The sequence below is a fragment of the Equus caballus genome, chromosome 10 (assembly GCF_041296265.1).
Source record: "Equus caballus isolate H_3958 breed thoroughbred chromosome 10, TB-T2T, whole genome shotgun sequence".
Taxonomy (NCBI): Eukaryota; Metazoa; Chordata; class Mammalia; order Perissodactyla; family Equidae; genus Equus; species Equus caballus.
This window is the reverse complement of record NC_091693.1, coordinates 74986073-75130251: the sequence shown is the minus strand read 5'-3', so window position 1 is coordinate 75130251 and position 144179 is coordinate 74986073.

The window sequence follows — 144179 nt, the reverse complement described above, 5'->3', positions numbered from 1 at the left end:
CTTAGGATAGATACCCAGTAATGGGATGGCTGGGTCATAGGGTATTTCTATTTTTAACTTTTTGAGAAATCTCCATACTGTTTTCCATAGTGGCTGTACCAGTTTGCATTCCCACCAACAGTGTATGAGGGTTCCTTTTTCTCCACATCCTCTCCAACATTTGTCACTCTTGGTTTTGGATGTTTTTGCCAATCTAACGGGGGTAAGGTGATATCTTAGTGTAGTTTTGATTTGCATTTCCCTGATGATTAGCGATGATGAACATCTTTTCATGTGTCTATTGGCCATATTCATATCTTCTTTTGAGAAATGTCTGTTCATGTCCTCTGCCCATTTTTTGATCGGGTTGTTTGTTTTTTTGTTGCTAATCAGTGTGAGTTCTTTGTATATTATGGAGATTAACCCTTTGTCAGATAAGTGGCTTGTAAATATTTTTTCCCAATTAGTGAGCTGTTTTTTTGTTTCAATCCTGTTTTCCCTTGCCTTGAAGAAGCTCTTTAGTCTGATGAAGTCCCATTTGTTTATTCTTTCTATTGTTTCCCTCAAGTGAGGAGTTACAGTGTCCGAAAAGATTCTTTTGAAACTGATGTCAAAGAGTGTACTGCCTATATTCTCTTCCAAAAGACTTATTGTCTCAGGCCTAATCTTTAGGTCTTTGATCCATTTTGAGTTTATTTTGGTGTGTGGTGAAAAAGAATGGTCAATTTTCAATCTTTTGCATGTGGCTGTCCAGTTTTCCCAGCACCATTTGTTGAAGAGACTTTCTTTTCTCCATTGTAGGCCCTCTGCTCCTTTGTCGAAGATTAGCTGTCCATAGATGTGTGGTTTTATCTCTGGGCTTTCAATTCTGTTCCATTGATCTGTGGACCTGTTTTTGTACCAGTACCATGCTGTTTTGATCACTGTAGCTTTGTAGTATGTTTTGAAATCGGGGATTGTGATTCCGCCGGCTTTGTTTTTGCTCAGGATTGCTTTAGCAATTCGCGGTCTTTTGTTGCCCCATATGAATTTTAGGATTGTTTGTTCAATTTCTGTGAAGAATGTTCTTGGGATTCTGATTGGGATAGCATTGAATCTGTATATTGCTTTAGGTAGTATGGACATTTTAACTATGTTTATTCTTCCAATCCATGTGCAAGGAATGTCTTTCTATCTCTTTATGTCATCGTCAATTTCTTTCAAGAAAGTCTTGTAGTTTTCATTGTATAGATCCTTCACTTCCTTGGTTAAGTTTATCCCAAGGTATTTTATTCTTTTCGTTGCGATTGTGAATGGGATTGAGTTCTTGAGTTCTTTTTCTGTTAGTTCATTGTTAGTGTATAGAAATGCTACTGATTTATGCACATTAATTTTATACCCTGCTACTTTGCTGTAGTTGTTGATTATTTCTAATAGTTTTTCTATGGATTCTTTGGGGTTTTCTATATATAAGATCATGTCGTCTGCAAACAGCGAGAGTTTTACTTCTTCATTACCTATTTGGATTCCTTTTATTTCTTTTTCCTGCCGAATTGCTCTGGCCAGCACCTCCAGTACTATGTTGAATAGGAGTGGTGAAAGTGGGAACCCTTGTCTTGTTCCTGTCCTCAGAGGGATGGCTTTCAGTTTTTGTCCATTGAGTATGATGTTGGCTGTGGGTCTATCATATATGGCCTTTATTATGTTGAGGTACTTTCCTTCTACACCCATTTTACTGAGGGTTTTTATCATAAATGGGTGTTGGATCTTGTCGAATGCTTTCTCTGCATCTATTGAGATGATCATGTGGTTTTGTTTTTCATTTTGTTGATGTAGTGTATCACGTTGATTGACTTGTGGATGTTGAACCATCCCTGTGTCCCTGGTATAAATCCCACTTGATCATGGTGTATAACCTTTTTGATGTATTGCTGTATTCGGTTTGCCAAAATTTTGTTGAGGATTTTTGCATCTATGTTCATCAGTGATATCGGCCTGTAGTTCTCCTTCTTTGTGTTGTCCTTGTCAGGTTTGGGGATCAGAGTGATGTTGGCTTCATAGAATGTGTTAGGGAGTTCTCCATCTTTCTCAATTTTCTGGAACAGTTTGAGGAGAATAGGTATTAAGTCTTCTTTGAATGTTTGGTAGAATTCTCCAGAGAAGCCGTCTGGTCCTGGACTCTTATTTTTGGGGAGGTTTTTGATTACCGTTTCTATTTCCTTACTTGTGATTGGCCTATTCAGATTCTCCATTTCTTCCTGATTCAGTTTGGGGAGATTGTAGGAGTCTAGGAATTTGTCCATTTCTTCCAGGTTGTTCAATTTGTTGGCATATAGTTTTTCATAGTATTCTCTTATGATCTCTTGTATTTCATTGGTATCTGTTGTGATTTCTCCTCTGTCATTCCTAATTTTATTAATTTGCGATTTCTCTCTTCTTTTCTTGGTGAGTCTGGCTAGGGGTTTGTCAATTGTGTTAATTCTTTCGAAGAACCAACTCTTTGTTTCATTGATCCTTTCTATTGTCTTTTTTGTTTCAATATCGTTTATTTCTGCTCTTATTTTTATTATTTCCCTCCTAATGACTCTGGGCTTTGTTTGTTCTTCTTTTTCTAGTTCTGTTAGGTGTCATTTGAGGTTGCTTATGTGAGCTTTTTCTTGTTTAGTGAGGTGAGCCTGTATTGCGATGAATTTCCCTCTTAGGACTGCTTTTGCTGCATCCCAAATGATTTGGTATGTCGTGTTCTCATTTTCATTAGTCTCCAGATAAAATTTGATTTCTTCTTTAATTTCTTCAATGATCCATTGTTTGTTGAGAAGCGTGTTGTTTAGTCTCCACATTTTGGCACCTTTCTCTGCTTTTTTCTTGTAGTTGATTTCTAGTTTAATAGCATTATGATCAGAAAAGATGCTTGATATTATTTCAACTCTCTTGTATTTATTGATGTTTGCTTTGGTTCCCAAAATATGGTCAATCCTTGAGAATGTTCCATGTGCACTTGAGAAGAATGTGTAACCTGCTGTTTTTGGATGAAGTGTTCTATATATATCTATTAAGTCCATCTGGTCTAATTTTTCATTTAATTCTATTATTTCCTTGTTGATTTTCTGTCTGGATGTTCTGTCCATTGGTGTTAATGGTGTGTTGAGCTCCCCTACTATTATTGTATTGTTGTTGATGTCTTCTTTTAGTTCTATTAAGAGTTGCTTTACAAATTTTGGTGCTCCTGTGTTGGGTGCGTATATATTTATAAGTGTTATATCTTCTTGGTGGAGAGTCCCTTTTATCATTATATACTGTCCCTCTTTATCTTTCTTTATCTGTTTTGCTTTGAAATCTACCTTGTCTGATATTAGTATAGCGACACCTGCTTTCTTTTGTTCATTATTAGCTTGGAGTATTGTTCTCCATCCCTTCACTCTGAGTCTGTGTTTGTCTTTGGGGCTGAGGTGTGTTTCCTGGAGGCAGCATATTGTTGGATCTTGTTCTTTGATCCATCCTGCCACTCTGTGTCTTTTGATTGGGGAGTTCAATCCATTTACATTTAGAGTGATTATTGAGATGTGGGGGCCTCCCACTACCATTTTGTGTCTTGTTTTCCGGTTTTCTTCAATTTCCTTTGTTTCTCGTCCCATGGTTTAATCTGTTCTGATGTAGAGCTGCTACTCTCTGTTGTTGTCCTTCTACTTATCTCCTCTGCTCTTGGTTTTGTAGCCCCTTTCCTTTTTTTTGATTTTTCAGGAATGAGGGTTTTCCTGAGGATTTCCTGGAGAGGAGGTTTTGTGGCAATGAACTCCCTTAATTTTTGTTTATCTGGGAAAGTTTTTATTTCTCCATCGTATTTGAAGGATATTTTCTCTGGGTAGAGAATTCTCGGCTGTAGATTTTTGTCCTTCAGATTTTTGAATATATCATTCCACTCTCTTCTAGCCTGTAAAGTTTCTGCTGAGAAATCTGCTGATAGCCTAATGGGGGTTCCTTTGTAGGTTAGTTTCTTTTGCCTGGCTGTCCTTAGTATTTTCTGCTTGTCGTTGACTTTTGCTAGCTTCACTCTATATGGCATGGAGTTGGTCTTCTTGCATTGATAAAGTTTGGAGATCTATTGGCTTCTGTCACCTGAAGATCCATCTCCCTCACCAGATTTGGGAAGTTCTCAGCCATTATTTCTTTGAATAGGCTTTCTGCCCCTTTCTCCTTCTCTTCTCCCTCTGGTATACCTATAATCCTTACGTTGCATCTCCTAATTGTGTCTGATAATTCTCGGAGAGTTTCTTCATTTCTTTTTAGTCTTGCTTCTCTCTCCTCCTCTGCCTGCAGCAATTCTATATTGCCATCTTCCAAATTGCTAATTCTTTCCTCCATATTATCGGCCCTACTGTTCAGAGCATCTAGATTTTTCTTAATCTCCTCTATTGTGTTCTTCATTTCCAATATTTCTGTTTGGTTCTTCTTTATCGTATCAAACTCTTTTGTGACATAGCTCCTGAACTCGTTGAGTTGTCGGTCAGAATTCTCTCTTAACTCATTGAGTATTTTAATGATGGCTGTTTTGAAGTCATCATCATTTAGGTTATATATCTCATTTTCTTTGGGGTTGTTTTCTGTGTATTTGTTACTTTCTTTCTGTTCTGGAGATTTAATGTATTTTTTCATATTGCTTGATGTTGTTGATTTGTGCCTCCACATAGAGATAGAGTTTAGTTGCTCCTTTCACTTGTTTCAGCTGCTGCGGTGGGGGAGCAGCTGTTTATACTGCACCAACCAGGAACCCTGTCCACAGTTGCTAACTGGGCCTGGGCCCCTCCTCGTAGCCACAGTGGTCCTTTTGGATTCCCTCCTCTGCCGTGGGGGCCGTCACAGGGGGGCTTCAGGCTGCTGGTGCCTACTGTTGCAGCCCACCTAGATGTGCTCCCTCCTTGGGGTCTGCAACAGTGTTATGGGCTTTTCCAGCGGCCAGGGGTGGGATCACTTATATTTGTCGCTCCGTTGCTGTCGGCACCCACAAAATCTCACTTGTCCACTATGGGCCACAGGAGAGCTATTGGCATCTTCTACAGTCTGTGGTTAGTTCACCTAGCTATGCTGCTTTTGCCCTGGGGTCTTCCAGCCTTGTGGCTGCCGGCTGGGTGCCTTCTACTGGTGCTGTGCAGAGGCTTTCCCTAAGGCTGCTGTGAGCCTGTAGGGTTTCCCCCTAGGCTATGGAGCTGGGTCTCTGGAACTCCCCCCAGCCCCAGTCCTCTCCGAGATCTCCGGCTATCCCTAGTCCCACGGGGCGGGCAACGGCAGCTGGGGGTCGCCCCGCCCTCTGGGATTCTCTCCGGGACTCTCCCAGAGCCGTGAATGCTGGGTGTGGCCCCTCTGCTAATGGCAGACAGAGAGTTTTGTCTGCTGCCCGGGCGGAACTCCGGAGCTTCCCCTCCGGCTTCCCCCAGCCCCAGTCCTCTCCGAGATCTCCGGCAATCCCTACTCCCACGGGGCAGGCAACGGCAGCTGGGAGACCTCTGTACCCTCAGCGACTCTCTCTGGGACCCTCCGGGCGCCGCGAACACCAGGGGGTGTCTCCCCGCCAATGGCAGGGAGAGACTTTCCCTGCGGGCTCAGGTGTGCAACTCCAAAGTTTCCCTCTGTGTTTAGGAGTAATTGCAGGGGGTTTAGGTAGGGTTCTGGTCACCTGTTTCCACCGTCGCTCCTCTGTTGTGTGCTCGCTCCTGCCCTAGATGTGTGTATATCCTCTGGGGGCGTCCGTTGGAAGAAAGCCGCTTGCGGGTACTAGGCTGCTCGGTCGGGGTCGGAAAGTTTTCACCTATTTCCACATCCTCCCGGAGGAAAGTCCATCCGCCTTCTGATGTATAGTCACGTGGGTATCTCAGATGTCCTGAGATGCTGTCTGGATATCCTTTGTCAAGCGATAAGTGTCCAAATAATTGTAGACTCGAAGGGGGAGAGACAAAGAGGACTACTCACGGCACCATCTTGGATCTTCTCCTTAAATAAGTTTTTTTAAGCATTTTTGAATAAGTCACAGAATTTAAAAATTGGAAGGAAAATTAAAGGTTACCTATTAAACTGGTCTTCACACTTATTTACCTACATTACCCCAAATAATTCAGAATAATTTTATATTCTCTCAAACACTAAATCCACTTCTAAACTTTTCTAAATTTAAATGGTTACCAGAGATATAGAACTTAAGACAGACATGTTTAGCTCTCTACTCTAGAAAGTAAAGAAATTGTCACTGCTCCTCCACTCTCTTGTCATTATATACTGTTGCTTTTCATTATCAAAGTTTGTAACATTTATATTATTTTCTATAATTCTCATGTTTTTATAACCAAAATTAAGTTTCAACTGTAAAGATTGAAAAACATTAATATTATCATTATGTAAATGTCATTCACTACAGAGCCAAGTATAGTGATTGGACAAATACAAAAAGACACGTAATTTTATTATGAAAGTCGTACTACTTGAAGGAGAATATTGAAGGCCCATGGTCAAATGAATTATTTATTTTAAACTCTCAGTTACTCTACCTGCTTCATTTATCTAGGGTGAATTTCTTGTTAGCTTGTTCACTTGTTTTCCCTTGAAAGTCTAGTATTCCCTGCTCCTGGCCCAAGAACTTGCTTTCTTGTTTACAAAAGAAATGCCTGCCTTCTTGGCCAATAACTAAGTCATCCAGCTTCTTAATCAATAAAATATGTTGACTGGAATATTTTTTTCTTGAAAGCAATCTTCCTAGAGACCCGCTGCTATCTTTTCTAAACCTGATGCATGTTTTTCATTCTGACATTTCTTTGTATAGTACTTCGAGTATAATCCCATATTTTTTTGATTTGCACACTGTCCTCTTGCTTAATTTCCATTTATGTTTTGTTGGAGTGTATTCTTAACTTTTTTCTTAAGTTGATGGTAAGTAAAATTCTTTCGTGCTTGAATATGTTCTCCTTTCATCTTCACCCTTAATTGATAGTCTAGCTGGAGTAAGATTTCTAGGTTCAAAGTAATCGTGCTCAGAATTTCAAAACTTTGCTTCTTGGCTTCTAATATACATTGCTAAAGAAAAGTCTGACAATGCAATTCTCATCCTTTTGTTTGTAAATTGTCTCCTTTTCCCTGGAAGCTTTGAAGCTCTTCTCTTTGTTTTAATTCTGAACCTTCGCTAAGATAGATCTAGAACGGATACGGCTTCATTCATTCCATTTGATCTTTAATGACTCTTAAATTTTCTTCATCTCTGAAGTCTTCCTGTAGTCTTTTTTGCTTGCTTCCTCCATTTCCTCCATTCTTCCTACGGCTCCTTTGTTGTCTTCCTTATGTAGATTCTATCAGAGAAATATTGGATCTCCTAGATTTCCCTCTGTTTCTCTCCCTTTTTTCTTTTGGTCTTTACTCTTCTACATTGTCAACTATTTCCAAACTGTATCTTCCAGCCCTTCTATTTTATTTTTTATTTTAGTGATCCTACCTTTAATTTACAATAATTACTGTTTGCCCTCTGGTTGATTCTTTTACATAGCAGCAAGTTCTAATTCTATAAATTATTTTCTGAAATATTCCAAATGTACAAATTAGAACTTTTTAAAGTTCTCTTTTTTCACTTGAAAAAGATTAAGCTTGAGTTTTTCTCTTTATTTGTCTTTGTCCTTTTCTTTCATGCTTTTGATTTTACTCAAATATATGTGCATCCTTGATTTCCCACTTGTATTTATGAATCAAATGTTAAGCATATAATACAGGCATCAAACTTTGGTTCCCCCAACATTTTCATAGTTCTACTATTCCAAGAGTCTTTTCCATGAAACTAAAGCCAGCTGCTTATAAATTCTTAGACATGAAAGCCCTGAATGATTATGCTATGGACACTAATCATGGTAGCCCTAAAATTCAAAGAATAGTAACATTGGAATTAGATTAGATGCCCTTGCACAATGACCTGAAAGTGAGACTGTAAACAAGCCAACCTCAGGAGGTATGTATAGGCGAAAGTGGAGATGGCCAAAGATGAGATGGAACCAATAAGGTAATTAAAGTTACCTTCCTCATTCATCATGAATATTTACTCGGGGGCTGGCCCCGTGCCCGAGTGGTTAAGTTCGCTTGCTCCACTGCAGGCGGCCCAGTGTTTCATCAGTTCAAATCCTCGGTATGGACATGGCACTGCTCATCAAACCACACTGAGGCAGCATCCCACATGCCACAACTAGAAGGACCCACAACTAAGAATATACAACTATGTACAGGGGGGCTTTGGGGAGAAAAAGGAAATAAATAAAATCTTTTAAAAAAAACAAAAAGAATATTTACTTGCCAGAATTCTACCATTTTTCTTCTTTTCACTCAAAGTCTGCTTAATTCAGGAATGAAGATAATGGGTACTAAAGAAACAAAATTAGATTGGAAATCTCAATACCTGTGCTCTAGACTAGTTTCTGCCACTAAGTAGCTATAAACCTGTAAAAGAGCCATAGCCTCCTTGGATTATAGCATCATGATGCTTAAGGCCTTGTCCATGCTAAATTTCTATATCAGTAATTTAAGGGTCCTTAAATGTTTTTTCTGGTCTTGGATGTGTATAACCAAATCAAACACTAAGCCTATAGGAATCACATATCAATGTATATAACACATTTATATGCACATATTAATAAAACAGGCACTGTATTTAGTGCTGAAACAAATGTCCCTCCTCTCTAGAATACTGTGATTGGTCTCCATATCACATAAATTTTTATCCCACACCATCTACTGATGAGTTTTTAAGCATATAAAAGTCAGAAGAATACTTGAATTACAATGCTGTACTACATTTAATCAACAATATGAAACTAAAGTAGGGTTTTTTTCAAATGAAACATACATTTCAATATACAGATTTTGTTTTTTTCTTCCTAAATAAATCTCACATCATTCAACTCAGCAAACTCACCTTGAACATTTTATTGGTTCACTCAAAGCTATGATCTCAGAAATCTCTGCCAGTAGTCATTCTTTTCACTACTATATAACCCTATTGTCACATATGTCATCTTTCTTACCTTAGATTTCATAAAGTTGCGGAGTGTTTTTCACATTCTTATCAATCAAGAAAAGAGACAATCTTTATAATGAAAAATATGTGTGTTACATACACAAATGGGGAGAATTTATCATTTTTCCAATTTTCCATACAATCTACTTTTATATCCTATAAATAACCAAGATTATTGAGTCTATATTTCTCGGTTATTTAATAAGAACAGTTTTAATTTAACAACTGTGACATATGGTTTGCAAACCTCATTCAAATACGTTACCTCATTTGAGTCTGTGAATTGGTCTGGTATATAAAAAGATAAATCAAACCATCATTTATAGATGGAGAAGATGAGGCAAGAAGGTGCAGAAGGATGAGATACAGGTATATTCCAGGATGCCAGAAGCCAATTTCGTTAATATTTGCTGCATCTGGTGCTGGCCCGGTGGCGCAGCAGTTAAGTTCACACATTCCACTTTGGTGGCCTGGGGTTCGCCAGTTCGGATCCCAGGTGCAGACATGGCACCGCTTGGCAAGCCATGCTGTGGTAGGCGTCCCACATATAAAGTAGAGGAAGATGGGCATGGATGTTAGCTCAGGGAGGGTCTTCCTCAGAAAAAAAGAGGAGGATTGGCAGCGGTTAGCTCAGGGCTAATCTTCCTCCAAAGAAAAAAAAATTTGCTGCATCTTCCCACTACCAAATTTTGCATTATATTTTTCATCTTTTTCTAATGTTGACTCAACTTCAGTACTTATTTTCTACAAATCTTTTATGCCAAACTTCTTTCGCTCATTAAGTAAACAATAATCAGCTCCTACCATGTCTCAGACTCTGTGCTAGATACTACAGCCACAATGATATACAAAAGCAGACATGGTCCCTATGCAGCTTGGACCAGTGAAAACATTAGTCAAATAATTACAAAACACAAATGGCTATTACAACTGTTGCAAATGCTGCAAAGTAGAAGCACCCAGTGTCATCAGACCCTGTACCTGGGAGATTTGACCTACTCAGAGGGGTAGAAAAAGTCCATTGTGAAAGAGTAACATGTGAGCTTTGATTGAACAATGAGGCAGAGTGTATTAGATGAGAAGAGGAAAAAGGGAAAACAGCACATACAAAGACATTTAACAGTGGGCAGCTTGGCAAGTGGAAAGTAAGGAAAGAAGCCTAGTGTGAAAGGAATCAAGAGCATAAGGGAGAACACAATTTTAGATGAGACATAAACAGAAATGGAGGCCAGCCTCTGCAGGGTTTAAAAGTGAAGGTTAATGAGTTTGTCTTTATCCATAAAGCAATAGGATTGTATAATTTAATTTATATGAAATATACACAATAAGGCAAATCTATAGAGTCGGAAAGTAGATTAGTGGTTGTCAGGGACTTGGGGAAGGGGAGAATGAAATGTGACTGCTAATGGATTCAAGGTTTCTTTTTGGAAAGATAAAAATATTCTAAAATTAGACAGTTATGATAATCACATAACTCTGAATATACTAAAAACTACTGAATTGAACACTTTAAAAGGGTAAATTTTATGGTGTGTAAATTATATCTTGATAAGGTTATTATTAACAGCTAACAATGGAAAAGTATGAAAGATTTTAAGAAGGGAATTCTCTTGATAGGACTAGAATTTTAAAAGGATCACTCTGGCATCAGGGTGAAAAAATAGATTTGGGAGGCGAGAAAGGAGGCTATTGTAATAATGCAAGAGAGAGAAATTTATAAAGGAAAACCAACAGGATTTAATGAGTGGCTGAGTAATAGAGAAAAATAAAAAGGAGATGACAGGTGTGACATCAGCATCATGGCAGAGTAAGCTCTCCTCAGAAACTCTCCCCTCTAAGATACAATGAAAAAGACATTCATATTACAACAGAGGACATCCACATAACACAAAAGGTGTCTGAGAGACCCCTGCAGCCATACGTAAGAAGGTGGAGGTGCTGGAGGCATCCCAAGGAAGTGGAATGAGGTAAGCAAAATCTCTCCCTCCTGAAGAGCAGTGACCCAGGGACTGTGTGTGGCTCTGAGAGGAAAGGGGGAAGGGGGCAGCCCTCCAAGGGAACACTATCACTATCCGAGGTCCCTCAAACCCCAGGGGAAAGCCCCACACAGAGGTGATCAGCTATTGTAGGTGTATTTTCATCAAGCCAACACCCCAGGAGAGTAGATAGAAAGGGCAGAGTGAGAATCCCCTAAGATCATGCAGGAGACAGAAAGCAGCCCTCCCCTGCACCTGCTACCCCAGTTCAACAGCTTGGAGCTGTGCTGAAGATTGCAACTGGTTCAGAATATGCAGCTCTTGCCCCCACCCAATGGTGGCAGGTGGAAGCAGTGATCAAATACTACCACAATGCAGAAACACAAATCCATGCCATCTAGGAGTATGAAAAAAATGTATTAAACCTCCAGACCAGAAGGAAAATGACAAGTACTCAGAAATCAATCCTGAAGGCACAAAAATCTATAATCTAAATGACAGAGGAATCAAAATAGCTATCATAAAAAGAACCTGATGAGTTACAAGAAAATGCAGGTAAACAGTTCAATGAATTCAGGAGCTTCTTCACAAAAGAGATTGAAACTATAAAGAACCAATTAGAAATACTGGAGATGAAAAACACAAGTGATGAGGTAAAGAAGAATATGGATTCCGTGAACAATAGAGCTGATATTATGGAGGAATGAATCAGCAATATTGAGGATAGAAATATAGAAATGCTTCAGATGGAAGAGGAGAGACAACTAAGACTAAAAAGAAATGAAGAAATTCTCCGAGAAATATCCAACTCAATTAGGAAATGCAACATAAGGATTACAGGTATTCCAGAGGGAGAAGAGGAGAATGGAGCAGAAAGCTTGTTCAAAGAAATAATAGCAGAAAACTTCCCAAACCTGGCGAAGGAGCTAGAAATGGAAGTGAAAGAAGCCAATATATCTCCTAATTATATCAATGTAAAAAGATCTACTGTAAATCATATAGTAGTGAAGCCGGCAAAAGTCAATGACAGAGAAAAAATAATAAGGGCAACAAGACAGAAGAAAATAACTTACAAAAGAACTCCTATTAGGCTTTCAGTGGATTTCTCAGCAGAAACCTTACAGGCTAGGAGAGAGTGGAATGATATATTCAAATCTTTGCAAGAAAAAAACTTTCAGCCAAGAATACTCTACCCAGTGAAAATATCCTTCAGATATGATGGAGAAGTAAAAACTTTCCCAGACGAACAAAAGCTAAGGGAGTTCATCACCACAAGACCCCCCTACAAGAAATCCTCAAGAAGAGGGAAAGAAACACCAAAAATAAATATAATCTTGTCATTTTAATCACACACTCACAGCACAAGATGGAATAAGATGCAACAAAAACAATTTAGGAGGGAAGAGGAAAAGGAGGGAATCGGCTTAGTCTAAGGAAATAAGAGGTTATCAGAAAATGGACTATCTCATCTATGAGATTTTTCATACTAAGCTGATGGTAACCACTAAACATGTAGACCAGAGACACAAATAATAAATAAGGAGAAACTTGAAAAACCAGCATAGAAAGCTACCTAACCAAATTGGTAGTCTGAAATACATGGGACGAGAAACAAAGGAAGTGCAGGAGGACCAGAAAATGAGAGATAAAATGGCAGCATTAAGCCCTCATATATCAATAATCACCCTAAGTGTAAATGGATTGAATTGTCCAATCAAAAGGCACAGAGTGGTGGAATGGATTAAAAAAACAAGACCCAACAACATGCTGCCTCCAGAAAACACATCTCAGCTTCAACGACAAATACAGGCTCAGAGTGAAGGGATAGAAGAAAATACTCCATGCTAATGGCAAGCAAAATAAAGAGGTGTTGCCATTTTATATCAGACAAAGTAGGCTTCAAGATAAAACAGGTAAAGAGAGACAAAGAGCGGCAGTATATGATGACAAAAGGGACACTCCACCAAGAAGATATAACACTTATAAATATCTATGCACTCAATACAGGACCACCAATGTACATAAACTATTAACAAACACAAAAGGAGATATTAACAACAACACAATAATAGTAGTGGATTTCAACGCTCCACTCATATCAATGGATAGATCATCCAGACAGAAAGTCAACAAAAAAATGGTGGAATTAAATGAAAAACTAGACCAGATGGACTTAACAGATATATATAGAACACTCCACCCAAAAACAGCAGAATACACATTCTTCTCAAGTGTGCATGGAACATTCTCAAGGATAGACCATATGTTTGGAAACAAGGCAAGTCTCTATAAATTTAAGAAGAATGAAAGCATACCAAGAGTCTTTTGTGACCATAAGGCTGTGAAACTAGAAATTAACCAGAAGACAAAAGCAAGAAAGGGACAAAGATGTTGAGACTACACAACATGCTACTGAACAATGAATGGATCATTGAAGAAATTAAATGAGAAATCAAAAAACATCTGGAGACAAATGAAAAGGAAAACATACCATACCAACTCATATGCAATGCAACAAAAGTGGTCCTAAGAGGGAAATTCATTGCAATACAGGCTCACCTTAACAAACAAGAAAAGTCCCAAATAAGCAATCTCAAACTACACTAACACAATTAGAAAAAGAAGAACAAACAAAGCTCAAAGTCAGCAGAAGGAAGGAAATAATAAAAATCAGAGCAGAAATAAATGAAATTGAAACAAAAAAGACAGTAGATAGGATCAATGAAACAAAGAGCTGGTTCTTTGAGAAGATAAAAAAAATGACAAGCCCTTAGCCAGACTTACAAAGAAAAAAGAGAGAAAGCTCAAATAAATAAAATTAGAAAAGAAAGAGGAGAAATTACTATGGATATCACAGAAATACAAAAGATTATAAGAGAATACTATGAAAAACTGTATGCCAATAAATTGGACAATCGAAAAGAAATGGATAAATTTTTAGAGTCTTACAACCTCCCAAAGCTGCCTCAAGAAGAAATAGATAATGTGAATAAACAAATCACAAGTAAAGAGACTGAAACAGTATATTAAAACATCCCTAAAATAAAAGTCCAGGACCCTGGAGAATTCTACCAAACATTCAAAGAAGATTTATACCTATCCTTCTCAAACTTTTCCAAAAAATTAGCGACGATGGAACACTTCCTAACACATTCTATGAGGCCAACAACACACTAATACCAAAGTCTGATAAGCACAACACAAAAAAGGAAAACTAAATGTCAACGTCACTGATGAGCATAGATGCAAAAATTCTCAACAAAATGTTGCCAAACCAAATTCAGCATTACATCAAAAAGATCACACACCATGATCAAGTGGGATTTATACCAGGGACACAGGGATGGTTCAACATCCACAAATCAATCAATGTGATACACAGATTAACAAAATGAGGGATAAAAATTACATGATCATTTCAGTAGATACAGAGAAAGCATTTGCCAAGATCCAACCTCAATTCACAATAAAAACTCTACAAATTGGGGTTAGAAGGAAAGTACTTCAACATAATAAAGGCCATATATGACAAACCCACAGCCAACATCATACTCAATGGGGAAAAACTGAATGCCATCTCTCTGAGAATAGGAACAAGACAAGGGTGCCCACTCTCATCACTCTTATTCAACGTTGTACTGCACATTTTGGCCAGAGAAATTAGGCAAGAAAAAAGAATAAAAAGAACCCAAATAGGAAATGAAGAAATGAAACTCTAACTGTTTGCAGATGACATGATTTTATATACAAAAAACCCTAACAAATCCATCAGAAAACTATTAGAAATAATCAACAACAATAGTAAAGTTGCAGGGTACAAAATCAATTCATAAAAATCAGTTGCATTTCTATACTGTAAAAACGAACTAACAGAAAGAGAACCCAAGAACACAATCCTATTTGCAACTGCAACAAAAAGAATAAACTATCTAGGAATAAATTTAATCAAGGAGGTGAAAGACCTATACAATGAAAACTATAAGGCGTTACTAAAATAAATCACTGATGACATAAAGAAATGGAAAGATATTCCATGCACATGGATTGAAAGAATAAATACAGTCAAAATGTCCATAGTACCTAAAGCAATCTACAGATTCAATGCAATCCCAATCAGAATCCCAATGATATTCTTCACATAAATAGAACAAAAAAATTCTAAAATTCTTATGGGACAACAAAAGACCCCAACCAAATAGCTAAAATAATCCTAAGAAAAAAGAACAAAGCTGGAGGCATCATGATTCCTGACTTCAAAATACACTACAAAGCTATAGTAACGAAAACAGCATGGTACTGGTACAAAAACAAACAGAAATGAAAGCCCAGAAATAAAACCACACATCTACAGACAGCTAATCTTTGACAAAGGTCCTAAGAACATACAATGGAGAAAAGAAAGACTCTTCAGTAAATGGTGTTGGTAAAACTGGACAAGCACATGCAGAAGAGTGAAAGAAGGCCAATATCTTTCACCATACACAAACTGAACTCAAAATGGATAAAAGACTTGAATGTAAGACCTGAAACCATAAAACTTCTAGAAGAAACTATAGGTCGTAAACTCTCTGACATGGGTCTTAAAATGATCTTTTCGAACACAATGGCTTCTCAGACAAGGGAAACAAAAGAAAAAATAAACAAATGGAACCTCCTCAGACTAAAGAGTCTTAGCAAGGCAAAGGAAACCAGGATCAAAACAAAAGGACAACCCACCCATTGGGAGTAAATATTTGCAAATCAGATATCTGACAAAGGGTTAATCTCCATATAAAGAACTCACACAACTGAACAAGAAATAAAACAAACAATCCAATCAAAAAAAGGGCAGAGGATAAGAACAGATATTTCTCCAAAGAAGGTATACAGATGGTCAAAAGGCACATGAACAGATGTTCTGCATCACTAATCATTATGGAAATGCAAACCAAAACTAAACTAAGAAACCACCTTATACCTGTTAAAATGGCTATAATCACTAAGACAAAAAATAACAAATGTTAAGAGGATGTGGAAAAAAGGAAACCCTCATAAACTGCTGGTGGAAATGCAAACTGGCGCAGTCACTACGGAAAACAGTATGGACATTTCCCAAAAGACTAAAAATAGAAATACCATATGACCCAGCTATCCCACTACTGGGTATCTATCCAAAGAACTTGAAATCAACAATTCAAAGAGATTTATGCACCTCTATGTTCATTGCAGCATTATTCACAACACCCAAGACATGGAAGCAACCCAAGAGCCCATCAACTAATTGGATAAAGAAGATGTGTGTGTGTGTGTGTGTGTATACACACACACACACACACACACACACAATGGAATACTACTCAGCCATAAAAAAGACAAAATCATGCCATTTGCAACAACATGGATGGACCTTGAGGGTATTATGTTAAGTGAAATAAGCCAGACTGAGAAAAACAAACACGTTATGATTTCACTCGTGTGGAAGATAAACAAACACAAGGACAAAGAGGATAGTTCATTGGTTACTGGGGGAATGGGGCCGAGGAGTAGGCACAAAGGATGAAGGGGAGCACTTCTATGGTGACTGACAAATAATAATGTACAACTGAAATTTCACACCGTTGTAAACTATTATGACCTCAGTAAAAAATAAAATAAAAAGGAGATGTCAAAGGACGGCCTCTAGTCTTCTAGCTTAAAGAAAGGGATGGATGTTGGTACCATTCACTGACAGTGTGTTATTGGAGGATGATCAGATTTTGAGAAGGAGAGGAGAAAATAACAAGTTCAGCCTTTTATTATGTGGAGGTTGAGGTTCTCTGGAGAGATGTCAAAAGAAAATTAGGATATATGGGTCTGAAACTCAGAGTCGAGTTCTTAGTAAAGAGAAGACTCATGAGTCTTTTGCATGTAAATTAAAATTATAGACGTGGATACAGAGAAACAACCTGGGAAGGGAATATAGGGTGAGAAGAGTGGAAGGCTAGGACCAACCCTCGAGGAACACCACATTGTTGGCCAAAGAGAGAGTATAAGTCTGCAATGGATAGCCAGAAAGATAGAGGGAAAACCAGGACAATCTTCTGTGAAAGACGCCAGGGAGAACATTTTAAAAACCTCTATGACAGCCTTCACGCCATCGCATCGCATAGTTTCTTACCAAGCTCCTCCACTAGATTATGAGTTTTCTGAATGTAGGCATATTTTCTTCTTGCATTTTACTTAGTACTTGGCCCACATTAAGTGGTTAATAAATACGTGTGGTTTGTAATTGAATGTTTAAATTTGTCGTTTGGTGAAAAAATTGTTATATCGGTAACCCAATTTTTAAAAAATTCCTTTGGGACAAAAAGAAAAAGCTTCTAATTGCATGCTAGAAAAACTTTGACTCTATAGACAAAAGGAAAAATTGTCATTTTCCCTAACTAAACAACGAGGCATCTCTGACTTCACAGTGTAATGCAAGTACATAGCATAAACAGAGCTAAATGAAAATGACTAGCAGTAGCAATAGGCCAACAGCAATAGTGGTAAAGATAGCAATGAATGCACAATAAAATTGAGGCTTAAATTAAATGAAGAAGGAGTCGGAAAGGCTACAGAACCAAGATATTTTCAGAGCTAGGTCTTTTATGAAAAAAGACAAGCCAGTTAGCAGAAACAAAATTTGAGGAGGCAGAGGAAGAGATGAATTTGTGAACCATGGCTGCAATTTGGCTCCCACGCACCCAAGATTTGGAAAGATTTAACCAACCCCTAGTGAATAAGATTGTTAATAAACACACTTATCTGTATAAAAGGATGTAAAACTCAGCAATACATCCATAATTACACATATATGCCATACCAAAGTTAATGACTTAGTTACTTACTTTACAAACTATTTACATTGTTCTTGTAATTTGATTCCTTTGTTTCCAAGTTCCAGGAGCTTGTGGAAAGCCTACCTACCACAGCAGTGATGCCCAAGCAAGAACCTCCTTAGAGTGGCTGCACTCAACTGCAAGACATCTTTATAGCTGCTGTGAGGAACTCGGGTACGGCAGAGTAACTGAGTCTTACCCGAAGCCAGCTAATACTCCTCCGGGAATCATGCTGAATATTGAGGATGTCTGCAGGGGACTGTAGGGGCAGTGCTATTGCATGGTACAAAGAATATTTTCCCCGGATAGAAACTACCCCACAAAAATGTACACTGATATATGCTCCTACTGATATATATGAGAACATTTGAAACTTACCTATAGCTGGACTGAAAATTTGATCTTAACCAAACCCACTTGAGCACCCCTGTCAGTTAGGCCTTTGTAAGATAAAAAAAAAAATCCATGACCTGCATTTAGAAAATTCCTCATTCTAACCCTGTCTCCAAAGTTTCACAAATTACACATCACAAGGAGTTTGAAATCTCCCGTAAGTCTAATCTTGTTATCTTTCCTTGCTCTTTTATCATTTCATATATTTCTTTGCCTTATCTCTTTTGTCCTCGAGGTCTGTAACATATACCTACTCTTACTAGCTTTATTTTTAAACCTTTTAGAAAAGCACGAACTTGCTCTCTTATTCTTCTTATATGAAAATTAGTCAAGTTTCCCATTTATATTCCTTCATCACCTTTTCCATTTGCAAATGCAATGTATAATAACATGTTCTAGACTTTTCTGTTATCCTCCAGCAGTAAGATTTTTCTTAATAAAAAATCTTTATATCTCATAATTTTTTTCTATCACCCATGCTGTGGATGTTTTGTTTCAAATACTCCTAGCCTACAGGCACAGACACTCGATAATTTTCATTTCCTTCTCTTGTCTGACTTCGTACAAATTTATTTAGATTATCATTTCTTCTCCTATTTTTCCCAATACAGAAATATAAAATTGAAGGTACTGTCCTTCAGTTTATTTTCCATTTACGTGGAAAGCCTGGAAGCTTAACCCCCAAAAGCAAGCATTCTTAAGTTGTTCAAATCCGTTTTCTTGCCTATCATGTCCACCACTGTAACTTGAAAACTAGTTTTGTTGTGGCTGCTCATCAGTCTTTCCTTCACTTTCCAGGGGCCCGAGTGCTAGGCAGACGTGGGAACCATTAATTTTGGCCACTGTGGGTCAGACAGAGTGACTACCGGGCTGCTCGCCTCCGCTGCCTCCGACGGAAGAATCAGCAGGAGGGGCCACAAATCACTCCTTCCACAACATGCTCTACAAAAATAGGTCAATCGTCAAGCAGCCTGGGGAAGTTCTGCATGTTATTTACTCTATAGAAATCCAAATAAGTAAATCTAGGACTCTCAGAAGTATCATAATAAAGAATGTTATTTCACTTCGTTTAACCTTGAATTTCCTACTCTTCTTGATTTCAGAACAGTTTCATGTGTTGTGCACACATATAAAACCTATTAGCATTTGGGGAATCAAGCTTTAAGAAGCAATCCTCTACAAACCTTTAGATTAAAAACCAAAGCCAGTTCTTATGCATCTGAGATTAATAGCCTTTAGACCACTGGACAAATCCTTCTAGGACAAGATTTCCTCATGTTGCTTTTCTCCTCAGATTTCTATAAGTTTTATTTCTTACATACATCTACATTGTTCAAGGTGCTCCCTTCATAAACTGCCTCCTCTCTATCCAAAATTTAAGATTCTAAAGTCAACAGATCAGTCTTCAAATCCCAGCTCTGTTTTGGGGCTTTTTTTTTGTTGTTTTTTTTTTAATTTTTTATTGAGATTATGATAGTTTATACCCTTGTGAAATTTCAGTTGTACGTTATTGTCAGTCATGTTGTAGGTGCACCACTTCACCCTTTGTGCCCATCCCCCACTCTCCTTTCCCCTGGTAGCCACTAATCTGTTCTCTTTATCTACATGTTTAACTTCCACCTATGAGTGGAGTCATACAGAGGTTGTCTTTCTCTATCTGGTTTATTTCACTCAACATAATACCCTCAAGGTCCATCCATGTTGTTGTGAATGGGACAATTTTATCCTTTTTTTATGGCTGAGTAATTTTCCATTGTATATATATATATATAACATATCTTCTTTATCCTATCATCAGTTGATGGGCACTTAGGTTGCTTCCATGTCTTGGCTGTTGTAAATAATGCTGCGATGCCAGCTCTGTTTTTTACCAGCCATTGGGCAATTAATTCAATGCCTTTTAACTTTAGTTTGCTCATGTGTAGTACTGAGAGCAAGCCTGCCCTTATATTAGCTGAGCCCAGGGCAAAATGTCAAATGAGGGCCAACATACCGTGTGTCTAAATCCCTGAAAGTTATCCAGTGAGATATGCCTCCTACCTGGCCTATTTCCCAGTCAGCCTCCTCTCCCCAACCCCTCAAGCCAACTCCTCTGGAAAGTGCTCACCACCACCTTGCTCTCCCTCAGCCTCCTCTGCCCACTGCAAACCTGGGTAGAAGTACGCATCTGCTGGGACCAGGCAGGGCAGAAGCTTCCCAGGCTTCCCGGATGGTAACTGGAATGCCAGAGGGCTATCTTTCTGACTCAGGATTTACAGACAACTCTAAGCACCTACCAAAATTAGATCATCCAAGCAGAGGGAGGGAGGGAGGGAGGAAGAGGAGGCAGTTATTTGGGGATCTTGGGCTGCCTAGACACCCACTTTGGTGATTCGGGACAGCCAGAGATAAGCAAATGCACCAATTCTTTCCCTAGTTTCCCAAGGCAGAAGATACCACACACAGGCACAGATGCACGCGCACACACACACACACACACACACACATACACGCAGACTCTCAGCCCAGCATCCTCTGGCCTGGGACAGACATTTTGACTACTGCATTTATTTCCCCTAATTCTTATATAGTTAAATTAATTTCAAACATTAAAAAAGAGAGAAAAGAAAATCTTAGCTTGAAAAGGAAAAAAATTATTTGTATTTCAATATCCATGATTTGCAGTGTCCTCTAACACTCAGAGCACTGACTATGGGCCCCTCTGACTCATGTCTAAAAGCAGAAATGATTGAGATAATTGTGCCCATCTCATAGAACTGCATGGGAATTAAATATGGTAATGTATGTGAACTATGCATTATGCCCTTATCAAAATCAGGAATAACAATTCTCTAAGCTTGGCCTCTAATTCTTGTTGCAGGGGGATGGGGGTGAGGCAGGCAATGAAGCTGTATTTTTAGAAGATGAACAAACCTCGAGACCAGTCAAAATGTTATTCCACTGTCCAATCACTTCAACACGTTCAGACATTAGAGCGTTGTGTTGGACTCTATGCTTGAAAGATGATCAGTTTTCCCATATCTTCCAGAGTAACTAGGTACCCCAACTCTTTGGAAATAAGCACTAAGGGTTCTTCCTCCAACTGACCATCTGCTTTAAGGAGTAGGGGAAACAGATGTCTCATAACCTCTCTTGGAAGTGATAGGCATAGACAGTGTTCAATCAAACTTTCTTACTTCATATAGAATATTTTTAAACATCGGGTCCCTCCCTCATCTTTCATATTAATTAAACAATAGGTTGGTGCAATTTTTGGACAAAGAGCTTACATGTAACTTTATAAATGTCACATGTTCCAGTGATAAGAATGATACAAAGTTTTATCTTTCTGAGAAACCAGCACACAGATCTTGATGGGACTATCTTTAGGTACAACGAGTTAATCTCACATAAGCCAAGAAAAACAAATTAACTCTGTTGTGAGTATTGTAGGGCTTCGGGCCTCTGAAATGGAATTTGACCAAGGATATCCTGAGCAAACGGATAACACCTTATATGATATATGTGCTATATATTTCATATGCATAAATATATATATGTCTTACCAATTAGTATTCTCACACATGGTATTCGATCAGGCCATCTGCCCACTCAATAGCCCATGTTCATTGCCACCACTAAGCCCGCTCAACTTTTAACCATCCATGCTGGGCGATGTCCTCCCATGCAAACAGCCTTCAGGGAAACTTGCCCTGATAGTCTCCTCTGGACTCTTATCTTTATCACTCCTTTGATCTCCAATTTTTTTTTTAATGTCACATGTGCATATTTAGCCGTCCTATTGAGATCATAAATTACTTGAGAGTAGAGAACACAAATCAAATGAATTTCTGTCTTCCCAGAGTGCCTGGCATAGTGCTAACAGCTTCACTCAACCACAGATGAGCTAGTGATTACATGGCCGACTTCAAAGGTCCATGTAATTAATTAATTAACCAGCCTATCTGCATTTTATTTCCAGAAGTAAGGTTAGACAATGTTGGAGGCTAGTGGAGCTCTGCTTTGTCCAACATGCTGTCAGACACCTGACAAATACAGAGATAGGAACTAGGTGGTGTGAACCCTCAACTAATTAAGGGGTTTAGTGTGTGTGTGTTCCTATAATGAATAATTAACAGAAGCGATTTGAGAGACTTACCCATGCTGCTGTGGTAGGAGCCGTGGTGCGATCTGATTTCCCTTCTGTGTTTCCTTTGAAAGCATTCACACAGTGGCCACCATCCTTTTTACTATGTTTATAGGTATGTCATGTCTGGAGCCTCTGAGGTAGAAATTATGACAGTTGTTCTGGAAGCAGTGATAGAAAGATAATTAAAAAATAATTAACAGGAATAATTAGCATGGGGCCAAGGGAGGAGAGCCTTTATTTTATCAGCTAGTTTGATGTGATTAAGTGTGTACAGAACACAGCTGGAAAAGTATCTTTATGTGGCAATATGGAAGAAGTGACAATTTTTCATTTTTATTTTACTTTCCTGTTTTCCTGCCCCCTGAAAGCCTTCTAGAAGTAGTCCCTGTGATCCTCAGTGCTTTTTGAAAAATGCCATCCAGCATCTCTCCCAGCGTATCTCCATTTGACTGAAGAGATACCTGGGCAGCTCAAAAGAAAACACAGAAACGGAACATCAGGACCTGTCAGCACAACGCTTCTGGGAGTTGTGTATTAGGTGATTACTTTGGCACCAGCTAAGGAGAAAAGGAAGAAAAAGGCAAAGGCAGCAAGCAGCAATGGAATTTTTACTTGTTTTTGCTTATCATGTTTTACTTTTCTGAGAGCAAGACTAAACCATGCTGGTAAAACAACAGAGACATTTACACTCACTTTTAGCCAGGAAGGTGTTCCCAGCACTGATTGTCTTATAATTGGACAAGACAGCATTCAATTTTCTCCAGTAATTTCCCTGTTACAGGGAAGCTGTACACGCTCAAGAAGGGTCCCCTACTGAGAGGAAAGTCCTTAGTTTAACAAGTCAGTCAGCCAGGAAAAGCACGCTTTGCAGTCAGACACACTAGGTTGAAACACTGGCTGAAATACTACACACACTGGTACTAGTTGAGTGGCCTTGGGCAAAACACTTTTTCTGAACTGAAACTGTTACTTTAAAATGGTGGTAATAATACCTACCTGACTTGGTATTTGCATTATCATGTATTTGAATGCTAGTCTTTTTGTCACAAGACTTGTTCTTATCAGGTTACTTAACCTCTCTGAACCTGCTCCCCTACCTGAAAAATGGAGGTGATTTTTATCTCATAGGTTTAGTACGTGAATTAAGTGAGGTCCTCAAGAAGTTACCTTGTCAGGCTGCTTCATTTTTCAAAACCCAACGAGTGAAAAACTATGGAAGATTAGAAGGTCACTAAATTCTTGACTTACATTTATTGTGTGAAAGGAAAAAAACCCCTCAAGATGGGATATAGTTATAGAACTAGGCATCAGGGCAGTGGTTTTTGTGTATTCTAAAGATATGAATACAGTAGTCCTTGGTCATTTTCGTTTGTTTACTTGATTTTTGGTGGTTTTTTTTTTTTTTTTTTTGCTTGTTTACAACGTATGCTGGAAACCAGGCTGTCTCCTAAGCACTAGATATTTGTTAAGGGATAAAAATACAATTAACACATCATCATGCCATTTTGTTTCTCCTAGAACTTGATAGCACTGTGGAACAAGAAAACAGGGTAAATGAAGTGGATGAAGCATTTAACAGTGATTGTAGTGGTAGGCGGGAAATAATTTGTGATGCTATGGATTCTTCACATTAGTTTTTCAGATGCAGTTTGCCCAGAGGACATTTGAGACAGAGCGTGGAGAATGGGTGGCCCATCACATCAGAGGGTGTAAAAATGGCTGACCTGTCTGAAGTTAACATCACAGAGAGTTTATGGTGATTTGTGTCAATCATATCAGGAACCTCACTCCCCAGCAGCCATAGTTGCCCTGGATTTCCCAGTCTTAGCTTGCAGAGCCTAGAAAACTTTACTTTTCATGACATCTATGAGCATGATTCATCCATTCATTTAACAAGTGTTTTTGAGCACGTACCCTATGCCAGTCATTGCCCTCCTAAACTTGTAATGTGACGGGAAAAGAGGCAGGAAGACGCTGTCTCAAGTCTAGCTCAAATAAATAAACATTAAGAAAGTTTCAAATAGATTAAAACCTCCATCACCATAGCCACCAATATCTCATAATAAACAGTAGGGATATTATCAGAGAGGGAGAGACTGAAAGTGCAAATCAGTCTTTCTGTCTAAGTAGGAGATGTTTGCCCTTGGTGGTTTCATACAGTTATCTTTCTTTTCCTTGTGAGTTTTTGGCACCTTGTTTACAGCATGACCCATTAGCTCTGGAAAAGCCCCAGATATATCTGATGGCTCCCAACATGTTAGAACTAAGAATAATTCTCAAATTCTTCCATGTCCAAAAATACTAAGACTAAACATTCCAGCTCAGGTGATGTCAAATGAACTTTAGTTACAGGGCCTGGAATGTATTACTGAAATATTTATTGACCAAGTGAATAACAAAAGGTTCTGAGATAGAAGAGAATGAAGGAAGTTGATAGACGATAAGGGAACGTTTTCAGAGGAACAAAGGGGGAATACAGAGTTAGGCAGGCTGGCTGCCTTCATAAATGGGATGCTCCTCACAGTTCATTCCAATTCTCCCCGAGACTCTCTCTTTCAAAACATCCACGACTGTTAGATAAAAGAGAGCTAACAGTTGGAGGACATTAAAGCTGATTACCAATAGATTGCATTAACATGCAAAGCAATTAGGAACCACTGAAGAGTGCCAACATGATAGGTTGATGCTTTGTGTACCTATCAAATTCTGAATCTGTGAAAGTTAACTCCATCTGCAGCCAGCCTTAGACACTGTGATGCATGGCTTCAAAAATGCTATTTGTCAATACCCTTCACTCTGTGCCATCTTCACATGACAAAACTCCAGGCCTGCACCTGTCCAACCAAACGGCTGCCTCCCACTTGCCTAGTCTGCTATGATTGGCCAAGTGCTATAAGCAGAACAGTTTTCTATTGAAGTCACTATAAATTGATGACTTCCCATCTCATAGGATGTTTAACACTGCCAAATAATCCTCCTGTCTGTTTATATTTATCTCTAGCTCCCATTTTCCTCAGCTGTTAGTCCAAAATCTCATTAAGCACCGTCTGCCATTATTTCCCTCATCATTCTTAGGTGACCAGATGGCTTCCTAGTTCACAAGTAAGGTCCATGAGAATTCCCTCACTTTCATTTGCCCATCCTGATATCATAGACATCCCCTCCTTTCGTCTTTCTTCATATTGAGGTGCTCCTTGTTCTATCCATGCTAATCCTGCCCCTGGTATCCTCTCCCCTGGTAAATCACTTCATCAATTACCTCATCTCTCTCCTATATTTTAGCCTTTTCATGTTTAGTGGTTGTATATAAGGATGTTCAAATCTCTCCCACTTAAAAAAAAAAAAAAAGCCCTATAGTCCTTTCATTATCTTAATGCATATTATAAAAATTGCTTTCCAGAAATATCATGCCATTTTAGGAATGTATTATCTTCACTATAAAAGTGACAATGCTAATTGGCTTAAAATTAGTCAATGCATCCTTATTGAATAAAACATAAATTCTCTAATATAGCATACTAGGTTCCTCATTGTCCATCCCCTTCTCAGCTTTCCTCCTCATCTCCCACCCATCTCCCTTAGGCACCCTGTGAATCACTGAGCTATCTCACCCAACATTCATTATCACCACTCTGCGTTTACAATATGTTCTGCTCTTCCTAGAATATAACCCAGGTTATGAAATAGTGGTCTTGGGCAATTCTCCTCAGAAGGAAACACTGGTTAAAGCAGCAATCTGACTGTAGAAGAGTTTTAAAGTGATCCTATAAACAAAGGTAATTACTAAAACTTTGTAAACAGGTGAGTGATATTGGGTTTCAATGTAAATCAGTCTATGCGACAATAGATGTAAATAGGGCAATGATGCAGAAGAGTAACACCAGTGACGAGTTTGCTAAGGTTGCCCAAGTGAGAGCTGATGCGGGCCTGAAGTAGAGTCATAGCAGTCGAAACGTGGCCTCAAAAAGGCCCAAGGAATAATACTACAGAGGTCAGGGTTAAAAGAGGAGAATGCATTGTCACAGACCAAGAGTGTAGAGAGTCTGGCATGAGGATCCATGATCCCAGCATCAAATACCATTGAGGACCAAAAATGGGGCAAGTGAATTTGTTAACTAAGGAACCATTTTTAACCTAAACAGCAACAGCTATAACAGAATAGGAGCAGAAACAAGAATACAGAATTGAAGAGTGAACGGGTGACAGGGAGTGATTTGGTGAGTTACGAGTCCTGTCCAAGAAGTTTCAATAGAAGGGAAGTGAAAGAGACTAAACAAGTCTGGAAGCTCTATAGTGTCAAAGTGTTGGTGAGGGTGAGAAACAGATGTGTATATTTACAGGCTGAAGGGAGTTGAAAGCTTTGTCTTAAAAGATCAGATAGTAAATATTTTAGGCTTAGAGACCACAAGGTCTCTGTTGCAACTATTCCACTCTGCTGCTGTAGCACAAAGCAGCCAGAAACAAAATGTGAACTAAGGGGTGGAGCTGTGTTACCATAAAACTTTATTTACAAAAAAGGGTGGAAGCAGGCCCTCTGGTCGTAGTTTGCTGTCCCCTAAGTGACCCCAGGAAGACAGAGGGGTTGGGATCAAGGACAAAGCTTGGCCCTAAAACAAGAGGAAAAGGGAATAATCATGTACACCTGTCGATAGAGGCTGGCTTAGCATTAAAAATTTGAACACTGGGGCCAGCCCGGTGGCACAGTGGTTAAGTTCGCATGTTCCGCTTCTTGGCGGCCCGGGGTTCGCTGGTTCGGATCCCAGGTGCAGCCGTGGCACCACTTGGCAAAAGCTATGCTGTGGTAGGCATCCCATGTATAAAGTAGAGGAAGATGGGCATGGAAATTAGCTCAGGACCAGAGTTCATCAGAAAAAGAGGAGGATTGGCAGTAGTTAGCTCAGGGCTAATCTTCCTAAAAAAAAAAAAAAAAAAAAAAAAACTTGAACACTTAGTTAAAATATCAGTTCAATCTTTTAAAATTATACAGAGATATATCCTAAAAGTGAACCGAGTTATTTCTACAATGGTTCTTTATGAGATTCGAAAGAAAGCAACATTTACTTGTATTGAAACAATATGGATATTTTGGATTCTCAACCATGATCCATCTAGTATCAACTCTTGGAAACTGAAACCGCCTTGATGATGGCAGCACTGCCTCCCCCATGCCTGCTGCCCGAACTTCGTAGAACACAAACTCATCACTGCCTGCTCGCAAGCGAAGGTCTGATTTAAAAGGATCGTAGTATTCTCTTTCAACCCTAGATCTACAGATATCTTCCCTGAAAAGCCGATTGTGGAATCCTGGCTTATTTCCATGACTAAAGCCATGTGATTAAGTTCCTATAGGCTTTAGATAATCACCCAAGCTTTTTGATTCTTATAATCAGGTCAGAGCTTCAATCAATGAAGCTCTCCTAACACTATTGACTGCTTTAAGAATCGAGACAGGATAGCACCTAAAAACAAGACCTGTAGTCATGCTGAGCAAAAGCCCTTAAGACAGTTTTCTTGGCACAGCTTAAACAATATCACAACGAGGGGCTGGCACGATGTGTATGTTCACATAGTAATGCATGATGGGCAGGGGCATATCTGTAGGGCAAGGTGGGGCGAGTCTATATGTTATTGATTTTCTAATAATTGCAATAGTCTCACTAAGACAGATACACTAATCGCCATCGTCATAATTAAGCTGTCTGGGCTGCAACAGCTTTTCTGACCCAGTCAAAATTTGCTAGGTGAGTTATTTTGCCGACTTAAATGACATGAATGGTATTGTTAATTCCTCCTACAAACATGTCTTTCAAGGCACTTTCTTTCTCCTCGGTAAAAACAAAGAAAATGTGAAAACTGGTTGGATAATAGTGTCCTTTGCCCCCCCACCCACCCACTCACCCACCCACCCCCCGTCAATAAAGCTGTCTTATTTGGGGCGGAGAAGCAGGGCGGTGGATATTTGGTGGCAAAGATCAGTGATGCTAGAGTTAAAAAAGTGTTCTAGTGCCTGTCAGGGGAGACATTGAAGACTTTAACTCGTCTCTAAGACTGTTCTGCTGAATGGCTCTGGGGAAAAGCTGTAGGCAGCCCTTCTCTGCTGTGGATGGGAGAAAAATAAAAATGGAAGAAAAATGTGTTAGGAAGCAAAGAGGTGAGGGGGTGGGAGGAACAGGCAAACAACATATAAATCTCTAGGTGGTGTTGTGGATTGATAGATAGCACTTCAACCTGAAGCATTTCTCAAAACCCCACACATGCAGTTTCACCAAAGAAATGTAAACCCTTCAGGAATAGAAGAAAAGCAGAAAAAACAGCAAGGAGCCTAATGGTGAAAAAGCAAAGAGAGTTCTTTGGACCAATTTCAGCTGGTCAAAATGACATTACAGAAAAGCCCAGGAGCTCTTGAATTCCCACAAGGTCCAGGTAAAGTCTCATCCTTCTGGCACTTTGTTTGGTTTGTTGAAAAGTTGAGTCACAGCCCTGCTGGGAATAGAATCTGTCCCAGAAAACAACACAATAACAAATGTTATCGCCAGTCCACTAAATCACATGCCAGGAAAACCTTGACTTACTCTGAAGTTGTATTTCCTCAGTGCTCGGAATCTGAACCTGGCTCCAAGCATCCATGTGATGGAGAGTGATCTCCCTAAAATCCTCTGCAGAGGCAGGAAGCCATGAAGCCCTTGAAGCATTTTAAAAGTTCACGTTCCACTGGGATGAGATACCAAAATCACAGCTCAAAATGAAAACCTCCACTGGAACCAAAATAACTTGTTCATTCCCACCTACAAAACTTCATATGGCATCTCTGGATGCCACTCCATGATTTTTCTATAACTAATAGCTTGCATTCCTAAGCCACTTATATTTTACCCAAGTGATTTTACATAGCATCACATTTATACACTTTTTCTCTTTCAAGAGTTGCTATGCTTATGTGTGATCTATATTTTGCAGGCTATTCAAGCACATAACCACAAAACAAAATGTTTTTAATTCTCTCCTACTATTCTTTGAGAAATCAAGCATCCTGCAAATGCATGAGAAAATGTTCTAGGAATCAGTATAGAATGTTTTCACGTGTAAAACAAGAATTCATTCATCCTCTTGGCCACCACCATTTTCCTGTCCTCCAGCTTTAGGTCTCTATTGTTTATGTCTTGTGTAGCCAACATCAAAGTGGTAGCCATGCTGCCTCAGTTCTCCAAAAGTATGACCACCATCACTGCTGACCGTGACCTCCATCACTGCTGATCATGACCTCCATCACCGCCTACTTCAGCCATAGGCACTGTTCTTTCAGTTGCTCTTGCCAGCATCAGAAATGATGCAGAAGTCCATGCCATAATTATGCCTAATATTAGAGTCCCTCCACTAACTCCACCACCACTGTCCCCCATGCTACAGATGCTGGTGTAACCGCTGTCAAGGCAGCAACCATTGCAGGCAATACTGCTGCCAATGCTGGGATTATGACTACTGTCCTTCTGAGGTCCAACGTTGATCTTGTCATGGCTCTGGTGATAGCACCAATGAAAAGTTTCTTTTGAACCTCGAACTGTCTCCTATTGTCTCTCTGTTATGGTAGACCCAAGGCAAGTTTCCTTAGTGGTGGACTGATAGTTGGCTCCAACACCAACCTAGTTGCTCCAGCAAAAACTCTAGGACACATCCTTGAGAACACTTCCCCTCACCCCACATCCAAAACATCATTAAGGTTACTAACTACTTCCAAGTCATATCCAGAATCCAACTACTTCCCTCCATTTCTGTCCCTACAACTCTGATTCAAGTCATGATCACTTGTAGTCTAAACTTTGAAATAACCTCTGAACTGATCTCCCTGCTTCCATTCTTGCCTTCCTCCAATATGTTCTTCACATGTCAGCTAGAGAGCAAATTTCATAAATATAACTCAGACCATATCACCCCCTTGCTTAGAGCCCATCAATGTTCCCCTGCCTTACTCTAGCTTCTGAAGCTCTGTGTTACGTGCCCCAGCTAACCTCTCCACCTTCACACCATTCTTGACTTCACCAATGTGTCTTCAGCCACTTTGGCCTTCTCTCTGTTCCCCAAATACACCAAGCTCTTTCATCCTGAGAGTCTTTGCACTAGCTATTTCTTTTTGCTTGAAATTCTTCCCCAGTATTTGTGTGGCTCACTTTACCTCAGAGAACTGTTCCCTGATCAGCCAATCCAAAGAAGCTTCCCCATCATTGTCTTTTTATTGGATTTTAATTCACCGAAAAGCACTTATCACTCTATTTTTCTTGCTTATCCAATTGTTTATTTGGTTGATGTTTGTGTAAATTGATGTCACATAAATATGTTATGAAACAAAATCATCAACCACAAAGTCTATAGGAGCATCTAAAGAGTCTACTTCGGAGAAAAACTACCCTGATTCCCCAAAAGGTCACAAACCAGTAGCTAAAATGTCCAGTCCCAGAGAATATGAAAATTTAGCAGTTCAATCATTGGAGAGGATGTAGAGAAAAGGGAAGCCCTACACTTCTGGTGGGAAAGCAAACTGGTGCAGCCACTATGGAACATAGTAGAGAGATTTCTCAAAAAATTAAAAATAGACATACCATATGATCCAGCTATTCTACTACTGGGCATTTATCCAAAGAACATGAAAACGTGAATGCATAAAGATCTATGCATCCCTATGTTCATCACAGCATTATTTACAATAGCCAAGACGTGGAAGCAACCCAAGTGCCCATCAGCAGATAAATGGATAAAGAAGATGTGGCATATAGATATAATGTGTGCATATAGATACAATGGAATACTACTCAGCCATACAAAAAGACAAAATCATCCCATTTGCGACAATATGGATGGACCTTGAGGATATCGTGCTAAGTGAAATAAGTCAGACAGAGAAAGACAAATACCATATGATTTCACTCATATGTGGAAGATAAACAAACACATAGGAAAGCAGAACAGATTGGTAGTTACCAGAGGGGAAGAAAGTAGGGGGAGGGCAAAAGAGGTACATATACATGGTGACAGATAAAAACTAGACTCTTGGAGGTGAACACAATGCAGTCTATAGAGAAACTGAAATATAATAATGTACATCTGATACTTACACAATACACATATTATAAGCCAATATGATCTCAATAAGAAAATTTTAAAAATGTCTCTGACCAACTTAAACCAGCTGCAGGCAGGAATTCCACAGCAGGAAAGGGAGGCCTGGGCAGGCTCTGTCTTTGCTCATTAGTTCCTCATCCCCCATTACCGTTCCTTCCTCTCTCTCCTTCGAGCTACAACTTCCAGCCCTTTCCTTGGTTGAGTAAGAGAGGAGAGAAATAAAATGGGGAAAATTTTCCAAGACTGGCACCAGTGTCATCTGGCATTGGCTTCCTCTGGCCCTGGCAGATATTTTAAGCTCTCTCTTTCTCTCCTGGGCACATCCAGGAAGTTTTCAAAACCACAACCACCCCCATCTATGGAAAGCTCTCCCCTGAAGTTCCCTGACGTAAATATTCACCCTCTCTCTGAATACCACTGAGGCCCCTTTGGCCCCGAGTCTTAAGCACTAGACCTTCAATCAGATTCTTTCGATTGGGGTGTCATGATTCCCCCGGAGGTCCTTAACACTCCCCGAGATGGGTCAGTCTCTAGGGGGCCATTTGGGACTCAAGCAGTCCTATACCACTTGCTCTCTCTCTCCTTTTTACACTGGATGACGGTAGTTATGGTTCTTACCACCTTCTTTAAAATCCTATGTAGGGGGTCTAGCACCTCCCTTTGAAATGTGAGAGTACTTGAAACATCTGATCATGGGCTCAGCCAAAGACAGTTTACATATTTTTTCACTCTTATCAAAATATGCAGATTCTATTAGTCAGTCTTTCTATGAAACATTTTCCAATAGGATTAGTATGTCACTCTTCTTAGTATTGGTTTAGGCTTTGAAAAGAATAGGGAATATGTAAATAGTCTAGAATATGCAGTCCAGCCTTTTGAACAGTCACGCACATGGCAAGTCTAAATTAATGAGGTTGCAGAAAAAAATGTTGATTTGCTTCATTTGGCAATGAACGTAGTCCATGAGTCCATGAAAAAGAATATATTTTTTATAAATATTTCAACATTCTTATTTTTAAAGTTTATAATATACCCCAATGGAGCGGAGAGTTGATATCAGCATCCAGATAAAAGTGAAGAATGGACTGTTAAAGATACTCAATCCCCCATTTTCATAGACCCTGGTTTGCTTGTTGATGGCATTTGTGATAACATGCAGACCTCAGAAGTCTCATTTGGAGAGGGACTCTGCAAATTCCCAAATACTCACCTCCAGAGGAATTCGGGTTCCCCAGTAAAAATCCCTTATTAACCCCCACCACTTCTGAGAGTTGGCCAGGGAAACATTAAACTTTTAGTGCCAGAATTAATGCTAGATTACGGTCACACGGGGATTTCCCTCCTGATTTATGATGCCATGTAGCACAGTAAATGAAAATCTTCCCTCCTCTTGAGTCAGTTGAAAACTTCCAATTCTCTTTTACTCATGACACATCTTTCTGGGATGGGGAAGGCAGTGAAAGCAAAGCAAAAAAAAACAAAAGGCATCTGACAACGCCTTTGATGTAAATCCCAGGTATTCTCTTTCTTCTCCAAATCAGCCTAGATTATCATTATGAAGAAAAGTCAGAATTGCACATAAAACAAAAACCCTAGCAGAGAGAAACTAGCTCACATCCTCTGACAAATTAGAACAAAGCCATGAAGGTCTTCTACCTCCCACACAAGGAAGAGAAAATCCGAAAGAAATTGTATCTAGTATTTTTAAAACACCCCGGTAGAACTTAAATTAATGAAAGTTTAAAAACAATCCTTCATTGTAGATGGAATGGCTTCTTTACTTATTAGCTATGTGGTCTTGAACCTATTTCCCCAGATGTGAAGTAGAACAGTATCATTTACTACTTACAAACGATTTAAAGTTTGAATGATTCAAGATATAATGATTTGAGATTAGGTTTTAGAGGACACATGACTTTAACAGGCCAGAAAAATTATTTTTTTGGCAGGAGATTTTTTTTAACCCGCCTTCAAACTGGGTTTTACTCGTCCTTCTAGTTCAGAGACTCTTCATGAACATGTCTTACTTAGAATAGTAACCCAAAGGAGATTCTATAGCCTCATTTCACAATTCCTATCGTTGTTCTTTATCTGCAGCATCACTTCTTTATAAACACCTATATAGACATCTATATATTAGACCTTAGAAGCTATAAGATCCTATTTACTTGGTTGACTCCATCTCCCATCTCAAGAAAATGACCCAAGAACATAACATGCATAGCACCGCTTGCTTATGGCAACCTTATTTATGTGATCATTTTTATATAAAACACTAATGTTGTCTCTCACGGGTAAAATGAAAGACATTTGTTTTTTGTGTCTAATACCCTTTTTAGAATAAAATAAGAGGAAAAAGAAAATCAATGCTTCAGACTAATTTGCTAAATAACTTTTAGCTGTCTAGGAGAAACAGCCCGGAGGCCAACCCCTTCACCTGGCGCATTCAGAATCTCATTGCAAATGACTGTGCCTGCGAATCAGAATCTGGCTGCTGAGCACGATCCAGTCTGCAGGCTGTGGAGCTCTGAAGAGACCGGCTACAAAGGCATTGATTAGGAAGAAGTTTCTGGAGGACAGTTAAGCCTTTGCCATGTTGTTAATAAGCCTTTTCCTATGGAGTGACTACAGAGCATGCAAGAATGCCTGCAAGCCCCAATAAGTTGTCAAACATTAAGGCCACATGGGTGAATTCACCCTGTTTACCTTGCTTGATATAAAGCCCGAGGAGGGCCAGGCAACAGCCATAAATTCAAATAAGCTTTTAAAGCCGTCTCCATTGATCACTACATAAAAAGACACAGAGCAATTGTATAATCACCCCACACAGGTAACTAAATATATTGCCCTTTCCAAATTCACTGATGTAAAACACGGAGCTTTTTCTCCCCAGCTAATGTTTGAGAGCAGCTTTATATTGCTTTCTTGTGAACTTAATACCCAGCAAATAAATGATAGTTCTGGAAGCAGCTCCTTGGGTCAGATAGTAACATGTATACAATGAAATCTGCTTGTGGAAAAATAACTATTACAAGTGAAGTGGAATTAAAGCCTTGGTTGCACTTCAGTCTCAAACGTAATTAAATTTTTCTATGAAGGTCAAAGAAAACAAGATTTTCTCCTAAATTGCTTGTCCTCATGTCATATTAAAATATATAAACTTGACTCATAAGGTGACACAAACTGGGGCAATGAATGACACATAGAATATTTGTGAATTCACAAACTGTTAATTAACTCCTGAACCTACACACAAACAAGGGCCAATGTGGTAATGAGAAACAGAAATTACCATCATATCTAACTGGGAAAGTAAGTAGATGCTAGGTACCAATAGTACTTTCCTAGCATGAATATTGTATGTGACAACATGGGGCCAACATAAAGTTGAAGCCAGAATTTAAACTCTGGATTTTATCCTTTGCTCTACAGTCATGTGCACAACTTCTATAACCACAAGAACAATACTATTATTCCATTCTTTCACTGAGATAATGTAAAAGGGGAAAAAAATAATTCCAAACTCAATGACATTTCCAAATGATTACATTTTGTCATATGACTGGCAACAGAGAAATAGGCATCCCCAGAAATCTGATCAGTTTTAACAGCTTTCTTTTGTTTCAGTTTCTCCATCTTTTCAGTGAGTAGGGGCTTCACAATGGTTGCCGTTCAGTCTTGACTACTGTAGCCGCCCCTGACGCAGGAAGGGTTAATAATCACTGGAAAAGGCTTGCCAACAAACTGTGACCGGGAGGTGAGAAGGCCGGTCAGCCAATGATGGGTAAGACCTCCAGGGAGAGGCAACCTAAGCCAGGCATCGGTCGCCCGGGGGCACAGATGGAGACACGATATCGATATCGGGAGCAGGAGGAGACGTTGCCTAGGAGGCCTTGCCTGCTCTGAGATAAAAATATACGAGCACAGCAAAAACATGATAATACCAAAACAGAGGCCGAGGGAGGGCTCCTTGAGAAATCACTAAGAATTCTTGGCATTTGCTGATTACTTCATCCAGAACACCTGTGTATGTTTAACAGATGTAAGCTATGTACATATTGAAACGCTGGTTATAATAAACTCAGAGTGGCCATCAGCCCTCTCCACATCTATCCTGATGTGTACATTGGATTGCGACACCGACAACTATATTATTCATGTCTAATATAAGGTATAAGTATAGGAGTTTAGTCCTTCTATCTTAGCATATTTTAAATGAATAACATTTTATTTCTAAGATATATAGCCAGTTGCTAAAGAATTCTGAATATACTTGCATAAAAGTCATAAATGAACTTTTAATAATCTGATACTTTCATAGTAGACTAAGACGTCAAAGACTGTTCTTCCTCTGCTACCTTGAAAGACATACATGGTGGATTCAGTTTGATTTTTATAGACATTAGATACACATTCAATAGTCTTTCCCACAAGCAGAAGCATAGTGTGTGACTAGCCAGAAGGGGTAGAATTACGGGCTGAGATTGGCTTGCAGGGGCTGGTGAGAACCAAAACACTGGGTGACGTGAGCCTTGCTACTCACAGTGTGATCCCAGAACCAGTCGCATCAGCTGCTCCTGGGAACTTGTTTGAAATGCGGAATCTCAGGCTCTGCCGCAGATCTGCTGAATCAGAATCTGCATTTTAACAACATCGCAAGGTGATTTGTGTGCCTAAGGTTTGAGAAGCCCTGGACTAGAGCTGGGAGAACTCGGTGCTGTGAATTCAGTTCAGGAGCCAGTAGCGAATAGAGAAGAACCAAAGTCAAGGGCAGGGAGACCAGATACAAAAACAAACCAAAGACCAAAGAGGCATGAGTGAGGTCGGAAACAGGAGCCTAGAATAAGGGTCTAAAACAGGATGAGGACCAGATTAAAGAAGATTGGGATGGAGTTTGGTATAAATTTCAGGTGGACAATTTACATAATGCCGATAAAATTCCAAGCTTATTGCTCAGGGTGGATAACCTAACCTGTAACTTAAACTATAAAATCAGTAGAGCTGACTTACAATGGATGATAACTACAACTTGTTACCGTCTATGTCCCCAAGAACTCCATCCTTTATCACTTTGGGATCCCTAAACAGAAACAGGTTGGTTTTTCACTGAATCTTCATAATTTCCTACTAATTTAACACAATATTTATTTAAAAATTAATCTTCTGTGTTAACAAAGTTAGACTGTGCAAGAAAGAATATTTTTGACCATGAGACTTTCGGTTTATGCAAAGCCTCCTGAGTTGGCCAGCTCATGGGCAATTTAATCTAGTGAGCAACACAAGAAATACCAGATGTGAGACCTACAAGGATAGTCATTGACTTAAATTCTCACAGTCCTATGAGTTAAATCTTTTACACCTGAAGAAGTTATGAAAAAATAATAATTTTTTTAAGTCTGATAGAACTAAGACAGTGTCCAAAGCTTGTGTTCTTAGCCACTAAACTGCACAAAAATAAAGGCAAGATAAAAATAGCCTGCTTGTCAATTTAGATATCTCCCGTGTGTCACACAATGTAGGAAAAGCAGTTATTTCTAAAGTCACCAGAAAGCTCACAATAGTGGACATTGTGCCTGTAACATAATGAAGAACCTCAGTAGATTTCTAAATTTCATCTGCAGAACTTTATATCTCCTGAGGATCCAATGAGATGCTAAAAATCTTTTTGAAACTTGGAAAACCTGTATCCATGTGCATATGCACGTATAAAATGGCATCATTGCTGATACACGAGATCCAAAGTTCTGTTTACCGTGCTTCACATTCTATCCATAGGACTGCTTATCACAGCCTGACATAGAGCAGAACAGCAGGCTCTCACTCTTTATTGAGTAATTAGGACTACGATTATGATTGTTAACACTGAAAGCTGAACTCAGAGACTCCTACCAAAGATGTTAACTTTCGTGTTTGCTGTGAATTTTTCTTAGATCAAGATGTTAACTCCTGGTTGTGAAAATATCAAATAATTTTGCTATTTCTTCACATCAAAAATAATGGCCATAAACACATGAAAACTGCAGGCTCACCAAAAAGATGAATACCAAATTAAAGAAAGAGCTGGCAGCCAAATTTGTCCATATTTGGGGAGTAATATAGAATTGAAATTCTCCCCCAAGGAGAAATTCGATACGGCTTGTAAGCTATTACAGGAAATTGCTGCCGTAGCATCTCCGATTACAGATTAAGTATCCATCATTTAGCAAGACAGAAATGACGCCAAACTTACACTAATATATCAAATGATGTAAATTCTATTTTAGATATGTTTAGGCATTTTAGCTTGATTCTCTAATCCTTGTCAAAAAAAATGAATATTTCACGTCTCAAAATTAATATAAATAAATCCATCCCCAGTACTTAGATGTCCTAGCTCCATTAACTATTATTTGCATGCTATTATAGTCTCATGGTCTACAACCCTGAGGGACAACGTCAAATTGAAAGAAAACAAGCTGATATCACACAGCTTGAGAAAATCACTTCCGCTGAGTCCGAAAGTCAGAAGAAATTTAGTTCAGTTTCCCAAACAACACAGGAAACTCTGATGTTCTGAATGATCACTAAGAATCATTTATTGTAAGCATCATAATCAAAAAAGGAAATTCAGTTATGTGCAGTATATTCTACTAAGTTAGTCAAGTGGATGCAAATGCTGTTTTTTTATTTCCATCAACATAAAGAGATTATAAGCTTGAGCACCACTTAATCAAAAAATTCAATGAACCCAAAACTCCTAGTCTCTAAGAATTTTGTTAAGCTTTTGTCAAAAGTCAGAGATAATACAAAAAAGAAGAAAATTAAATAAAATGGCTCAATAACCTTGCAACAATTATACCATACTAGTAAAGGTTTTTTAACTAAATTATCAAAATCTATTTTAAGAACTTAGTTTTTGCCCAAGATCAGAATGTTTTTTGACCTTCTAAATGTCAATTGCTTATCTTGAAGGACACAGAGTCACTTCTGCCTTAAAGAGAAAATGCTAAGATATTTCTAGATAAAGTTGCACAATTTTACAAATGGTCTAATGTGGTTGGCTTCCAAAGTTGATTAGGATAGAGTTCCTCATACAAGTTTTAGTTTATAATCTCATTTCTTCAAGATGTTTTTGCTACCCCATATTCCAACTGCTTTTCTTCAAAAGCTGTGGTAAGATTTCAAAACTTAAGTGAGGAAAATATACCCTCTTTACTAATTAAAATGAAACACACTAGACCCTTGCCATTTATGTCAGATATTTCCTGGAACTTTTCACAATCTTCAAACTTTAAAATATCACTATAGAGAATCAAAACTCTGCATAGAAAGCAGTATAGTTGAGGGCTGGGTTGTCAGCTGGGTTTAATCACTGACTCGCAGCTGACTTTTCCCAATCACCATACCAATCTCAAAGAGTTCATGAGTCAAGTTCATGCCTCAGCAAAACCACAAATTATTTTCTGTCATGGATCTTCAGTTTAATTATGAGGAAATAAAACCAAAAATTTTACCATGCAGATTTCAAAATTATAGAATTCATAGGATACTCTCCAAAGGGAAAATAACAAATGTAAATTCAGGGACCAACTACTCTCTCCAAAGCCATTGGGTAGGTATTAAAAGGATGTCAACAAATCTGTCTAGAGTTTTTAATACAATACCCTAAAAAAAAGAAAGCCAAAACTACAGATCTAGGTAGCTAACAAGTTCTATTAGCAAGTTAAACAGTAGAGTTTATTTCAGTTTAGGGGAGAAAAAGCAATTATCACCTCAAGGAGAATATTTTTCTAGGGAAAAGGAATTCAAAAATTCTCACTCAAGAGGGGACTAAACTGATACTCTCTCTAAAATTCCCAGCAACATAAATACATTCTCCTGTTTATATGAAGCCTTTGTCATGAGCACTCATTTTAATAAGATATAAATAATAAGCTAAGGGTTTTGAAGACATCTATTTCTGGTAACAGTAGGTAATTTGAGCCAACTCTCCAGCTGAGAACAGCAAAAGAAGCTGGACAAAATAAGTTTTTTAAAGCTGCTTGAAAGCATTCAAGACAATAAAAAATTCTAAAACACAAATGAGGGAAATACAGAGACCCAGGCAGGTCAGTCCTCCTTTGGGGGCTAATTTTACCCTGAGAGCCTTGACTGATTGTGGAGTGAGTGGCTGAGAGACTAAGAGGTTGAGCAAAGCTCTGGATGGTCTCATGGGAGTAGGGAGACAGTGATTGAAGTCCAGGACTCACCATGTGGAAGGTCCTTGGTAAACCCACTTCTTAAGATTGGGACTCTTAAGGGCTAGAACCTACTAATAAATGTGAATTGGAAATGGAAATGGATCTCACAGGAACTGCAGCCTAACTTTGAATCTTATTACTCCCTGAAATTGTATTAAGGTGATCTGAGAGCAAGGAGCTCTAGCTTCCGGAGTGCTGGATCTCTAGGAAGAAATAAATATAAATTCTCTCAAAACGAAAAATGACATCACTCTAAGTATTGAATTATTTATCATACAATATTACAAACATAATGTCAGGCTCAAAATAGAAAATTATCTTGGACATGTGAAGACATGAGGACATGATTGAAAAGCAATAGCAATACAAGAGAAGAGAAACACACTTTTAAAGTTGACAGATTAAGGTTATCCTCCACAAGCTTTAAAATGAATGTTCTTACTCTACAGTAAGAGATAAAACACAAGACTAGAAATTTCAGCAGAGAGCTGAAAATCATAAAAATTGACCAAGTGGAAATTCTAGACAGTACATAATACAATAAAATAGCCAAAATGAAGAACTCAGTGGATCATTCTCCCAGCAGATTAGAGACAGCTGAAGAAAGAATCAGTGAACTGAAATATAAGCCAAATAATATACTCAAAATGCTGCATAAGGAGACAAGACAGAAAATATGAAAAAGAAGATAAAAGACAGTGAAAAGATTTTCTATGCTTCCAACTAAAGTTCAAGAAAAAACCACATGAAAGAATGAGTCAAAGCAATAGTTTAAGAGATAACATCTAGTATATCCCATTACTGATGAAAGACTTTAAATCACAGAATTAAGCTGGAAATGAATATTAATAGAATAACTAGGCTGTCTCCAAACATTTGGAAATTACAAATTACACTTGTACTTATAAATAATCTATAAGTCAAATATAAAACACAATAAAATTAGAAAATATTTAAAGTGACAAATAATGAAAGTATGACATATAAAAACTTGTATGCTACAGCTAAAGCAATACTTAGAAAGTAATTTATAACATTACATGCATAATCTAGTAAAAATAAAGGATGAAAATCAAGGCTCTAAACTTAAATTTCAAGAAGTCAGATAAAGAACATAAAGTTAAAACCAACAGTGGAAGGAAGAAAATACTAATGAGAAGAATAAGTTATTAAAATAAAAAGATGAATAAAATTAATAAACCCCTAGTGAAACTGATTGGGAAAAATAAAGAGAATACTCAAATAAATATTAATAGAATTGGAAAGAGAACACCATCATAATTTTTGGAGGCAATAAAATGAAAAAATATTACGTTATGTCAATATATTAAACTCTTTAGATGAATAGGCAAATATTTTAAAAGTTAAATTTATCAAAGTGGCATTTAAAAGAAGAAAACCTGAATAGTTCTGCAACTATAAAAGAAATTGAATATTCACTCAAATATCTTCCAATAAAGAAAACCACCGTTGATGACATCCTCAGTGAATTCAACCAAATATTCAAGGAAAACTAATGCCAAACACTGTACAAACACTTCCAGAATATGAGAAACAGAAGTATCACTTGAAAGCTCAATTTCTGAAGCAAACATCAGTGACAACAAACCTCACAAAGACATGAATGTAAGAGATTATATCTTCAACAAAATATAAGCAAAATAAGTCCAGCAATATATAAAATTTGAATGTATTACAGGAATGTAAAGTTCTTTAACACTCTAAAATCAATGTATTTCATGCAATTAACAGAATAATAAAGTTAATACAGTCATTTCAGGGAATGCCAAATGGCTTTTGATAAAACGTAATATCTATTTTTCATAAAAACTGCATACAGTAACAGATGGAAACTCCCTTAATATTATAAAGAGTATTTTCAAAATTATAAGAACAAATACCATACTTAATGTGAAATGTTGAATTCTTCCATTTTGAGATCAATAAAGAAATAGTGTTCATGCTATCATCACTTAAATTTAACATGGTATTAGAACTCTTAGCCAGGACAGTAGGATAAGAAAAAGAAATATTGTATTTATAAAGACAGAAGTAAAACTATCATTATTTACATAAAATCTAAATATCTATAAATAAATTATTAAAATTGATAAGTGAGTCTAGCAAATCAATTGCATTTGTTATTTCAATATTAACAAAAAATAAAATATTAAAGATAAAATTTTCAATAACATCCAAAGTATTAAATGCCTAGGTAGTAAATATAACAGATGTGTAAAACTTCTACACAGAAAATGATAAAACATTATTGAGAGAAATTAAAGAAAACCTAGATAAGGGGATATGCCATGTTTATGGATTGGAAAATGATTGTTCTCCTCAAATTGATCCACAGATCAATGCAATATCTATCAAAATCTCAACAAATTTCTTTTTTGTATGTTGATTTTGACACACTGAATTTAAAATTTAAGTAGAAATGTCAGGAGAATCAAGACACTCCTGGAGAAAAAGAACAATAAGAGAAGGCTTGATCTACTGGATATCAAGATTAACCACAGATTTCAGTTAGTTAAGATAGATGATGTTGGTCAAGAATAGACAATTTGACCACTGACAATAGAGGGCCAGTAACACATACTTATCTATTTACAATTGATTTATAATAAAGTAGCTCCGTAAACAGTGAGCATAGATTTAGGCAATGCTGGGCCAGTTGGATATCTATACCCAAAAAAAGGTGACCCCCTACTACACATTTGACAAAAAAATCAACTATGAGTACATTATAAATTTAAATTAAAATGCTGAAACAATATAACTTGTAATCATAGTATAGAAGAATGTATTCGTGGTCTCAGGGTAGAGAAAGACAAAAAAGCACCAATCATAAAGAAAAATATTGATAAATTTGAACATTTGTTCATCAAAAGATGTATTAAATGAAAGAAAAGGCAAGTCATAGAGTAGGGGAATACATTTGCGATACATTAAGCAACCAACAGTTCATATCTAGAAGAATCAAAAACTCCTAAATCAATAAGAAAAAGACATTCAAGAGAAAATGCGCAGGAGATTTTAATAGACACTTCAGGAACCAAATGGCTAATAAGCTTATGAAATGCTGTTCAACTTCAATAGGAACCAGGGAAGTGCAAATTAAAACCCCGGCGAGACAATTCTACACTTCTGTTGGATGGCTAAAATTAAAATACCAACTATACCACATGGGCCAAGCATGTCTACTCATACACTGCTCCTGGGAGTGTAAATTGGTATAACTACTGTATTAGTTTTCTTTGCTGCATAACAAATTACCCCAAACTCAACTGCTTAAAGCAGCACACAGTTATTATCACAGTTTCTGTAGGTCAGATTATCTCACAGTTTCTGTAGATCTGATGCAGTTTTGCTGAGTTCTCTGCTCAGAATCTCAGAAGGCTGTCACTAAGTTGTCAGCCAGGCTGCATTTTTATCAGGAGTCCTGACTGGGGAAGAATCTTCCAAATCATTCAGGTTGTAGGCAGAATTCATTTCCTTATACACTGAGGTCCACATTTTCTGGCTGGTTGTCAGCTAGGGACCACCCTCAGTTCGTAGGCACTACCCAGAGTTCCTTGCCACATGTTCTCTCTATAGGCCTTCTCAAAACATGGCGGCATATTTCGTCAAGACTAGCAAGGGAGTCTCTTGCTCCAGTCTGTCCAGACAGAGTTTTATATAAGACAACGCAGCCATGACAGTGACATCCTATTACCTTTGCTATATAACATAATCTACTCAAGGAAATGCCATTTGCCATACTCCATTGATTAAAAGCAAATCATAGATTCTGCTCACACTCAAGGGAAGAAGATTACACAAAGCCATGGACACCAGGAAGTGGAATATATTAGGAGTTCCCCTAAAGCCTGTCCACTAAACTATTTTGGAAAATACATTGATGATACCCACGAAAGCTGAACCCAAACCCTTTGACCCAGCAATTCTATTCTTGGATATAAAAAAAAATAAGCGCATACAAAAGACATATGCAAGGATATTCATACTCAAAAACAGGAAATAATCCAAAGATCCATCAAGTAGAATAGATGAATAGATTGGTATAGTCACATAAATTCTACACAACGAAAATGAGCAAAACAACATAGATAAATCTCACAAACTTTTCATATTGAGATAAACCAGACACAAAAGAAAACATATTATATGGCTCTGTTTTTGAGGAGTTAAAAGTAAAGAAAAATGCAGGCTTGGGAGTAAAACAATAAAAGCAAGAAAGGGATTAGTACAAAAATCAAGAAAATGGCCACCATCGGGGAGGTTAATGATTGAGAGTGGGTCTCAGGAGACCCCTGGAGCTTTGTCTATATGCTATATTTTGAACCACTTGGTGTTTACTCAAGCGTTTTCTTTATTCTAGAACATTGAGCTGTGCATCCTTGGTTTGGGCAATTTTCTAGATATATGTATGCTTCATTTCACAAGTTTAAAAAAGCTTGAAAGGACCATATTACAGTGCAAGTATTTTCTAATTCCCAAAACTTGAAGATAAACTCCATTAGAACAGTACTTTTCCATTTTCACCACTACAATATTCTCTGCGCCTAAAACAGTTACAAAAAATACTGTTGAATAAGTGAATGAATCAAAGAATAAATCAATCCAATATCTGTGTTCTAGCTTGATCTACCATTTTCTAGGTTTGCCACATTGAGCAAGATTCCCCACTTTGTGTATCTCATCTTCATTTGCAAAATTAGCAAGTATCTACTCTATAAATTTTACCAGGCTGTGGAGGGGTTTAAATGAAACACTTAAATCTTACGCAACAACTTTTATAAAGGAAAAAATAAATTATTTTTAACAGAAGGATTCACATACAACACCTCCATTATTCAGAATGGTTGAAGAATGAAGAAAATCTTCCTTGTTTAATACTATACTTTATAACTGAGTGATGTTCTCAAATAGATTAGGTGTTTTCCTGCCTTGTAGGAGACCATGCTGCATAGAATTTTCTTATGATCAAGAACAGCAAAGTGCCTTGGCTATTATATTAATTTTCTATTGCTGCATAACAAATTACCATACACTTGCAGCATAAAATAACACACCAGCTCCCAGTTCTGTAGGTCAGAAGTCTGGCGTGTCATGGCTGGTTCTCTGCTTAGGGCTCACAGGTTGCAATCAAGATATCAGTCAGGCTGAGTTTTCATCTGGAGGTTTTGAGGAAAAATCTGTTTTCAAGCTATTCTCTTTGTAGGCAGAATTTAATCCCTTGCTTTTGTAGGACTAAGGTCTCCGTTTCCTTACTGGCTATTTGTGGGGGCTGCTTTCAGCTCCTGGAGGCTGCCCACATTCCTTGCCATGTGATCCTCTCCATCTTCAAATCAGCAATGGGGCATCAAATTCTTCTCATGCTTCAAACCTCTGACTTCCTCTTTTTCTGCCACTAGCTATGAAAACTCTGCTTTTAAATGGCTCATGTGATTAGATCAGGCTACTGGATAAATCTCATCTTAACATCAACTGTGGCATGTAACATAACATAACTGTAGGCGTAAAATCCCTCATATTCCCCATCCCAGGGGTTTTACGCAAGGCATGAACACCAGTAGAGTGGAAATCTTAGAGGACATCTTGGAATCTTGCATGCCACAGGTGTTCTCATCAATGATTAGGTCACATTAACTAAAGAAACTGAAAGATGGACTGAGTGCTTTCGAAGTTGTTTAATAAACACTCCACTTAAAAAGGAAACCATTGATACCAACTTAATTTCTTGTCCTTTTGGTAGCTCTGCTACAGTGATTTTCATACTTACGGATTACAACCTATTAGTGGGTCATAAAATCAGTTTAGTGGGTTGCAACCAACTTATTTTTGAATTGAAATAATAAAACAGAAGAAAAAGGAAATACAATGGAGCAACTTAGTGTGACCTTGAACGTGATCAAGAGTTCATCTGAAATCTGGAAATCAATCCAAAAACGTCTCAGGTGGGAGAAAACTCTTTATAATCATGTTGTTTTCAGTTATAACATATATGCATGCATCCAAGGAGATATACATAGTGGTCAGAAAGCTTTGAACGCCACCATTCTAGATTATAGAGAACTCTATCATTGACGTGCAATCAATGCTTTTACTCTATTCAATAAGTATTATCCTTAGGGTCAAGTTTAACATCATTTGCACTATTCTGGAAAATACACTCAAGAGTCCTAAAATTCTGTGGTTCTGTAGCATTCATTTCTCCTAGAAAAATAAAATAAGTGATTTCTTATTCGTTATTACATAACTTTTGCACTCTCAGTGTTCATCTCCTTTTGCATCAGCCAGGAGAATCTTCAAGACCCACCCGTATCTGGGACTCTTTAAATGCATTGAGTTTAACTTATCTTTAAATTACTGTAATCAGTCTACGTTTGCATATAATTTCTTCATTTTCTAAAGGACATTTGTCATTAGTGGTAGGTCCTTTGGATCCAAGTGTTCCCACTGGCCTGTCTGTCAATAGAAATCTGAGTACCAGCCTAATTCCTCACACAATCGCAGCCAAGGTAATTCACCTGACAGTTACTGAGTGCTTCCGCATATATCAACGTGGGGCTCAGTGCTGGAGATTCAAAGATAAATAAAACTAGCCCCTGTGCTGAAAGTATTTATATATTTCCAACCTTGGAATATACTGTCAATGTTCTTTTTATTTATTTTTTTAAATTTCTTCTCCTTATTCAAACTGTTTGCTTTCCTCTCAAAGCTACTTGTGTTTCACTGAATATACTGTCTTCTACTTTATTCCCCTGTAGGGTAAATTTGTGTTTTAAGCAAATGATCAAGATATTTTCATTCACCAAATTTTCCCAATCTGTGTTATGTGCACTTGTAGTACAGATTGTAAAAATTAATGAACATCACCATTATTTTCCAAAATACTAGCAAGTAACTGACCAGTTTTTTGTATGTCACAAAAAGGAAGAGCAACCAGCACTCTCTCCACATCCATCAGAAAAGGGTTGTGGTGGTCAATGTCTGGCTAAACGGTATATTAAAGATTCAATTAAAAAATAAAAATAATGTATGACAGGGAATAAGTTGGAACCCATTTAATAGTCACCACCGTAACTGGAATTACAATACAGATATGTCTAACCCCAACATATTCCATTCATTGAATCAGGGTAGCAAGTTGGGGTTTTGCCACTTGGTAAGTCAAAGAAAAATAAAGACTGCTAGGAGAGTTTTACTCGCCTTAGAGCAGGTTGCCTAAGGGGTTCACACTTCCACCCACTGAAATTTAATCATTAATGCAACACATTGCCAGAGAGATGGAAGATGGCAAAGTGACATAGGTTACTTAGATCTCAGGAGAAAAACCAACATTTCAAAGTCCTGTCAGAATAAAAGATAGGAACCCAAAGGACAACACGAATTTTGTTTTGCACAGAAGAAATGTTTCTATTTATCAACTTCTGCTTATTTGTTGATCTTCTCGTCTTCTCCACCACCACCCACCAGACCCATATATATGACTGCTGCAGCAAATTTTTAAAATAAAAGATGGTCCAAATGGCAATGTCTGACGAAATTGCCAGTAGGAAAGATACAGATTGATTTTGCAAGTCTGGCCTAACATTTTGTTTTTTAAATAACATTTAAAAGTTATCTCAAAGTAACATTTGATGTTACTGGCAAGATAAGTAAAAAGGCCTGCAGGAGATGATTTGAAGAAGGATGAGGCAGTGGGAAAGTGCTAGACCATCAAAAGCAGAGCCACAAAGTCAAGTACCTACAAGGCCACTTAGGTAAAGGAAGTAAGGAACCTGGTCCAACATCAACCACAGGGACTGGCGTCACACTGGGAAGCACCTGTTCTGCTTGGATATGTAGCACTGTTCTACCCCCTCAAGTCATTGCCAAGAGGGAGGTGGGAAAAGTGGTGCCAGATCTTTTAATTTTTCAAGAGAATCTGAATATCTGGATTCTTGTGTTAACATTCTCAATTTTTATCAAACTGAAAAGGACAAACAAAACTTATGTATAAGCCTTTCTGAGCTCAAAGGCTGCTATATGTGACCTCTGTTCTGGAAAGAAATAATTACATGACGTAAGGAAAGGTTGGCGATGTAATTCAGCTAATACTAACAAAAATATAATAAAGGTTTGAAAACATTATTATTTTTCATCATTAGCTCTGAGATGTGATTCAATTTAGCTTACCCTTTTGGTTAATGTTGAAAAGAAGATACACAAGATCTCCCTGAGAGGGCATTTTTTGTCAACAGAGAGGACCTGAATATCATCAGGACTGAAGTCAACTTTGATATTAGTCTCAATGCCCAACAAGCCACTGGAGTAAAACCAGTCATTATAAATTAGAATCTCCTTCGAGAAGGCCATTGTTTAATTCCCTAAGTTTGGTGCATAGCCTTAAGAGTAGGGAAAATGTGATTTTAATATCTTTCTCCCATGTAAATGTCACCCAAATGTATCAGCATATTTGAAGGGTATGTTTGTGTTACTTTCAGTCCCTTTATGGCCTGAAATGTCAACACATACTCAATAGCTCATTTCCTGTTGATCTTTTAGAACCATTTTTTTTTTTTTATTAAAACTAAAGATTCATTTTTAAAACTCTCTTGCTCCCCGTTGGGACAAATACTGCTTTGGGCTCTGCATACACCTCCCAATCAATTGGATGGCTTTCCTGATCACTCACTCATCTTCACATCAGCAGACCTGAGTTGTTTCTCAGTCTTCAAAGCTGATGCAGGCTGGGACTGAGCTCTCCTTAACAGAGGTCCTCCATTATCCTGCACAGGTTCCCTTTCTTCAGTCCATCACAGAGCAATTTACTCATTATCCTCTTCACACCGTTGATTTGCAGTAAACTTTGCCTCAGTCTTTAAGTGACTTCAGCCTTTGTCCACGAAGCCAAACAATTCCAGTGTCACAGATAAAACTTGCTAAGTAGTTTAACATGACCCCAATAACTGACCTGAATTTCAAGTCCTTGTGGACAAGATTCTTTTAACAGTAGTTAAATATGGTGTACCCTTTGACATCTTGGAAAAATTTCTTAAGTTTATATTACTCAATACTTTTGTCAAATGAGGCACTCAGCATTTCTAATTTTTTATAAAATCTTTCCTTTTCTAACAGGATGGCGCCAAAAGAAGGAAACTTCAATTGGTGCTTTTCACTGAGTTCCAAGTGAAGATTTATAGGATATGAAATATTAAAAGTCATAGTCAGAACAAAGAAAGTGCGACAGATAAAGAAAAATGACTCTTCACTGAAGCTCACTGAACACTTAGTAACACATATTTCCTTCTCAAGAAAATCAGATTTGCAAATGCACCTTGCCTTCAAGCACCATATCAAGCTCAGTAGATTGCACTGGGTCTCCTTATGCATTATTGACTTCCTTCTTCAAGGGTTCTGAGTGAAGTCAGGTAGATTCTCTCAGACTGTCAGTGCCAGTAACTCTGGTGAGCTTGCAGAGTAACAGCAGATATACAGATAATATAAACGGCAAAGTGGGTGAGCGCTATTCACTACAAATCAATCACCATTTTTCTACAGTACAAAAGGTAAGGTTTATGCATACTGCACAGAAATATAAATATACATATGGATGTTATATGTGAGTGGGGGGATTGAGGTAGAGGATATTACAGGAATGTATAAAAAAAGAGACTCCAAGGAGAGCAGACTTTTAGGGGAAGGAGAGAAAATATGGACCTAAAAATTAAAATGTGAGCTTCTTTACAGAAAAAAAGTCTTGCAGGTGTGAGATAGTCAGGATTCTATAGAATACTGGATGTGCAAGGTTGATGGATTAGAGAAAGAGAGAGAGAGAGTCCAGCACGAACGCCCAGAAGGTAGGAAGAGCAGAATCTCATCATACAAAGCCAGATTGAGACTGAAGCATCAAGAAGGTATCATGAGGAGAAATTCCTTCATTTATAACTAGCCTAAGAGTGCTCACTCATTCAAGAGTTCACTAATATAATTGATTGGGAAGGAGAAAAAATGGGAGGGGAGTTTTCCTTCTCCCTACAATGTTCTTAAGCTAATTTTTAAATATCATATTTTTGTGGGTTATGTTTTGAATTAGTCAATGCCAGGAGCATCTGTTGAAGTTGGTAGGATCTTCGTTTCTTCCAAACAAATTGAAAACTTAGATAAGGAAGGGATATAGATAAAATAAATATCACATTTCTTACCCATAAAGACTAAGTTAGAGGACATAGTTTATTGTGAGAACCATGACAATCTTCTAAATAAACCCAAGAATTCAGCAGACTTTACTGCCTCATTACAGGAAACACTAACAGCAGAAGCTCTCTTCACTCTGGGTGGTTTAGTGGAGAACTCCTGCTTCCAAGGCCAGCTAGCCCTCAATAGAAAAAAAGGCAGAACTGAGACAAACACTATGAGTTTATTTTTCCAAATTCTCCAACCAGATGAGTCATCCTTACTTGCCAGGAGTAGAGTAAGTGAAGAGAGAGACAGAGACACTGGGAACATTATGCTAATCAAGCTCTCCTACCATGGAGCATCTCTACCTATATTAGAGATGATGATGTAGAGAAGTCACATTTCCACCTAACAGTGTTTGCGAGAACATGTTTGAAAAATAACTGCGGCCTAGTTTATTGTAATAAACATTCCCACATATCACAAATAATAGAGTAATAGAATTTTGATAAGATTCTTTATCCAGAACTTTAATTCAGTAAATGGAGGAAAAGAAATTGCACACAGAAAGAAAAGATGAGTTATAGGCTAGGTAAAAGAAATTTAGGAAATTACACCTGTCTTTGGACAATTAAATATCAGAGTTTCTTAATTCCCACTAATTCTCCCTAAAATTACTAATTTTAGAGTTCAGTTCAAGGAGAATCACCATTTTACTAGGTCATAACACCAACCAATGCCTATCTGATTTGGTAAGAAAAACATTGATAGGAGTATTGTGCCCTGACCTTTCCCTAAGGAATTCACTAAGTTGTGATTCTTAAGAACATAAGGAGTCAACTTTGATCAGAAGAAAAAGCATTGATTAGTCACAAAGAGTGCTTTACTCAGCCTCAAATCTGTCACTCCCTTGCACTATGGCACTGGATACATTTTCCTCAACTCTAAAATGTACAAGCTGGGCAAAGTGAGTTCTGAGGACTCTTTCAGATCTAAAGTTTCATACTCTGCTACACATAATCACTTCTAAGGTTATTAAATATTCTTAGGTATGTATGAACCAAGTAGAAATCATTTTGAAATATCTTCATATTTGATTCTCTGTTTCTCAATATTTTCCCAGACTCCTATACTAGATCCTATACTATATATATATATATATATATATTATATATCCTGTACTAGTTATGTATACCATATCCTGTATGAAAATAGCAACACAGAAGATCAATTTCCTGGGTAATCATCTCTTAATGGTTTTTCCCAATGGTAAGTACTTACTCTTTTTTCAACATATACTTATGAAAAACTGTACTCTTCCTTAACAATGGTCCTCTTTACACAGCAGGAGATGTCAATGCTGAAAACGTGCACCAAAATAAATATAAGCCTTAGCCATGCCATTGTATAAGAAATTACTCAAGTGAGTGATCAATAGAAATGTGTTGCCAACACATAAACTGATTGTTAAGACTGAATAAGCACTTAGAGAGAACTAGGTATTGAATAAATATGAACAAGAATATTAAATTATCCTTGTTACATTGCAGAAAGGTTTGACAATAAGGATTTACCTTCTCCAAATATTTGGAGAGCATAAACTGATTAAAATGAAAATAAAGTACAAAGCTAAATAAACAGGAAAACAAGAAAGTAAGTCTGCAATACATCATATTAGAATAAGTCTGGGGACCTCAACATTTGGAAATTTCCATGAGTTTTATTAGCATTTCTATTGGCAATATTCAGAAAACATAGACATGGACTTTTCAAATAATATACTATTGATGCTAAAAATAGCTTTTCTTTCCAATTTTTGTAAGGGAAATCACCTATTTGAATTCTCATTGCAGAACTTCAGTGGCCTGACTCCTAGAACACGTAGCTTTCTCGCCACCAAGATTTCCCTCATTTTGGCTATTATCAATGATCACATTATACTCAGTAGTTCTGGCACCATAATAATAAGATAAAGAGGAATCATTCTGTTTTGGTTTCCTTTTTCTCACATCATATGAACTTGAAGCAAATATTTGTACTTCACATCTATAAGACTAAGATTTTATAATGGTACTATATTTTATGTTCACTTGATAAAAACTTAGAGTGTTTATGACTTTGGAATTATTGAAGGATAAAATAAAGTCTTGTTAATTAGCCTGGGCCCTCATGCCCACAAATTATTCTGGGTCTTATTGTAGGCAGACAGAACATCCTTACAATTACAGCATATCCTGTTGGTATCTCACTTGGCTAGGTTGCTACTGTTCACTGATTTCAGACATCTCTACGAAGAGACGTTGGTAAGTATGAGAGGAGCTGGTCAAATATTTGCTGCTTGGAAGATCAGTTGACTCTATCTGCAGTGCTGAGTAAGTCCATTTTATCTCCCTCCTTCAACACTATGCTCAGCACCAGAAACTGGATGGAGAAGCTTATTAATGAGCACCCAATTCCTTCACATGATTGAAGGCGAGGTGGTGACTAAAGGAGTTCTAGCTTTTGCAACTTTTAAAAGAATACTAATGATCAAGGAATGCTTAGGTGACCCTTTCCCTTATAACACAAAAATTCTTCTCTTCTCCTAATGCTACTCAGATTGCAGACTCTGGAGTAAGTGAAATGATATATATACAAAGAACAGTTCCTCTAATCAGCTAAATAGCACACTTTGGCAATTAACATCATATGTAATGGTGTAAATGCTAAAAAATGTACAACTTTTTTCACAGTTTAACAGGCCCTTAATGAAGACCAGATAAGCTAGAGATCTCACACTGGAGTGTCAATTGAATTTAAATTAGGAAAAAGCAGAGTATGCCTCTTCATAGCTTTGGCCACTTCATGGGAAATGTTGCTGAAGTCATCCTAAATTTATTCTAATGAGATGGGACTGGTCAAGTCAGCAGGCTTGTCGTCCCTGGGAGCAGACATAGTGCACTATACCCTTATCACAATACAGTAAAGGAGCAAGAGCCATGGAACACGCTCTGGAAGAACTAATTCTTTTCCAAAATCTCTGCTTTTCATTTTAATACTTTATTCCAAACTTGCATTAAGAACAGTTTAGTGTATCTTATAATACTAACACTGAAGTAAAAGAAATGATTCCATTCTTCTTTGGGCTACTTATCAATATGAAAATGTGCCTTTCTATAGTTCAGTCTTAACCTCAAGATCCCGGCAATTTAAATAAAGTATTGTATTTAATCCTTTGGTCAATTTGCATAAATTAGAACTAATACACTAAATATAACATTAATTCCCTATATGCATATAGGATGCTGTTAGTTAGCCTCGGCTGGGTTATATATGATAACAAACTGTCTCAAACTCTCAATGGCTCACAACAACAAAAGTTTTCTTTCATCATGCTTTTCCTCTCATTCATGTCACATGCCATTATGACATATGGTCGTGCTCAATGTTATCTTCTCAACAGCATTCAGGCTGACAGAGTACCTAGGTAAACTAGGATGTTGTCCATCTCATAGTGAAGCACACTCTGGCTCAACATTTCCACTCAAAAGTGACAAACATCACTTTTGTCCACATTTTCTTGGCCAAACAAGACAAGTCATATTGCCAAGTCTAACGTCAATGAGATTCCAATATACAATCCTTCCACAGGGAGATACATGACAACAAGGGGCATAGAAAAGAGGGCAGAAAAAAATTTACCACACATTATGATGTATAACAGCCTGCTCTTTTATTCACAAATATTTAACACCCTCTTTTCCATGTATAAAATGTAATAATTCCTGTCCTATCTCCACAAGGAGGCAATCCAAAAGTCCCTTCATCCCATCAATGCATGAAGCTCACATTCTCTTGAGTTTTAGCACTAGGTTCCTATGTGGCTCCTTTTGATCCAGAGACCCAGAACTGAAAAGCCAGGTTATCAGGCCTCTCTACCCCAGCCCCCAACATAATGAACCAACTCATGCAGAAATGGGAAGAATGGCAGATACAAGCAGCCAGTGAGTCACAGTAATTCTAAAATTCTGCTGGCAGACATTGTAAAAACCCTACCTTGAAGGTAGGTTTTATAGACTGAATGTTTGCATCCCCTCAAAATTAATATGTTGAAGCTTTAATCCCTAATGTGGCTGTATTTGGAAATGGGGCCTCTAAGGAAGTAATTAAGGTTAAAAGAGATAATAAGGTTGGGGCCCTGTTCTGATAGGATTAGTGTCCTTATAAGAAGAGACACCAGAGAGTTTGTACTCTCTCCACACCAAGGAAAGACCATGAGAGTACACACTGAAAAGGCAGCTATCTGCAAGCCCAGAAGAAACTGACCACGCTGCTACCCTGATCTCAGACTTCTAGCCCCAGAAGCATGAGAAAATACATTGCTGCTGTTTAAGCCAATCATTTAGTGGTATTTTGTTACGGCAGCCCATGAAGACCAAGAGAGTAGAGAACGTTTCCTAATTAAATCCTGTTTCTGCCTGGAGGAATAGTTTTCTATTCCGTTCTTATCTATTCCATTGTTACGAGCTCTTGACTCAGCCCTCTGGGAGGTCTTTCTCCATCATCTCCCTTGACCTCTTTAGGAAGGCATTAGAGCAAATGACCTTCTAGGAATCTGAGAAAACTTCACATCTTGTTTTCTACCAAGAAAAGATTGGAAGTCTCAGGGTCATACTAAATTTTGAAAGTTGAGTCTCTTAATTAAAGCTTATGGATTTTGGGGTCACACTAGATTACAGAAAACATTTTCTTGTCTATTTGACTCAAATCAGTGCCATATGCCAAGAACCACAACAGGAATTCTTTTTAAACTTGCCTTCACTCTAGACTAAGCTTATCAGGCTTCCATGGGAGAGTCATAATCTTAATCTCTTCTCCCTGGGAAATTTTATCCAGTTGAAAGAATTTAGAGGGTGTCACCTCAGTCAATTCTAAGATTTTAACAATGGGATTTATGGCCACACCCTTGCTTTTGTTCAAGTCATTTTATCTGCTTTAATTAGCCCACGTTGCTGTGAGGCCTCTGCAGTTTTATCTTTTAACAATTGGAAGCTGATTAACACTACCTAGCGGCTACTCTTGGCTATGTTCAGTAAGTTATAACAAAAAAGAGATGAGCTCAGAAAAAAATGACTTGTTTGCAAGCAGAAATGAAAGGGAACAGAGTCAGGGATTGGAAATCAAAAGCTTCTGCTTATAAGAAAGCACACTGGTTACACTCATATTTCATTGGCCAAAGCAAAATTCATACCCAATCTTAAATCAGTGGAAAAGGGAAGTATAAATCCTTCCATAGGGAGAGACAGTGAAAATTTTTGACAATAGTACAGACTATCACAAAGCTTTACAAAATCTACCTGAAATTTTGATTGCACACATATATCATTCCTGTGAAATGGGTGGGAAAAAGTAGGCAGTATTACTAAACTCATTCTCCAGAGCATGAAATTTATATCAAACCTCTTAATCTCAAATTTGTGTGCCTGATGAGCAGTAAACCAATCACTGAGACATCAGTGCTTGGAGATGGAGAAAGGTTTATTCAAATGGGCCCAAATGAGAAGGTAGGAGCATAGGTTCTCTCAAATCCACCTAAGAAGAAAAGAAGGCAGGGGGTTTTATAGAGCTAAGGGGTGTGGCAGGAGGAGTTTGGAGAAACAAAGGGGTAATCTGTGTTTATTTCACTCCCAATAAAGCCCTGGGCAATTTGACTTCTGGGTGTCAACAGCAGCTGGGCCTGGTTACCTGGTGATACTTGAAGCCATTCTTTTTCTTTTATAAAATAGGCTCATAAATCTTTGTGACCCTTGAGTTACCCCTCAGGTTAAACAGAAAACAGCAAATAGACAAGATTAACTTCTTTTCATAACAAAGTTGAAATGTAATCTTATTGAATATTTACAGTAACCCTCAGGTACCCAGCTTCAAAATGAAAATTCAGGGAAATTTAAACCATAACCAAAGATCACAGAGCTAATAAGACAAAAAAAGATGACCTAGAACCCCAGATTCCTGACTTTTAGTGCAACATTCTTTGTGCTACTCTCAGCTGGTACCCATGAAATTTGGAAAAAAAAAAATTACATGAATATAAGTGCCTAGGAAACAGGGAATACTGAGGTCAGGAACAAGGTTTGGGCACAAAAGAGCTCTGGTGCCAGGCCCAGCTCTCTAATTCACTAGCTGTGTGAGTTTTAGCAAGTCACTTAACCTCTTTGTGATTCAGTTTCCTTGTCTGTAAACTGGAAATTGTTTTTATTTAAAAGTGCTTAATGCACACTCTCAGAGATGAGCTTAATATGCATATTGGACACTGCATTAAAAATCTGACCCAGAAGGTGGAAAAGAAGAATGGAAAGCAAGATAAAAATACAAATAGGCATATTTACCTGGGCCTTCTTTCCCTTGGTTATGTCACTCTCTCTCTCTGTAGAAAGTGATCCTTTTTTAAAGATGTACACATAAACTATGCACTTGAATAATTTATGCAATTAACATGAAGCATCAAGAGCAGTCATCTAAAATTCCTAACCTTTTTGGGCTGGCCCAGTGGCGCAGTGGTTAAGTTTGCAAGTTCTGCTTCAGGGTTCACCAGTTCAGGCGTCCCACATGTAGGGTGCGGGAAGATGGGCATGGATGTTAGCTCAGGGCCAGTCTTGCTCAACAGAAAGAGGAGGATTGGCAGCAGATGTTAGCTCAGGGCTGGTCTTCCTCAAAAAAATAAATAAATAAAAATTTTTTAAAAAATACTAACCTTTTACATAAGCAAAACATAGGATTTAAGTAATAACCAAGATTGGAAAAAGGCAACATTAGATGCATATTTGATTTTACACCATAGATTTGTTTTATTATAAATACATTGTTTTATATGTGAGACAGGAATGATATTATTATCCTCATTTTCCAGGTTAAGTGACCTTTGTTCCAATTAAATTGCTGACATATTAAGCTCTTGGACTTCGAAATCATTGTGTGATACAGATTCAAAGATTATTATTCTAGGTAATCATATCCTCATGGTCTCAGGCATAACTGATATGAAAAAATTCACTCACAGTTCCATTTCTCTTCAAGTCTTCCCATGCAGATATATATCACAATATCAATCACACATAAAGCCAGAGCAAGTGCCTCTTTTCACTAGTCCAATACATACTATTATATCATTGAAATGTTAATACACAAGGCTTTAAATCTCAAGTGCATTCCTTTTCCTAGATTCATAAAGATCAACGTGATTTCTTAAAGACAACATGCAAAAAAGAATTCTCTTATTATTGTGAAATCGAAGTTTGAATACAGAGAGGAATAATGTGTCTAGTTGAAATTTTAACAACTATCAATGTTTAATGACTATTGAGTTTAGACATTTACACTCTGATCCAGCTGAAATTCACACAACCAGAGATGATATACCCTGCTATACAAAGGAAATAGTTTGTGGGGGGGAACCCTTCAGTAATAGGCAAATCTTAAACAGAAGCTATTTTCAAAGCTGCAAAAATCACCACCATTACGTTAGAAAGAAATAGGATTCACTTAGTGAGTCTGTCAGGATCAGCATCAATCTCCTCAGACGACAGAGAGCCTTACCTCTCAGTTAATCCCGCGAAGGAGAACGCACTCTTCCAGAAAGAGAGGAGTCCACACAAATTATAATAGAGATCAGTAACTCCAGTCACAACATTAGAACACTGGCAAACACCAAGGGTTCCTAAAGTGGCACAAGAGAAAGAAAAATGATAACATTTAACATCTGCACCAAGTGATGAGGAAAATGGGTGTAGCACGGGAAAAAAATTCTCTCTTTCTTTTGGTCACTATTTGGATTTTCTCTTTTTTTTTAATCACTCTTTTTTTTTTTTTTGAGACAGATTAGCCCTGAGTTAACATCTACTGCCAATCTTCCTCTTTTTGCTGAGGAAGACTAGCCCTGAGCTAACATCCGTGCCCATCTTCCTCTACTTTAAATGTGGGATGCCTGCCACAGCATGGCTTGCCAAGCAGTGCTATGTCCGCACCTGGGACCCGAACCAGCGAACCCGGCCCCCGAAGTGGAAGGTGCTAACTTAACCACTATGTCACCAGGCTGGCCCCTACTTGGATTTCCAACTTTCAAAAAGTAAAATTTTACCAACCTCTCAACTAATTGAAATGTAACAATTAAAATAATAAAATATCAATTTTTACCTATTATTTGTACAAAATAAAAAGAGCTAAAGATTCCAATGCTGGTGAACGTGTAAGGAAAAAGAGTTCTTACAGTCAAAATATAAATTGCACAAGCTTTCCAGATGGCAGTGTTTCAATGAAGCTGAACTACGTAAATGTGCATTGTCACAAGAATTTCACGTTTTGGATTTATCCTACAGAAACAAAAATGCAAAGATAGATGTCACTGTGAAGTTTATTGGGGGCATTTGTTTCATTCGTAAAATTTGAAACAACCTAAAAGTTGTCCAGTAAGGAGTTTTTTCTTCGTTTGTTTGTTTGTTTGCTGAGGAAGATTTGCCCTGAGCTAACATCTGCACCATTTTCCTCTATTTTGTATGCGGATCACCACCACAGCCTAGCCACTGAGGAGCAGTGTAGGTCCATGCCCAGAAACCAAACCCAGGCTACCAAAGTGGAGCGTGTGGAACTTAGTCACTAGGCATGGGGCTGGCCCCAATAAGGAGTTTTTAAAATAAATTAGAGTGTATCCACATAGCAGAACACTATGCAGCCATTAGAAAGGATCAGGTAATTGCTAGGTCTTAGCTTATCACCTATTAAATGCAGATTACAGTTCAGTATGCATTATATAGAAAATATTCACATTTAAATGTACCTTGAAGACTGGAAAGATAAACACTTTACTAATAACGGTTTATCTCCAGAGAGTGGATTACTGGGCTCCCGAGAATCTCCCAGACTTACGTAGATCTGGAGCTTGAACCAAGACAACCGAAAGGACACACTGAGAACACAGGTGCACACACATGCTGCTGGTCATTTTATATCATATTTTGCGTAAGATATCTTTAGATGCTTTGGATACTTTCATGATATAATGACCTCGGCAGAGAAATAATGTACAAGTTCAATACTGCCTCACATCTTATCTGATATTGACACCAGTGGGTTAATGTTTGGGTCAAATGAGGGGAAAATTACCCAAATGCGTATTATACTATATATTAACAAATATGTCATCCATGTATCTGGCAGCACTACCTCCCATAAGCATGCTTTCCTGAATGTGGGAGGGACACTCAGCCAGACTTGGAAATATTCTTTAACACACAGCAAGTGAAAGGATAGAACAAGTAAGTACACACCACACAGGCTGATTAAAAGTGCTTTTTAAGGTTTATGTCACAGCGTATACTAACAACCCATCTCTCTGTGTCTTTCTGTCTCACTGTCTATCTCTCTCTGATATAAGCAATAATTTTACTGCTGAAATTGGCTGTTCAGCTAAACCATAGGTTATCTTTATTCTTGAAAGTCAAAAATGACAGAATACACACTCCAAGCATCCTTCATCCTGCTCTGAATAGAAGAACAGAGAACAAATTTCAAACACTCAGGTGATAAGATCAGGCAAAAGAAGAGTAACAGACATAACGCAGAGTTGCAACCAATCCCTTCATTTCTGCCAAAGATGTTTCTGAGGGGACTCTCTATTCTCCACCTCTCTCAACTTAATAAAAGTCTTAATTATGTCCTCCACATAATGATCCTGGGAGAAAGGTTCTGGCAGACCCACTCTGAGATGTTAATAAGGCGCTTCAGAAAATAAATATTTTGGTTTATCTCGTTGATCTTGGTCATTCTTTCCTTCCCTTTAGCCAGGCTGCTTCACAAAGGCAAGTATTTTATTCATGTGACAGAGTTATAGGAAAATTGCCACTCCCAGACTTAGAAAACGAGTCTTTTACATTTTCTGACAACCATTTATCTTTCTGACATCGGGCAATATCTAAAATTTTTCTGTGGACTTTATCTTAAAGATGAATTCTTGTTGAATCTCAGGGCCTGTCAATACATTTTTAACCTTTGATGGAAATGCTATCTTTTCAAAACATCCACATTTTATTTTCCAATGATAATTTTACCATTTAAAACAATTATCCAAAAACATTGGCAAGCTACCGTATTTCGCTTTTTATAATGTGGCCTCATTCCTAAGTAATTCACAAAAATGTATTCAAATGAATTACACATCATTGACAATTTAACACTCAGTAAAGAAGACAGGAAAATTGCAGTTATTAAACTTCACATTAAATAATCACAAATAACAAAATCATAGTTCTTAACTTCAAATTTTTAACTTCAAATCACACTTCCCAAACTTTTACTTTTAAACTTTTTTCACAAAGAAATATACCAAAATATATGCAATGTACGTAAACTTCTCCTACATTCCAATTTTTCAAATTATCATTTTCCCCTCACCAGTTTCTGAATCTTCTTTACTATAATTTGTCCTAGGCTTCTTAGTTCTTTCCCTAACCCGCATCCATACTTATTTGTAAACTACAGCAATTTTGCTGTTCCAGGGGATTTTTATCTCTAAATTGGTGATTCTTTGTTGTTCAGCTTTTATTTTAATAAGACTTCATAAATTGCTTATTTATTACTATAGCCTATTTTATTTCCTCCATAATATTAGATGTATCCAAAAATCCTTTTGCAATATATAGTACATCCAAACCTTGAATGACCAGGTTTCCCCTTTGTTTGGAAGATTTTCTATCAGTCAGTCTCCCAAATCACATTGACTTGAACCAACACTTCATTACGTAAAGAATTTCTTATGAGATCTGCTGTGACAAGCTCTTTTTTCCTACGGAATCTGTGCTGCATTTCCATTTATCCTCCAGATCCACTCTCCCCGCTCCACCCTGTTCTGGGCAATGGGAAGCTGATCTGCATCAACAGGCTCTGACGCCCTCTGGGAGCATTAGCAGGAGCTAGGAGGGCAGGAAGGCAGTAAAGCTGAGGCCATTATTCCCCTTGCTCCATCTCCTGATCTCCGGGTACTGGTTGATCTGCCAAGGAACATTCTCCATACGGCTACCCTTTTCCCGTTCTGGATACTGCTTCCCCTATTGCCACTTCAGATCTAGAGGTAGAAACAGCTCCTCATTTTGCTAACCCTGGGGTTCTGAACTATCTTTTGTTAGCTTCATTAAGCACCTTGTACACATTAGCAAGTGATCCTGTTATTAAACATCCCTCAGCCTACCCCAATTGAATGCACTTCTAAATGCTACAGCTTCTTAAAGATTTGTGCAAACACCCTGAATTTCAAATTCATGAACATTTATTTTGCACGTGTGGGTACTTTATCACCTTACTTCCCCACTTTTTCATTCAAGCTACTAGTCTTTGAAATTTGTATATGGTGCTTACCATTTTCCGTTTAAAAATCTGTGCATGATTATTATAGAAAAATCTAAAAATGCAAAGAAAAAACATTTATAATGCCGACACCAAGGAATAAGCACAAATAAATATTTTGACAGATTTTTCTCTCTGTGAAATTTTACACAGATATGTCTCCTATGCTTTTGTTCAATATCACATCATAAGCAATTCCTCACATCAATTAAAACTCTTTATAAAAATTTTTAGTGGCTGCATGATATATTATAATTTGCTGACCCATTCCCTTCATGCTAGATATCTAAGCTGTTTCTAATTTTCACTATTTTTAATAACACTTCTATAAACATCATTGTGCATAAAACATTGTGTATGTTGCACACTATTTCTTTTGGTTTGATTCCTAGCAGTGGAATTAATGAATCAACGGCTATAAATATTTTAGTCTTTTGATACATATTATTAATTGCCTTCTAGAAAGTTTCCAATCCCATAAATATAAATGCATGACTCACTGACCTACATTAACATTCAATATTACCAATTGTTAAATCTTTAATATTATCTGATAGGTCAAAAATTATTTCTCATTATTATTTCAATTTGCATGTTTCTTAATTCTAATGAGGTGGAACATTTTATTTTCTCTTTTATTAATTTTCCGTTCATGTACTGTTGTAGTCCCATTGTCCATGTAATTTATGTAAGCTCTGTATTTTTTAGGATGGAAATTCTGTTCTTATCATATTTCTTGAAAAAATTTCCCCAAATTGATGTCTGTCTTTACGTTTACATTGTTTGTTTTGAAGAGCCAAGGTCGTTTCAACTTGTTTTTCAAGTCAATTGCATTTTTAAAAATTTCTTCCACTGCCTTTAAGGTTATAAGTCTTTCAAAAACCAGACACAAGATAAAGATTAATCTTTTCTAGTGTCTTATGGCTTGATTTTATTTTTTTATGTTTAGCTCTGCTTGGAATTTATTTTATAAAGTAAGGCTTTTAGCAAAAATTTTTTTATATCACCTCGTGTTGACTAAGAACTGTTTAGCTGCCAAGATTTCCCTTCATCTCACTTTCTTATTTCTTGTAACAATATTCTGCTAATTTAATTATCATTTTTAATATGTTTTACTATCTAGTGATACCAAAGAGAATTAGTCTTTTCTTTTCATTCTTCAAGTGACTTCAATAATTGAATATTGATTTACATATTTTGTATCCCGAGACCAGAAATTCTGATTTGTATCAGGAGGTGTACAAAAAACATGATCTCAAGAAGTTTACAAAATAGTTGAGGAGAAAAGACACAAACACAAATAACTTTAGTGCAAGTAGAAAGAAAGTGGTATCAGAAAGTTATTAGGTTCTATGAAAGAACCAAGGGAGAAAATGATAAACTAGAATTAGCAGGAAATGCTGTGTGTGGAAGACAGCATTTAATCTAGGCCTTGAAAAAGAGCTAGGGCTTCAGCAGGCAAAAAGTGGCAAAGAACGTGTCCATCAGAGGAACCAAAATGAGCAAAATCATTAAACTGGGAGAATGGAAGACTCACTTTGGGAAACAGTAAATAATTCAGTATGACAAGCAAGCATGGTTCTCAAGACAGGAGACGGGACCAGTGGGATTCTAAGCAGGGGTCTGGAAAGATCAGCACTGTATTTCAGGAAAATCACCACATCTGGCCTCTAGCTCTGCAGCTACCTATCCTTTCATAGATTACCTACTATTTTTAACAATAATTTTGCTTCACAAGAACCTTCCTTTTTGACTAGTCTTTAAATATTAAGAAGCAGAATTGGACACTACACCCAACCAAAACTAACACCACCAGTAATCACCATCATATTCTGACTCAATATTGATATCTCCAAACAGTACATGTCATGCTTGACACTCCCCTGTTCCTGTAGCCTTAAAGGTTTGCTTGAATTCATCTGAGCAGGTGTCATTCATAGAGCTCTTTTTTCCCCTTTTTAAAAATTCTGTACCCTTGAAATGATTCCAGCAACATCTGCTTTCCTCTTAATCTACTTTCCCACAGAAGGCATTTCTGTATGCCACTCTTTAATGACATTGGCTAACCGAACTTAACATTCAGATGCTTTCCTAGCTCTTCATGCAGCAAGCCATTGACTGTGGCTCAGTGTCTGTGGCATCTCTGCTGGTCAGTATAGGCTACACTCTGTTAAAATAACAATAAGCCACCAAACATCATTGGGTTAGCTCAACCAGTTTATTTCTCACTTGTCATAGCATAGCAAAAGTTGGGCTGCCCTTTTTCAACTTGTAGCTATTCCAACTGCAACATTTGGCCTCCGTGGTCTACTGTAATAGAAGAAAGAGCTGGAGGTCAAGAGAAATGTTTTAAGGTCCAGGCATGAACATGACATGTATCATTTCTGCCCTCATCTCACTGGCCAAAACTCATAGGTATTGCCCCAGTCTAACTGCAACGTGTGCCCAGTAAGAGGGAAGGGCGCGATGAAACACAGCCCACGCCTGTCCCAGATAGTGAATCCCGTCTAGACTCTCACTTTAGCTCTATTCAATACCTACATTTTCTAATCTAAAACCACACCAGAATGTTCCTTTTACTAGGACATTTAATACGGAACAAAGATTCCTGAATCATACATTTTCCTAGAGGGAACAAACAGAACTTGTAGAATTGTTCTACTAAGTGGTCTAAATCCATTTTTCTTCTAATGTAGTCATTAAAATAACACCAATTCTCTGCAAGCTAACATTCACGTCAAACTCCGGAAATTCAGATTATTAAAAATGTGTTCCTTGAGTTCATTATAATTGATTCTAGCCAGGATTCCACTACACACTTCCCTCTTCCTGGAGAGTTACCTTTATGTGACATAAAACACAATTTGTGGACAACTACTTCTTTTAATCAAATTTTAGATTGTTCTACTCCACTCTGATAGGCTGCATATTTTTCCTTCACTTTTCCATTCCATCTTTTCTCAACAATTTTATTATGTGGAATAAAAAAGATTAAATAATCTCTGCTTTCTTGCCCTTCCTCTCATTGATTTTTTTTCTTTCTTTGTCCATCTATTCTTATTCTCTAGCTTTCTCCTTCCATTCCTCTTCTTCAAATTCTCTTGTACAGCTGACTTAGAGAAGTTATGGAAGGGAGGGACTCTGATGCTCCCACTGTGATTGTTCTTGTAATTTTTCTCTCTTCAAAAACCCACATATTTTCATTGGCATTCCCCTCCACTTCTTAAATTTCTCCCACATCTCAGTCTCTTCCTCCCTTAGACCTCAAAACCATTTTTAAACTATTCACTGTCACTGGTAAAACCAACAAGCATCCCTGTGAGCTTTATGGGCAGAAATTAGCCCGTTCTGGCAGATAACAAGATGGAAACATGCAGCAAATATGCAATTACCTCCAAAACTAGACCTTCTATATCCTAGAGCAGAAAGAGTAGGCAAACTATGGCCAGTTTTTTACAACCTGCAAGTTAAAAACAGTTCTTACACTTTTTTAAAGAGTTGTAAGAAAAAACAAAGAGTAATGTGACAGAGGCCATCTGTGGCCCACCAACTCTAAAATATTTATTATTTGGCCCCTTACAGAAAAAAGTTCTACTGACCCCTATTCTGGACTACAGCTCTATTTATTAGATTTGGATCATCATAAAGATGCTTGCAAATTTGGGTCATCCAGGAAACAGATACCAAGAAAGAATTCTAGGGCAAGAGATTTATTGGGAGGATGGGGAGTAAGAGTGGGCAGGGAAAGCCTTCAGACCAAGATGGAGGACTGACATCTGTGAAAGGAGAGGGAGAAGGAAGGAAGATTGATTAGGAAGCGTCTCAGATGACAGTGCAGCTTTGAGAAAGTCTTGGCCAGCCTAATGGGGCACTCAGTGCAAAGATCAATCACATAGGAGCCCCCCACTGGGCAGAAATCTCCAGGCCCTGTCACCCCACCAAGCTCAGGCATCACCCGTGGGGAGCATGATCTCAACATGAATGCTGCAGCAGATCCCAAAAGGTGGCAGATGGAGACGATCCGCTCTCTACTCTCCACGTCACAGATTCTTCACCCAAGTCCGGTTCATCTTTCTGCTGCCTCTCCTCCTGCACTACTTTCATATGCCAGAATTCAGATTTCTTTATCACTAGCAATGGATTTAATTTTTCATACAAGTATATTAGAGACCATGCTAATGGATAATTATGAAAAGCAGTGTAAGCCAATGCAGATCTCTTCAGGATTAGTGTGGATTTTGCACATAGCAGAATATTGTTGTTTCCCTATAAAAAGAAGGAAGCCTCTAAATATAAACAACTTGTAATGTTGCAGGCAATTTTTGCTCTTCATTTTAAATATAAAGCTGTTAGTGGCCAGTCTGGTAGCACAGCAGTTAAGTTCACACATTCCGCTTTGGTGGTTCGCTGGTTCGGATCCCACGTGTGGAATTATGCACTGCTTGGCAAGCCATGCTGTGGCAGGCGTCCCACATATAAAGTAGAGGAAGATGGGCAAAGATGTTAGCTCAGGGCCAGTCTTCCTCAGCAAAGAGAGGAGGACATAGCTCAGGGCTAATCTCCTTCAATAAATAAATAAATAAATAAATAAATAAATAAATAAATATAAAGCTGTTAACAAGATTACTCTCAGCCAGGGGCACTCCCATGACTGGTGCATGAGCTGTAGTCACTCAGGGCTGTGTAACAACCCTCTCCAGGGCCTGTCGTCACTCAGTAGTCTATAGGACACTGCAATGGGTCCCTCATTCTGACTTGTACATGTTGTCACACTGCCCACTGCCATCACTTGCTCAGTTTCTCTTGTCTGCCATGATTATTCTTTATAAGCAGGCATGTAAACACACACACACTGTTATGTATCTCCTCAGTGTGCCTTAAACACCCTTGTGCATTCCCACCTGGCTGTACCAGAGATCCTCCCCTTGCCCGCACTCCCTCTCCTCTCCCCTAGAAGCCCTGCCCTCGTTCAAGGTCCTGTTCAGGCTCTGCTCCCTCCACGGACCTTCTCCAGCTACTCCAGCTCTCATATATTTCTCTACCTCTGACCTCCAGCAGCTCTTTCACACTTTCCTGTTTGCTTTCACTTCGCGTGCACAGCTTGCCTCCACTTCGCGTGCACAGCTTGCCTCTCCAGGTAGCATCTCGCTTCCTTATGAGGATACTGTTCTTTGGACGGCCTCTCTTCCTCTCACAGCACCTAGCTGGCTCTCGTATATACTCACCCGGGTGAAATACACTGCCTTCAAACTACCTACTTTCCTTCAAGGGTCATTTCAAATTCCACATTCTTTAAGTATTCTTTCCGAGTTTGACTTAAGACAGCTTATATCTTACTTTGCACTGCCGTAACACTTTGCTTGTACCTCTAATATATAATTCCTTCTGCTTTGAAACATAATCAGCTGCTTATATATTTTTCTTCCCTACCCTCACTAGCTTATAAGATCTTAGAAGACATGTTCGTCTCTGAATCCTTCATCGTACTTTGTGCTCTGCATAACCCTGACCCTCGGTTTAACCCTGACCCTCGGTTTTGCATTCCATGAGTGAAGAAAAGAATGGTAATAGCTGAAACTTTGTAAAAAACGGAAGATGACATGAAAGAAAATGTAACCAGTAATGGGAAGAAGCCGCAGTTAAACGTCTCAGCTCTCCCACTGACTAGCTGTGGGGCCTGGAAAAGCCAAAGAACTTCTCTAAACATGAATTTCATCATTTGTAAAAAATCTGTGGGCGTAATAAACATTAATAAATAACATAATGTTTAAGAACACAAACCTTGCAGTATTTGCACCTCAGCTTTGCCAATTACCGCTTGGGCAAGTTACCAAACAATAGCGAGTTTGTTTTCTCACTTGTAAAATGATCATAGTACAAAATGATAGCCTACCTCATCATGTTATTATGAAGATTTAATGAAACAAATAATGTATCTAATGATCTTAGCACAACACCTACAATATAGAAAGCTTGGGGTGCCTGGTGGTTGTTAGTATTATTATTATCGTGATCTAAGAATCCTTTCAGGTTTAAGAATCGATGATTCTACGACAGCACATTCAATAGCACCATCCGTCTCTGAACACATGGTCTTGCTTGAAGACTCAAGGCAACACTGAACTCACCATTTATTTGTCCACCTGCCTAACATAAGTAGGTTTCCTGATGGTGATTTCTAATTTTTAAACTGTTTGTTCACTACAATGAGAAATCTGCAGGGAAATAAAAATGTGCTTAAACATCAGGATCTAGTGTTGACTACTGTAGCAAAGCTTTGTAAGAGATTGACTACAATGGCCACCATCATAATACTCTTAGAATTAATGTTGATGGCAGTATAGCCAAATACATTGAAACAAATTGACTTGAGTTCAAATCTCAGCTGTGCATTCACTACTATGAGAGCTGGGACCTTGTGCAAATTACTAAGCTCTTTGTTTTTCAGTTTCTTCATCTGCAAAATGTGATCATAATTACTGCAAATTCAAAAAGTAATGAGCATTAAATAAACACATGTAATGAGTGCCTGGCACATAGCAAACACTCAATATACATTAGCTATTATCATCATCCAGGCAAGTACTCTGTACCTGCAAAGCCTTGCAAATAAAAGGTAATATCGTTATTGCTGCCCCCATAACCCATGCAAGACTGTTGTAAGGAAATATTAACCCAAGAAGGAAATATAGATTAGAGTAAGAAGGAGAAAACACCAAGGTCAGACTATAGAAATAGAAGTTAAATCAGTAAATTCAGGCAAAATTATGAAAATTACCTAGATTTTTGAGGTGGATTGGGGAGAGAAAGAGAAAAAAGATCTCCAGGTGGGACTTGAGGAAGGATTGAGATGAAACAAGGAAAAGAAAAGGAGAGAAGAGTGAAATAATTTGCATTTTTTTGAATCACAGATTGAGGGAAGGAAAGAGCATGATGGGAATAGGGTCAGGTAGCGATAACAGCTCCGGCCAAGCTGCTCTGTGCATATGCCGCTGCTGGTTTTCCTGCTATCGCACCCACACTTGAGATATCCACTTTAGAATAATAAAATATAGATACAAATGAATGTAATCGTTGGTGGTAACTTTAAGAACCATCTGGGAAGAGCTCTTGGAAGAATTTGCATCTCAGACACATCCTGAGCATCCTGAGACTACTGATCTCCAGCTCCTTCCAATTATTTTGGTTGGCATCAGCATTAGGCAATAAATCCCAGAATTATATTCCCCGTGCTTTCTCAACCAGCCCACTTGCTAATTTTAATGTTTGGAAGGAAACCACACATGTCAGAGACCCACACTTGGAGGAAGGTAGATGCTCACTCTCTGTTGCTTGCCTGTCCTCTCATCCTCCTTACCGTGACCCACCACCACCACCACCTCTCCAGGGTTGGGTACATCTCGAAAATAGTAGAACAAGGAACAACATGGACTACTTACCGTCCTCTGAAAGAACAGAGAAGCTTAGCAAGAAAATCAAGACCATTGATAATATATTCATCCAGTTTCCCACTAGCAACCAAAAAAAAGAAAAAAACCCACAATAAATGTGGCAAATTAACTTTGAGAATAATTGAGAGTATTATACAACGCTTCAAATAAATGTGGGAGCTATTTACATAACTTTTTAAAGATAAAACAGAAGATTTCAAGAAACTTTCCCACTTGCATAAGACCATTGTAGACTATACTCTCTTCCATAGCCAAGCCTTCCCTCTTCCTCTATTTTCTTACCTCAGATCCCTGGGTAAATATGTCATTACCTCCACTACAAGGGCACTTTGGCAGAAAAGTTTAAGAATCCTAGGATTTTGTTTCCTTCACATCACAAAAACAAATACCCTGAGATGAATGCGTTGGTGCAGAATGTAAAATTTCTTGCTTCCCACACAGGATTTTAATAAGCAACAGCTAAGAAGCCTCCCTCGAGAAAGTCTGTGTTTCTTCAGTTCTACAGCTGTCGCTACCTTTGTGTTACTACATTTGTAAATTTCCCTCTTTTGAAAGTCACAATCTGTCCTTCACCAAACACACCACCCAACAGCTTCGCTGATGAGAATATATAAATTTTACCATTTTGGTTTCCTGATTAGACACAGGAAAATGTACCATCACTTGCCCGCTTTTCCCCTCCCTGAGATGGGAAATTGCTCGTTTCCTCTATGCATCAGGAGCCGTTAGTGCGGAGCTGCTTCTGTTCTGCTGCTCTGCTGTAACCTGTCTCAAGAGTGTCTCCCTTTTCCTTAATGATTTCCTAGGATTTGGCTTCCAGAGAAATGATCCCATCAAGCTGCTGTCCATTTTGTAACCATGTAGTCATTTTGGGTTTTTCTACAAATATAGCACTAAGGACAGTCTTCCCTTTTTACTAAGTATGTAGATTATATGACCTTGATGCCATTTGGCATTAAAGAGCATGAACTAAATCATTAATATGAATAAACAATACAAGCACATATTTAATATTTCTGTAGAAATTCATATGATTTTCGTCCCACCATTGAAAGCCACTGTTTCTGTGTTCCTCAGTAAACATTCAGCGACGTAAGGAACTATCTCTTTCTCAATAAAAACAGAATGGGTAAGGCTCAGCAAGATGAACTTGAACAGAAGCAAGTCAGCACTTGACTGAGAGAGCTCTTGAAACAAGGAGTTTGGCAGTAGCTGGGATCGAACCAATAAGGAAAACAAGTTTTGTCTGACTGGCTCTTGGCAGATTTTAGATTGGCAGTGAATGAAGTGAAGCTAGAGCAAGAAACGGCATTAGGTGATAAAGGGCCAAGTCAGGTGACAGGTGTGGACAGATACTCAGATGGACAAGTTCCCACAGTGCCTACTTGATAAGATCACGATGATTAAACTGCACAATGCATATAAAGCCCTTAGCACAGTGTGAGCATGTGAACAGTCTAAACATGAGATAGGACTGCAGATGGAAATGAGGATTGGATAGACAATCAAATGCAAATTTAGAGCTGGCTGTAGACACATTCAGGAAACTAGCAGTTTCTCTATTTTAAATTTACATACGGTGAAATACACAGATCTTTGGTATACAAATAAAATAGTTTTGATAAATGTATATAGCTGTGTAAGTACCACCCAAACCAGAAATATAAAGCATTTCTATCACCTCATAAAATTCTCATGTGCTCCGGGCCGGCCCTGTGGCCGAATGGTTAAGTTCACGCACTCCGCTTCAGCGGCCCAGGGCTTCGCTGGTTCAGATCCTGGGCACGGACATGGCACTGCTCATCAAGCCATGCTGAGATGGCATCCCACAGGCCATAACTAGAAGGACCCACAACTAAAACTACACAACTATGTACTGGGGGCTTTGGGGAGAAAAAGGAACAATAAAATCTTTTAAAAAAATTCTCACGTGCTCCCTTCCAGTGAATTTCCACCTCCATAACCAACCACTGTTATGATTTCTATTACTGTAACGTACTTTTCCTACTTCTTGAAGTTTGTATGAATGGATTTATACCATACGTACCCTTTCATATCATATTGACTTTTTTCACTTAGCATAATGCTTTTTGAGATGTTTTTGCATGTATAATAGTTTATGATTTTTTATTGCTGAGTAGTATTCCATCGTATGAATATATGATTATTTGATTATTCACACCCAAATGGACATTTGTTTCTAATGGGCTATGAATAAAGCTGCTCTAAATATCCTTGCACAATTATTTTTGTGAACATATGATTTCATTTATCTTGGGTAAATACCTAAGATTGGAAATGCTGGGTCACATGGTTTAACAGCAGTTTTCCAGAGTGGTTGTACTGTTTTACACTCCCCCCATCAATGTACGAGTGTTCACATTGTTTTATATCCTTACCAAAATTTTCAATTATCAGCCTTTTTTTTTTCAGCCATTCTAATGGGCATGAAATGGCACCTCATACTGGATTAATTTGCATCTCTCTATCACCTAACGATGTTGAGTATCTTTACATATACTCATTGGCTATTGGTTTATCTTCTTCTGTAAACTACTCAGGTTTCTGACACATTTTTATTTTTTGTTCTCTTTTTATTAATAATTGGTAAGAGTTCTTTATATGTTCTGGATACAAGCCCTTTAGAGGATACATATTAAGAATATTTCTCCAAATCAATGGCTTGTCTTTTCACTTTCTTAGTGTATTATGATGAGCAAACATATTCAAATTTGATAAAATTTATCAATTTTTAATTTCATGTTTAGTGCTTTCTATTTTCTGTCTGTAAAACCTATGTTTAGCCCAAGATGTTGAATATATTTTGCCAACGTGTTTTCTAGAATCATTATAGAATTAGTTTTACATTTAAGTTCTGCTCCAATTTGAATCAATTATTATGTGGTTTGTGAGGTAGGAATGAAAGTTCATGTGTTTTCATACTTGTATCTAGTTTTTCTAGATCTGTTGGTAGAAAGACTTTCCTCTCCCCATTGAACTATATTGGTAGCTTTGTTGAAAATCACTTGACCACATAATTATACAGCCTATTTCTAGACTCTGTTCTGCTGCATTGATCTATTTGTCCATCTTTATTCCAGTACTACCTTGTCTTAATTACAACAGTTTATTGTAACAGTTAATATTAGGTATTTTGAGTTTTCCATCTTTATTGTTTTCACTATTATTTTGGCCATTTTCAGTTCATTTCCATATAAATTTTGAAATCAGCTTGTCCATTTCTATTAAAAAATTGGATGAGATTTTGATAGGGCTTACGTTGAATCTATTCGTCTTCTAATCCATGAATACGGTAAGTCTTTCCATTTATTTGGAGTACCTTTAACTTCACTCAGCAAAGTTTTATACTTTTCAGTGTAGAAAGGTCTTGTAAATATTTTGTTACAGTTATTCCAAAGATATTTTGTGTTTATTGATTCTATAATAAGAAGAGATTTTTTAAATTTAATTTTAAAATTGTTTGCAGTTAGTATATAGAAATATAATTCACTGTTTTTATTGACCTTATAACATGAGAACTTACTAAATTTATTTATGTTAGGTTAGGGTCTTTTTTGTTGGTTTTCCTTTTTTTGTTTGGGTGTTTTTTGTAGATGACTTCATAGAATTTTCTTGGACAACTGGTGCATGATTTGGTTTTACCTCTTTCTTTCTTTCTTACCTGTATACCATTTACTTGTTTATTTATTTTTACTTATTGCACTGGCTATACTTATCTAGTTCAATGTTGGACAGAAGTGATGAGAGCAGACAAAATGAATTTATTCTCACTCTTAAAGCTAAGTATTTCAGGCTTTTGCCATTAAGTATGTAGTTAGCTGTAATTTTTTGTACATTTTTTTTTTACCAGATTAAGGAAACTCTATGTCTAGTTCATGAAAACGTATTGAATTTAGTCAAATGCTTTTTCTGCATATTTTGAGATACTCAAATAATGTTATCATTCAATTAGTCAAAGTGTAAAACTACATTGATTGATTTTCAAATGGTGGAGAAATCTTGCATTCCTGAAATAGACTCCATTGATTATCATATACGATCTTTTATATCTGTGGATGGATTCAATTTGCCATATTTTTTTTAAGGGCTTTTGTGGAATTTTCATGAGGGAAATTGGTCTGTGATTTTCTTGTGATATCTTTATCAGGTTTGGGTTTCAAGATTATGCTAGCCTCATAAAATGATCTGTGAAGTGTTCTTCTCTCAATTTTCTAGAGATTCTGGTAAGCTTGGTATAACTTCTTCCTTAAACGTATACTAGCATTCACCTGAGGAAACACCTGGGCCTGTGCTTTCCTCTATGGGAGGATTTTTTTTTTATTACAAATTCTATTTCTTCAATATTTATAGGGCTATTCAGATTTGGTAATATGTGTTTTATATCTTTAATAAGTTGATATAAGGGTTAATCTATTTTATTAATTTTTTCAAAGAAACAACTTTTAACTTTCCTGATTTTTCTCTATTGTCTATTTTCTATTTCATTGAATTCTACATTTGTCTCTATAATTTCTTTATTTGAACTTTGTGTTCAACTAGCTCTTCTTTTTGTATTATTCAAAAGGAAATTTGAAGCATTGATTATAAACCTTTCTTCTCTTCTAAAATAACCCTTGCAAGCTATGAGTTTCCCGTTAAGAACTTATTTAGTTACATCCCAAATTTTGATATATTGTATTTTTATTATTATCTGGTCAAATATTTTCTAATTTCTTTTGTAATTTTTATTTTGACTCATGTTTTATTTAGAAGTGAATTTTTTCCCAAGTATTTGGGACATTTCTAGATGACATATTATTATTAAATATTAATTTAATTCCTCTGCGGTCAGAGAACAAACTCTATAAGATTTCTAGTTTTCAAAATTTATTAAGGCTTATACTATGTTTTAGCACATGGTCTATCTTGTTGAACATCCTACTGAATGTTGCAGTTGTAAAGTACATGTATTTTGCATTGTTGGATGTAGTGTTCTATAAATGTAATACAGGTCAAGTTGTTTGACAGTGTTGTTCATATCGTCTATATACTTACAACTTGTCTGTTTGTTCTATCACTTACTAAGTGAGAGGTATTAAAATCTCCAGCTATGATTGCGAATTTTTCTATTTTTCTTTTTAGTTCGGCCAATTTTTGCATTATGCATTTTTAAGGTCTACTGGGCACATAAACATTCAGGATTTTTATGTCTTCCTGATGAATTCATCTATCTGTTATTATGAAATGTCCTTCTCTATTTCTGGTAATACTTCTTGTCCCTTAAGTCTACTTTGTCTGATATATATATATATATATTTTTTTTTTTTTTTGAGGAAGATTAGCCCTGAGCTAACTACTGCCAATCCTCCTCTTTTTGCTGAGGAACACTGGCCCTGAGCTAACATCCGTGCCCATCTTCCTCCACTTTATATGTGGGACGCCTACCACAGCATGGGGTGCCAAGTGGTGCCATGTCCGCAGCCAGGATCCGAACCAGCGAACACCAGGCCACCGAGAAGCGGAAAGTGTGAACTTAACCGCTGCACCACCGGGCCACCCCTGTCTGATATATTTAAATAGCCACTCTCATCTTGTGTTTAATATGATATGGCATCTTTTACTATCCTTTTATTTTTAACATGTCTGTGTTTCTAGATTTAAAATGTACTTGTACAGAGCACATAGTTAGGTTTTGTTTCTTATCCCTTCTGACAATCTCTTAATTTTAGTTCAAATATTTAGTCCATTTATATTTTGTGTAATTATCTATATGGTTGATTTAACTCTACCATTTTTCTATTTGTTTCCTTTTTATTTTGTTTGTTTTTCCTCTATTCCTCCTTTCCTTTCTCTTTTGTGTTAATGGAATATTTTTTTAATATTCCACTTTACCATTGGCTTTTTAGCTCTATCTCTTTATATTATTTTTAGTAGTTACTCTAGGGACTATAATATGCATCCTTAATTCACCATAGTCTACCTAGAATCATTTTACCACTTCATGGAAAATGAAAGAAATTCAAAACAGTTTCTTCCCCCAACCCTGATTCTCTGCTACTGTTATCATGCATAAGACATAAACTTCACAATATAATGTGATGTAATTGTACATGTACACAACAATATCATGCAATGAGTTTTACAGTCGGTTGTCTTCGACGAAGAGAATAAAAGTCTTTTATATTTTTGAGTATCTTTGCTACTTCACTGTCCTCTTTATTCCTTCTTGTAGATCATTTGCATCTTGTGTCCTGAAATTCCTTTAGCATTTCTTATATTGTAGATCTGCTAGCAATGTATTTTCTCAGCTTTCCTGTATCTGAAGATATCTTAATTTCATCCTAATTTTTGATGTGTTTTTACTAGATACAGAATTCTGAATTGACATATTTTTAAGCACATTAAAAATGCTATTCTGTTGACTTCTAGCCTCCATTGTTTCTAATGAGAAGTCAACATGATCATATTGTTATTTATCCATATAAAATATCTCTTATTTTTGCTCTAGTTGCTTTTAAGACTTTCTTTTTCTCAATTTTCAGCAATATGCCACATGTTCTTATGTGTGCAGGTTTTTTTGTATTATATGTGAAATTTTCTGCGATTCTTGATTTTACATATTGATGTTTTTCAATACATTTGTGAAAATTTTGGCCAAACTTTGACTGTAGCTGTTTGCTTATGTTCTGCCTCACAGATACCATGACCAGGGAGTTCCCTTGGGGTAAAAGCCTCCATTTCCCTTCTGGGACTTGAATTACAAGTAAGTGGAACTGCTTAATATTGTCTCACAAGTCAGAGGAGCTGTGGCTTTTGTTAATCTTCTTTCTCTGTCTTTCACATTTAATAATGTCTGCTGATCTGTCTTCAAGTGCACTGACCCTTTCTTTATCTCTCTCCAGTTAACAATTAAGTCCATTCAGTGATTTTCTTTTTATTTCAGGTGTTGTATTTTTCTCTTTTAAAATTTCCACTTGAGTAGTTTTGCCTATTATACTTCTCTAGTTGAATTTCCCTATCTGTTCAATCATTATGGTTTTCTTTCTCTTTAGGGCCTTAAAATATTTAAAATGGCAACTGAAGGCCCTGCCTTATAATTCCAAATTCTGGGTCATCTTTGAGTCTAATTCTATGTCCTGCTTTTTTTTTTTTTTTCTTGACAATTGATCATATATATCTCTCTGTGTCTTATAGATTTTATTATATAATGAACATTTTAGATAAAACATTTTAAACACTCTGAATTCTATTTTCTTCTTTTGAAGAATGTTGACTTTTATTCAAGCAGGCAGTGGGATTACTGGTTTATCATCTTGAAATTATGGAGACTTGGTTTCCTTTACCAAATTTCTCTAATTTGGTAGGACTCAAACTCAAAAATTTTTCTCATCTGTGGCATTTATCTGCTAATATGTTTCTTAAGTCTTTTCTACTCTCAAGCTGTGGTTTTCTCCTGGGCTTCTTGCAGTTCCTTAAAAGCATTCTGCAGGGTTCAGCCAAGAATTTGAGGAGAATTCTATTCAGATTTGAGGGCTCCATTCATTCCAGGATTTTCCTCCTCAATTTCCAGGCTCTTGTGTACTTTCAAACTCTACCCACTAACATCTCAAGCTAAAAAAAAATGTAGCTTTCTACTTGAGTTGTAGTCTCCCTGCAGACCGCACTGACTAGGAGGACCTCAGGATAAAGAGCCTCGTAAATATAGATTTCACTCAAAGTGCTTACCCCTTATGGCCAAAGCCTCTCCAGTTTCTGCCTGCTTATTATTGCTCTCTGTAACTTTAAATAGTCATGTATGTTGATTTTGTTCAGAATTTATCATTGTTATCTGCAGGCAAGTTATTCTGACAATCTACTCCCCTATTCTTAACTAGTAATCTCTTTTTAATATTTTTTTATTTTATGACAGCAAATTGGTGAAACAAATAAATGGTATTGCATTCTCTCGTATCTAACATATAGTAACATTTATATTCTCATAAAAGCTTGGAGTGGGTGAGATTAAGGGGCACTGGTGAAAATCATATTGCGACTTTCAAAATAGGGAGATTTACAAATGTAGTAACACGAGTGGAATATACTTTGTTCTGCCTGCTTGTTTTTCAAACAAGAATATTTGAACATTAACATGTTCAAATACCATTTCTTGCCAAGTCAACATAATCAAACAAATAGATTAAGAAGGTTAAAGAGCACTCAGGGGTATTCTAAGGCAAACTGAATAACACTCCTATGCATGAAGATTGTTAAACAAATGAAAATTTTCTCTCAGGGAAATCATGCTGGTTCCCAACATCAGTTTATTCCCCTCTGCCTGAAAATAAGGTTATTTCCTTCTCTTTAAGGTATTCAAATTCTTGCTCCCACTGCTACCTTTAGTAATACTTTCTTTTTGTTCAGAGCTGGGGCTAAGGCAGCAATGGGACAGAAGAGAGAAAGCAAGCCAGGGGTTTGAACTTAGGAGCAAGGTTCCAGTTTAATTACTCTTGGAAAGGGGTTGCAGGAACTCGAGTCACAGGTACGACCACCATCAGTGAGCCATCACCCCAAGTTACAGGTAGAGTAGAAGGCAGAAACATGGTGACAACATATCCACTCTGTTCAAGATTAAGGGACAGTTTCAAACACAAATAGCTAATGAAGATTTTTTGGTGGCAGCAAGGGGCGTGACCAAGAGAGTTATCATGGGGGAATTTGATATCTAAAGCAGAGATGGTATAATGCAGGACACATACCACAAAGGTATCTTCAATAATAAAGGTAACATTGCTTCAGACCTTCTGCTTTTGAATCCCAGATCCATCATCCTCTAGGCTTATGATCTGAGGAATGATGCTTAATCTCCCTGTGTTTCATTGTGACATCTGGCAACAAGGGTGTAGTGACCAAGAACCAGATCTCCATCTCCAGACGTTTTAATTCACTGATCAATCCCTGAGTCTCTTCACAATTTGGCCTGTCCAATTCCACCCTGGCTGTTTCAAACTCTCCTTTCTCTACTCCTATTCCTATTATTTCAATCTCTCCAACTTCAGTTCTTATTCTCTCCAAGATTAAACTCAAATATTTCCAATTCCTTTTAAAATCCATCTTAGATCAACTTTCAAGCAAGCCTATATACCTCCACTCCAAAGGCTGCTCTGAGTAAACCACCGGTCCAGTTGAAACTTGCTATATTCCAACAGATGCTTCGTGTCTATTTAAGTAAGTAACCAGATACTACTGCGCTAAGCACTTTCACAGCACTATATCTAAGCATTCCATATTCCTACTTTGCTAAAGGCAATATTGAAAAATGACACTAAAAACACAAATAAAGGGAAATAAACACAAAAGTGTCTTTTGAAAGCTTACAAAACCTGTTCCGAACAGCAAGCACTTTTAATTAGAAATGCTGCAAGACTGCAGGAGCAGCAAAATGTGATTTCTTAAAACATAATAAGATGTGCTGATTCACAGGCAGGAGGAATACAGCTTGGAATCTGCCTATCTGCACCAGCAATTCTGGCGCTTCCAACTCCATTTCTGTAAGATCAACCTTAATGGAAACATTTGCACCCAAGCTTGGACTCTTCCAGAGGAAAACTGGGCCTAGTTTGTTAGTTTGTGAGATAACTTAGGTGCGCGATTCTCATTTGGTGGCAAAGGACATAGTGTCCCCTATTCCTGAAAATTCTTCTTGTCCTTCTAGAATCGTGGAGATTTGTGTAGGTAGTACCTTTGATTAAAATCCTTCAGGCCCACAACAAGTAATTTGAAATGCATAAAACATCATCATGAAACACATACAGTTGGGTTTATTTTGCACAGGAGAAAATGACGGGGGAGTGATTATTTTCCAGTAAAATCAGAGAAAGTGCCTTTTCCCACACATCTAGGTTTAAATTGCTTGGATGTTCTATGCCTTACATGAGATTGTTTCTGGGAAATACTTTCCAGCACAGATACACAGAATCCCTGCCCGTCTGATGTCAGCATAGAACCTACAAGAGCAGCTTTCACAAGGGAAGTCATCTTCAGGTACTTCTGGCATAAAGAGGCATCTTAAATTTTAATTTTATACTGCAGTTTTTATCTGAGCCATCACAAGAAAAATGCAAAGGTCTGCTCTGTACCAATGACCTAAAACATTGTAGATAGTAAAATATATTATTTGAAAGTTTCCGATAAAAACAAAAACTATTTCCTGAGGCAAGCATCTGCTCCTGCCTCTGAGACCTGCCTCCATGGATCCCAATGGAAATATCAGACATTACAACATACTTCAATTTTAGTGGTTCTTAACAGTTGCTTAAGAGTATTCCTGGATACAATCAAAACGACAGGCAAAAAGTATTATCCTAAATGACTCCACTTCCTCTGCCGTATAAACGCATCATTATGGTTAATTTTGTCAACTTGACTGGGCCAAAGGAAGACCAGATAGATGGTTACATGTTATTTCTGGGTGTTTTCAGAAGAGACTAGCATTTGAATTGGTGGACTAAATAAAGCAGATGGCATCATCCAATCCACTGAGGACCTGAACAGAACAAAAAGGTGGAGAAAGATTGACCTGGGACATGACCTGGGACATCCACTTTCTCCTGCCCTTCCTTGGAGCGCTTGCTTCTCAGACCTTCAGAATGGGACTAGGTCTCCAGCTTGCAGACAGCAGACCATAGGACTTCTCAGTCTCCATAATCACGCAAGCCAATACCTTAAAATAAATAAATCCTGTTGCTTCTGTTTCTCTGGAGAACTCCGACTAAAAGTAAGAATTCCTCAAAGTTCTCATCCACACTTTAGCATGATAAAAAATAATAAATCACATTTTTAAAAATGACTTATTGACTGTTCATTAAGTAAAAGATACTATGGATAGACACTATGGGGTATGAAATAAGGAAGATAATTTTTTTTTGTTTGGGTTCGGTTGTTTGCCTGGGTTCTTATTCTAACTCTGATCCTGCAACTCTGACAATGTGACCAGGGGCCAGTTACCTAACTTCTTTGAGCCACTGTGTTCTCTGTAAATAAGGCATGCAATTTTCCTAACACACGGTACATTGCAAATATTGTGAACAAAACCCTTGCTCATCTTAGTTGAGGATCTGGCAGTGCCTCAGGATGATCATTCTAAAGACCAGTGACTATCAGATTCAAAATTATTTTAGTGCTTAAAAGAGACAGAGCCATCCTCCTCCTTCCACACATGCAGATTTAAGCTGCACAGGCAGGAAGTCACTTACCCAAGGCTACACACTTAGATGGGAGCCAACCTTGGATCAGGTCTTGACACCTGGTTTCTTCATTTTTTTGCAATCTGGTAGACAGATCTGTGAAACCATGGAAAAGTAGACTGACTTTATAATGGTCATTAAATATCTACAAATTAGGAGTTTTTCTGTTCTTAACACATCTCCATTAAGAGACGGTTGCTAGATCTCTGAATTTAGGCAGAAAATAGGTACTAATCATTAGGCCTTTGGCCTCATTCTCCTCCAATATAATAAAAGAAGGAATTTTTAACTTCTTAAGTTTTTTTATCATCACCTAGCTATCTTCTCAAAGAGAAAACGGACTGAAATATGGATAATTGAAAGTTCCAGTGAACTGGGTCCTGGTTAAGCTAGGTTTTATCGTTTCTAAGCCATTTCGTTACAGTCTTATCGGGACAATTGCTTTCGAGCCTGCTCCATATGGTGCCTCCCATTCTCTGCACTGAACTGATCCCCAAATGAAGACCCCTCTGCATTCAATCTGAGAGCTACACTCAGGTCTTAGAAACTAAGACGGCATTTTAGTCTCCTATGTTTCTGAGCTGGTGCCTTTTCCTATATTTTTATTTTTAAAAATCCAATTTGAGCTTTTTGCCTCATGTCCTCATCTCAGACACCATAAAAAAACAAGTGAGTGAAAGAAAATCTTTTCCCATAGAAAATCTCACACATAATGATGCCAACAGTCCTTTCATTTTACTGGTTGCCTGGCTGACTAGTATATTGGAAATAAGCGAAGATGGGAAAATAACAAGGAACTGGTTTGTGCTGAGGGAAACCAATGCTACAGTTATGAAGTCGTAAGGAAAAGCACAATGAAAAATAATCTCAGTATCACAGAAGAAAGCAGTTCTCAGCAGTAAAGCAGTAACAAAGAACCGAAAATCTTAGGAAACACTCAAAATAGGCAGTAAGAGCACAAAGGCATTACAATGTTCTAAATTGCAAGGTGAATTGAATGATGGAGAGACTGTCTTGAGAACTCTTGAAATTAGTTCTCAGATATTTTATTTGCTTTTCCTTTTTTTCCCCCTCTGAGCGATTATCTCATTTCCTTAGGTCTTCTGTCTTTATGTCCCGGAAACAGGGAAAGATACTTAGAATCTTCATTAGTTAAGACTCTTTTTGTGGTTCTGCTGTGAAAGATAATCACTTGTTAGCTTATGATGAGGACTTATGACTTAAAATATTTACATGGCAGGCTCTCCACTGTGAAGATAGACTTTAAAATTCAAATTGATGACAGGAGCGAGCTAGATCTTTTAAATGAAGCAAACTTTTTTTCAAATCTCAGCAGAAGAGTAAGAAAAATCTTTAATTAATTAATGGAATGGAACAGGTAGCAATTCTGCCTGACTTTATATATTCTACATCAGGTGATGTGTATAAAACAAAGAGAATATTGTTGTTTATGTGGGTTTCAAAGAACTAAAGAGAAAGTGTAGACAACATGAATTCTTCCTATATGCACAAAAAGTCGATAGCAATGACATAACAGTAATAGGGACTTAGACAGCATCATGTTTAAGATACCGAAAATGTTCTTTGATGCCACGTTAACCAAAGCTACTTTAATAACATCTTACAAGCCAAGTAGGTGTCAAGGATCATCTTTCTTTTACCGATGAGAAAATGGAGCGGAGACAATTCTGTGATTCAGCCAAGATCAAGCGTCAGTAAGCAAACAATCTCAAAATCAGAGCCTTTCAAGCCTCAATTGACAGTCCCAGCCCCAAGGGTCAAATCTCGAGGATGATGTGAGAAAAATCACCTGAGAGCAATCAGGCTCAAGGTGTGCAGGCTCTGGGTGTAGTTCTATCCTTTTTTTTTTTTTTTTTTGTCATGAGACCTTTTGTTCTCCTATGCAAAATTAGAATATTTGTCTTATAACATCATCTGAAAATTCTAATTAAAAGCTGGTTATTTGCAGGAGGACAAAAGCCCAAACATATGTGACTTGGTTACACTTCCGTGTTAGTTTCTTACTCCACTGCTAGCACATTTTCATATGTTTTAGGCAGATGTAAGGAAGGCATTTTAAAGTAAGCCTATGAAAGGAACTGCATACCTCCTGGAAAGCAATCCGCACGCATCAACTCTTTCCTCTTTTGCAGATAAAGTGCTCTAAAAATCCCATTCAAAGAAATCATTTGTGCTCCTGACATTAATGGTAAGACAAGCTCAAGCCTTTATAAATGAGGAAAATAGCTATGAGGATTTTGCTGTATAGTATCGTAGCTATTACAGATTTTCAATTAACCTTTGTGTCTGCTTGGCAAATACCATAATGGTCAGACTCCAGTGCCATAGACTATGTCACAGTGCACAGGATACAGCTAAAGATTTTACTAAGACTTGAAGGCAGTTCCTGCAAAGAAAAGACATAGAAATCATTCTAATTATTTACTTACAGAAATGTTGATCAAAAAAGAAAAAGTTCTCTGCTTCTAACAAATAAATACCTGCGCAATATGAAATATCATTAATTTATCCAAGCATAATATCATCATTAAGTTATATTTTAATTCAAGTATAAGTAGAATATTGGGCTTAGGTATTGTACAAATCACATGAAGGAGACATAATCCTTTCTTTTCCAGAGCTCAAAGGAATGACAACACTGTTATATTCATTGAAAGACACACATCTGTACAGTATACAAAGAAATGACAGTAGGAAAGATATAAAATATTATTTTAATTATTTTCAGAGCCAGTTATCTGTGTTTGGAATATATTTGTCACTAAATTTGTGCTTAAGAAGGAGAAAAATGGCTCTGTCTTTCTGTAAAATGTTAGCTCTTAAATTCACTATTCTCCAAGGTCAAAAAAGGGTCAAAATGAAGCCTAGAAGAAACCCAAAGGGCTGTAAGGTAGCAAATGCATTTGCTATTTACTAATTTTGCCTTATCAGTCAGCCAGTGAAGGACATTCTGGTCTCTGGAAGTCATCTTCTCTTGAGTCTCAGAGAAGGCTTCTGATGCATCCACTTGAGTCATTGGGCCGAAGAGATCTTTTATTCAGATAAAGTCCTCCTTCTTAATACACTAGAAAATAGCATGCCTTCTAATCCTCATTTATTTCCTAAATAACCTATCTTATTTAAAAGAATGCTCAATGCAGATACTAAATCAATAGATTTGATAATAATCTCTTACTGTAGGTTATTTACATATAGAATTCAAGCATTCCTAAACAGGAAGTTACTACAAGGGAAAAAAGAATGAGAAACATTATGTGGCTTAACTAAATCAAGTTCATTCGAGAAGCAGAAAAATCCATCATGAGATATACTTTTCTAAAATATGTTTAGAAATCTTCAAGACCAGAAACAGTTCAAGAGCTGCAAAAATAGCTGGAAATGGTGGAAGGAGACAACTGCAAAATATGAAAGACTGGGGGCATTCATCTTTCGGACCTGAATTACAAGAAGCTCTCTGCTAATCCACAGAAAATTGTAGCAGTGACTCATGGAGAAGGCAGGCAGGAGACCAAAAGAGGAACTGCCCAGAGCAGATGCCAAATCAGACCTGAGGGTATTTTAATACACAATCGGCCCAGAAAGGCTTCATGTTCATGAAACCAGAGGTGTGAGGGATGAGGGAGGGAAGACGGAGGGTCCTATCAATATTTTTCCATTTTCTCTCCTGCTGTCATTCTAAAGAATAGCCTCCTTTCAAGTAAAGTAGATTTCACCAGACACAAACAGGTTAGCGTGTGGGGTTGTTGAGTAGGCATGTACTTAGAGGGGCTCCTGATTTTCCTCTTACCTTACTTATTGCTCTTCCTTAATCCTCTCCACTGTATCCTTTTCTTCAACACACCTCAAAATTTTAAAATGCCACAGCATTTGTTCCTTAGCCTTCCTTTCTTCTCTATCTGCACTTACTCCCTTAGAGATCTTATTCAGTTCTATCATCTATATAGCAATGACTCCCAAATTTATATCTCTAATCCCAGTCTCACTACCTGACTACTTAACTACTCCCTTTAGATACCTAATGGCCATCTCATATTTAACTTGCCTAAAATTAAATCATTGATCTTCACACTCCCCACCGCCACCAAAAATATCTGCTCTGCCTGCAGTCTTTCTCATCTCAGATAATAGCAATTCTTTCCTATTATTCAAGTCAAAAGCCTTGGGATCAGGGCTGGCCTGGTGGTGCAGCGGTTAAGTGCGCACATTCTGCTTCAGTGGCCCACGGTTTGCCGGTTCGGATCCCGGGTGCAGACATGGCACCACTTGGCACCCCATGCTGTGGTAGGCGTCCCACGTATAAAGTGGAGGAAGATGGGCATGGATGCTAGCTCAGGGCCAGTCTTCCTCAGCGAAAAGAGGAGGATTGGCGGCAGTTAGCTCAGGGATAATCTTCCTCAAAAAAAAAAAAAAAAGCCTTGGGGTCTTCCTCGGCATTTCTCTTTTTTTGTAACAACATTCATCCAATTTTGGATGAAAACAATCCGTAACCAATCTATAAATGAAAATCAGGGTGAGTTTATTATGAGCCAAATGTAAGGACCATATAGCCCAGGGCCTTCCTTCCCAAAGAAGGAAGGGCACCAAAGAAGTGGAGTGTACAGAGTAGTTATATACCCTCAAAGAGCATGATTCACATATGATTGAAAGGTCTCTTTTACAATAGTCATGAGATTGCTCTGTTGGCATAGTGATTGATGGACAGAGCAGGTAGCAGGTCTGCTGTCTCGAGCTGGGTGGTCACAGGTGAGCGCAGTAATCAGTTCCTAGCCTAGGGAGAGATGCTTATCCATAAAGAAATGCCAATGTGGGGGAAAGTTGCACCTTTATCTTAAGGGCACTTGTTCTTGTCTTTGGGACACAGCAAATGCTTAAAGTAGATATACGATGCATGCTCAACGGCCAGGTCAGGCCCTTTTGGAAAAAACAAAGTCAGGCTGAATTGGGTTTACCCCAAATGGCTTCCTCATATACTCCAATATATCCTATTGCTTGCCATTTATTTGTCATGACCTTTCTACAAACTTTGTTGTCTCCTATTTCAAAATATATGCAGTACCTGACCCTTTTCCACCGCCTCCATTGCTTTCACACTGTTCAAGCCACTGTCATCTTGTTACATCTCATCTCTCAGGTCTTTGTTCAGCACAGGGAGACACGAGGACCCTTCACAGACTCAACAGTACCTAACTTGTCTTAGGGTTCTATGGATTTTCCTCTTTCCTTTGCCTCTAGTTTGGGACAATATATCTAGTCTTTGAGTTGGGTGAAACAGATTCTTATGGAAAAAAAGCATATTCTTCCAAATCTGTTGTTTAGCCAAGTCCTATATGATTACTGCTTTTGACACTCAACAGCCTAGATTTTCAAAACCCCAAGTCCATTTCTCTGCTTTGGTGCTGCAACAACTCTGTCTTGTGACCATGGATGCTTCACAAATTCTACTTTAAATGAAGGAAGAACAAGAAGTTGAAAAATAATTGCTGAGAATGAAAAAGTATGCAATAAATGCCTCTCCCCATAGATGCAGGAAGGCTGCGGAGTGGGCCAGTTTAGTTGATGTTGCTGGAAGACTCTTCCTTGACCAGGAAGAGGTTTAGCTATATTAGAAATTCAGAGTCCCCAGTAGCCTCAAAAATTGCCTTCCATATTTCTCCCTTTTCTCCTTGGCCAGTTCTCCTGTATATAGGATCGCCTTTAACAGGGAAATCTAAGACAGCATACAGTTCTCTTTCACACTAAAGTTTTCATCAAAATCTTTAGTAACTTTTGAGTCCCTTTCACCTCTATACATCAAATCCCTCACAGGATAACACCCATTGTCTCTAGATGACTTTGGACCAGGGTTTATAATGGGTCTGTGATGCAGAGAGGGATGATAATGAGGATTCTTGGAAATTCTGGACAGGATCAACTTGTAATAAGTCTGAACAATCTTACATCAACAAACTCAAGTGTTTAAGAAAAAAATTTTGTATTTTATTGCTGAATTTAATTTCCGTTTTGAGTGCCCATTTTGCTAGGTGATAGAAACAAGATCTTAATCGATTCAGGTTCTCTCCCACTTTCTTTCCCCCAGATTCTATTCTATATTCTAGTCAAAAGATAAAAAGAAATTCCTGGGAGAAACAACAACAAAATTAGACAATATATTTATGGAGAAATGGACTTTCCAGGTCACGGAGAGACCAGAGTCAGGAGTGCATCTGAGGCCGCCTGGGCACTGACAAGGATGGCTAGTTGCCCATGCCTCGGTCGGTTCAAGAAAAAGTCTACTGTTTGTAGACCTTCCTTTAAATGGAAGTACCAACACTGTGTAATTATTCTAAAATCATATTATAAGTCCCAGGAAAAAGAGCAGCGTCTGACAAAAACCCACCTTCATTCTACTTCTGGCAAGATCTTAGCTAAGAAGAAATTGTCACCAGCTACAGCTTGCCCCCACATAGAATGAAGGGTGAGGGAAAAGCTATGCAAAGATATGTGGCTTCTGCTCCTGCTCCAGACAGTAACCTCACTCCTGTTATGTTCTGTAGCTGGGCTAAACAAATTGGGAATTTTAGCCGGGTGTGTGTAGTCTCTTCTTGCCCATTCAAATCTTGCCTGTAATGCTGCAGTATCAAAATATGTGATCTGATGGTCTTGGATAAGTCATCTCTAACACGAAGCCTAGAAGATATAGTACAGTTCTTTGTAAGATGGATAGACAGATAGATAGACAGATAGATAGACAGATAGATAGATGATAGATAGATAGATAGACAGATAGACAGCTAGCTAGATAGATGGATAGATAGATAGATAGATAGACAGATAGATCAATCAATCCATGAACAAATGGTGCTAATTATTTGGTTTCCTCGGCACCTCTGAGCCTTCTGGGATGAAAGGTAAACTCCTTTTGTCTGTTACATTGCTGCCACTGGCTTGCCCCACCCTCGACCCTGAACTCTGGGATTCTGACCAGGACCAGCACCTAACCTACATTTTGCTTTGTTGTTGCTGACTATGAGCTCTGACTGTGATTAGCCCAAAAATAGGAAATCTAGAACAAGTGACTGCATCCATGCTTCTGCCAAAATTAGCATAGAACTTTTAGTCTTGAGGACAAGATCACTATAAAATATGCGTTGTTTATGCAATTTTATATAAATTGTATTAGTTTACCAAGTCATCATCAGTAACATGAGGCTAACCTCATTTGTATGTATCAAATAAGGTTTCATTTCTCAACTCTAACACTGGCTTAGGCTGTGCTGTCCTGTCCAATATAGAAGCTTCTAGCCATATGAGGCTATTGAACACTTGAAATCTGGCTAGTGTGATTTTGATTTTATGTAATTTTAATTAATTTAGATTTACATTTTAAAACTGATATTCATTTCAGTTATTAGAAAATTTTAAGTAATTTGGGAACAACTTATATATGAATTGACTTTTTCTGTTGTATGTTTAACAAAATCTAAATGTAGATAAAATATTGCCAATATTAGTATGTCAATTAAAGTGTGCTGTTAAGTATGAAATTCATACTGGATTTTGAAGGCTCAGTATAAAAAAAGAATGTAAACTACCTGAATAATTTTTTGTTGTTTATATCCTGAAATGATAATAGTTTGGATATATTGGGGAAAATAAAATATAGTACAAAAGTTACTCTCACCTGTTTATTTTTATCTTTATTGTTTTATTTATTTATTTATTCTGGAGAGGAAGATTAGCCCTGAGCTAACATCCTTGCCAATCTTCCTCCACTTTATATGTGGGTCACTGCCACAGCATGGCTGACGAGTGGTGTAGGTCCATGTCCAGGATCCGAACCCACAAACCCAGGCTGCTGAAGCAGAGCACATCGAACCCAATCACTATGCCACAGTACCAGCCTCTGTTTTTACTGTTTTTAACGTGACTATTAGACAAGTGAAAATTAACTATCTGACTTAAGGTAAATTTCTATTGGACAGTGCTGGTTTAGACTGCTTACTAAATTGCTTTATTATACTTTAAGAGTTATATCATTTTTAAAAGAGTTTACCCCAAACACTTAAGTTAGTATTTTAACCTGAGTCTCCCACTACAAAATATAAAACCCGTGCATTCTTTTTTTCCTACAGAAAATACTATAGGAAAACCTCTCTCTCTTTCTAATAGGAGTACAGGCTCAGTTATGCAAAGTAAACAGGAAGAATTATTTAGGCTCCTCACATTTCTCTAACATTTGCATCCAATAACGCATTCCCGACATTATTTCTGCAGCTTCGAACCATCACTGAAGCTCTTTCTGTTGAAAATCCTCCTGAATGAAATAAAGAGAGCAGATGAATGAATGAAACAGATTAGGATGTTATTTCCTTCTCCTTTGTTACTTGCAAAATGTACCATATGGACATATCACAATGTGCCTTGCAGAAATTTGAATCTCTGATAAAGTTTTTTTGTAAGAATGACATAAAGTACTCATGATGAATGAACTTTGAGCATTAAGTGATGAATGAGTTTTTGAATAACCATCCTTTCAGAAGTTAGATCAAGTTTCTAGTAAGATAAGCATCTAAGTTCTGTTTAAGTGGCTCATACTTCAGGTTTTTGAACAAATCTGATTGCTCTATAAAACCTTACAGTGAAGTAAAACTTATACATTCCAGTACTTACACATGAACAGATTTTAGAGATTTTTCAAATTAAGATTTTAATCAACTCTTTCAGAGTTTCTTGATTGAGGAAACTAAATCAATTTTAGTTTCTTCTTTAAAAATACTGTATTACTGACTTGTTTGAGTAAATGTTACCATTACTTGGGAATACTGCTAAAATAATACTATTATAACCCTGTGGAAGACACTACTTGGCTAAATGTATTTTAAATCAAAGATTTACTGGGCACTTTATTTTTACTAACCAAAAAGAAAAGAATGAGTTAAAAAGATGAAAGTAACCATCCTGACTCTTCAGGTATTACAACATAGTCCCAGAAGTCAAAAATACACACATAGAGCATTTATGTATTAGAATTTGTAGGCTTTGAATAGACAAAGGAGAATAAAAAGAAAAATAATAGAAGGGATCAGCATAAGCTAAGGCATAAGCCAATAAAGGAAATCTCAACCAATGAAAAGAACAATACAAATATGCTCCAAATAGGGCCAGTATAATTACTATAGTGTAGATTCAGATATGGTTTTACTTGTTTCCAATAACATGGCAGGCTAAGTACCTGGAGAAACCTTTTGCTAAAAATAACTAATAATCCTTGATATATAAAAATATGTCTAAATGTTCCCAAATAAACAATAAGCTGGCTTGAATAAAATAAATTCTCAAGAGAGACAACTATATAGAGAACTATAACCCAAAGAAGCAAGCAGAACACTGAAGCCAACTTTCACCCTGAGATCATTTGCCTAACTAAGTAAATTTAAGCTTCAATTTTCACAGACTCATGAGATTTTAGAGGTTGCAATTCCAAAGAGATAAACCCTCAGTGTAACAGACAATCAAAAATAACCCTCTCCCCCAATCCCTAGAGGCTTGCTAGGAAATTTGTGTATCTCACAACTTAGTACTGAACGAAGGGGAAAAATCATCACTGGGGATTTGGAACCACAAGCCAAGCATCACCAATTTCTACAGGACAAATGTACGCTACTTCAGTGTTTGGAAAGTCTTCAAGATAAAGATAAAAATTAGATATTCCAGAATAGAATTTCCCCTCATTGCCAGAGAGGAGCAAATGAAAAATCTTTCCAAAAGAAACTCCTCTCATTTCAAAAAAATCATCAAGGGCTAACCCCATGTCATAGTGGTTAAGTGCATGCACTCCCCTTTGGCTGCTTGGGGTTTGTGGGTTCAGATCTCAGGTGTGGACCTACACACCACTCATCAGGCCATGCTGTGGTGGCTTCCTACACAGAAAATAGAGGAGGATTGGCACAGATGTTACCTCAGGGACAATCTTCCTCAAGCACAAAGAGGAAGATTGGCAATGGATATTAGCTCAGGACCAATCTTCTTCATCAAAAAATAAAATCATCAGCTCACAAACAGAAACTAAAAACAAACAGAAAAGAGGGACCATAATTGAGAACAAGCAGAAAGAAAACAGAATCTAAAAGGATTTCAAATAAGGAAGGACATTTTCAGATACAGACTATAAAATAATTGTCTGTTTTTAAAGAAAATTTTTAAAGCCAGAAAATATGTTTGAGATGGACAAATTATATTTAAAACAAACCAAATATAATTACTAGATGTGAAATTTTAAAACACAATGGATAGATTTAACAACAAATAAATAAGGAGAAAATTTGTGAACTGGAAAATAGATATGAAGAAATTATCCATATTGTAGTAGCATAAAAAAAAGAAAAAGAGATGAAAAATAGGAAAGAAGGTTAAGAGTCATAAACAATTAAAGTGAGAAAACATTATATACATCTATTTGGAGTTCAAAATGAGACAAAGACAGATGAGGTGATATTTAAAGGAATGCTGGTTGAAAATTGTCCAGAACCTTTGAAGCATTCTAATCCACAGATTCAAAACTCCCAACAAAATCATAACTAAACACATCACAGTAAACCTGCTGAAGACCAAAGCAAGGAAATGACATTAAAAGCAGTCCAAGAGGAAAGACAGATTGCCTTCAACGGAGCAACAGTTTAGACTGACAGCTGACTTCTCATCAGCAACTATGGAAGCCTTAAAATTAGACTAACATATTTAAATGTTGAGAGAAAATTATAGAATTACGTATGTAACCAAAATATCCATCAAGAACAAAGACAAAATGGAACATTTTCATAAAAACAGAATCCAAGAGTATTTATGCTCAGCTGTTCATCACTAAAAGAGTTCATCACTAAAAGAAATTTGGTAGGATGCATTTCAGAAAGAAGGCAAGTGATCTCAGAAGGACAGCCTGAGCTTTAGGAAGGAATGAAGAACATAGAAACTAATGAGCACAGTTAAATAAACATTGACTATTCAAAACTATAATAACAATGTGGTGTAAAATAAATAAGACAATTAAAATATACAACCACAAAAGACATTAACTAAGACAAGGATAAACAGACTTACTGTGTCTAAGGCGTTTTGTGCTGTCCAAGAGAGTGAAAGAGGTGTTAATTAAATTTAGACTTTGACAAGTTAAGCATGCATATCGTCATTACAAAAAAAATAATAGAAATGGAGTATATAATTCCTAAGCAGATAGACGAAAAAACAAAGGAAAAAGTTAATCAATTAACCTAAAAAGGGAAAAGAAAGAGAAACATATAAAAGGAGTCACAAACTGAAAGCCCAAAATAAGATAGCACAGTACATATAATTGTATCAAGAATTACATTAAATATAAAAGGATGAATGCTCCATTTAGAAGGCAGATATTTTCAGAATGGATTTTTAAAAAACAAAAGCTAAATACTGTTTAAGAAAGACAAATTGGAGACTTCCTCTGTCAGGAATATGGAGGAGACTTTTCCCTACTCTTCCCACTAAGTACAACTAAAAAGTTGGGATATTATATATAAAACAAACCTAAGATGACCTGAAAGGTGCAGAGAAGAAGGCAGACAAGCCAGGGACCTTGAGATTCAAGGAACAATGCAGTGGTGCATCTCCAGGTTTTCTTTTTGCTTTATAGGTCTCAGACTTGTTGCTGAAGAAGCCAGCAACCTAGAAACACCAATAGGGGCAAACACAAAAGCTGCAACAAAAACCTGCTCTCTCAAGCTAAAGGACCAAAAATGGGATTTAGAAAGAAGGAAAACCTTTAGACAATGACTGTTCAGCCTGGGCAAACACCACAGGAAAAACTGGGGCCCCATCCATCGCAGCAAGAGTAGAGTGGGGAGCCTAGACTTGTACCCTTACCAGGCTACAATGAGGTGCTCAGTCTCCCCACTCTGCAGGGACGGTGTCAGAGAAGACAAAATAGAGAGCTAGGACTTCATCCCTGTTGGGTGAGAAAGAGCCCCCTACCCTGCAATGTCAACAGAGACCACATGGAGAGTCTGGGCTTCCATTCCCGACCTTGTGGTAACAAGGTACTGAGGAGGCATCAGAGGAGGCCTAGTGGAGAGTCAGGATTTTCATCACTGCCCATTGACCTGACGTGGGGAGCAGTAATGAGGCACTCGGTTCCTCCCAGACATGGAGATATCGGTGTAGATCTAATGGGAAGCTAGAACTCTCCCTCACACCCAGTATTAACAAGGCAGCCCCACCCTTTGCCCCCACTTCCCCTGCCCAAGAGGTAACAGAAAAGATCTGCTGAAACACAAGCTCTAAATAATGTCCAGAATCTCATAATATAATACCCCAAATGTACATATTTCAACTAAAAATCACCCACCATACGAAAATCAGAAAGATCTTAAACTGAATGAAAGACATGTCTAAAACATAAGGATACAGAAAGCTTGAATATTAAAAGACAAGGTGGGGAAAGATACATCAATCAAGAACTAACCAAAAGAAAGCTATTTTGGCTTTATAAACTACAAATACAAAATGAATTTTAAGACAAGAAGCTCTACGTGAGATAAAATGGGTCACTCCAGCTAAAAGTTTCTATTGATCAGAAAGACAAAATTTTAATCTCCGTAATAATACAGCCTCAAAAGTTACAAACAAGCATTGTCAGAACTACCAGGAGAAATGGAAAATGGGGGTCTATCTATTACCACAGCCTAGCTTCTCTAATTGAAATCCTGCACAGAAGATTTAATTCAGCAAGAAGCCTTGCTTAATTCTGGAGAAAATGAGGTATCAAGTATTGAAGAAGATTTTTCCAAAAAGAAATACGGTGTGTTGCCACATCAGCCACATGTACATCTCTTCCACTCCCCTGGTGGTCCTAGGAGGTGCTTTGAGGTGTCAAGCTGACTGAAGCATTTCTCCCATGGAGGCAAGAGTGGGCAGATTGGGAATGAAGAGAAGCAGTATGGGAAACCAGCTGTGCCTGACACTCACTGCAGGGCTCAGTGCAACTCAAGAAAAGCATTAGACATTTCCAAGAATATGAATAACATCTGTTAAGATTATGGCATTTCCTACAGAAAACACAACAGTAATGATTACGGAATGCTCCCATTAGAGTACCCCATGAGTCATTCACTCAGAAGCAAACACGCTTTGAACACCCAAAATTAATCTAAAGTACAACTCTTTATTACTGGTTCTTGGCCTTATGCTTTCCTAGTAGGCTATCTAGACCATCCTGTGAGCACTAATAAAAGTACCCTAGGGGGAATCATAACTTTTTCTTTCCCTTGGAAAAGTTCAAATGACAGTGTTAGAGAAACAAAGGAACGGTTCTCCTTACCAAACCACCAGTCACTAAGAAAAGTACAGGGGTCTTTTCTTAGCCAGCCAATGGTCTCTCATCACCTGTTCTTAAATAGTCTCTGCGGCAAAAGCTGAATGGAAGAGTTCTTTGACTTTCTAGTAATGTATTACCAGAGACAGTATCTCTAGGCAGGACATCAGAAAATGCCACAGATTTCTCTCTCTGCTCCCACTGCCCTCCTTGTGAATGTAGTTGTCATAGGACAGGATGAGGGGACGAAACTGCATGCTGCAGCTCTCAAATGTACCACCGACAGGGGGGCACCCAAGGAAAAGCCAGGCCCCTAAAGAAGACTCAGGGCTAAATTTCTCTCTCAAGGGCAGTCTTGCACAGTCTATCCTTTCCTAATCACCAGGGCTGCAAATCATAAAGGAAATTTATGAAAAATCAGATGAGTGTTTAAAAGAGGAGGTCTACCCTTGCCAGTGTGATTCCAATGGCAGGCAAAGTTGAAACCAAGCCTGGTAGACACGTTTCTCTCTCCCAGTATTATTACCAGGAAACCACAGGAGAAACAGCTGTGCTGTTAAAGGATTTTCTTTTAAGTCTAAATGTATCAATTGTGTGGATTGTCCATACTCTTCCTTACCCAAAGAACTTTTATCCTAGGCTATAATCTAAAAGACCTAAAACTTCACTGCCTACACTGCTGGAAGCTTTTCCATTGAACCACGTGCTTTAAAAAAACCTCCGCATTTTGGTTTTCATCTCCTCAGAAGAGCAAATTACCCCATCAGCCTGTGGAGAAGTGGGAGGTTATTGTTCGCGAAAGTATGAAAGAACATAACACAACAACGCAAATGAGAAACTTGAAGTCTGTTTCACCAGTTAAAGCTTATCCTGGAAAATACTCATTCTCAGAGAAAAGATGGGGGAAAATACACTGTAGCCTTTATACAGAAAGTTTTGAGAATATTAGCACTGTATTTAAAGGAAGCAAGTAACAGCTATTCAACTCAACACCTCTCTCCATCATTCCAAGGCCACCTTTTAAGACGTTTTGTTGTTATGAGACAGAACGAATGTTTCCTGCCTGTCGGACCTAGAGAGGCATGTTAGTCCACAGTTCTATAGCTTCTGCCTAGAATGTGCTAACTGAAGACTATAAAAATCGCTGAAGGACATTAGCTATCCAGCTTACAGGAAAACTCACATTTCCTGCTCCTGCACACTCTCAAATAGTCATCACATAGCATTTACTTTAGGCAGCAGAGGCTTCCTGTTAAAAAGCTGGAGAGCCAGCCAGAAGCAAAGTGCCAGGAGGAGAGTGGAGGAAAATTCATTCCAGTTTCTGGGGTAACCCTTGAGTATTCCATGAATTCTCTGTGTTTTCAAAGACAGCAAACAAGCTATTTGTTTTCAGACCATTCACATCGTGAGGTAGGTCCTACCTGTTCTATTTCATGCTTTCTGGAGAAGTTTAAATGCAAGTCTCAAAATATGAGCACAGTCATGCTTTGCTTAACGACGGGGACACATTCTGAGAAATGTGCCCTTAGGTATTTCTTCGTTATGCAATCATCATAAAGTGGACTTACAAAAACCTAGATGATATAGCCTACAAAACACTTAGCTTATACAGGACTAATCTCATGGGACCACCGTTGTATATGCAGTCCATTGTTGACTGAGATGTCGTTATGCGGTGCAGGACTGTTTATGAAAAGAGAGTCTTCACCTTTTTAAGACCAAGTGTACTCAGAAGAGCTTTGCATGTTTTGGCCAATTAAGTAACAGCTAGAAACTAGGACTGGAATGCCTCAATTGATGCAGGGCAGAGAAGAAAGTCAGATAAGACACAATAGAGTTACAGCAGGCTCAGAAGTAATGGATTTTTAGTACCCTTTCAGGGCCCACGATAAACAAGTGCCTCTCTGAGGTCCTTCCTACTTCCCAGAAAGTTTCCTCCACTGCAACGTTGATTATCATAGTTCTTAAAGCCTGATAATGTAATTATGTATTTACACACATCTATTCCTCTCCAGAGGCAGCTCACTCACAAAAGGCAGACCCTTGACTCATTTGTGCATTGATCCCCAGCATTTAGCACAAGTTCTGGTACTCAATATATGTATTTCCTTGTGGATCCCCAACCTGAAGGAACTAAAACATCTATTCTTACTCCCAGGTCACTTCACAGGGCTGATGAGTAATCACATACATATGCTGGTCAGGTCCATTCTAAACACAGTTTTCAACCTCAGGGGGCCTTCAGTGATACCCAGCAATTCTATCACCTTTTTCCCACTCCCTGGCCTATATCTATCTCCCATGCAGCTGTTTCAAACTTTTAATCTTTTAATCCTCTCCTAATCCTTCTAAAATCAATTTCAAAATCTGTCAACTGACGTCATAATATTCTACTAAAAAATAAAGACCATCGTATACAAATTTCTTCCATTTCTGTCTTCTTTACCTCCTTACCTTCTCCTTTAACTCTATACTCATCCTTTTCTCTTTTCTTACTTTCTTGGAGGAAAATGTCACATTACTTTCCAATGTGAAGCACCTATGAATAGATTCCTTTCCTTTCAACGTCCTCCAAGATTTCTCTCCATCAATTAGCCACCTCATTCTTGTACCTTCATTTTCTCTGTCTCCAATGAGAGCTTTGAAGACAACAGATCTTTCTACCTACGTCATCAGTTTTAAACTACACAACTCCAGACAAGCTCTCTAACCTCAGTTTCCTCATCTACAAAATGGGAACAATAATCCATGCCTCACAAGAATTTGGGGGGAGATTAAATGAGATACTGTACATAAAGCACTCAGCCCAAGGCTTAGGATATATGCTCACTCAATAAATATACATCCCTTTCCTTTTTTTCTTTCCTATCCAAAATAAAACCACTTTTAAGGACTCTGCTTCCCAGTCTTGATTGCAACATTCTTTTCTTTCCTTCCCTTCCTTCCAGATCTGGAATTCTGTGCCCACAGTTCTCCTCTCATTCACTCCTCAGCCCACTGCAATCTGGCTTCTCTCCCATCACTCCACCAAAATATCTCTCACAAATGAAACCAAGATTGCTTAAATGCTCTGAGTTTCACAGATTTAAATTTTTTACGAAAAAGCCAAAGAATGAATCATGCAATAAAAGACAGGATGAATGCATGAATAGACCATATTCTCTTTACTTAATCTCATCTACATCCATGGCTTTAACTTTTACCTGTATTTCATGGTTTCCAAAAGTTTCTCCTGAACTGTCTCTCTCCTAACTCAACCACTTATGTTTCCAAGGGCTTTTTAATCCTCCCTGCCTGAATACATCATGAGACCACAACAAAGATCTAGGCAAAAATCTACCCAATTGCCCCAGTTTGAAACTCTAGCACCATCCATCCCCAAGAAGCCTGTTTTTTCTTCCATTTCAGAGCTGATCAGTCACTAAGTCTAGTCAATTCTACATTCGAAATATCTTCAATAATCATCAAATTTCAGGAGAGTGGAAGATTTTCTAAATGTTAACTATATGTTCTAAGACTCAACCACCTGTACGTGTAATCACATTACCTAATAACCCGAGTTTCTTTTTTCTTTACGACCTACGTGTACGGGCCCTCCAGACCCCCAATCTGCCAAGGGAGAGCCTGCCTGTGCTCATAAACCAACTGCAGTTTTTGCTCTGCCTGCATTGGCTTCTCTCAATGGATGTGAGGCCTGCGTCTGATGCCACCTTCAGGTGCTTCGTAATTGCCACTGATGGTGCCCAATGTTAGAAAATAAATAATGCTGTCTAGAATGTTCCCCCCCAAATTTCCCAAAGCCACACACTTTGAAAGTGATTGACACAAAAGTGTGGATTTAAGAGTGATTGGCATAGGAAAAGTGATCTTTGTCCCCTGTAATACTTTGAAATTGTGTACCCAAAGGGTTCCCATGGGAAAAGGACATTACTTAATTTTACCTATAAAATTAGCAAAATAAATACCAAGGATAATGATCAAGGGTAGACAGAATGTGGAGTCAGGCACTCTCATTTACTCCTGGTAGCAGCTTTAAAAAGATTTGAAGGAAATGTACCAAAATGATAACTTTAGCAAGTTGGTATTAAGTTTTTTCTTTTCCAGATTCTTCATAGTATTCTATATATATTATATTCCATATTCTAGTAGTTTTCTATGGCTGCCATAACAAAGTACCAAAAACTGAGTGGCTTAAAACAACTAACACTTGGCTCACAGTTATGAAGACTAGAATTTCGAGGCGCAGGTGTCCACAGGGCCAGGTGCGGTCTGGAGGCTGTGGGGGAGAATCCTTCCTTGCCTCTTTTGGCTTTTGGTGTTTGCAGCAATCCTTGGCCTTCCTTGGCTTGTAATTCACTCCAGCTACATGGCCTTCTTCTCCCTGTGACTCTTCACATCGTCTTCCCTCCGTGCATGTCTGTGTCCAAATTTCCCCTTTTTATAAGGACAGTGGTATTATTGGATTAGGGCCCACCCTATCGGCCTCATTTTGACCTGATTATCTTGGTAAAGAACCCATTTCCAAATAAGTTTACATTCTGAGGCACTAGGGGGTTAGGACTTGCATGTATTTTTTAAGGGGACACAATTCAACCCATAACACGGTACTTACCAAATTTATTGAATAAGCATGTATTTGTTCATGATCAAAAGGAAGTATGACAAAAATTAACCTGCCCCATCCCAAAGTGGCTTGCAAATCCATTGCCTCTCCTGGGGCATTGCTGTTTCCAATAGCGCATGTCATGTATCATTGCTCTGCCATCTTTCTTCAAACTATATTTCAGCTTCTAGATTCTCTTTTTTTCACCATACATGCAGTACAGATTTCCATATAGGCTGTAAATAAATGTCTTCATACCTCTGTGTGAAAGTACCACAGTTATGGGACAAAAGTCACACAGTAAGGAAGGTTCAAAAGAACAGGTTTAGATGACGCCAAACCTCCCAGTGTCCCATCTGGGCTGCTGTCAATATCTTGGGATAATCACTAATTTATTATCATAGTACCCTTTAGCTATAATGACCTTTCCAATACTGGTTTTTGTCCCCATCAATATTTATTGCATTTTGCTGCAGTTATTTTCCATTAGGAAACACAAACAGAAATCAATATTAAGATCATTCTCTAGGAATACCATGTTCTCTGCACTGTCACTCCTTTATAAGTGATTTTTAGTAAACTCAGTATAATCTGCTGTTTCCTAAGACCTCAGGGATACACTTAGCCCTTGGAAAATGTTTAAATTTTAAAGGTAAGCCAATGTACTTCTCTGGACTGTGTTTACAGTGTGAAACCTCCCTTCATGCGTCTCAGCCATGCCTATCGAACTTGCTAAAAAAGATCCTCTCACCTCTCCTTGTCTGAATCAGGCAGACCCACTTAATTATTTTTCCATGAGTTATTTCCTTTGTAAGAATGAGGCCAAAAAGCTGCCTGGGACTAAAACGAAGCACATCCTTTCCCCAGCACCTGTGTTTCAGGACATTTTACACCTTGAAATCTACCAAATTGTGTCAAATCATCCAATTCAGAAGTGACATGAGGGCACGTGTGCTGTAAGCTTTGCCCCAGACACCTACAGAAGGTGCAGGATGGCTCCTGAGAGGTGGGCCTGTGCACTGCACGTGGCGGGGCCGAGTGCAAAATATTTGATAACACACCAGGTGAGCCTGTGCAGCTGTTACAACATTAATATCAATCAGACAGAGTCTGTAGAGTGTTTCATAAAGCTGTGAAAAAATGAGAAGGAGCCGCAGTTGTCAAAGCTTATTAACCCACCCGAGATCTTTCAGATGCGTACCTAAATAGCCATCAGTAGGGTCGTAAATTCCTCACAGCATTGCTGCTTCCAAGGATTTCTCCTGATTTAGCATATGGCTTCTCTCTCTTTATCCTCTCTGTCTTTCCGCCCTCTTTGCCACCACCATTTTATTTTTCTGCAGTTTCAAACTAGTACTGAAATTTCGGCATTATGGAAAGGTTTCTCCATGGAGAAACCAGGAAAATCCTTGCTCTGAGTCTTAGCTTGCTTGCAAGAGGTAAGACTCAGAACCTGGAGGATGGGAAGAAGAGGAAAGGAGCAGGGCTGAAATGAGGGGGCAGGCGCATGAGGGGGAGAGCAGCGCCCAATAGGCACAAATATTTAGACAGGTTTTCCCTTTGCACAAATTTAGTCTCACCTGCCACCCATACCCTCCCCCTGGGGATCCAGTTGGCCATAAAGTGTTAACGATGGGGTGGAATGGCGCTGCCCATTCTGATCTGCTACACTCGTCCCTCTTCTTTCTGGATTGGCGTCCATCCCAGCCCAGAACATACAGCACTAGGCCGTTGGAACCGGATTGGGGGACACTTCCAGCAGCCCTCACTCTGCTGGTCAGTGAAGCCCAGTGGGACACACTTCATGAGGATGCCCATCAGCTCCCCAAACACAGGCTGAAATGGGTCTGATGAAATGTTCCCTGACTCCTTCTCCAGGTACCCAAAGAGACGCCTCCTGCAACAATCACATGAATGGCGTTGAATCCCCAGCTGCTGCCCTCCACCAGCCTGTGACAGGATCAATATCCAGTCATGCTGCCTGAGACCATCCTATTCCTCTGACAGGAAATTAGTAACATTTTGATTTTTTCCTGTTTTTAAATCTGTGCAGTAGAATCAGAGCAAGCCCGAGGAATAATGATTCATTCCCTCCCTAAGTGCATGTTCGGGATGCAAAGTCATTCCCAAAACCCCTAAAAAGCAATTTGGGGTAGGGAAAAGGAAAAGATGGTCTAGAGAAATGACTATGTTGTTATTATGCTGCCTGACTTCCTCACTGAGATAGAAGCCACGCCTAACGCAGCGCTGGCAGGTGAGGCAGACGCTTCACGTCCTGTGTATCTGGGAACCTGAATTTAAGCAGACTCTGGAGTCATATGTAAAAGCTAGCTCCAAAACACGATTGATGCACTCACAAGCCTCGCCCACCTGAGGTCATTGTGGCTCCATGTTTATTGATGAGTGTGCTTCATCTAATCAGCATTCAAAAGAATGTTTGGTTTATTTTAGACCGCATTTTACATATACGATGGTTTTAGAAGTTGTTTTTAAAATGAAACCTTTACCAACAGCACAAAAATAACAAGCATGAAGTAACAGAAGATTTTGCAAAGACTATAGAGAAAAGGGGGGAAACGACAGTGATTACTCAGGAAAAATCTTTGAAAAACATTCCGTGCAGAGACAATTTCTGCTGACGTGTCACATCTTGCAAGCATTCTATGAGGCGTCAGTGTCTCTCTAAAGAAACATTTGTCAGGAAGGGTGAGCTCGAAATGTGTCATCTTAATTATTACATGAGCAACCTTCAGATTCAAAATGATTTTTTTTATTTACCCACTGAGAGATATACTTAAAAGCTCACCAAACTTTTTTTAACGTTTACCAAGATTTTCTGCTCCCGTGACTTCCAATCCAAATAGCCTAGCAACACCAGGACAGACATAAGTCTAACAGTTAAACTCTATTCTCTGAACCATGAAAAAAATCAATAAAAAATTGTTGCTGGTGTGATGAGAGTGAGGATAAGACTATCGCCTGTGCTGGTGTCACAGATGGGCAGGTTAAGTCTCTTGCAGGTGTCTGTAATTTTATGGAAGAATTCTAATGCCGTTCAAGTCCTCTCTAAGCCGAGCGATCTACAGAGAGGGAAAACACCTGGAGAAACGCTGCAGCTTCTTCTCTCGGTTTTCCCGACTGCTGTGACCCTAACTTTCCAAGCTGATTTTTAACGTCTGTAAAACAAGGATTGGGAAGCAACGTGAGTTGGAGGCCTGCGTTCACATTATTTCAGTTGAATTACATGAATTACTTTATGGGGCTAGAGGACATGAGCCACACAGAAAACGTCTGCCTTTAGGACTTTCTAGAGCCCCTAAGCAGACATGCGGACAAGCTTCAGGGGGAGGATCAGCAATAATATGAAGAGGTCTGATAAGTGAATTATAAGGACACTCCATGGCTGCGGGAGGTGTCAGGGAGTAAGTTTCTATGCGCCCAGGCATCATCATGGGAGGGCTGGTCAAGTCTGAGGGAAGGAATTGGACTGCAGACTAGACTGCCCCGTAACATCCTAGAAAGCAGGAATGGAGTCTCTGACGCAGTACTTTTCTAAAGCTTCCATAAAACAAAACCCTAAAAGGCAAAGACAGTGAAAATGTGAACCCACCACAGACTAGGCGGAGGTGTGGCGATGGCGAAAGAGCTTTAAAGTCTACTAGCAACAAGTTCAGAATATCTTTGGACTTTCTTGGTTTAGCTTAAAAATCAATACAGATAAGTTATATACCCTGAGATCAATCTTTATTGGTTGTAACATAAAATCACTTGCAAATTCTTTTCCATAGAATAAATTTTGGGTGTTTATTCTCTGTGCACTGAGAGTATCCAACTGCCAATCTGAGGAGCAGGGTTCTAACCTATTTGGACTCAGTCTGTAAGAAAAAAAAAAAAAAATGTGGGGCCAGCCCTGTGGCCGAGTAGTTAAATTCGCCCTCCACTTAGGGGCCCAGGGTTTTGTCAGTTTGAATCCTGGGCATGGACGTGGATCAGGACACTCATCAGGCCATGCTAAGGTGGCGTCCCACATTGCACAACCAGAAGGACCCACAACCAGAATCTACAACTATGTACTGGGGGGCTTTGTGGAGAAGAATCAAAAAAGATTGACAACAGATGTTAGCTCAGGTGCCAATCTTGAAAAAAAACAGAAAAAAATGTAAGGTAGGTGACACATCAATGGTTTAATTTTCTCCTTAATAACATGTCTTGGAAAAAAAATTAAAAAGATTTGCCATAATGTAGAAAAAGTCTGCTGAAGTGCTTCACAGATCACTGCTCCTTGAGCGTCGGGCTAAGACAAAGGGGGCTGAATAAGTAATGGTCAGTCTTAGGTCGAGCACGGGGCGCAACTTCAGTTCAGAATTTAAAATACTTATCAGGATAAACCTACTAGCGTAAGAGAGGCCTATTAAATATCATTAACTGACTTCAGGGGCCTTTAAGGGATCTGGGCCTGCAAAGAAGGCAAAACACGGTAAACTTCATATTTGCAAAATTAGATCTAGAGAGTGTTGGGTAATTTGGAATTGGTCAATAACACCAATTAGCTCCACAAGCTCTTCCTCCCCAGAACTACCCTAAAGAAGAAATCTAGGTCGAAAGTATAGTGTGCTCTCAAGTCCTTGCCACTCAGTCCTTGCAGCTGGATTGCTGTTCTAAACTTCCCTACATAAGGTGGCAACCGGCACTAGATTTTACCTGGAGCTGTTAATAGCCACAGGCAAGCTCGACTTCATTTTCATAAAGGTAATAAGGGTATCTGTCCTAATGTAAATTATCTGTTATCTGTAACGGCTCTTTGGTATTGAGGCAGACCTCGGAGATGTGGCAGGGTAGGTTCCAGACCATCGCAATAAACTGAGTCACATGAATGTTTTGGTTTCCCAGTTCACATAAAATTTATGTTTACCCTATACTATAGTCTATTAAGTGTGTAATAGCATTATGCCTAAAACTACAATGTACATACCTCAATTAAAAAAATACTTTATTGCTAAAAAATGCTAACCGTCATCTGAGCCTTCAGCAGGTCGTAATCTTTTCCTGGTTGAGGGTCTTGCCTGGGTATTGATGGCTGCTGACTGATCAGGGTGATGGTTGCTGAAGGCTGAGGTGACAGTGGCAATTTCTTAAAATAAGACAACAATGAAGTTTGCCATATTGATTGACTCTTCCTCTCACGAATGATTTCTCTGTAGCACGGGATGCTATTTAATAGCATTTTACCCACAGTAGAACTTCTTTCAAAATTGCAGTCAATCCTCTCAAACACTACCGCTGTTTTATCAACTAAGTTTACATAATATTCTAAATCTTTTGTCGTCATTTCAACAGTCTTCACAGCATCTTCACCAGGAGTAGATGAAACCACTTTCTTTGCTCAACCATAAGAAGCAACTCCTGGTCCATTAAAGTTTTATCACGAGATGGCAGCAGTTCAGTCACATCTTCAGGCTCCATTTCCAATTCTAGTCCTCTTGCTATTTGCACCACATCTGCAGTTACTTCCCCCACTGAAGTCTTGAACCCCACAAAGTCATCCATGAGAGTTGGAATCAACTTCTTCCAGACTCCTGTCGATGTTGATATTTTGACCTCTTCCCATGAATCATGAATGTTCTCAATGGCTTCTAGAATGGTGAACCCTTTCCAGAAGGTTTTCAGTTTACTCTGCCCAGATCCATCAGAGGAATCACTATCTATGGCAGCTATAGCCTTACGAAATGGATTTCTTAAATAATAAGACTTGAAAGTCAAAATTACTCTGATCCACGGGCTGCAGAATAAATGTTGTGTTAGCAGACATGAAAACAACATTCATCTCATTGTACATCTCCATCAGAGCTCTTGGCTGAATAGGTGCATTGTCAATGAGCAGTAATATTTTTTTCTGAGGAGTAGGGCTCAACAGTGGGCTTAAAATATTCAGTGAACCATGTTGTAAACAAATGTGCTACTATCCAGACTTTGTTGTTCCATTGGTACAGCGCAGGCAGAGTAGATTTAGCATCATTCTTAAGGGCCCTAGGATTTTTGGAATGGTAAATGAGCAATGTCTTCAACTTGAAGTCACCAGCTGCATTAGCCCCTAACAAGAGAGTCAGCCCACCCTTGGAAGCTTCAAAGCCAGGCACTGACTTCTCCTCTCTAGCTATGAAAGTCTTAGACGGCATCTTCTTCCAATATAAGATTGTTTCATCTACGTTAAAAATCTGCTTTTTAGGGTAGCCACCTTTATTAATGATCTTAGCTAGATCTTCTGGACAACTTGCTGCAGCTTCTGCATCAGGGCTTGCTGCTTCCCCTGCACTTTTCTCTTATGGAGAAAGCTTCTTTCCTTACACCTCATGAACCAACCTCTGCTAGCTTCAAACTTTTCTCCTGCAGCTTCCTCACCTCTCTCAGCCTTCACAGAACTGAAGAGAATTAGGCCCTTGCTCTGAATTAGGCTTTGGCTTAAAGAAATGTAGTGGCTGATCTGATCTTCTATCCAGACCACTAAAACTTTCTCCACATCAGCAATAAGACTGTTTTGTTTTCTTATCATTTGTGTGTTCACTGGAATAACACTTTTAATTTCTTTCAAAAACTTTTTTCTTTGCATTCACAACTTGGCTGACTGATTGGTGCAAAAAACCTAGCTTTTTGCCTATCTTGGCTTTCAACATTCCTTCCTCAATAAGCTTAATCATTTCTAACTTTTGATTTAAAGTGAGAGAGTGTGACTTTTCCTTTCACTTGAACACTTAGAGGCCACTGTAGGGTTATTAATTGGCCTAATTTCAATAGTGTTGTGTCTCAGGGAATACAGAGGGAGAGAGATGGGGAACTGGCCAGTCAGGGGAGCAGTCAGAACCCAAACAACACTTATAGATTAAGTTTGCCTTCTTCTATGGCTGCAGTTTGTGGCACCCCAAAACAATAACAACAGTAGCATCAAAGATCACAGATCACCATAACAAATATAATAATAATGAAAAAGTTTGAAACATTGCGAGGCTTATCAAAATGTGACACAGAGACATGAAGTGAGCAAACGCTGTTGGAAAAATCATGCTGACAAACTTGCTTGATGCAGGGTTGCCACAAACCTTCAATTTGTAAAAAACACAATGTCTGCAAGGCGCAATAAAGTGAAGTGCAATAAAATAGGTATGACTGTATACGTGCCCTATGAATTGACATTTAAGTTTATTTCAATTTTTTTCTTCTTAAGACACCACTTCATTGAGTTCAAATTTGTCTAATTATCTCTTTAAAGTGAAAAAATTTAATGAGATGGAATTGCTGAATCTAAACCCATAAACATTTTGCATTTCAAAACCCTCTGGAAGAGTTGTTCCAATTTACATTCCCACTAATGATCCATAAGTCTGAAAGTTTTCCGCATACCCTTATTGACTTAAAGTTTTTAAATTATTTTTATCTTTGCTAATCTGATAGGAGAAATTTTTATTTCCATAGTATTTTATGCAATTGAACTTTTTTCCATAAATATATTAGCCATTGGTATTTCTACTTTTTTGAATTCCTTGTCATATTCTCTATCCATTTTCTTTGGGGATGATACAATTTTCTTATTGATTCCAAAGAGCTCTTTCTAAATTGGCAATATTAACCCTTTGTCCTATGTAATATAATATTTTCCCTCTTTATTGTTTGTTTTTAATCATAGATATATTTTTATATTATAAACATATTTATATTATAAAATTCATTGATCTTTTCTTGCTTAGAAAAGCTGGACACTTTCCAACATTTAAAATATTCATGTTTTCTCTTTAACATTTTACATTTAAATCTTTGATCTACTTGGATTCATTTTGGTGTAAGAAGGCACAACTTCTTTTCTTGCAAATAAATAACAGTTACCATTTAAGTCCTTTACTGAACCCATAGTACAATATCAAGGTTTTCCAATATAATCATAGGAGTCAACTGGAGGATTAATTAAAAACAGATGTCCAGGTCACAACTCAGACCTGCAGAATTAGAATCTCCAGGAAAGTAGTTTGGGCATCTGTATCTTTTTTTTTTTTTTTTTTTTTTGGAGGAAGATTAGCCCTGGGCTAATAATCTGCTTCCAAGCCTCCTCTTTTGCTGGGGAAGATTGGCCCTGAGCTAACATCCGTGCCCATCTTCTTCTACTTTATATGTGGGACGCCTGCCACAGCATGGCTTGATAAGTGGTGCCATGTCCGCACCCGGGATCTGAATTGGCAAACCCTGGGCTGCCACAATGGTGCGCACGAACTTAACTTGTACGCTACCAGACCAGCCCCATCTGGATCTTTTAACAAGCGTCCCAGAGGATAGTTATGATCAGGAACATTTGGGAAATAATTAGAAGAAAGATGTAAAACTTATTTGTACCTACAAAAGACCACTCAAATGAAAGTTAATTTTAAAATTATTATTTTTCTTCTATTTTGGAAAACCCGGGTTATGCACAATTCTAGACGTAAAGATTTAAGGCTACTGCAATGTAGCAAGTAAAAGGAATCTTAAATGCTATCTGGAATTTAAGGTGCCCATGGTGAGCTGGAGCTGGCTCATATTGGTCCATGAAAGATGATTGTTAAATATTTAGGAATTTTGCAAGCTGATTGTTAAACACAGCCGTTATTAAAAATTACATAACCTTACAAGTAAATACATTTTTACAAAGGTAGTAAATATTCAAAAGCCATCAATTCCCAATTAAGTTAGAACATTTCACTATTCTGTGCTCTTGAAGTTATTTACATCTATTGTATCTATGGTGGAAATACTCCTCCTGCCCACCTCTTCCCAACTCTGTGTTTAGTGATATCACATTGACAGCCCAAAACAAGCCATTGCGTGAACACTTACCCCAAGGAAGTCATCACCTGCCGCACATCTTGATTTACTGTTTGTTGATTGCCTACACCAGGGTTGGCAAATGTTTTCTATAAAGGGCCACATAACAAATATTTTAGGCTTTGCAGGCCATGTAATCTCTGTCACAACTACTCAGTTCTACTATTATCGCATGAAAGTAGCCGTAGACAATATGTAAATGAATGGGCGTGGCCAGATTTCACCCATAGTGGACCAGGTTTGACAGAAGGGTCACAATTGGCCAAATCCTGAACTAGACTTTAGAAAGTATATTAGTCTGCTTGGGCTGCTGTAACAAAATACCATCGACTGGGTGGCTTAAACAACAGAAATTTATTTTCTCACAGCTCTAGAGTCTGGAAAGTCCAATATCAAAGTCCCTGAGGGTTCAGTTTCTGGCGAGAACTTCCTCCCTGGTTTGCAGAAGGCCACCTTCTCACTGCATCCTCACGTGGTGGAGAAAGAGAGAGGGAACAAGCTCTCTGGTGTCTCTTCTCATAAGAAAACTAATCCTACTGTATCAGGGCCCCACCTCTATGACCTCATTTAACCTTAGTTACCTTCTATAGGTCCTGTCCCCAAATACAGTCACATTTGGGGACTAAGGCTTCACCATATGAATTTGGGGGGGACATGATTCAGTCCATAGCAGAAATTAATAGAAAAAATTTTGCAAAAGCAGATTAAACTCGAAAGCGTGTCAAGTCTGTAGTCATTATGTTGTGAGAAAACGTTCTTCCAGTATTAGAAAGCTATTATCTAGTTCAGCAAAGAACTCACTCATGTCACTGAAGAACAAGTGAAGTTCCAGCATATATCTTCATTTTCTCTCTTTCGTCTTAGTTATTAACATAAATAAAAAGGTGAACTACCATTCCTGTTGGAACCATACTCATCCATCAATTGCAATCATAGGTTGGCTACGGATACAAAATTTGACAAAAATCAGTGAAAGCATTGTATAAGGATCAATTGACTATATGAAATTTCCCATAAAGAGTATTGTATATTATTAGTAGTAAATTTTGTCCTATATATCCTTTACATTGCAAAAATATAAATGTGTCTGTGTGTGTGTGTGTGTGTGTGTGTGTGTGTGTGTACTGGGGGGAGGGGAGTCAGTTGTTAAATATTTGCTAGCACACCTCTTTCACTCTCTTATTCTTATTTCACTCTCTATAACTCTCTTATTTTAAAAATAAGGAGAATCTATGAAAGAGATGTATGTTGTCAGCTTCCCTGGTGGACACGTCTTGATTTTTGCCTGTGAAGTATCTTTCCCCAATTCTACCAATAAGACACCTGGATTTTCCTTTAGGAACTATCCTTTTTATATTTCAAGTGGTGTTGGTGAGCAAGCATGGATTGCATTCTCTTTTGATTTTGAGACCATCATCATGACTAAGAAACAAAGATACCAATATCTTCTGAACAAAGCAGGAAATTGAGGCTCATAACACACCAGTGACTTCCTGGATTCCACATGGGAAATGAGGAATTAGGCTGACCCTTGAACTCAGGTCTTCTGACCCTTTCCTTCTTACCTGCCTTAGTTGCTATGTCCTCCTGGCTCTAATATGACATGTCTGATTGTCCTGCCTGCCTGACTTTGAGACACTTCTGTGCTTTCTGTGTCTATATAAAACTCTCACCTTACTCCTGCCCAACTCCCAGCCATAGCCTTGGCCCTCTCAGTCCACACACTCATCTCTTTCTCCTGACTCTCCCTACTCCCTGCTCCACATGAAGACCATGTGATGATGCTGAAGAGCCAAGCTGCCAGGTCACTTTTTCCAGGCCCCAAGCTGAGACTGGACTTCTCCCCAATGCATGTACAGCAAGAGCAGTAGCAGTAGCAGCGAGCTTCTGCCTTCCTGGCTCCACAGAGCAATGAAGCACATGGTGGAATGAAGGAGCCAAGTCAAAAACGACCATTTTCAGATTATATAGATCTTGCCCTAATTTTCATGACTCCCCACCACCAAAACATGTAAGAAATTCAGTTCTAAATTAGAGGCTTTATTTGCGAAAGCTGTCTTTGAGTAAATAGATCCTTAAGGACAAAGTAAATGAGATCCTTATTAGACAGTGACTAGGCATGTGTGACTAGAGAGGGAAGGCCAAAAAGTCTCCCAGAAAGCCACACAATTACTTCTCTTGGGCTGACAAACCCTCAACTTGCCTAGATTTCTCTACTGCTCTAATTTATTCATTTATTCATCCATTCTCTATACATTCACTCAACTAATATTTGTTGTTTAAGGTTTATACTTATGCATATTTGTTTCACACACACTTTTACTCAACGAATTATTATTAAAACTTATTTATGTGATACTACTGTTATTTCACATTTACATGATTTATTTCCATGAAGAAGAATTGGAGAAATGACAGATTTAAAGAAGAAAGGAAGGGGATAAGGAGTGAGGGCAGGAAGGCAGAAAACAAGCGAAGAAATGAGAAAGAAAATCAATATTTATTTAGCTACTATATCCCAAGAATTGCAGGAAGCAGTGACATAGGTTCAAGCCCTTGTTTTGTAGTTTAACAGCCAGATGACTTGAGACTGGCTCAGATCCTCTCTGAAGCTTAATGTCTTTACCTGGAAAGCAGAAATAATGAAAATGCCCACTTTTCAGAAACATGGTGAAGATTAAATGAGACAATGCCTATAAAAAGTATTTTACAAACTGTGACACAGTAAACAAATGTTAATTATGGTTTCTATTATGTGTAGTTCCTTTCTCTCCATTAGCTGAAATGAAAGGACATGAATCATTGCCATAATCTCCTCTGTACACAAGGGATATTTGAATGTGGTTGACTGACCGGTGTGACCAGTGAAGAAAGAATATCAGACCTAATCCAACCTGAGAAAAGATGACATTAGCTAAAGAGACATGGCCAGCTTTGCATATAGACAAAGGCTGCTGTACTTTCTAAAGGGTCTAGAGGCACTGCAAAGCTCCCACAAAAGGAGAGATGCTCACTGGGAAGGCTCGTACCTTCACAGTTTCGCTTGTAGCTAGTTTCTATCCTAATTTCATTCCCTTCTAGTGATAGTCTCCACTTTATGATTTTGAATACTTCTGGAAATATCTTGAATTAAGATATATTTCTCGTTTGTATAAGATATAAACTGTAACTAAAGTTTTTGAATAAAATAGATATTTGCAAGCCCCCCAGTCAGGAGATACCTACCTTAAAAAAATTTTTATGCAATGCCAATTGAAGTGAGAAAAGCGCCTGAGGTTTTCAATAGAGCCATGGTTATAAGTTGAAACTTCAGACCTGTCACTGTTAAAAGGTTCTCGCTCAGTTGAATGCACATTTTAGAACTTTTTTCTGCCCAAACTCTGTAAAAGTTAAAACTTGAATCTACGTCCTTAAGACAGACTCTACCTGTTTGTCACGTGTATATTTATTTGTTACTATTTTCAACTGGTAGAGTTTTTTTTAAGCAAATCAATGATTGTTTAAAATTACATACTTAGGGAGAAACACAAGAAACAGAGTCCAATATGAAGTCATCTGATTGCCAGTCTTGACAATGTTCCTTTTGACGTTATATATATATATATGTATGTATTTATATATTCCAGGAAGAATATAAAGGGTCTGATACAGTAAAGTGATTGCGACTAGAATCCAAATCCCAGTTTTGTTCGTATGAGCTTCTTAGCATTAAAGCAGTTTCTTAAATTGTCTATGCCTCAGTTTACTCATCTGTAAAATGAATATAATAACATTTATTCCTAGATTTCTTGTGAAGTTTAAGTGAGATAATTCATATAAAACAATTTATGTAGTGTCAGCTCAGACCTGTATTTCAATAATTTTTAGCTATTATTATTATTATTATTATTACTAAGGCAATGGAAAAGAAGTGAATGTTTTGAGTGGAATGCCTCACAAAATGGGAACAAAACTATCTTCCAAAATAGCTACTTAATTCCTGCAGCTACTTAATTCCTCCTGTGAAAAGAAGAGGAAAAAAATATCTCTACCATACCTTGAAATCTAAAAACCATATTTCAAATTGACAGGCTCAATCATGCACTCCTCCAACTATTCAGGATGGAACAAAAGGAGAATGTTAAACATAAGTTAAAAACAGGAGTCACGCCAACTACAACATTTTCTCAAAAAAAATTTTCTTTCAAACTGCCAAAAGTTTCATATGTTGATAGTTATGGGAATCTCATCGATCTAATTATCTCAGATCAGAATATCTGAAAATTAACTAATATCTTTCTAATCTTGTCAGAGGTCACATACATCTTTATGGTACACTGTAAAGACCATCAGAATCTGAGGATTCCCCATAGTGATGGCTTTGATGAATCAGATATTTTTTAAAGTGTTTGCACATTAATGAGGAAGACTAACTCAACATAGCTTAAGAGCACTAGCTAAAGGCTACCTATCTTGCTTTAAGAAACAAGGCATCTCACAGTAGTCTATTAGGAACATAGACCTACAAAGTATTCCAGAGATTCTCTAAAAGAAAATCTCTCATTCTAAATGTAAAATCTCAGCCAGGCAGGAGTTTAGCAGAGGTCCACTCCATGATTTGATGGTAGACCCCAAAATGGAAAATTTGCAATTAATGCTGACAGGCTATTCTGGCCAATAGACTACTTACGAGCATATGAAATAGCAAAGTTCAATGTCCAATAAAACGAATGTTACAATTCAAATGAGAAATATACAAAGGATGCAATAAGGGTTACAAGACTATAGAGTTTCTCTTGCCATCATCCTTAACCATCACTGAGTTAGGTAAATTTTATCTCCTATGTAATTCTTCAATTTTCTCCTGCTTTCCATCAGCATTGCCATTGCCCTTTTCGGTCCCTCAGCCTCTCTCACCTGGAGTGAGACACAAGTATGTGTAAGAATATAACAAGGAAGGCCAACTTTTCTTTCCTGCCCCCTCCCCCCAATCTTGCCTGCCATCCACCTTAAATGCAAATTAGAGCTTTCTTAAAACCCTCCAATGGCTCTCAGAGCCTTTGGGATAAAGGACAAACTGCCTGGCATGGCAGCCATGGTCATTGTCTCCCATCATCTCATCCCCAGCTCCTCCCACACACTTGCCTTGTAGGCAACATCGAATGTCTCTAATGCTCAGAACATGCCCTGTTGACTCACGACTCTCCTCTATGTCGTGGCATATATAATTCCCTCTGCCTGAAATGTCTGTATAAAAACTCCTACTCACTCATCTTTCAAATTTCAACTCAAATGTTATCTCTTTTTCTTACCTGCTCTTCTCTCTCTGCTCTCATTTTACCTTGAATATATCTGTGAGAGTTGCTTATCATGTTTTGTAAAATGGCTTGTTTGCCAGTCTACATCACTACAGTACATGGATTGTGTGTATTTCCCTTGTATACAGTGCCAGGTAGGAACTCAAGGAAGGAAAGATGGAATGAAAGAAGCAAGAGAGATCAGGAGGGACGGAACAAGGGAGGAAAGGAGGCAAATATGCTTGGAAAACTAGAGGATTGTTTATCAAAGGCAGCTTGATGAAATAAGAAGGATAGATAAACAAGTGGATAGATAGATAAACAATGAGAGGTAGGTAAGTGGGTAGGTAGATAGGTAGATAGGTAGATAGATCAAAAAGATAACAAATAGAGAATAAGCAAAGTGAAAAGCCCTGACACAATCTTGAGTATCAGTATCCCTGGGCTAAATGTCACTTTATTGACCCTTCAGAATTTATCAGTGAAAACAGCTAAACTTCATACATTGATCTTTTATTTGAGATACAAAAAGGATATATTTCAAAAAGACAAATAGTAGGAAAAACAGCTCTAAAGTACTTTGAAACGGGACTAAAACTGATCATATCTGGTGAATCAAAGTAAATAAAGTTTTAGAATTTTAACAACAGATATAATTTGACAAAGCGATTATCTGACTTTGATTGAACTGTCTGATTTATCCTATATATTTTTATCCTCTTACAGATAGAATTGGGATGGAAATGATGACTGCATCTTTCACAAGCCTAGAATAGTGGTAGGACCAGTGTCACACGTTGAGAAACTAGCCTGTCTTTGTGAAGGAAGATTGCCATTAGAAAAAGGATTATACTTTTCCTTTCTACTTCACAGAATTTCTCCTATTGGTAGGATCTGACTTGGCTAAATGGTAAGAATATATTATATATCTTAATACTCCTCTTTTCTAATATTTTTTTTACTATAAAGAAACAATCTGAGACATTTTAGCCAACCTTGAATTCTGAGTTAAAGTCACTATTCTGAACTTTAAAATCTAACCTTAGATGTTTCATAGATGTATGATAGGAGAATATCATAAAGATTTAAGCTATGTTTCTAAAGATCTAAATATTCAGTTCAAATCTATAAATATGGTATCTGGTCTTAAGAAGTTTGCAATCTAGGAGGAGAGATAAGGCATATACATAAATCATGGTAATGCAAGAAAAAAGTAGGATCCATATTATAAGAGAGATATAAATAAATATGGTGTAGGGCCACAGAAGAGAGAACAATTAATTCTGGAAAGATCATAATTTTGCGTAAAAATTTATGTGGAAGAAAGCCGTGATGTATTCCCTAGAATTTCACAAGCTGATTTACATTCAAGACAGCAAGCTCCTATCATTGCTCTTTGTGTCTGGGACTCAAGTTAGATATTTGCTCCATAAATTTGGTTTGGGGGTACGATGGCATGCTAGCCAGCTAAAATGGATGCAGACAGCTCCACACATCATTCTCCCTTCTCCATCTGTGTCCATATACTTAGATATGCATGAGGACTTGCGTTTTGTAACTAGAGAAAGGGGGAATGTGTTTGTCTTAGAAGAGAGGGGACATAGGGGGACATAGGAGAGAAGGATGGCAATCATAGCGTATTTACAGCCTGCCTAGCCTGTGGATTGATTTTAAATTATGTTTAACAAAACGAGAGTCAAAACCCTCAGAACTGTTTTCCTAAGAGATGTACTGAGTTTCTGGACAAATGGTAATAGCGCAAACCTGATGGAATCATTCCAGAGTAGCTATGGGCACAAGCAGATATGGATGCGTTAGGTCTGTGGTTTAGAAAAAAAAGTAGCCTGGAGTTTGTAAGAATGGCATTCCACACCTCTCGATATAGAACCCATCCGTTGGTTCCACATTCCACAGAACAAGCTGCAGGCTCACCATCAATGTGGATAGCGATGTTTTCAGGGAGGGAGGGAAGCAGCAGCAATTCTTCGCATAGCGAATGCTACAGAGCTGGAGAAGTTTAGGCACTGCCATACCGGGGCCACAGCTAACTGAATTATAGACCCCTGCGAAGCCGTGCGCTGGGGATGCTGGAAATTGCTGCAGTGCCCTTTGGAGAGTGCTAGTTCTGATATTCGTGCCAGGGGGCTCAAGATTTCTTTTGTAGACACATGTCCATTGGGTATGGGACACCGGCCTGACCTAAGAGACAGGCAGACCTGGGTTCAAATCTCATTTTGAGTATCAATTAGCTGCAAGTGTGAGATCTCAGCTAATTTAAACTTCCTGAGTCTCGGTCTCCTCTGCTATATAATGGGGCTAATAATACCCACTTTGGAGAACTGTTCTCAAAATTAAATGAGACGTAGTTAGACAATACATAGATCACTCCTGACAGAAAAAAAGATTCATTAAGGGGTAGCTAGTCTTACAACGGACGTTATTGTTTGATAAACATGCTAGTAGTAATTAGTTATAAAATAATCGCATTTGCTCAAGCTGACATTTTAACTCATAAAGCACAAATTTCTAGAGATGACAGCTAACCTTTCAATTATCTCATCTAGCCCTTTATTTTACAAATTAAGAAAATGTAGCCCAGAACAGTTAAAAGTTCCCCAAAGTCATACAGTTAAATGGCGGAGGAGCACACTGAGAACTCAAGGAGTCTGTTGTGCTTTCCCTTCCCGGCTTTGTGCCTCTTATTCTAAAAGATAAATCAGCTTTTAATGTAACTTTCCACACTAAGAAACTATGATTTTTTGTGAACAAAATAAATCCGGGACCCCAGGTGGCTCAGGCTCAACTCAAAGTCACATTCAAAGCAGCACAGCCCAGCCATCAAGAGTAATTTAAAAGGAATTGCAGTCTTTACTCGCATATCAAATACAATTTTAGTGATTTAATTTATAACCCACAGCAATATTATAAAAATAATTTTTTCTCTTCTATTCTTTTGCACTGCACTGTCCTCTGTTGTTTCCACCACCAACCCAGGAAAACTTTTGATGCTATTACCAAAATTCTCCAGGCACTCTGCCCTTCTGTTTTACCTCCCTCTTTCACTTCCTCATTTCCCCTGTCTCACTTCCAGAACAGGAAGAGACCCAGAGGATTTCAGCTCCACCCATTTCCGTCGGCCAGCAGCTGTGGGGTGGTCAGAGGGGCCCTTCACGTTGGGCTGTCCTGGTACGTCCTCACTATCCACTTCCCCTCCATGTGACTGCCTTTCTCAGGAGACGTTCTTGTGAGGACTTGCTGGTGAATTGTTCACCTCATCACCATTTCAAGTCTTACCTGGGACATATAACTAGAAATCTCACATTATGTTCCTAAAAAAATATGCTTTAAATTTAGTAACTAGAAAACTAAACATTGTGTGCTCTTTGAGCCTTTAGTAATAGAGTGCAATTACTCACATACCGTTGGCGAAAGAAAATCTCTGAAAGGGTAGTCCTCTTCGTTTGAGTTTATTCCTTTGCAAGGAATCCATGAGAGCTAGTGAGGAAGGAAGGCAGCCACTTAGGTAAAACAATCAAATTGTAAATCAATGGATTTCTCACTGCTGGAGCTTTATCATCCTTACATCACGGTCTTTGTGTTATTTGTGCTACTTTAAAAGTAATGTGAATAAACCATGTGTCATGTATATCAATATAAAAGAGTAATCCTGACTCTTAAGAGCGATTGTAAGAAATAGAATTTTATATCCAGATATCCTGAGGAAGCTCTTTCTCTCTTTTTTTTTTTTTTTCCTTTTTCTCCTCAAAGCCCCCGTACATAGCTGTGGATGCTTCTAGTTGTGGCATAGTGGGATGCTGCCTCAGTGTGGTTTGATGAGCTGTGCCATGTCCGCGCCCGGGATTCCAACCAGGGAAACCGTGGGTCGCCGCAGCAGAGCGTGCGAACTTAACCACTTGGCCATGGGGCCAGCCCCCACCCTTTCTCTTTTAGTATACATTGAACTTAAGCTTATTCCATTGCCAGGCAGCTAGAGCATGAGATATAGAGAAGCAGCTGGAGGATCTAGCCAGCCTCTTTGGTCATGCTCTTTTTACTTGGATGCATAGATATTTATACCACTTACTGGGTCTATAATTTTAGTTCCTGATAAAAGTTATCTTCCACTTACACTCTCAAAACTCATGGCTCAAAGGTCTCAGCCAGGTCCATGTGACTAATACACACAATAATATCTAGCCCTCTTTTACACCAAGGAAGCTTTCGAAGTCTTATTTACATTTATGGAAAATGGGAAATATTAGTTAGAACACTTAGTACAGAGATTAATAAAGGATTTGCTTTATTACTTTTACAAACAATGGAATACAGTATTTCTCTTTAGCGATATTTCGGTACACTTCAGTTTTCAAGAGGATAAAAATGCTGCCCAGGAATATTGAACTTCATAAGTTACAACGCACAGTCTTACATCCATTAACTTTTCAACAAGCCTAACTAAAATGACAGCAACCGTGATGGAGGGCCAGTGGCTCAAAAATTTACATTTCTTCCACCTGAAATATTTACATCTACATTAATACGAGCAAATGCCCCAAATTACTTAGAAAATCCATATGTTAGTTATTAACAATGTCCTTTTTACCTTATAAGCATCCATGCCATTAAATGATAACCAAGATATTACTAAGTACTACATGCACGTAATGACTAATACTCTGGATTCTAATGAAAAAAAATAATTTGTCCCGTACATATTTTATAGCTTCTAAAAAGAGAAGGAAAAACAGAGTCCAAGCAGGGGGGGAAAAGGCCATGAGAGGAAAAGGAATAGTAGAGAATGAAACTGATGCTAAGCCCTCTGACCTACTAATGGATTCTTGAAGAAAGACTTTAAGGAGATTAATTCGAAAGGAAAATGAAGTGGAGCCCTGAGCTGTTACTTGTTGAACACTCTCATTGTAGAGTAATGGGAACTATTTTCTCAGTAAATGTGTTGCCAAAAGTCAAGAGCACTAATACATATTCAACCATTCCCCACGAACAATTCATACTTGTTCAAGTGTAGACTCCCTCCGCCTCCATGGGCTCTTCATTTACCTCCTCATTCTCCCCCATTGTTCTGCTTCTTTATGAACACAGCTCATTGAAGCTGAAGACAAAAACGTCTTAACCAGGAGTAGCTATGGGATTATGAAGACAAAGCAAGAAGAAAAACAAAATGAAAACTCCATTTCAACCATCAAGCTGACATAAAGTTTGCTGCCTAACCACAGTGCTCAAAGGATGCATAGTAATAACTGTGAGATCTCACATAAGAACTATTATTTGATAATAAGTTACTGAGGTGCATTACTAGACACGAGAATTAAATGTTTGTGAGTTCTAAGATTTTAACTTTTGATGGTTTCTTTTTTATCTTACCCATGGATTAACTTTTAGTAACGAAAAATGGATAAATAAACCATCCATAATAAATCTACATTCATTTTTGCACCCAAGTAAGAATGATGCCAAAATACTTTTATTAATAAAAGCACAACAATTACATTTACTAAATCAAAGACAAAGTGATAATGAAGGAGAAATGGAGGGAAAATTGGCAATAATAAATGTTCATCATAACAATAAGATAAAAATCTGCAAATTCTCTGTAGTGTAATGTTAACATAAAATGAGGTTTACTATGTTCTCAGGGTAATGATGGAATAGCTTGTTATCACCCCCGCCCATATGACTCCAAACTGTAAATGAAGTATAACATGCAGCCGCTTAAAGGCACTGGAGAGCAACCAAAAGAAGATTGAAACTGGAGGGGATTCAGCTCTTGAGAGAAAGGAACCAGACTAGATGAGATCATATTTGTTTGGCTTTTCCCTAAGGGCATTCCCCAGCCCAGGTACATAAATAGAGATCAAGGAGAAAGCTGCACTCTTACTGACCTGAGAAGTCAAGAGGATACATTTACGACCTATTTAGAGCCACTGGAAATTGAGGGACCCAGAGCGGAGAATACCAAAATCTGTGTAGAAACTCCTCTCAAATTGTTGGTTGACTCCAGAACAGTTCATGTTATGGCAAAATTCCAAAAAGCCCAGGGGGATTAGCAACAGCTGAAAGCCTGAAAAAGCTGAGTAAAACTTTCTGCAGCTTCCCATAGCAAGATGAACGTTGGAATTCATGTCTTGCCAAGTTAGAGTGACTTTCCATTGAAACAAAAATGAACCACGACTTAAGCCAAGAGCAAAATCAAAATAAAGACTTACCCAATAAAGCCTAAAGCCAGCTTCCATCATCCTAAAGTAATCTCTCAGTACTCTAGCTGCCTGGTAGAACAAAACTCAACCTGTTCAGAGAAAAATACGGTGCCTAGAGTTTCCACAACATATCATTTCAAAGAAAATCGAATGAAGGAATTAGTAAAGGTAAGAGACAAAATCAATAAAATGGTAAATGAAAGAGAAATTCCATAAGTAGTTCCTTTAAAAGTATAACGAAATTAAATTAATATAATTCATAAACTCCTAGCTAATCTTCCAAAGGAAAAGACAAAACACAAAAATGATCAATTTCAAGAAGAAAACATCATCAAAGACCCTAGAGATATAAATAAATCATAAGGAAAAATTATGAAAATTAAATTCAACAGACTAGTCAAATGGACAAATTTCTTGGAAAATCTAAATTACCAAAACTAAGAACAAAAAGAAATAGCGAACCTAAACAGTCTATGCAAACTAAAGTAATTATATTCATAATCCAAAACCTTCCCATAAAGGAATTCCAGACCAAACAACATTCTTGGTGAACTGTATTAAACTTTCAAGGATGAAATAATAACAACCTTACATAATTTCAGAAAAGAGAAGGAGAGGGACAATTTACAAAATCATTTTATGAGACTACCACCATCCTGATACAAAAAAAAAAAAAAATTTAATTACAAAAAAAGCAGTGTCTTTGGTACGCGTCTGTGGATGTCCACTTACCGCAGCACCATTTGTTGAAGTCTGTCTTTCGTCTACTGAGTCTCTTTTGCACCTTTGTCAAAAATCAGTTGGGCCTATTTGTGCAGACCTATTTCTGAATTCTCATCCTGTTCCGAGGATCTATATGTCTAGCCCTCCACCAACCACGTGGTCTTGGTTACAGCAGCTGTATGGTAGACCTTAACATTGGGTAGAATAATTTCTCCACTTTATTCTTCTATTTCAAGATTATTTTAGCTACATTAGAGACTGTGTCTTTCCACATAAGTTTTTTAAAAAGCTTGTCTATCTGTACAAAAAACTTTGCTTGGATTTTGATAGGAATCTCATTAACCCTACAATCGGTTTGGGGAAAATTGGCATCTTTACTATGTTATGTCTTCCAACCTCTGAACATGGTGTATCTCTCTATTTATTTAGGTCCCTTCAATTTCTTTGATGAGCATTTTATAATTTTTAGTATATAGATCTTCTACATGTCTTACTAAGTTAATACCTAATATTTCATTTTCTTTGGGATGATTGTAAGTGGTATTGTATTTTTAATTTTGGTTTCCACATGTCCATTATTAGTATGTAGAAATGTGATTGATTTCTTGTATCTTGTGAAATTAATGAACTAACTTATTAACTATAGAATATTTTATGTTGAGTCTTTGGAATTTTCTACATAAACAATAATGTCACCTACAAGTATAGACAAATTTATTTCTTCCTTTCCAATCTGTATGCCTTTTTTCTTCTTGCTTTATCGTAGCAGCCAGAATTACTGGTACTATGTTGAATAAAAATGGTAAAGGCAGACATCTTTAACCTCATCCTAGTCCTAGAGGGAAAACATTCACTCTTTCTTTATGATTTGTCTTTTTTAGCCTGTTGATAGGATAGATTAAATTGATTTTCAAATGGTGAACTAGGTTTGTGTTCCTGAAATAAATCTCACTTGTTCATGGTATATAATTCTTTTTATATACCGTCGGATTTGATCTGCTAATACTTTATTGAGGATTTTTGTGTATAAACTCATGGAAAATATTGTGTCTGTAGTTTTCTTTTTTGGTACTGTCTTTGTTGGTGTCATGGTAATGCTAGCCTCATAAAACAAGTGAAAATATTTCCCTTCTTTTTTATTTTCTGGGATAAGTTACGTAAAACTTGGTCAATTCTTTAAAACTTTGGTGGAATTCTCCAATGAAACCACTTGGGCCAAATTTATTTTTCAGGAGATTTTTAGTTATAAATTTAATTTCTTTGATGATGATAAAACAATTCAGGTTATTAATTCCACTTTGTTTGAAGATTGATAGTTTGTGGTTTTTAAGGTTTTTGGTCTATTTCTTCTAAGTTGTAGAATTTATGAGTATGAAGCTATTCATATTATTTCCTTGTTATCCTCTTAATGTCTGCAGGATCTGTCATTGTATCACGTTTTATTCCTGATATGGATTATTTTTATTAGTCTTCCTAGAAAATTATCAATTTTGTTGTTTTTTTAAAGAAGCATCTTTTTATTTCATTGATTTTCTCTATTGTTTTGTTTTCAATTTCATTGATTTCTTATCTTTGTAATTTAATCTTTCTGCTTGCTTTAAGTTTATTTTGCTCTTCTTTTTCTGGTTTCCAGAGGTAGAAATTTACGTTATTAATTTCAGACCTTTTTTCTTTTCTAATCTATTTAGTAGTAGAAATTTTCTCCTCAGCACTGCTTTAGTTGCATCCCAAGTATTTTGATATGTTGCATTTTAATTTCATCCAGTTTTATGTAGTTTTCTATTTCCTTTGAGATTTTCTCTTTGACCCATAGATTATTTAGAATTATCTTGTTTAATTTCTTCATGTTTGGAGAGTTTCCTATTATCTTTCTGTTACTGACTTCTAGCTTGCTTTCATTATGGGCACAGAACAAACTCCATATGATTTCAATTCTTTTAATCTGTGAAGGTTTGTTTTATGGCAGAATATACGGTCTATCTTGGTAAATGTCCCAAGGACATTTGAAAAAATATGTTTATTGTGCTGTTATTGGGTGTAGTGTTCTATATATGTCAAATCAATCCTCTTGGTTGATTATTTTGTACAGCATTTCTATATCCTTGGTGAATTTCTGTGTAGTAGTCCTATCAATTGCTGAGAGTGAAGTCTTGAAGTCCTCAACTTTAATCGTGGCTTTGTCTATTCTTTCTTTAAACTCCATAGTTTGTCCTTTATGCATTTTGAGGCTCTACTGTAGCTGCAGACACATTTAGGGTTGTCGTGTCTTCTTGGTGGATTGATCCTTTTGTCATTACGTAATGTTCCTCTCAGCTTCTAGATATTTTCTTTTCCCTAAAATCTACTTTTATCTGATGTTAAAATAACCACTTTTGTTTTTATGGTTAATATTTGCCTGTATACACTCCCACCATTTACTTTCAACCTACCTATGTGGTTATATTTGTAGCTTCTTAGAGACATATTGCTGGATAATATCTCTTTTTTTCACATTTTTAATCCATTTTGCCAATTTCTGCTTTTTAATTGGCATAGTTAGACCACTTGCATTTAAGGTAATAGTCTTAGTCAGTTCAGGCTGCTATAACAAATGCTACACTATAACAACCATACACTGAGTGGCTTAAACAGCAAACATTTATTTCTCACAGTTCTGGAGGCTGAGTAGTCCAAGATCAAGGCACCGGCGGATCTGGTGTCTGACGAGGATCTGCCTCCCGTTTGCAGAAGGCTATCTTCTCATTGTACCCTCATGTGGCAGACAGAGAGGGCCAGCTCTCTTCCTCTTCTTATGAAGACACTAATCCCACGATGGAGGTTCCACCCTCATGACATAATTACCTCCCAAAGTCTTCACCTCCAAACGCCATCACATTTGGGCTTCAACGTATGAATTTTGTGGCGACACAAACATTCAGTTCATAGCAGTAATCACTGACATGGCAGGGCTTAAGCGCACCGTTCTATTATTTGTTTTCTGTTTGTTTCCTCTGTTGCTATTTTCTTCCAGTAGGTTATATGAACATATTTTAGGATTCCATCTTGATTTATTTATAGTTTTTGAGTATATAACCCCGTTTAGTTTTCTTAGTGGTTGCTCTAGGTACTACAATATGCATACGTAGCTGATCACAATTTACCGATAACATTTCAAGTGTAGAAACTTACTTCTATTTAAGTCTCTTTATCCTCTATACTGTTTAAATCGTCTTAAGTATTTCCCTCTACATATACTAAGCACTAGATTAGTTGGCATTATACCTTTTTTTTATAACTTAAGAAACTTATGAGAAGTAGAATAGTCAATTATATTTACCTCTACTTTTATCCATTCTAATGTTTGTCTTTCCTTTTGTAAGTTACAAGCTTTCTATCATCTTTCTATTTAAAGAAATTTGTTTAGTCATTCTTAAAGATAGTTCTGCTAGCAACAAATTCTCTTAGGTTTTCTTTATCTGAGAGTGTCTTTATTGCTCCTCCATTTCTAAAGGATATTTTTCCAGGATATAGAATTCATAGATGACATTTATTTTCTTTCAATACTTGAAAAATTTTATGCCACTTCCTTCTGGTCTCCACAGCATCAGATGAGAACTCCGCTGTCACTCAAATTGATGTTTCCCTGAAAATAATGTGTTGTTCTCTCAGGCTCCTTTCAAGAATTTTTGTTTAATGTCTTTGATTCTTAAAAGTTCAAATGTAATGTGTCTTGGCATGTATTTCTTTGGGTTTATCCAATTTTGGGTTCACTCAGCTTCTTATATCCTTAGGCTTATGTCTTTTGCCAAGTTTGGAAAATTCCTGCCTTTAATTCCTCAGTAATTTTTTTATATGTTCACTCTCTCCTCTCCTTCTGGGAATCTTATGATATAAATGTCAGCTTTATTGTTATCGTCCCACTGATCCCTGAGACTCTGTTGTTCTTTGTTTGTTTTTAGGCTATTTTCTCACTTTTGTTCAGATTGAATAATTTTTATTGATCTGTACTTACGTTCCCTGATTTTATCCTCTGTGATTTCCACTCTACTATTAAGGCTACCCAGTGAGTTTTTTATTTTGGCCATTATATTTGTCAGTTCTATAGTTTTCATTTGCTTCTTTCTCATAGTTTCTATTTCTTTGCTGAGACTTTTTTTTTTTCATTTCCTTCAAGAATTCATAATTGCTTGTTGAAGAGTTTCTATTATGGCTGTTTTAAAATCCTTGTCAAATAATTCCAACATCTGATTCATCTCAGTGTTGGTGTCTATAGATTTTGTCTTCTCATTCATGTTGTTATTTTCCTGGCTTTTGGTATGATGAGCAATTTTCCTTTATACCCTGGACATTTTGGATACTGTATTATGAGACTCTGGATCTTACTGAATCCTTTTTCAGTAAGCAGTCTCTTCTTTTAGGTATAGTGTGAGGGTTGGGCAGGTGTATATGATTAGCTTCCCAACACCACCCCGGCAAAGGTAAAGCACTGGCTTGCACTGCCTTGTTGGCAACCTGAATAAGGTTGTAAGGTCACCTCCTCTGGGCTCCACTGCCACTAGAGAGAGTAAACAGAGGGCTGGCCCACATCTCTTTGCTCCTACATGGTGGGCTCAGAGACTCAGCTCCCCACTGGGCCCCACTAACATTAAGGGAGGAGATGGGAAAGCAGAGTGTTAACTAGCCCTATCATAATGTCAGGTAGGCATGGAGGCTCAGCTCCCCACTGGGTTCCGCTGATGTGAGATGGCACATTGCACTGCCTCAGTAGGTCTCATTGCTGCTGAGCAGAAGCAGAGGCTCAGCTTGCCCCACCAGACCCTGCCAAAACTACCCTGATGGGGGAATCAGAGTGTCATCTGCTTCCACCAGGTGAAGAATGGCAGATCTGTTTCCTACATCCTCACTGACACTACCCTGGCAGAAGAATCAGAGAACTGTCTACTGCCCTGTGGGAAACGGAAGATCAGCTGCCGCCTCCTGGCCACTAATAATACACCCACAGAGGAATCAGCTAACTGCTGCCAGCTTCTGCTGGGTGGAGATGGAAGGACACTTCCCATCAGGGTCCCACCAACACCACACAGGGAATCACGGGGTGCTGCCTGCTTCCTCAGGGCAGAGGGAGGGAGCAGTGGTAGAAAATCAACTCCTGACTGGTGCCAGCTGAAACTGTGGAAGGCGGGGAGGTGGTTTTTCCATTGGTGTTTGTTCAGAGTAGGGTGAGTATTGCCAAAAAGATTTTCTGTTGTTAGAGCAGACTTTTTTGACCTGTTGCCTAAAGGGAAAATGTTTCCTTGAAGCCTTTTTTTGTCTATGTGTGTCGCCAGTTCCTGGTGGAGGCTTCTGCAGTGCTCTGTCTCAGGTGTATGGGAGGCAATGAAGAAATTCAGAGAACTCACCGCCCTGTCATTCCTAAAGTCCTGAGGTTCCCAGGTTGCCCACCTTCTTCTTTCCACCTTTCAGTCTTCCTATGCTGCTTGTTGTATTAAATCTAGAGTTTGTTAGTTATAAGAAGGAGAATCTGGAAGGAATGATGGGGCTACCCTACTTTTGGCAGAACCAGAGATCCTCCCTCTTGGCAGAACCAGAAGCATGCCTTTCAATTTTTATATATATATATTTCATTGAGGTATAATATGCCACAAAAATCACCCACTTAAAGTGCATTATTCAGTGCTTTTTAGTATATTCACAGAAATGGACCACTATCACCACAATCAATTTTAGGAGATTTTCATCACCCCAAAAGGAAACCCCATATGTGTTAGTCATACCCCATTTCCCCTCAACCTCCCCAACCCCAGGCAACCACTAATCTACTTTCTGTCCCTACATATTTATCTACTCTGAACATTTCATATGAATGGAACAATTCAAAGCCAATCTTTAGTGACTGACCTCTTTCACTTAACACAATGTTTTCAAGATTCATCCACAATGTAGCATGCATCACTATTTCATTCCCCTTTATGACTAAATAATATCACATTGTATGGGTGTATTATATTTTTTTATCCATTCATCAGTTGAAGGACATTTGTGTTGTTTCCATTTTTTTGGTTATTATTCATAATGCTGCTATGAACATTTGTGTACAAGTTTTCTTTGTGGACATGTTTTCATTTCTCTTGGCTATACATCTAGGAGTAGAATTTCTAGGTCTTGTGGTAACTCTATGTTTATTCTTTTGAATAACTGCCAAACTGTTTTCCAGAGTGGCTGTGCCATTTTAGATTCCCACAAGTGGTACATGAAAGTTCCAATTTCTCCACTTCCTCCCTAACATTTGCTATTATTTGGGGTTTTTTTTAGTATAATCATCCTAGTAGGTATGGTTTTGATTTTCATTTCCCTGATGATTAACAATTTGGGGAATATTTTCATGTGCTTATTGGCAATTTATATATCTTCTTTAGAGAGATGTCTATTTGTCTTTTATAATTGAGTTGTAAGACTCTTTATATATTCTACAAACAAGTCCCTTATCAGGTATATGATTTGACATATATCATATATGATTCTGTGAGTTGTCTTTCACTATCTTAATATTACAGGATCTTTTGAACCAGAAAAATTTTAATTTTGATGAAGTCCAACCCTTTTTCAAATTTTAAAAATCAAGTAAAATTATAATGTACATTCTTGCTTTTCCTTCAGTAGTATATATACTATATATTTGCTGGGCTATACTTATTTGTATAATTTATTGAGGAGATACCAAGAAAAAATCAAGACACCTCTTAAAATTTTTCTAATTAAAGAAATTAGCCATTTCCTCTTGTTCTATGCCATCTTCTAGGCTCATAAAAAGTACCTGTTTGGGACCAAGCTTGTATGACTATTATCCCCATACATGGTCTGTGTGATTTTTGTGTGTGTCCTATTATTTTGTTTGCTTTTGTCTTTCCCACTTAACAGTTTTATGAATATCTCCAAATATCTACAAAATTTTTGGTCCATGGATATAACTGTGTCATGAATGTAAAATTCAACTGTCATTTGTGGCACAGGAGAAAAAAGGTTGAGATATGTCTTAATCAGGGTTCTCCAGAGAAACAGATCCAACGGGATATGGAGATATATATATAAGAGGAGATTTATTATAGGAATTGGCTCACACAGTTATGGAGACCAAGAAGTCCCACCATCTGTCGTCTGCAAGCTAGAGAACCAGGCAAGCCTATGACGTAATTCAGTTCAAGTCCAAAGGCCTGAGAATTAGGGGGCTGATGGTGTAAGTCCAGTCGGAGTCCAAAAGCCTGAGAAACAGGAGTGCTGACGTCTGAGGGCAGGATAAGATGGATGTCTCAGTTCAAGCAGAGAGAGAGAATTCACCCTTCCTCTGACTTTTTGTTCTATTCAGGCCCTCAAGGGACTATGTGATGCCCACCGCATCGGTGAGCCCTATCTTCTTTACTCAGTCTGCTGATTCAAATGCTAATCTCTTCCAGAGACACTCTCACAGACACAGCAGAGATAATTTTTTACCAGCCATCTGGGCATCCATTAGCCCAGTCAAGTTGACACATAAAATTAATCACAAAAAACTTGTTTATAGTCATCACAGTTGTTTGTATTTAGGAAAAGATAAAATTCTTGACATTAAAGCCACACTCTATCTGAGCTAGATCCAGGGTTCAGAGAAAGCTCCAAGGAATTTTCTGTAGATATGCTGGATGCCATCTTGTGCACGGCATGAAACCGCAACTAAAATCTTCCCATGAATCATAGTGAGCTACCAAACCATACAGTGTTAGCAGTTTTCTGTCACAACACAGATAATGGATTCTGCAAACAGTAAAGGAAGGTGATCAATATTCCATCATGTTTCATGGTGTTTGATGTTTAAGAAAAATAAATGCCGACTAAACTGCTTTAAAAATAAGAGTACTCAAGGAAAAAAAGCCTAAAGCTTGGACCCAAAAATCATTTCCTAAAACCATTTTATAGGGGCATAAAATCCCAGCATTATAGCATAATGTATAATACTGTTTTATAGTGTAGAGTATTAGTTTAGACATTACACTTTGTTCAGTAATAGCTTATTGAATATATAGCATGTGAGAAGACGATAATAAAAGCACGCACATTATAAAACATAGATTTGAAAGTGCATGCCGTCCTTCACCCTGAGATTTTACAAGCGTAGTTAATCAGACAGTATTTTAGAATGGCTTGTCTAGAGTTTTGTAATTTATTGATCAGGGATTAAATAAACTACAAAACAAACTAATTAGTGGAGCTCGAAGAAAGTAAATCCTCTTTGAGATGGGATATGCTTAGTATTCTGGGATTGCAATCACTAAATATCATAGAACAAATTATGTAAAGATATTTTGATGCCCAGTATATTTCCTAGAAGTATGTGTTTCAGTTTCTTAAAAATTCCCACATACAATGTTTGGCTGACGGATTACCTAGCACTTACTGTTTGCTTTAGAGATGTTAAAGAACAATAAGAAGGAAATAAGTAGCGTTTGAATATGGACTCCTTTAAAAGGAACAGCTCATGAAATGCTAAGGGTATAAATGTGGCTGAGGATGTGCATTCCTTTGCTAGTGGCCTTTGGAGTAAAGGGATGGAGGGCAGCAGCGGTGGCCTGGAAATTGTACATAGGATCCTAGCGTTTTACTTTTAAAAAGCATTTTTACAATTTATAAAACAATATATCCACTACAGAAGTTTTCGAATAGCTGCAGATCATAAAAAAAAGTCAAAATTACTCACAATCTTACTGTCCAGTCATGTACTACTATCAAAATTGTTTTCCAAACTGTTTTCAGTGTGTATAATCTGTATAATATATAATGCACAATATATTTTACAGACTGTCATTGTCACCTTGGTCCCAATAACTCCGAGCAGCAGTTACAGCCCCTCCCATCTTAGGTACCACCACAACTTCAAGTTGTCATTCCCTAGTCCCTTACCCGTTATGGGACTATAAAGAAAGATATCATGTAAATAAAGGAAGAGTTAGGAATGCCAAGAAAAACTGAGCTATAGGTCTTGAATTACCAGCATTTTCTTTTGTAATAAGTGAGATTTACAAATTCCAAGTATGCAAAGATACAACTTCCATTATACTGTATTTCATTGAATTTAAGACACCATCATTTGTAAGATGCACTGTTGTTTTACATACCATTAAGAAAAAAAATCACTGCCAACTAAACTATGATACGCCATGGTTTACTGATAACAGGAACATGGATCTTGCCAGTTCAAAGTAAACTCTATCTTTTCTAGATTTTATTCAATCTCATTTGGATAAACATTCAGTCAATTCAGAATCCCCTTGGAGATAGTTCAGAGGGGATGGCTTGCTTTCTTAATTTTGAGAAGGAATGCAACATCTTAGCCACAGCCCTCCTCAGGCCACAGTAAGCCTCAGCTGAGATGTAGTTCAATCTGTTGTGGACATCTGTAGACCTTCCAGGGCCTCTGTTCTCCTGGTCCATGCATTCTGTGCCCAGCATGACCTAACTGAAAGATGCCTTCAAGTTCACCAGCCCTTTGGTCATCACTCAAGAAGCTTAGGCACTCGCAGCTGCTTTTCCCACCCTACAATGAGATGCTGGACCCTTCTGTTTATACAGCTGCCTACCCCAGGGGCACATTTCTGCTCTGGCTCCATGCTGGACTCAGGTCTTCTCAGGGAGCTTGTCATTTCTCCTAGTTACCACCTGAGGAGAAAGGCATAGATCCCTCTTCTTATAGAGGTCCCAAACTTTTCTTATTTTCTGTCATTCCTCCCAACACAAAGGACTTCCACTCTGGAGATAAGCCAGGTATATACCCCTTTGTCTGGAATTCACAACAACCAATTTTGTTCTCCTCTTTGCTCAACTTCACTCCTTTCCTCAGTCAACTGACTTTATCTTTACTCCCAAAGGCAGGAAAATCTGACTAAGTATTCAGAGTAACCTATTGTTTATGCCAGAATCATGACTTTTGATGATATACAGATGTCTTCTGAGAAATTCAAATACCAAGAATTTGACTCTTTTCTTGCTCTGATTAATCCCTCACCCTGAGGCAGCTCATACAGAAAACTGAGGAGACAGGAACAAGCAAGCTGAGAAGTGGGAACAAGGACAAGAAATCTTATTTAATATGTCAAAACACAATACCACCGAAACAGTGGTTCTGCGATCCCTGGCCACATTCCTTCTAAAACTTATGAAGAGGTTAAGCCTCTGTTTTCTGAGTATTGAAAATTTAACCATATCTTGGGTTAAATTTGCTGGGCAGGTACTTTCTGAAGGAAGCTGTAGGGTTAGCAAAGCACTGGACCTTACTTCAATGGTGTGCTCCAATCCCAAAGATCTGAGTTAACAGATCGAGATAAACTCCAATGTTTTTTAGAAGTTATCCCACTATTGTCAGTAGCAGGCAATGGAACCATATGAGGCCACCATCAAATGTGTGCCTTGAAGACTACCGAGCTTCCTCTGAGAGAAGATGGGAGGAGCCAGACCCCAGTCAGTAGCCCATGAACAGACTCCATAGAACCCCAATGTCATCTATGTTGTACTAGGAAAACCAGCTTCTCAGAGTTAGAGATTGTGGTGCATTAATAACAAAAATGGCCCCAATTCTTCACTCTTTTCTTTATTCATGCTTTTGCAGGGTGACTTTGAAGTTTCTCTTAAGAAGTGATACCTGTTTTCCTACTCCTGGCATCTAGGTTGGCCTTATGATTTGATGTGGCTGACAGAAAGGGCAGAAGTGTCAGTGTACCACTTCTGAACCCGGACCTCCAAAGGGCTTGCACATTTCTACTTTCCCTCTCTTAGAACTCTGTCCAGTACCATGAGAATAATCCTATGCTAATCTGCTAGATAACAAGTTGCCCTATCAAATAAAAGCAACCAACCCTCAAACATCCTCTTTCAGGCAGCCCCCAGCCATTTTACTAAGTGAGTCACTCACTTGCGCCAGTCCTGCCAAGATCAAAACTGCCAAGCTGACCCATAGGCTCAGGAACAATAATGACGTGCTTACGGCTTTATACTACCTTTTGGGGTGGTTTATTATGCAGCAACATCTGAAGAACATAGAAGTTCATACCTAGGAGGGGATGCTGCCTTAACAAAACGTGAGACATAGACCATCGGCTTTGGGACTGGGTGAAAAGCAGAGCCTGTAAAATTTTCCTAGCCGTTTGCTTCTGTTTTACAGGCTCTGCGAAGCAAACGGCTAGGAAAATTTGGGAAAATGGTGATAAAATGATACTGAAGGATGAAAATATAGTGACCTGTGTAATAGGGTAGCAAAACACTTGACAAAACAGTTATCTGGCTTACTTGGGAGATGAAAAATGTATCTAATGAACTTTTGGATTTGACTGAGGAAATCTCCAGGCAAAACGTTAAACGTGTTCTAGCTGCGTATGATCCATTACAGGGGGAAAAAAAGATAAGATAAAGAAATAACTGACCAGTTTGAAAGCAGAACTTGGAGGAAATATCATGAGCCATAACATACAGAGTTGGGGAAAAAAAACTGTATCTCATCACCAGGGTCCCCAGGCTGAGGACAAAGGTGAAATCAAAGGGTAAAATCTCTGGAAGAATTAGGTGGACCTAATACACCCTCTAACGTAGACAAAAGAACTTATAGAAATCTTCAGAGTTTGGATCCAGAGAAGTCAGCCCAAAGTAGCAGCCAGTCAAGACAAAAAAGGATGTTTGTTTTCTGCCCAATGGAGTCAACTTTTATTCAATTCATAGGAAGATCACAAAATTTTTAGAGAGTATACTTGTGAAAATATCACTAGCCTAGATTAAAAGGGACAGGTTGTTCAAGTTGTAAAACGATCTTGGCCTTCAACTTCCTATAGGAAGCATTGCTACCATAGGCTACAAAAGTGAAGCCGCTGGCAAAAGTGGGCTGTTTCTTCAAAAGTATCCCAGGGGGTGATGGGCCTTGATGGGCAAGGAAGGACTAGCAGGTAGAGCAAAAAGTGATGAAAAGCTGCAGGGCCACCGCTAAGAAGCAGTAGAGACAAATGAGCTGAGAAAGCACTCCCAGGGAGAAGAATCTAGGTCTAATCAAGGAACATTTCCTGCCTCCAGGATAGCAGGACCTGGCAGTAGGTTTCCAGCTGGATTTCAGAACTGCTCCAAACCAGTGACTGCTCTGTGCTTCCTATTCTTCTCCTGTTTGAGGACAGTGTTGTTTGCAGCTATCCTGTTGCTATCTCCTGTTGGGTATGGGGAGGTAGTTAGCTGGTCATTTTAGTTCATAAGTCTCTGGATCAAAAGGAGCTACAGCTAAGCAGCCATATTTGAACCTTATTTAGACCTTTAAACTCCAGAATGCAAGCTTGATGTCATGATTGATTTAATGTTTTGGGGACCAGGGAATGAGAGGGAAGCAGGGGCCTTTAAGAGAAAGGCTGCAATTCTCTCCCCACCCTCTTTCATCCACACCCTTTGCAATGTAACTTTGCAGCTCCTCCCATCAAGAGGTAGACTCTATTTTCCCTACTGACTTGATCTGGCCAATGATTGTGGCAGAAGTGACAGCATGCTAATCTTGAACCCAGCCCTCAAGAGGTCTTACAAATCTCTCTCTCTCTCTCTCTCTCTCTCTCTCTTTCTTGCTACTAAAAGAATAATGCTAGGGGGCCAGCCCAGTGGCACAGTGGTTGGGTTTGCACATTCCACTTCGGTGGCCTGGGGTTCGCCTTCGCTGGTTGGGATCCCCGGTGCGGACCTATGCACCGCTTGTCAAGCCACACTGTGGCAGGCATCCCACATATAAAGTAGAGCAAGGTGGGCACAGATGTTAGCTCAGGGCCAGTCTTCCTCAGCAAAAAGAGGAGGATTGTCGGCAGATGTTAGCTCAGGGCTAATTTTCCTCAAAAAAAAAAAAGAAGAAGAATATTAGACTAGCCCACTGGAGGGACAGATGGCCTAGTTACTCTTATTATAAGCAGCAGCCAGCTAACTCCTAAACATTTGATGAAGGACAGATGCACCAGCTGACAACAGATTCATGAGTGAGCCTAGCTGAGATCAGCCAAGCCTGGCCCAGATCAGAAATACCATCCAGCTGATCATGATCAATAACACAATGCCCAGCATTTAAATCATTAAGTTTTAGACGGCTTTTTTGCACAGCAACAGTTAACTGATACAGGATAATGCTCTACCAGGAGGATCACGGGGAAAAGGTTGTCAACGTTCTATTAATTTTTTCTATCAATTCTGTGACCTATATTATATCTTTTCAAAAAAACTACTTTTCTGTCTATTAACCATAGTCAGTTTCTGTTATTTGTATCAAACCTCTAATTCATAGTCTTTCATAGGTTATAGTCAATGGATATTTTGTGAAGTTGAAATATATCTTTTAAAAATGAGGACATTAACATCATATATATATGACATATATAATATATACAAAAAGAGAGAGAGAACAAAATTTTAGAAAGATCTTTTAGGAGCCGGTATGTCTTCTGAAGAAATATTTATCTAGTATTCAATAATTCCATCACATAGTTTTTCCTCAGTAAAATTTAATTTTCAAAATTATATTTTCAAGTTTTAATTTTAAAATCATATGCATAATCAATTCTATCCTTCTAAAATTATTTCTATCATTCCATATATATTTATATGTAAAGAGGCATCTAAATTATGCTAATCAAATGCATGCATGTGTCAGGATTTGTGGTTACTGTGCTTACAATATGCTAAAGCAAACAAGGGACTCCAGTCAGTTTATTCAAAGAATCAGTTCAGGTAGGACAAAGGTTTTCAAACTTTCTCTTTGACCAAATACACTGACTGGTCCATTGAATTAAATCAACATAACAAAACTTGTAGCTCTGTGAAACTCAGGATTAATCATATCACACATATTCACTTATGGGAAAACGAATAAAATAAAAAGACATACACCCTCAGATTTTCTAAACTTTGGGAAAAAGGAACAAAGTACAGCATAAGGTGATGTTTTTTCGCTTCCTGTAGAACCGTCACATTTGAATCCACTCATTCTTCACGAGCATCGTCTAATAAGGATGATCCCAAAGAGGATATAGAGCAACACCCGTTGTGGATGATTCATAACTTGACAATCAGATTTTTATGGAAGAATTCTCAGCAGGAATTTTCTAATAGATGCCACAGAACAAAATCGGAAATTCATAGACAATCTCTGAAATGTTAATCTTGTTTTTTTTTCTAAAACAATTTTGTTCAGGATGGATAATCAATCATTTTCTTCAGACATGTAGAAATCATAGACCACTGCATTGCTATCAAGTCAAGATCATCTTTGGCATTTTTTTAACTACAATTTACATTGATTTATTTCCTCTTAAGGTAGGCCATGCTTCACGGTCTACAGGCAAAAATAAGCTTACACTACAATCCCAAAACTCTGTTTTATCTGGATTTACTTACAATAGTGTGGAAACTCTTCTTTTCCTTCAAATTTGTCACAAGTATATCTAGGATTTCCCTAGTGGCTCTTTCTGTACATCTGACCTAACGGGCTCAGATGCTGTCTGGCTGGCAATCAACAGTTCCTTCTTTCATTGTAGTATCTCACTACTGTGCTATTACTTAGGCCACCGATGCCATTGCAACATGCAAACAGGAGTACAGATGCTGAGAGTGCAGCTGGGGGAGCCTGCAGGGCTGGGAAGACTGAAGATGTCTCCAGTGAGATTGTTAGTTTGGGCTGTCCAAGCATCCTGTGTCCTCCTGATGATGCTATTTCTCCAATTCATACTCTTGTCTCCCCAGCTACCAATGCTACTGGAACCAATGATGCTGATGATGTCTTATGCTTTCTAAGATCAATAGAGATTTTGATGAAATGGTGTTTTTCTTTACTTAGCTTTTAGTATTTGCTCACTTATTTTAGGGTTCCATCCGAGAACCCAACCTGGGAGCTGGCTGACCAACTGGAGACACTACACTCGGAATAAACTTTTATCTTTGACTTTAACTAAGACAATGTGCTTCAAGTCTCTTCTGCTATGATGGCCTTTTCCAGGAAGCACCACAGGTCTTCATATAAATAATCTCCTGATAAGACCCCCAGTTGTCCAGAAACACACAGGCAGGCCTTAATTCAAGAATAAAACATAGCTTGGGCTCAGGCAGGTTCTCCTCTATTTCCTCAACAGAACAAGTGAAAAAAAGATTCTGACTCATTCAGTCACTTTCTATTTAGTTTAGTTATTTGTGCATCAATACAAGCAAATGTCCTATAAAATTCACTATTCACAATAAAGCCCATCTACCATGAGCTTATTATATACTGAACACTTCTAAGGGCTTTACATACAGCATCCCATTTACCACTTTTTCGAATGAGAAGACTGAGGTTTAGAGAAATATTTAGTAACTTGACCAAAGTCAATAGTTCATCCAGGACTGTTTGATGCTAAAAATCTTCGTTCTTAACTACTATGACCAAAACAGCAAGGGACAGCTCATACACAAAGAATGGAACTATGAACATGAAAACCACGGATCTTCATTCTTTCAAGAGTACTTATTAAACTCTTAAACTATGCTAGACACTTGGAAAACAATGATGAACTGGATGGACTGTGCCTTCATGAAACTTACATTCAAATTTTCTTTTCCATCCTTCTTGACAGATAATCCAAGACCAACAAATGTAACTTCAGTGGAAGCGGAATACAGGAACTTAAATTCAGGCTATCCTCAAAGGAAAATGAGGAATTTGACCTGTACAGAAACATGCTTCTTGAACCTTCTTGGAAGGTACAGAATAAACAAAGGATCAGCATTACCATGCTCTTTTTACATGACCTTTATTTGGTACAAAGTACAACGCGGAAATGCATCTGAGTTACAACTTAGCATAGTTCTGAAGAAACTCAATCATTTTTTTAGTAAAAATGTCGAACTTCGATCGATTAATAAACAGAGGCTTCTACAGAATGGTGAGCTCACTGTGCAATTCCAAAATGAATCCATTTCTGCAATATCTGCTCTGCCAGCTAACTAATTTAGAATATGCTATTTGCAAAAACAAAAATACCATCTCTAAAATAAAACAAGCCTCAAGGAATCTCTGGTTTATAATTGACATATTTCCTGAATACTAAAATTCCTTAAACTTCTACTTGAAAGGACTAACAAAAAAAGTTAATGCTGTTTCTCCCCTGGAGAAATATTGGATATTGCCTTCAATTACTGACAATCTATATAATATCTTAAAGTCACTCTATGTGCCAAATGGGACTTGGACAAAAGGAGGGGGGTACATTCATGTGATCTGCAAAATAAAGTGAAAAACACAATGATTCAGTAACATTTTCAGAAACAATAACCAACGGGAAAATTTCGTTGACTTGTCTAGACTTCAAGAGAACTGTTCACCACTTTAGGAATAAGAGGGAATTTCCTGCTGGTTTGAAAGACATAGAACTTGCATACCATGTTCTTCCATTTAGAAAAAGCTGCCCTGCTATAATATTATGTCTAAAATTAGAATGAAGGAAAGAGTAAAAAATGGAATTAATTTGTATGGAGGAGTAAAGCTGTCATGCAACCAAGTGAGATTGGCTGAGTGACTTATCATGAGTGAAAAACAGAGCAAGCAATGAGACAGAAAAGACTCCCTAGATGGTTCTACATTTTTATAGCTTAAGCAGGGGTCCCTTCTTCTGAAGAAAGGACTTTCATTTCCTATAAGAAAAAGATGGCAAGATTGGTTTTCTTTCTACCAGTCCAGTGCATAGAAGATATTTAGCCTCCATGGTATGATCTGAAGGGCTGATCAAACCTCACCAGCAAACCCATGACCTTTCTCCCATGTGCCTAAAATTTCACTATTAGCAATTCAGTCCTTTGGATCTGTAGAATTTTGATTTTGAATGCACCATGGTCTTTCGTGGCCTAGCTTGTTGTAGTGTAAGTGCCTTTGGCATCTCTGAATTTCTCTGTAGTTTCTCTTCTACACAGCGCTTTGCATGTGCTTGGATTAGCATACTTGAAATGATCAATTAAGGTAGAGTGCAAACAGGATTTTGAAAATTAGATATGAAAGTACAGGAAAAGTTACTAAATTTTGAATGGAAAATAAGCTTACTTGCAAGGTGATGATATCCATCGCTCCCCTTTCAAAGATATGAATCTATTCTATTTTTAATTACATAACCTCCAGGAAATAAATTAGACATCGTCTTCTGATATCTAAACCAAGCTTAACAGCTATCACGGGCAGGCAATTTCTCATCTAAATGATAAGAAGTTTTCATTTGGAAGCCTAAGTCTGTATCTCTTGAGTACAATTTAAACATTGTTTGTGAGCATCCACTGAGGACCAGCCACTTACGTGTGAGGCACGTAAGAGAATACAAGATCAGACATGGTCCCTGCCCACAAGGGCCCCCCAGCTTTCCGAAGGAGAGAGACACATAAATTTAAGCAGTTCTAAGGCCGGGCAAACTGCGACAAATGCATCAGGAGAAGTACAAACAAAATATCAGTAGAGAAGGCTAGTGACACAGATTGCCTTAATATTGGACCAGTGGAAAGACCTTGTAGAGAAGGTGAAATCTGCTGAAAACTCTGCTCTGTGCCAAAGCAAGACAGGAATGAATAAGGCAATCCTTGCGTTTCAGAAAGATCTCACGCTATCAGGGGAGCAAGACTTGAAAGTCTGTGGCAGGCCAACCTGGCTGCAATGGCGTGAACAAATTACGGTACCACAGAAGAAAAGAACGCGGAGGCTTGTCTTCCAGAAGGGTTGGGGAGGTATCTGCCTTGAAATAGAAGTAAGCTTCACCAGATAATGAAGGGAGATGAAGGCCATTCCAGGCAACAGAGTATCATATAATATAAGAAACGCCCTAAAAGAAGGGTCTGAGTTTCACCGGGGTAGACAGCGATGGGGATTTCCAAGAGAAGGGGGTATAACAAAGTGAATCATTATTGACCATAAAAGAATATTCTATAAATTGGGAGACAGCTATTGACTCCACTTTGAATTTTGTTCTTCTCAGATTTTATTTTCTAATTCTTTCACCTCTGCTGTGTCGAAGCCCTCCCATGTCCACTGAATTCATTTCGAGTTTGAAATTCACACTTTCCATGTCTCTGTACTGAGTCTGACAGGCCATGGCCTCCCAAACTCTATAAACTATACATTTATTGCTACATTTCAAGTCTGCTCTCCCCTTGACAAAGGCAGAGGAATTTCTTTGTTGAGAAAGGTCACATGGCTTTACCTTGCACAGTTAGGGAATTAGTCTATCTTTTCTATTATTAACACATTCGTACCATTGTTCTAAATAGCCCAGACTGGAGCATGTCCCCATAGGCCACCACCACGGTTTGTGTTAGCCGGCCAAGTTATAGGATACCTAGTTACCATGAAACTCTGGCTTGACACTTGTCTCCTTCTTCCCCACGGTTCCTCAAGAGTGGGTACTCATCATTTCTGCCAGGGTTTTCTTCTGTTATTTTAAGTGTTTGCGATTTGACTTTGCTCAGGAGAACATCTGCCTGGTAAACTACTGATCAGAAATCTGTGCTTCAAGAAGTTGCAAAGACCTTCCCTGGAATTGCTATCATCTCCTTCTATGTGGGGGTAGGTTTCCCCCAGGGGGCACCAGGCTAGAGTTTCTGGCCTCTGTCCCACCAGATATAACACCCCTCCTTAGAGGCCAGGAAGAGCAGGCAGCACCTAGGGTTAGGCGGTAAGTGGTTCCCACACTCGGCACCCTGAAAATAATGCAATTACTCACTCTTTATACTTGCCTTTACCATAAAGTTGTTTCAGTGTACTCAGTTCTGGGCTATGAGTACTTTCCAAGAAGGTCACTCTCTTGATTGCCAATTTCTTTATTCACTTAATAAATCTTGAGATCACAAAAGAGAAACAAATAACAGATACAGAGAAAATAGATGTAGCGACTTTTAGTGGGGAAAACATGCAATAAATCAATACATATATAAATATATAATGTAATAGTATGTAACATTATATCATGTGAAGTAGTAGCAAGTGCTAAAATAAAAATTAAGCAGGATAAACAGACAAAGTAATGGGAAGTGCTATTTTAGATAGACTGGCCAGGGAAGGCCTCTCTAATGTGGTGATAGGTGGAAAGAAAACCACCTGAGGTGAACCAGATGGATATCCAGGGAAAGAACACTACATGCAGAGAGAACTGCAAGTGCAAAGGCCCTGAGGTAGAGCATGTATATGTGTATTACAAGAACAGCAGAGAGTCAATGGAATTGGAATGTGGTGAACAAGGGGAGAAATGGAAGGAGGCAAGTCAGAAATTAGCCAGGAGCCGGATCCTGAAGACTGTGGGACGGAATTTGCATTTTATGCTAAGTGTCATGAGAAGGTAATGCCCTCCTCCAACCCCCACAGTCTGAGGGAAATATAGGAATCAAGATGACTAGAAAGTTTTTGGCTTGAGTACTGAAATAAATAGAGATGCCAGTTACCATTATGAGGAAATACAGGGGAAAAGCAGGTGGGGGCTGAGATGAGGAAGAGAATCAAGAATCAGTGAGTGCTTATACCACATTATGGGTGATTATTGGCTTTTTGTGCAGTTGAGTCTTTAGAGTTTTCCTCCCAAATTTGCATGTACAATCAACTTCCAATTATTTTCATCAAGGGAGGCAAGTAAAGGGAAGGGCAACTCAAAACCTGTTGACACTTTATGCAGAGCTGATTTCAGACACCATTTTAAAATGGGCAAAATTTCTGAAGTTTCCCAGCTTCTGAGTTTACCTGTTCCCTACCCCATCTCAGATTTCTTCTCCTTATTGCCCCAGATTTCCTCTAAAGACATGCAGTATCCTTGTTCTCTCTCTCTCTCTCTCCTTCCCTGCCCCACTCATCACCACCCACGTGACTAGAGAAAAGATTAGGTATCAGTCATTCACACCTTAGGATGAATTGAACCTCACATATATTATCTCCCTGCAATACTTGCCCTTTATAGCTTATCACTAATTACGTGATGAATATTCCTGTTCTCTGCTTAATTCTCCTCTTAAGGGAATGTCAAGCATCAAAAGAAGCAGTGATATGTTTAGACACCTCCAGATTTCATCTACATGTGAGCCATGATATAAAGATAAGTATGACCCAACATAATGCATACTAGAGATGCTTCTTAAATGTCCTCTACTTGCCCAAGAAAGCAGGTAGGACAGCCCCATCTGAAAAATGGTTTTAAAATAAAGCAGTCTACTGAGGAAGGAATAGTTACCTCTTAGCTACCGCTGGGATGAATGTAACGTATTAACAGCAAAACATCATCTGAGGTGGTGAGATGAAGGTCCTTTGCTCAAACTGCCCATCAGAACAAGTGCCCCTCAGGCGAGTACCTGGAGCAGACCAGTAAAGCCAGGGGCTCCCAGGGAGTCAGGCACAGGACTCCAGAGAGCATCAGATCTGGGAAGAGTGCAGAAATAGCAGAAAGAATCTCTAAGAGGAGCAGCCATCCACACCACAGCTGTGAGTAGTTTCCAGAGCTGTGTGTTCATGTGTGGGCACAGTGGCTTAAATGCTCCAGGGCTGAGGGAAGATCAATACGCATTGCTAAATCATCTTTACCTCAGGCTAAATAGTTTTCAAAGTGCCAGTTCTTTGAGTCCTTACTTCACAGCAGATTACCTTTATCAACTTCTTCGTAAATATAATGCAAGACGAAAGAACTATAGGTAGGATACTACTGATTTTGATCTATTCATATGAGTTAATACTCCTTTCACTATTAATATCCTATTTTGGAAGAAAGTGAATGAGTCTTTTCCCCATTTTCTTCATTTTTATGTACCCCTGGACTCTAGTGAATGGATATTTTTTCTCTTTTTCTAAGAAGATATATGCGTGCACAGATTAAAATGTGTTCTAACAGAAAATCAATCCCAGTAATGGCATCTCAGCATTGGAAGAATGAAAGAACTATAAACAAAGAAATCCCCAAACAATGTGGTGTTTACATCTTCTAAGAAAGCAAGCAGAAAATAATTTTAAGGTTGCTGAGATCATCTTGTCACTCTTAACCCAAAGAAAGCCTATTTGGTTAGGTCACAAAACCTGAGTAGAAAATATATCCACACAACTTGATTATAGCAGCCAATATGGCTGCCAGGGCCAGGCAGAAGTACAAAGTCAACACTGAATAAATAATATCAAGACCACGCCAAACGACTAATGACAATGAACTGTTCCTACCTAACCCTCAGAGCCAACGAGACTTCACCAGACGATACTCTCATAACCTGAGGGGTCACTGCACTTTTTGTATAGTTTTGGGACTTAGGCATGTCCTAAAACCCCTAGAAACTCTGCATAGAGAATGGCATCATGGGAATGTGCTTCATATATGTGTATATATAATATATATACAGATACACTAAATATATATATTCTATGAATATATTCCATAAACTGTAGAAATATTTACATATATACATACACACATTAACCCTTACATAAGAGGATTCATGAGATAAATCCTTCTCAGAGTATAGATAGAGATTATATTTTTCTATCATTTATCTCTCCTTCTAAAAGTGTATGTTTCTTTTGATCTAGGACGAAATAAGTTCTATAAACCTGATCGTGTTGTCATTTTGGCCTTACATATCAGAAAACTTAGAAAATTAATTTTCAATTATATCTAATGTTCTTAACCCAAGTTTTTAGTCAAATTTTCTCCCCTGTCTCAAATTTCCTCATCTTCATTATTTAGGTATTATTTAAGCAGCTTATTTCTAATGGTTGTTTGGTTATGTACCTACTATTTTTAAAAACTTCGTATCTTTTTTGATGGTAAGGGTGAGTCATATAGATAGTATGAGATAATATAGATATACGTATGTGTATATATAATAAAAACAGACTAAAAGCTAGCCATTATTTACTTACACTTCATACTGAAACTACTCTGCTCTTTCTCAAATGGAATCTGAGAGTGGATCTTTATGTGGAAAAGGGGACCTGGGGTACAGAAAACAGCCAGCATCCAGATGGAGGTGGCGGCACAGCACTCTTCTTTGTCACATTAATCACCAGGCAGCTTTGTCCATGGAAGAACTCTGGTTCTGAGCAGACTTTGGCGGGGCGGGGGACGGAGCTCAGGGAGGGAGGGTAGATCCTTAGCAGTTGAGTAATTGCCAAACAGGAGCTGAAAGTTCATCTGCCCCCAATTGTTTTGGAGCAAGCTCTAGGGTCAATTCCAAATCAGAAAGCCAGCCAAGAAAGAACAGAAGCCCTACGTCAGCTCTAGAACTTCTTAGTTACTTGGAGCCACTAGACTGGAAAAGACCATGGCTAAAAGAAAACCAGCCACACTTTGAACTGTACTCCATGGGAGGGTAGAAGGAGATCAACAAGTGCTCATATAGTGGTACTTTCCATTCTTTATTAGCTCAAAAGAATTTTCCTGCCAGTAGAGAGTATATTTCACATTTGTTTAACAGGGGCCATCGAGTCAGTTATAAGCACTCAGATCACGTCCAGATCACACTTTGATAAACCACTGCAACTCATAATTGATCTCAATCAATTTCTTTGTTTCAGTTATACTTGGCCAAGCCCTGGTGCCACTCTGGGATCTTTTAGACCAGGAGCTGAGGGGAATCTAAGAGTCAGGTGAGGCACTGTGGGGAGAGATCAGCAGTCCTGCTTGAGCAGAGCAACTTAGATGCAGCCTAGGCATGTTGCAACATTTCCAAAATCTCATTCAAAGGGCCTGGGGAAGGCGCACAGAACAACACGCAGCCAATGAAACAGTTGTCCAGCCAAGTGGAAGGCAGAGGAAGATTAGGAAAGTCTATTTAAGTCTCTTTAAAGGATGCTAGAAACAGGATCCAGGCCCAGAGAGAAAAGCCTGGCAGGGGCTTAGAAACAAGATTCATTCCCAGCCAACTCTATGATCCAGAACTTAGTCCAGCAGAAAAGGAGAGTGGGAACCAGAAGCCGAGAGCCCATCAGATAGAAGGTCCATACAGCAGACTGGCCACACTTACAGCTGGATGGCGAGGAAAACAGAGGCAAAGATGCAGATCGCTGCTTAGCCAGACACTGACTCATTGTCACATACCAGATAACAAGTGCAAGATGACAGACTATTTACAGATGATTCCCTCTGGTGGGAAAGAAACCCTCAGTATATTGCCAGTCAGGCTTCCACTGGTTCAGGAACCAACCAGGGCTGCACGAGCCTGTGGCCGGTAGGGCTGAATACCCAAAGTCACAGTTCCTGCCAGCATCTGACATGGTGCCTTCCTGTCCCTGACACAGAGGCAATCCTCCTAGGGAGAGTGTGATACAGCCCCGCAGAGAGCCCAGCCAGAGCCTCAGGGAGCACCACAGTGGGAAGAACACACAAAGAAAGATTGATCAGTTCGGGAGAACTTAAAAGAGGGAATAACCTTGCCAGCATAATCATATATTGAATTTCAGGCTATATTGATACTACAAAGGATAATTTTATCACAATTTTTTTTAATCTCTTAGGAATCTTTATTCTCTTTTTAGGAACTTTTTCATCTAAATATTTTATATAAGCCCCTTTTTCTTAAAAAATCCAGCATTTTTATAATACATCAGCCTGATGTATTTTATAGTACATGCTGTTTGAGTTAATGAAAATCCTGAGATGAAACTTATTACTTAAATTATTTTAAGGTACATTATACTGCATGTAGAAAACTGCCATTTTCCCCTCAGGATAAACCACTTCCCTTTGGTTTTGCATAATAAATACTTGCAATTGGTAAATTCTGGCATTATAAATCACTGTATCCCCTTGAAACACAACCAGTCAATTGTCTTCCTCAACTAAAATGTACTTAGTTGCTTTTTGTAGGCTATTATAATCCAGGATGCAAATTAAACCAAAATTAACTGAATGCAAAATCTATTACAAAGGAGTTCAGAAACTTATCACCTGAAAGTTTTACACAATAACAAGAAAACACAAGAAAGGGGGTTTAACATGAAAATCATTATATGGAATATCTTTTTAGTCAAATTAACTAAACACTACAGATCATCCCAATATTGTAACTAAATTATTACCTATCATAATTAGAAATGATGAGTTTTATTCTCAAGAAAAAAAAATCGCACACTGTGAGGTTTCTCTTGAGGCAAAATAAGTCTGAAGAAGGACCAGAATCATCTGGTCTGCCTCATATATCTTCTCTCTGGGAAGAAACCATAGTTCTCTCTATTTTCCTCATGAAATTATGAGGAAGAAAGTTAAAAGTGAACTGCCCATGCTCATACAGCCAGGGCCAACTTCATGGATATGCAAGCTATGCAGTGACACAGGGTACCTCACTTAGAGGGGCCCTGCACTTGGTTTAATGCTCTGCTGTCACTCTTTAAAATTCTTAATAATGTTTGGACAAGGGGTCCTGCAGTTCCAGTTTGCACTGAGCCCCACAAGTTACACAGCCAATTCTGCATTCAGAGAGGCCAGTCAGAAATCAAGGAACGTTATCTCAATTGCCACAGGATTGAACATGTATTTAGTACATAGTATACAAACAGGAAATATTCACTGAATGAATTAAATCAAATGTATTCCCTAATTTCCAAGATGGATTTCAATGCAAAAAGTTGACTTTATCTAAATCAATTCATAAGGAAAAAAAAATCAGAGAAATGAATCTTCCCCACTGATAATCCTTTCCCATATCAACTTGGCCATATTATTATTCTCTTCTCTTTTTTAACAATCTTGAAAACTTATTCATCCATCCTGTGTGTGATCAGGGTCACACTGGTGTCCAAATTGACAAGGATTCTTGGAGAACCCTGAGATAGGCAGGCCACCAGGATTCCTTTTACATGAGGGTCCATTTCTATAAAGACTTCTTTAAGGAAACACAAAAGGTAACTTTGCAATTTGGTCATTAGTTCTCTGAGGGCCTTGAGCTCTCATTCTTGACTCCAGGAAAGCAGTGAGTCATGTTTTTTCAGAAAAAACTAGGAAAGTGATTTTATTTTGGCAAAGAGGGACACTGCATGGGTAAAGGCCATTCATATGCACTTCTGTAGGCAGGATTGGGGATTCCTGCCCATTCCATGGCATCTTGTCTGTTACAGCACAGCATCGACTTAAGGGGTGGGCCTACGTGGCCATGTTTTTACCATATGACTCTGCTCCTATGACCACAGGTGATCGGGCAACACATGAGCACTAGCCTCAAGGGAAGCTCCTTCCCTGAGACTTTGAAGACTATAGAGACTCTAAGACCTATAGAGCTAAAGTCAGATAGTGGGAGCTTCCACTGAAAGGTCATGCAGAGGTGGGGCCAGAGCGACA